The 101,711-nt window shown below is 40.4% G+C and overlaps 3 protein-coding genes across 3 annotated transcripts; 1 reads left to right on the plus strand and 2 right to left on the minus strand.

The window, feature by feature from the left end:
* Window positions 1-10,419: 10,419 nt before the first annotated feature.
* Window positions 10,420-12,009, minus strand: LOC147867632 (uncharacterized). Its single transcript, XM_087315416.1, has one exon. The coding sequence runs from the start codon at window positions 11,953-11,955 to the stop codon at window positions 10,747-10,749; it is 1,209 nt and encodes a 402-aa protein (XP_087171542.1). The 5' UTR covers window positions 11,956-12,009; the 3' UTR covers window positions 10,420-10,746.
* Window positions 12,010-30,439: 18,430 nt separating this feature from the next.
* Window positions 30,440-78,498, plus strand: LOC147867633 (uncharacterized). Its single transcript, XM_087315415.1, has 2 exons — window positions 30,440-30,456; window positions 76,597-78,498. Exon 2 carries the CDS (start codon window positions 76,646-76,648, stop codon window positions 78,278-78,280), a length of 1,635 nt encoding a protein of 544 aa, XP_087171541.1. The 5' UTR covers window positions 30,440-30,456; window positions 76,597-76,645; the 3' UTR covers window positions 78,281-78,498.
* LOC147867634 (uncharacterized) lies at window positions 33,045-43,276 on the minus strand. Its single transcript, XM_087315417.1, has 7 exons — window positions 43,026-43,276; window positions 36,890-37,037; window positions 36,004-36,057; window positions 35,817-35,908; window positions 34,741-34,967; window positions 33,979-34,155; window positions 33,045-33,622 (listed from the first exon to the last, which is right to left on the minus strand). Exons 1-7 carry the CDS (start codon window positions 43,250-43,252, stop codon window positions 33,486-33,488), a joined length of 1,062 nt encoding a protein of 353 aa, XP_087171543.1. The 5' UTR covers window positions 43,253-43,276; the 3' UTR covers window positions 33,045-33,485.
* Window positions 78,499-101,711: the final 23,213 nt, after the last annotated feature.

The raw sequence follows: 101,711 nt of genomic DNA on the forward strand, positions 1-101,711 counted from the left end.
TGAGGAAAATTGCAAGCCTTGTACAAAAATGTCTAAAGTGCCATTTTGCATCATATACAACACCCTTGATTTACTTTTTATGCTACTAGATTACAACATTCTTTCCGTAACAGTGACTTGACTCAATGCAATGCTTGATTTCTCTTGACTTGTTAATATATACCCCACCTTGTGCAACAATCGAACTTATTTCTTGAGATATCATAAAACAACATAGGAAAGAGGAACCAAACAATGTTATTGCAAGTAGAACTCAAGAAGTGTCAACCAACAACCCCTAAATACTCAAAGAAGGAATAAATTTGAGACGGCATGTGTGCAGAAGGGAAGACAATAGAACATGGATGCATGAGAGTCGATACATGCATTTGTGTGGAGAAGCAACAAAGGCAACTTGAAGACTCACCATGCAACATTTAAGGATGCTTCCATAGTGGAATGTGTATGCTAATGAGTAGTGTGAGCTCCTCCTTGATATCACATTAGCACAAGTTGACCAAGCTTAAAAGTCCCTAGAAAATAATCTCCAAGCCAAGGTAATTTACATGGAGATCAAATGCATACTAATGTAGCGCTCAATCTTCTTTAGTAAAATTAGGTTTAACGGAATGGAATCTTCATAGTTTGTTGGCAAGATAAAAATTCCAACAATCAAACTAATTTCATGATTGAATGCAATATGAGAGCTCAAAAAGATTAAAGTGTAATGAGATTGTAGATGAAGAAAATTGGCATACAATGAGGAATACAAAGATGCACCTACATACTCTAAGAGGTCAATATGAGGCAATACATGGTGAGCTTGATGTTGTGTTTCACAAACAACAACAATTTTGAGAAATTTGGAAAAAGGTTGAGGTCTTCACCTTTTTGGGGGACAGAGTAAAGTGGAGATATGCTCCACCAAGATGGTTTTTACAACCCTTGTCTTGAAAGGACCATGCATGAGAGTTTCCGCTACTATACATGTTGATTGATGTCGGTAGGAGGGTTATAATCTATTGTTTGGATTCTTTGTAGCCTTTGGGCATCTTCTCGTTAATACCATGGTGAATCTTGACTAAAAAAAAAATACAAAGATGCACCTAAGTAGGATCACCTTTATAAGATTGGCAATACTTTGATGTCTAGTATAGTGGATAAGATTCCAAGTTAGCTCTAGACCAAACACCAACACCATAAACATAGTTGCATAATGCACAATACAAAAAACATTTTTGAGCATGTGGCCTTTGTGTTATTAGCAAAAAGCTCTAATGAACAAAGCTAGCATTCTAGGACTAGTTTTGCTCACTTTTTTCTCTCTCATCAAGAAACCATTGATATCATCTTTATTCACTACATGTGCCAAATGGCACATGAAAACAAAGTCACAATTTAACACAATTGATACACAATAGAAGCAAGTTCATTTCTATATTAAAATGGTATACACCAATAATCCTTTGTCTTTGAGTGCGCATCTCTATTACTTAAAAATTTGTACATTGTAAGCCATTAGCCTATCATTGTCATGAACATGCATGCACCTTGTCATGAAAATCAGAGATAAGGGTGTGAATGATGAAAGTGGATCCATCAAGGAATTGAACTAGGCAAGATAAGTTTGGAGGTGTTGTCAATGATGGTTTGGGGGAGTCCAATGGGTATGTTGGCACACAATAAGTAACAATAAAATTGAGTCTAGTTCATTAAGTGTAAAGTTAACTAGACTAAAATTAAGTTTGAATGTGTATGCAGCACTATGTTAATGTGTATATTTGTGATAGCTTTCAAGTTGTATATTTGAGTATGTGTGTATGAATGCATGTGAAAATGTGTATAATGATATGGTGTCTATTCACATTTAGTGCATAAGTATTGTGTGGATGTGTGGACTCTTATGTGTACATCTCTGTGCGTTTGCATTTGGGTGAATATGTGTGTTAGGATATGTGACTATGTTTGCATTAATGTAGGTATAAGTGTGTCTATGTGTAAATTAAGTGTATACATATGTGCGAGTGTATGTGAGTGTGTATGTGTTTGTTAGAAATTTGAGTATGTGGGTTTGCAATCGTGTGTGTGCTCGCATGCACGCACGCTCGTGCGAGCATGCGAGCGTACATAAGTGTTATGTGTGTTACGTTTGGGTATATGTTTATGTACGTGAGGAAAAAGAGGGCAAAGTTTAAGATACCAAGGGGGGAAGGGGTAATTAATGTTTGTGTTTTACAATATGCCCTTGAGGGTATTTACATATTGGCTCTTGAGGGTATTTTTGGAATGTAAGGTTCCTCTTGGGAGGGTGTGTATAGGGATTTTGGGGAAGTTATAAGGGGAAAGTTAGAAAGACAAGTTTTGAACCTTCAATCATTGTATTTGAATGGCTCAATGTTACTATTTGAGTTATGTTTTATTATTGTTCTAATGTAATAGAATGGACTCCATTACAATGAAATTTATTCTAAAGATTTGTTCGACCAAAATCGTGCTCTATCGTAAAACTCTACTTGTTTGTGCTTTTCTCCCTTCATATAGGTAACATCACAATAACATGAAATATTGAACTAAGAGAGGCATCTAGTAAATACTTTGGCCTTGTTTTTAGCATTCGTGACTCTAGGCTCCCTTTCCGCAACTATTCTCTCATCTCACGACTACCCTAAACTCTTAACAAATTTTTGAGTCTCATCATTCCTAGACTCTCATGACACCGCTAAGATCGAGGAACTCTAGGAACTCTCATGTCACCTCAAGCTCTCTTCTCTGGTCTCTACTAGACTCTAGTTTAATTGTTTTGTCTCTTTATGTGACAAACGCACCAAGGACACTTTAAATTGGCACAAATCCCATCTTGTTACACAAGGTTAGGCCCAAATCCACGAAACCAACTACAGATAGGCCTTTGACCCCATAGCAAAGATGACAACCTTATTGTTATTTAGAGTAGATAATGGATTGTACCTCCATTAGATGGATATGAAGACTATGCAAGGTTATCATTCATCGAGGTTTTGTTTACAAATGTTTTAAGGGTTTTTTAATAACAAGTTCATAAACAAACGTAAATCTAACAAAGCTTGCGTTTACAAGGATAAAAATCCAATAATGGATGGTACCTCCATTGGATGGATATGAAGACTGTGCAAGATTATCATTCATTGAGGTTTTGTTTTACAAATGTTTTGAGGGTTTTTTAATAACAAGTTCATAAACAAACGTAAATCTAACAAAGCTTGCGTTTACAAGGATAAAAATCCAATAATGGATGGTACCTCCATTGGATGGATATGAAGACTGTGCAAGATTACCATTCATCGAGGTTTTGTTTTACAAATGTTTTTAAGGGTTTTTGAATAACAAGTTCATAAACAAACATAAATCTAACTGAGCTTGTGTTTACAAGGATAAAACTCCAAATATATGTGATTAACCATAGAGGAGATGTTAATGAATCTTTATGATTCTTTACCTCCAAATTACAAGGAATAAACAAAGTATGACTAGAAGTGATTATCAACAATAGATCTGACAAGCATTACATTTTGTTCCCAGTTCTAGTATGGTTGTGGTTTGTGATTAGAACACTTTGTGCACAACTAAATCAAGGGCTTGTGAAAGAGAAATAAGAGGAAGAGAAGAATCAAATTGACATTTTTTGTTGAATGATCAAGAAGACCTCGATCATAATCAATATGAGGAAGAAAATTTCACACTTTTTTTATCAATGATCAAGGACACTTAATGTTAAAACTTAATACTTTTTACACAATGATCAAGAAAGCTAAAAATATTTTTCTTTCAAATGATTAAAAAGCAGAATAAGTTTAATGATTTTTTTAATCACAAGCAAGAATCAAATCCATTTTTCGATCCATAATGAAGAAGACTCGTAATGAAGGGGTAGAACCCGTGATGAAGTACTTTTTAAATTCTTGTTAGCAAGTTTTGTAGGTGTTAACCAAGCATTTTTTAGCGAGCCCTCCATAAGTGCGAAAATGAGCAATTTTACCAATTTCTCCAATGTGATCACTTTATATCGTTCGCAAGGAGCACCACCGTTTTTATTATAGTCCCAAATTCCGAGTAATACCTACCACTGACATCTTTGAAGAAACAAAAAAAGGTAAAGAGTACTCGAGGTATGTCATCAGTTCATTACTGACTCTTTAAGAAAGTGTTTTCATGTAGGTGAATTTATTGCCCTTTGAATGAGAAGGGTCAAATTTACGTGAAAGAGAGGGTGCAATGTCAATCAAACTATGGCTTATGAATTATTCATCAGTCATAAGAAAATGCTATCGCTATTCAATTTAATGGGACTCCAAGGGATGCCTTCTAACGTATAAGTGACTCGATAAAGGAATCTGATCTAACAAACTATCGACCCTTGACAACTAAAGGGAGTGGGTCTCGTGTTTATTACTAGTACACAAATTAATAAAGAGCCCTTATTGAGGCCTTGAGAAAGGAGGCATGCCGAAGGTGGAAGGTAAGAGGGTAAGAGGCCTTTAATGACCACGTTATTAACACGAGAATATCAATAACCCTAAGAACCAATAAATCGTGTCCTTGTAGTTGTGATGTCTTTCCAACCCATTGTCAATTATAAAAATATCTAAAATGGGAGTACAAACTTTATAGAGAGTATGTTGTCGTTACACATTTGAATGATGGCATGCATTATGCTCACATAGGAAACGAGTTCATGTACACTGAGAAACGATTTATCTTCAAGAGTCGTATCATTTCACGAGGTCTAAGCACGAATTTTGATTTCCATAAAAAATTTATGTGTCTTGAGTTTGTCTTTTGGTCAAGACACTTTAAGTCCATTGTATTATTGTATCTATGTTGTTTCCTTTTCTTTTCTTTCCACCGACAAAGGGTTGGGTAATGCCCAACGTGACTAAGGTTAGGCCAACGATTTTCGTGCCATCTCAATCTTGAGGTAAGTGGCGAACATTAGAAATGTGAGCTGCTTTTTCTAGACATGTATGACAAATTGTATTTATATACTATCCCCATCATTTTATTAAGTAAAAAAGAGGAGAGATCTTTTTTATATTTGTTTCTGGGGTTTTACTTTTTGTTGTTGTTATTGGAGGCATTGGGGCACCCGACATGTACACTATAAAGGAGTTCTTGTTCGAGTCTCTGCTTTCCATGATTTCACTTCCAAATACATAATATTTATATACTTTTTTCACCGAACTCCATTATGTCTCCCTACATGTGCAAATGTACATTCACAAATAAATATATACCCATAAAGAAAGTATGGATGAAGTAAAAAAAGATGCATATGCCATAATGCGCTTGTCAGAATTCGGCTCACTTGCATAAAGTATGGGTATGCATTACCATAAATATATGTGCACAACATGTGTCGGCATGCGTATGCCAATGTAAATTTGTGTATGCATCTTTATTAGACACCTCAAAAGCTCAGAATGTGATTAAACATATAATTATCTTTACAAGTATAGATATACTTGTTGTCCCACAAGATAATGAGACCCATTGTATAGAACTTTAAAAAGTTGCTCTTCAAGACAATTTTGATCTAAAGGCAAATTGATGTAAGACTTTAACCATTGTTAGTGTGGCTTTATGATTAAGAAATCCACGACTTTCTTAATAAAAAAATGAATGTTAAGTTATTGCCATCAATCTAATGTATTTGATCACTCTCCCCTTCTATCCGATCGGATGACTTGGCATACTTCAAAAGTGCCTTCAATACAGTTCAAAGTATTTCCACAAGTTATCTGGCATTTGTTTTGGATGGCGTCACTTTTTACTTGAGTTCAAGTTTACGTTGGATTCTACGTACACTATATAATTTGACTTAAGTTATTGCCAAATCGTGAAGGCCAACTTGGCCCCATTACATTTGCTATAAGTAAACTTATGCAATTACATCAAGTGTGTCCATATATGATGTACAACAACTAACGTACATGCCATGAATCTTTCGGATTCTGCGTCGTGTTGAAGGTTTGACATGATTGAAAAGTACATTTTGTCTGCTAACTTGTCCCATCACATCTTTTATGAGTGGCACTACGCGAATTATGTTACATATGTCTATAGTGAATAAATATCAATGGTGTTTATGTCATGAATATTTTATTGTCTTATTGTTCAGGCTACACGCGAAAGATCTCACATTGTTTTTTCATTCATGTTAAAATGTATTGCGGAAACCGGGGTATAGTCTTAGTTTAACCACCTAAAAAGACAGAAAACCAATACTCCAAAATATTTGCGCTTATCCAAACCAGTAAAACTTGACATCTCTTTGTCTACATGTTACTATGTTACCATATCTTGCTTAAAGTCAAAATTATCTTCATTGGGTTTAGAGAAGAAAGTCTACACTCTCGGTGCCTTAGTGTTAGTGTTTATCATGCATTTAGAATACTATAAAAATGAAAATCTCAGTCTGGTTAACAATTCCATCGGGACATTAAAATTTCATTTCGATCGGACTTTCAATGTCGAAATTTAATATTGTGAATCCATATGAACTACCAAAAATTACATTTCTTTTGGTTCTCTCACTTCATCAACCCCGAAATGTTTGAGTCTATGAGTCTATAAGTTGACTTGATCACATGAATGGTGTCTCTTCAAAATGGCTATTTCAATTTACAATTAGTGAATATCACTATTTATGTCGTATTCTTTGGTGAAAGGGGTTTATTTTACCTCTCATCGAGGCCAATCATCATCAACCAAATGTGATTTCACGTGGTTACAAAGCACAAAAAATAATATAATCTTTCAAGTGTAGATATTATTAATTTCCTATTTTTTACACTTCATATCCTTTGTATTCAACCATAAAATGTAATGTTTCTCAATTGTATGAAGAATTCTCTTCGTCACCTATTTGAATCTTAATGTGACGATAGTGAACTTGATTTAGTAGGGTGACCACCAATAGAGTATGGTGGCTTTGTTGACTCAAAATCTACAGCAATATGTAGTCCTAATCCAACCATTTCCACACCTCATAGACATGACAAGCTTTACTCAAATATGTAATGGACAACCACGGGGCAAAAAGTAATGTCGTAGAGTTATTTGCAAATATATTGCAAGTGTTATAATGTGTCATTTTGGCATTGGTTCTATAATTAACAAGGTTCAAAGTAATAATTGTGTGTGTGTGTGTGTGTGTGTGTGTGTGTGTGTGTGTGTGTGTGTGTTTGAATCAAATAACTTACTTCCAACTTCATCCAAATGTATGACACGCTTACTCCTAGGTAACTTTTTTCTATGCTCCCTAACCCCCATAATGGGATTGCGTCTCCTAGTTTGAGTGATACAAAGCCACAAATTTCTAGAGCAATTATATCATGTCCTAACTGTCTCATACCCTCTTTCATTGGTTAAAACTTAAACACAATCATCATTTGTGGCACAAACATTATCGCGGAAAGAATGGCATCTATCCTACCCTTCATATGAATTCATCACATCATGAGCATACTGACAATTGGCATTTGTCTTGGCAATAAGCAAGACCTCTATGCGATTTTCCTTTTCAAATATGATACTCACCAATCATACATAAGTGTGATCTTAGCCATGCATACTTTTTTTATAAATAAACATGGTGGTGTATTCGTAGAGCTTGTGCTTCTCAATCAAGGTTGTGGGTTGAGGTGTCAATGAGTGGGTACTAGACAATTGTAGATCCTCTCTCAAAATAGCTTGATAATGTCTCTCTCTTTTCTTTGAATAATGTACATATACATAGTGCAACTTATTGCCAAATATATTTAAATTAAAATGGCCCCATAACCTCTCTCTTTTTCATTTGAAGCACAAATTCATCAATAGCTTCACATAGTACGCAAGCATAATATGGTTGAGCTTCAATATGCACCACTTTGTATCATGGTCATAAAAGTAAATGGTTACTAAAATATCATAATGGAGAGTGGCATCTGATTAGAATTCCACACAATTTTTCAACCTTGTACTATATCTATACAAGGAGCTCACATCCACCCTATATACAAAAATTGTCCGAACTATGCAAGGAAGAGGCGTTACTAGGATAATAGAGAAACCTATTTTCCAATATAGGGACACTCCATGTGCAAGTATCTTTTACATTCATACTTTGCTTTATGTTATAACATAAAGAATGTATATTCATTGTGCCATGTTTGTAGAGCGAGCATCACAATGAATTTCTTTTAGACATTAGGACGATCCTGGCATTCATAAAGTAGACCTTCACATGGTACTCGCAACATAAAGAAGACACACAACTTACTCATTGTGGACTTGTTGTAGAGAGAGGGAGCTTGATGTGAGGGGGAATAAATATAAATGGGTGTGTTGTGCCCATAACTTTTTGACAAAGTTAGCGAGAGTAGAATAATATATGTAGAAAAAACTAGTATTTTGAAAATACGATCATCTTGGAAATAAAGATATGAGTGACACCTTTACATGCGTAATTGCCTAAACAACACATTCATAGCAACTTTGTGCATGCACAAACACACACACACACACACACACACACACACATGGATTCATTATTGCATGCCATCACCAAGAAGAGGACAAGGTGTTCCAAATGTATCATGGTTTTTGCTCACACTTCATTATTGGTGTCTCAAGTTGCAACTACACCTAAAACATGTAGAATTAGGAAAGTCATTATGTTTAAGGTGAATATGTTGTATAATGGTGCGGTGTGTCAGACCTTAGTTACAAGGGTCCACTTCTAACGAATATGGGTACAAATTTACAATTTGCACCCCTCCAAAGAAGGCTTAAAACAATCGCACAGACATTGAGCTGATAGTAGCAACACCTATTCAACACTAAACAAGTATAATGAGGAAAGCCTTCCCCCCTACATGAGTTTGTCATATAAGAGTGGTGTGTGAAACCTAAGCTACGAGATACTAATTATAATATAGATGTAATTTGGGCCACCTCAAAAAAAAGCATAAATCACACATCCACACTTACCAAGCCAATGTAGAAATCGAATGTTCATTTGCCATAGTAATATGCTGATTATGTAAGATGTTGTGTGTGAAATCTAAGCTTCAGGTTCCGATTCTAATATGGTTCAAGTTTGGGCTATCTCAAAAAAAAAACATGACTTCTGCATGAACATCGAATACACATATCAGTCAATACAGTGGCGAATGTTGACTGTTCATTTGTCACGTAGGAACACAATGGTTTTGTTTGTGAAAACATAATAACTAGGGACATCATAGACTACCACAACCAACTAGGGCATCAATATCCCACACAAATGTATGCCAACATGTAAAAATTGTCCCTCTTTATTCAAGTGTACATTATGAAGGACAATGTAGGAAAGTTCATTATAATGGGCAAAGATTTCCTATTCAGTTAATGAGCGAAATCTTCCAACCCTAGTAATTGTAATTGGAAAATTACTCTTTACAATGCTTCCACCCGTGTTAATTGCACTTGGCAAATTACTCTATATAATGTTATGTTACCATGGACATGCCCGGTGACCCTTTGCCCAAGTATCTGATAAATGGCCCCACTCTCCCATCGCTCAAAGAATAGTACAATACAAGGACAACATACATTGCATAAAATTCTTTCTAGTAAACTACCCAGGATATAAAAACCAAGATCTCGAATAGTACAATATAAGGACTACTTACATTGCATAAATTCTTTCTAGCGAACTACCAACGATATAATGACCCAGATCTCAAACCAGTTCCAAACTAACCATTTATTCTATTCAATTGTATCCTTCATTAAGAAGACAAAGGGACCATTTGAAGGAATACATGTTCTCGTTAAGCCTTGCACTAATATAAAACCCAACCTATACCTTTAATTATAGGATTTACTTAATTAACGACCCTAAAGTTGCCATCATATCAGGCAGGCCAAAACAACCTTTCTTTTGGACACGATTCGACGCATCAACGAAGCATATCTAAATTCCATTCGATATATGCCAGTTAAAATCGTGCAGACAAAGTTAATTCGTTGTCGTGATTCGATAATACTGTATGGAGGCGATGATTAAACTTCCATTAGCACAGCAAATGTCTCCACAAAATACCATTTTAGGAGAAAACCTTTCTGCTAGTGTAAAATTCGAGGGAAGGATTACATACACGAGATTAAATCGTATTACTTCAGCTGCACTACCTAAATCCGCTTTCGCAGAGAAGACTGAAACATTACATGTACACAATCAGACCTAACATAGATGTACAAACTGACACCACTATTCAATAATAATCGGACATAGCCCCCGAATAGAGTGAACACAGGAGAACACAGACATGTCTGCAGTGCAACAAGAGAGTTGTAGAATGAACGGATCAGACTGTAGCGAGTCATGGTTGCGTATTGAGGCCACACAGTTAGAAGGCTTATGGTATGAAACGACGAAACAGGAAGGCTACATGATATGGAGATTAACGTAATAAAATTGTGAGGGTAGAAATTTACATTAATGTTCCCATCGATCTCTCAAAACAACAGGGAATCGTCATCACTGTGACTGTCTTCACAGTAAACAGATTTCACTATCAAAACATAAGGGATAGCCATTTCCTTCAGTCCGCCTAATCATATTTATCAGACGGCCTCTTTATGAAGGTTAACATCGAGGCGTAAATAAACAACTTTTTAACCTTCCCCGGATTCTCATCACTTTGGTTAATTGTTCAAAATATTTCGTCCCTGAGCAAAATGATAAATGTTTCGCTTAATCGTTCAGAAAAGAGATGTTTCGTGGGGATTGTATAGAACATCCCGGGAAGATTCATCCTCCTCATAGCCGAAGGAACAGCCTTCTAAGGCGTGGTTATCAGATTCTGAAGAACCAGCGGGGTCAGTACCTTCGTTATCGAATAGCAGTGGCCATTCATCCACTTCTATTCCATGACCAGAAGTACCGTATGTAAAGGCTGCGGTTGCAGAAGGACCAGCTGAAATTAAATCGCTTCCAGTGGCCTCTGCAAGTAGATCCCGCAGGAGTTCGTCACAGGCTTCACTGGATGCCGTATCATGCGCTTCTTCAGAATGACCAAACGCTTCATCAAGCAGGTCGCCTTCGATTTCCCCATGAACGATACTCTCCGAGAAGTGACTGGGGGAACGTCTGTCGATTTCGGAGTTACCTTCAGCGACATCGGAAGTCAAGCAATCATGTTCTTCAGTAGAGAGCCTTGAAAGATGAGGGAGATTTGGTATTTCGCTACCCCTACCTTCCTCAGATGGAAGCGCCGAGAGCTCCAGGCAATCAGGAGACGAGGAACATAATTCCTCCGATGAATTACCTACAAGACTAGGAGTAGGATTACTGCAGGAAGCAAAAGGAAAATCTGCACAAGCCATATCTGCGCCTCTGTATTCAGAGAAAGTGGAGCTTTGAGCAAGTTCGCAACTTTGATTTTCCACTGCTTTCTGGTTCTCCTCGGTATTATTGTCCATACCGAAAACGGTCGACCTAGAGAGTGGCGATGGACTTGGAGATAGAGGAGTGGTTAAGTCTACCGCTGGCTCCGTTTCCGCAGATTTCTGGAGGTTTCCATCTTCAAGAACCTTCTCGAGTGTTTTCATCATCTCAGAGAGAAGCTCCTGCTGAGTGGAAGACATATTGGGATCGGTTTCGTCCAATTCGACGAGACATGAAGCGTCTAATTCAGAGAGGCACTCGTCGAAAAGTTGGAAGGAGGACGCGGATGAGAAGGCACAGGAACTCGAAGAAGAGGGAGAAGGAGAAGGAGAAGTGGAGGTGGAAGAAGAAGAGGAGGAAACGGGAGAAGCGGATGGATATTCTGAAGATGAGGAGGTGTGGCGTTTAGGGGAAGGGGGGAGGAGATCGAAGATATGGAGATGGGGATTAGGTCGTTTCTTGCAGGAGGAAGGCGTGGAGAGAGATTCCAGAGGTTGGACGATCAGATGATCAGTGGAGGCCATGGGAGGAGGTGGAAGGGAGGGGCAAGAGGGAAGTAGGATTGAACGGAAATGTGGATTGATTGATATGTTTGAAATTCAGATTTGGCTATGGCATTATAAAGCTTTCTGATGTGGCGACAGAAGAAACACAGACAGACAGACAGAAAGGAGAGAGAGAGAGAGAGAGAGAGAGAGAGAGAAGAGAGAGAGTCTTGGTTCTTTCTCGTCAAATCGAGGGGAGAGACAAAAAGGCGAGAGAGAGAGAGAATAATAACTATCCTGTTTTTACCAGATTAATAAAGAAAATGAAATGAAGAGAGAGGAAATTCCTTTTCCGCTGATCTATTGAGAAGAGCAAGTCAGCAGTGTATTCGTACAAGATGTAGAGAGAGGAGAGAGAAAGAAGGAGAGAGAGAGAGAGTGGCCACATGACCCCATCCTTTTTTATATTTACTTTTTATTTATTTATTTTTCTGTTTTTTTTTTTACTCTTTCTTTTTAACTGGTTTCCGCCCCCCCCCCATCCCTCCTCGCTCCCTCCACGTCAGCGAGTCCACGTCATCCGTGTCGGTCTCCCTTAGTTATTTACAAAAATGGCCCCCCCTCTTCTCTCTTTGTTTTTTTTTCCCTCAACAATAAATGGCCCTTTCCTTACGAAAGAAAACACTTTGACGAAGCTTCCAAGACCCACCCACCCAACCAACCCCCCCCAAACACCCAATTGAAACCTTTCCTCTTGATCCAAACAAATGTGAGCAATTGTAGAGAGACTCTCTCACGTATTTTTCTTCTTCGTTGTTGGCCCGATATCCTCTTTCTTGTTTGCATTCAGTGTTGATTGATCGGGGTTTTCATCCAATCCCATGCCGTTAAACTGTGAGCAATGTGTGCTCCATCTGCAACCTACCCTACACCCTATTCATTACAATCAGAAGTCTCATCCCAATTCCAATGGGGGTCAGTGGTCCCCTCTCGTTCCCCCACACTAATTAAACATGGCCACCTCCTGCCAGCCATATACTTCATCGTTAAATTGTGGAAAACTTGTGGTGCGTGCAACCTCCCCCCCCAAAAAAACATTTGAGGGCAATATTTATGATTCAAATTCAATTCAATTAAACTAATCTTTAGTGGCCAAGTTGTGATTCATATTCATAGACAATGTAGTGTTTCATAACTTGTTCTCACTATGGGCCCACCTCCCCCTCCCTTGCAAGAGTGGTTGTGAAATATCATTATTGATTAGTCGACTTTTCTTTGCATGCACTGCACGAATATATGTATATGCATTTCGTACAAATTTAAATTATTTATATTCGATTTTGTTCCCTCGGTAGATAATAAATTTCCAATCGGCAATTGATTGAGGGCCTTTTCATGCACACTATCTCGCAACATCAAAGGATATAAAATATCTCCTCCTCTTTCCAAAAGGTTCATCCTACCACCCCTGGGGACAAGAGATGTTCATATAATAATTATTCAACATGTTTGTGGACATTGATTCCCCACCTTGCCCTTATTTCTCATGTCCACTCATATTCCATCACATTATACAAATAGTGGTACATTTGCAAAGTCGAATCGGTGGTTCCTACAACTTAGTTGACAATGTTGTTGAGAAATGTTTCAAGTGTAATATATGGGAGTTGCATCAATAAAGAGGATAATAAAGCTTCTCATTGCCTGACTTTCTGTCTTTGAATCAAAGCTTTCGATGATATGGAATGATGCAATTGGAACAATGCTATCTTGTTGGTAGGACGTTCAATATTTGACTATTCGGCCATTCCTTGACTAGGTTTAAATTGTTTTGGAGGATGTCATCAAAAAATAAACTTGAGTCGTAATGACGTATCATTCATAATAACAATTGCCAACTCATTAAGCATAATAATTGTTATAGTAAATTTTTGATACATGAGACCACATCAATCATTTGAACCTTCGTTTTAGAAGCTCGTGATTTTACTAGCGCCCTACTTTTAAAAGGCTCATTAGTTCATTAAGTGTGACTTTTGGGCATAAAGTGTTGCTCACTTAACTAATCACTTCAATATGTTAACTCAAAGAATCGGGTCTCCATTATCATTGCGAAGATTTTCCTTAGATTGCTTAGTTGAAGACCATCTCATTTCTTAACATTAATCAATATTTGCTTCTTATCAAACTTCATATAGGTTCTTAGCAATTGAAAGATGCTTATTTCCAATATGACGCCTTTCATCTCGTGTTCATTTCCATAATATGTGTGTGCATATGTGTGTACATACTACATACATACATACATATATTGGATATTCCCCCATTAATATTACATTTCATGCTAATTCTCTTTACCATACATGTGGATGTCGTCTACATGTAGGCATTTTTAGAAGCAATGTCATGCTTATAAGAATTTGAAAAGTCCCCCAATTCTAAATTTACTAATAAAATAAAACATGTCAAAGAAGTTAGGATAGGAAAATAAAATCTCATACTAATCCCAATAACAATATTTCATTCCGCAAGATTTGTCAATCCATAAAAAAACACGTGACCCCACTAAGAACGATGTACTTGGAAAGCTAGAATTGTGTAGGAAAGAGGTTGAGGGATTCCAACGTAACCATCCTTGCAAGGAATGAACATAATGTGATATAGTCACCTTGTGGAATTTTCGCGATGAGTGTGTGCGTTCTTTGACATTCGATCCTAATACCTTTCTCATATCCATAATTTGTCCTATAATATGCAACCCATTAACTCTTAAACAACTTAGATCATGATGTAATAATTGGAGTCAAACCAATCGTAAGATAAGTGGGGAATGTTGTGCTTTGTTAAATTTAGAAGTCCAATTGAACCATAATTCCTACGCAATTCAAGGTAAAATGTCCATTTTGAACTTTAAGAAAATACTTCTATTGTGCCTTATTTGGGGCGAATCTTACTACGACTTATGAATAACCATGAAGTATCAAGCAATGACCAATAGCTAAAGGCATGTTAGATTTTTAAGAAAATAGCTATATTAATTGTTTATCATCGTTGTTAGGATTGCAAGTACACTGGATACATATAACACATTCCATATGAGGTAAAAAAGAATTGACACTGTATAAAGCAAACTAAATCCATATGTATTCCACGTTTTGCCATATATGGGTCATATATGAGTAAATTGTCTCTTGAATGATTGAAATGCAAGCAAGCTGTTATATAATGACATTGTTGTAGTTATATGTAAAAACCCTTATCCATATATATAGATGCTCAAAATAAAATCATTGAGTAGAGTCCGTGCATTATAAGCAACAAGAGGGAAGCCATACAACCTCTGAATCAAGGGCTAAAGACAACCTATTATTCATATTGTAATAGGTGACAAGTGAGCTAAGGATACAACAACCATCTATGGTAAAGCATTAGTTGTTGGATTGGAATATGATTGAACCTATTATCGGTTTACGATTTGGTCTCTATGGAACACAAGCTTGTATTTGCCCTTCACAATGTTGTCTAATTACAAAGCTCTTCTTCATAGCTTTGGGTTGTGACTGACAAGACCCATGAGCCCATGATTTGTGTTCTCATGGTTTAGTCAGTACTTGAAATGGAAATTTCCCCAATAAAACATTTGTGTGAACGAAATTATCAATGCTTGGTGGTTGGGTTGCTTGAGAAAAAAGATGGATCCCAATTTATTTTTTATTGGTCACTAACATTATGATATAATTTGATCTAGTTTTACCAATCATCAATGCCCTCAATGTTAATAAAAGGCCACCACGCTTTCCTTTCCACCATGCTCGTGGGTTATCCTTGATTATAATAGATTGGTACATAAATGGTTGGTTTCCTAACAAAATTCTAGGAAAAACTTGGTCCCCATAGGAGGGATGCGAGCCTTTTGGGTGTGTGGTTTTCTTAGAAGCAAGAAAAAGAGTGTCTAGGGACCTACAAATCAATCAGCTATATCATGTGTGCATGTGTATAGATACAGAGAGACACATATAGAGCGTATGTTTTAAGAGAACTTCTATCTTGTACTCATTGTCGCAGATTATAGCTTATTCATGCAATGCGTAGAAAATGAAAAGAAGGGACACAAAGATGTGCGCACGCACAGGAAAGTGTCATTTTACCTATTGGAAAGGTGGCCTACTTTCCTTGGAATGCGTAAGTGAATCTGGTGTTGTGGCTTGTGGCTCACCAATAAAGCACACATCTAAGGAAAGGTGTGAATACAACAAGTTGATAGGCGGAGAAGTGAGATTAGACAACACAACATGGATATGGGATGGAGACCTTTTTGTTGGAAGGTGTGAGAGAGAGCACTAAATCATTCATAGTAAAAGTATAACGTTTTCCACACACAAGTATATATTTGTGTGATGAGAGAGAGCGAGAGAGAGAGAGAGAGAGAGAGAGAGAGACGGTTGTAGTTCAATTGGTAAGATTGTCCATTGAAAAGTAGAAGGTCATGCATTTAACTCTTACATTCCCCAATGGCATCGAGTAAACATTAGGAAAATATATGGTAATATGTGTGAAAGTTGGACACCCAAAAACTTGTTTGGTAGACTACCACTAAGGTAAGTTGATCACAAGAAAAAAAGATCTTGAGTTAAAGTGAAAATTACGAGGAATAAGGAAGAAGGAGAAGTATCTCAACAACTCTAAGAAGGCCAGTGTGGCCTAATGAGAGCAAAAGCATCAACATTGTACAATTTGTTCGCTACTTTATGAGAATTAACAAACAATGAATAGATAGATATAAAGAAAGGTGAATTCGCTCATTGTTGACCCATCCCAAATCCCCAAGATACACCTCATCCTGATTGTACTATATTTTGCTTGATGGGTCGTCACCACTCCAAAGAGGACAAAGAGAGCCGAGCAAAAGTTTAGAAGGAGAGAATATGTAAATAAAGGCAACTTGTTTAAAGAGATGGAGTGGGGTAGGTATACATATTTATTATTAACGTTGATATACGATATATTTTGAATGGGATTGGAACCGATAGGGTATAGCGAGGAACGAACTCGGGCTCTCTCGAACAAACTATGTGTTTACCCTATCGAGGAACGAACTCGGGCTCTCTCGAACAAACTATGTGTTGTGGAGAGAGAGAGAGAGAGAGAGTGTGTGTGTGTGTGTGGATGAGCATGCATAATAATATGGTATTAATTTCCTTGACTGGTTTATTCGTTTGGTGGTCAAAAGAAGGTCCCTTATAGATAGAAGTGGCCATAAATTGGGGAGGGGTAAAAAACCAAAGCCAACCCTAATTAATTAATTAATTAGTAAAAATAAAAAGATTAAGATTGTGTGTATCAGATATGTATGTATATATGGGGGGAGGGCGAAAAAGAAGAAGAAGAAGAGGAAGCAAATCTTGGACACGTCACCATCGGATGTGCTGTCCAAATCAACGGCTGACGGCGGGCGAAGATCCAGGACACGTACCAAAACAACAACCCCAAGGAAATAAATTATTAATATTTCTAAACATTTTCCTTTTTTAAAAAAAGAAAAAAGAAACTGCGCTTCTTCGTTAATAAAATAAAATATCTGATGAGTAAAGAAGAAATGAAAAGTCGAAGGTAGGCGCGCGCCGGCTTGTCGACGTGGCAGCCGGGGACTCAGATTTTTTGGTGCTTTTTATTTTTTATTAAAGAAAAAAGAAAAAAAGCGCCAGGTCCACACACGTGTCACCTGTTTCTTCTGTACCGTCGTAGGTGTCCGTTTTCACACTGGTGGGGCTCTGACTGTCCGGACAAAAAAAAAAGCGAGTGAAGTGGACATCCATCCCCCCCGCCACCTTATCTACCAAACACTCGCCCCACGTATCCTCTTCGTACGAGCTAAACCATTTATTACCCTACCCCCCCCTTATTATTATTAGTATTTAACCAAATTAATTTTTTATTATTTTTTAACCTTTTTTCTTTCTTCAAATTAAGCTTTTTATTAAATGCCTCCTTTTCTTTTGTTTATTGAGTCCTGTGTTTAGGAAATTTACGAAAGTGACCACCCCCAGAACATATTTGTCTTGTATTGTTCTTCCAACTCTTTCAAATGTCCTCTTTGCAAATCAATGTGATTGCTCTCTCTCTCTCTCTAGAGTGACACACACACACACACACATTCCTATCTACAATTTAACCATGGCATTGAATTTACAATGAATGTAGAGAGTCAATGCATCACATTATGTTGTCCAAGACTCCAGATAATGCCTTGTTAATGCCTTGTTTAGATCTTTGTAAATAGGTAGATACTATAGATCCTCGGGCCTTCAATATCAAGAAGAGTACTATGAGATTCGATAAATGGATTCACAGCAAACGGTAATAAGTCGTGGCTAATGCATGCTCACATCGGATCATGGTGTTCCAACATCAGACGACATAGTCTCGTTAAATAATCTGTAAAATCATTTGTCTCACTTACGCATTAGTCTATTGTATACTGTCGGTCTTGACTCTGAAGGTGGGAAAACTATGAAATACTTACAACTCTTCATCTATGCATTACTTGTGTGGAAGAAAATTGTCATCACTTATTGATGCCACGAATGTGTGCATGATGATGGATGGCTACATATTGTGACCTTACTCAATAGTCTGATAGTACCGATAGTGCGTGCTATAACTTGTCAACACTTATTGATGCCATGAATGTGCGCATGATGGCTACACATTGTAACCTCACTCAATAGTTTGATAGCAACTAGACTATACATTGAAACTGTGATCACTTATTGATTCCATGAATGTGTGCACGATGGCTATGCATCATAACCTTGCGTCATAGTCTGACTGTAATGAGACTATGTGTTGCACATTGTTTGTCGCTTATAATGTTGACAATTGAATTGAACCCCATCGATTGCAACAAGTTTGGTATGTGATGATTGATCAAACATCAACATTGTCTAATAATTGATTAAACATAAACTTTGCGCAATGCATAAACATCATAAGCATGTACTACACTCTAAGATCAGTTTATTTCATAAAGTTATCAACAAATCAAGGTAATTGAGTGATTACTAAATTATATTCTGGCTTATCTTCATTGTTTGTAACAATCGGCAACGGTTCGAACTGAATTGAACCACTAAACCGCGGGTTAACGATTCAGTTCGATTTCAACTGTCAAAAACCGCGGTTTAAACGGTTATACGGTTTTTTTAAAAATTAAAAAAAATTAAAACAAATCTTAAAAAATTAAAAAATGTTTTTAAACAATCTTTTCATTTTTAGACCTTATTCTCACATTTTAGGATCATCTTTAAAATTTTAAAATTTTAAAAAAATGAAATATTATAAATTTTAAAAAATTAGAAATTTGACCTATGTTGAAAACTGAAACCGAACCACGAAACCGCGGTTTTTACGGTTTAACGGTTTCGTGGTTCGGTTTAGGTTTTTTTAAATTTTAACGGTTCGGTTTGAACCCTCTCAAACCGAACCGAACCGAACCGTTGCCTATTGTTAATTGTTTGTGAGCAAGTGACATTTAAACTCTCCTTGTCTAGTTACTTCTTTGAACTATAAACTAGCTTAAAATGGAAAGTCTTTGATTGTAGAACCTGTTGTGAATACATATCACGCCCATTTTTACGTACATTTTACACCAATTTTTGACGGAGAAGTGAATCCAAAAGAAATTGTTCCCATATTAATCCATTTTGACTTAAAAAGACTACACGCACATAATCTGCGTAAAGATTTACTACTAACAGGAAAAGTTGAAGTAAATTGGAGCAAAGGATATTCAAGGCCCGCTTATACTCACAAGCTACAACACACTCTATACATTCTAATATGTTTACATGACTACAATGAGGTAAAAACTTTTATGACTCAATGTAATCTTCCTCATGAACTTCATTAGGAAGGGATATTACTTTTTGGGGAATTGTCGACCTTGTCTCATAATGTAGTTGAAACCAACATTATCTCTTCAAACTATAGATTACCATCCCCATAAACAACCCCCCCTCGTCTTCTTCCTAAATCATGTCATTATAATGAATAATTCTCGGCTTGCCAATATATACCTTCAAACAAATGTTAAACAAAAATATTTTATCTAGTCTATTCGACTCCCCTCGTGAAAGCATACTTTGTGGTAAGTTCAATATGATTTGAGCATGCCAAATAGTCTTGTGATTGCTCATCATGCATTAATAGAGCCTATGTTGAAACAAATGGCAAGCTGATTGTCGATTGGTAACAGTCAAGATGTTGTTAGCTTTAGATATTGCAAGTTTTTTTTTGTGGGAACAACAAAACAAAGTCTAGAAAGTTTATAGATTGAAAATTTCTTCCAACCAATTGCATTACCCAAGTAGTTTAACCGTACCATTTTATACTCTACAATCATGATGTAGCCTTCTGTTTATAGTTTTGCCCATTTTTGGTCATTTGTGTTTTCACTAGAGAAAATTCAATGAGTGATCATCAACATCTATAGAATATATGGTCAAAACATATTAGGATATTAATTTTCAATATATAACCAAGATGTTGAGAAATATAAAACTCTATTAGAAACAAAACAACGCATAGAGTTAAGTTCTACAAACTGGTTGAACATGCTCAATCAAGCCTAGGCACTTTGTTCAACTTGCTTGATATGTTTAAACAAGATTCATAGGAATGTTGAATGTTCATGTTTTTTTTTTCCAAAAAAAAAATGCTACAAGAAGGTTCATGTTACACAACACAAAGGGAAGGAAAATTGTATGAAACATCACCGTCAAAAAGCTATTTGAACTCTTTTATGTCATATTCATGTCGTTTTATTATATTTCTGCAATAGTGGAAGTTGATGCTAGGGAAGGATGACATAATACAAGTCATTAATACAAATAATCTTTGAGACAGAAATATGTAATGATTTGGAGGAGCTTGATCACCATAGGTTCCTCAACAAATCACCAATGAGGACAGATTCATTGTCATGTTCTATTGAGAACTCAAACATAATATAATATTTTAAATTACAAAACCTAATGTTTGAACATTAAAAGGGTCCATTTTATGATTATATGGGAGCTATTGCTTATGGGTTTCACGCTTTTTACAACCCAAGAAAAACCCTCCTACACAGTAGACAAAACCCGAATATATTCATGAAAAAGACATGAATTTATCAGCCTTCCCAACAATGGACACGAGGAATTGATAACAATTTCGTCCCGGTTCCCGGTTTGGCCTTGTCCAAACCAAACAGGTTAAGCCATAATTGGTTTAGGAATATTCAAAGTTGAACCGAACCAATCCCTAAACTAGTTAAGGCTCAACTAGTTTGGCTTGAGCTTTGCCAAACCGACCTCAAACCGGTCAAGGAAGCTAAAGATTGAATTGAGCCAAATCGAACTGCCAACCCACTATGTAGGTGAACATTTAATCCTTTAATGAGGACCATAGATATAAAATCATGCCTTTTTGTGTGCGTATAGACTCTCTATGCAAAGTGAGAATCTATGTCACATACAATCATAGATAACATAAAAAAGTGCAAAGATTGAGATAACCACCATATGATCATGTCCTTATTTGATGTAAAAGCAAATCAACTTCGTGTATAATGTGGTATATATAATTGTCTTGAGTTCATAATCAAAAGAATAAAGGCCTCAATAATCTCTACATCTTGTATGAAGAATAGTTACCATTAATAATGTAAATATACTTCTCATGATGGATGTCTTGTTTATCGGGAACAAGAGTGGTTCAAGTCTTCTAGTTCAATATTTTTCTCGTCAATAACATTGTTTTTTTGTTTTCTTTGTCCCCAATAATTCCTTGTGCGTTGAAACTTTAACGTCTTTCTTCTATAAAATGTGCTCAACTTGACTTGCTTATGATTTAACTCAAGTAAAGTTTGAATAATGTATGCATACACTTGTTGAAGGCATACAAACTTTAATTGGGGAGTGTTATGACAATGGGCATAGAGAATCAGAGTTTGATTCTTCCTTTAAAATCAATAAAGTTTTGATTCATAAGAGTAGCTTATGGTTCCTAAGATCTTCAGAACAATACATACTATTTTTAACTTTTAAGTTAGTGTTTCATGTCATTATTTCACTTTAACATATGGTAATGTAATATCCAAGGTTTACATAGGGAACAATATATTCATGAACAAAATAGAGGGTATGGGTCGTATAATGTTTCAACCCATGTGCTCCAAACCTTAAGTATTGCTAGACTCCTAGAGTATACTCCACATGCTCTCTTTTTTTTAAAGATTTTCCTCATTAGTATTACGTGAATGCTACAACTTAAGCTTGTACTCCACATGCTATTAATTAATCTTGATGTCTCCATTTTTCTTGTATATACACACAATTCTTTCTATGGAAATTTCTGTAATACATTTAATCCACTATGAGTTAATCTTTACGTCTCATTCTTCTTCTTTTTTCTAGTATTTAAACACAATGTTTTCTATATGATGTCTATGAAAGACTCTTCAAGAGATGCTCTATAGGTCATAACCTTTTGGTTGGGGGATACAAATGCACATTTCATCATCCATTATAAAACCTAACTTGAACCTACAATATATCTCGTTAAATAACATGTACACAAGGAGGGTTTAGCATGTTTGCTTATTGATGAAGTGTCAGGGATGAACTTTGAATGAATTGAATTCAGTAAGAAAACACAATAATAGTACTAAATTGTTTTATTTGTGCCTGAAAATCTAATAGAATGATCTTATCCAACATGGTGAAATTTGTGAGTGGAAAATGCACATAAAGTAAAGGCAAGATTATTAATGTGACATGGAAAGTCATGATTTTACTTTGAGTGGAATGAAATGACGACTAAAGGAACATTATATAGAGTAAAAACGAGTTTGAACAGAGAGATATTACAAAGGTATATGGATATCTAGTCATTTACAAGTAATTGTGGGCCAATGAGCATGTGTGTCTGACACACAATTGGATATACACATTTCATAAAAGGATTTAGAGTTCTAATATTTGACCATTTAATATTATGGGGTGAATATTGATACCCTCTCAATCCTTTTGCCTTTTTCCATTGCTATTAAATGAAAAGCTTCATTATATTCAGATAAACTATAATGCGCCAATCAATACAACCACCACAATGATGCACACACGTCAAGCTTGAACCTCAAGTTACGCATAGTTGCTTGAAAAATCCCATTCTCATTCGAACCTTCTAGCATATCGCCAATCCCATGCTTATGTTGTATATGTTGGTAAAGTGCATAGCTATGCCTACAAAATAGGGGTTCCATTGACTGTATATTAATGCTCCAAATGCACGGTGTGCCAAAATGTATGCCCAAAGTGCTTGTGTCCTTACGTCACCATAGAAAGTACTACAAACTTTACGCCTCTATATGAGCTCTACGCAATTGTTGATTGCTCTTTTGGTTTTAATGAATCGCCACAAGTTAAGAGAAATAAAAGCTTTGTAATTTATTTATAATTATTAAGAGTGAATGCGTGATATGGAATAAAACATAAAACCATAACCATCATCACAAAAAATCAAAAAACAATACTAAAATGTCATGTCATCGATTCTCAATAAAACAAAACTCGACGCGAGTATCCAAAATAGTGTTGAAATAAGTATTTGTGGGTTCACAATTGCAATAGAGACATGTATTGCATTAGAATGCTATTCCTCTAATCCTCTTACCAAAACTATTCATTGAATTATGTTACTCTTGGACCACCTCTTTTATAGGTTAAGTTGTAATGACTTGTATGGTAGAGAGTTGTCGTGCATGCAACATTGGTAAGGGCCATGACTATGGCATACAAAAGGGCACTTGGGTTATATCAAGTTTATCCTTATACCAAAGGGAAAAGTACCAGGATACCCTTGGAAGTTTGTCTATTTACCAGAATGCCCTTGGAAGTTCCAAAATTACCAAACTACCCGTATGTCCAAAAAATTACACTTTATAAATTAATTATACACTTAAATCTACAAGCCCTATTTACCAAAGATGGAAGAAATGGACCAGAACTGGTCCTATTTACCAAAGATTTGAGTGTATAATTACTTTATAAAGTGTAATTTTTTGGACATAGGGGTAGTTTGGTAAATTTGGAACTTCTAGGGGCATTATGGTAAATAGACGAACTTCCAAGGGTATCCTGGTACTTTTTCCCATACCAAATTCGACAATTTTGAATTTGTTTATGTCAATGCTTCCTTGGATTGACTTAACTTATGGAATTAATTATTCATGCACATCTCCCCAAAATTTGATATATCTACTGGTCAAATATAATTGATTGTGTTGAAAGAATCCACAAGTAATGACATAAGTTTTCACTAACACGACATCATAATTCAAGGCTTTGGAGTAAATTAAAGAGTTTGTATTAGAATATGAGTTATGTCCTAATATTTTGCAATGACGCCAAAAATATACATTTGACATTGATATTGACATGAGGAGTTCCACAAATGACTCCTTTTACGTCAACATGAAAACCAATGAAAATACATATATTGCTACACGATGGTATCATAAGAAGACAATCTTTATCGTGTGATAGTGTCTTATGTTGCAAAAGTGTAAGTTAATATCAATCACATAATTGTATAGTTCAGAAAAGTACACAAATTCTAGCAAAATTGATGAAAACTAAATCTCTCTTCGTAGTAGATATTTTATGACAAGGCAACGTCTTGGAATATAGCATACAAGGCCACTCAATAATTTGTGAGGGAAATGATATGATCGTCTTGGAATGCATTTTCCTTGAAAATATACCATTGAAGAGTTTGCATTGACCATCTCAAAGTGGCTTAGGGAGTTGATGCGTGGAAAAGAGGGCCTAAGATTCAACCCTTTTAAGGCCATGTCTGCCCTTCTCAAAGCATCAAACCTTTAGATACATTATTCGCAAATATCTTATTCGTTTTTAATATTTTAATTTGTGGTAGCCTTATGTTGATGTAGAGGCTGATGACATGAAAGAAGCCCTGAGAAAACCCACATGGCAATAGAAATATGCTAAAAAAAGGTCAATTTGAATAATTCATTATCTAGAGGACAAAAAGTCAAAGAACTTGTTATGAAGATAAGAAATGAGCCACAATAATCCCTTACGACAAGTCTGACATAGTTAAACATGCCATCATCTAATCTAATAAGCATGCGTGAAGCAAGAAAAATCAAAACTTGACAACTACCTTGGCTTTGCCATATGTTGTATGGAAGAACTCCGTATTCATGAGAATTTTGGCTATTTTAAAATATGAAATTATTGATATCCATAATAGAATAACATTTGTCTTATCCACAAGTTAGTGCCATTAAGTCAAAACTATGGAAAACTCTGCAAAACGAAAAAAAACATCATATCAAAAATTTCTCATATCTCATTATGCATTAGACATTGTTTTTGCTAAAAAATCAGCACATGTTATCGTTTGAGATGACACACGCGACCAATTTGATCCTGAAAATTAGCTTATTAAATTCATTAACAAATTTAGTTATAAATGTCCATTAGAAAGAAGTGACATGTGCAAATGTGGATTGTCATTATGAAAAAATTGAGACAAAGGAATTTTACATCTACGGAGAGTCATTATGGAAGTAATGAAGTTTCATACTTGTTTGTATAATGTTATAAAACACTATCCCAATAGGGTTTATATGCCTTCAATGAAGTATTAGGATATGTCATGCAATTATGTGGAACCATAGAAAATTTGGTTAAGCTCTTGTAAGGAACATTATACTGTAATTCCTTTGGGAACAAGTTATCGTAAAGCCCAATTCCAAGAATTGCAAAATCATTCTTCTTCATTGCATGTCTAACATTGTGGTACTCCTTGCGGATCATAAAGCCAAAACCTACTTCTTATACTATTATTTTTTAAATTTCCAAAAAAGGAGCTACTTTCCCATTAGTTAGGAGAGATTTTTACGAAAAAGACTATACAAGTATATAAATCGAGGAATCACCCCCCGGCCGAGTTCAAGATTATGAGACTACGTACATATCCCGCTTACTTTCTACTTAATGTGAGTAGGTATCTAGAGCTATAAACTAGTGGCAATCGTTGCCAGTCAGCACGCGCCTGATCCTCTAGCCTTCAAGGAAGGGAGGGTGGGAGGTGAGTAGGAAACATTGAGTGTGGGGGTTGTTATTTCCATCTCGGGCCGTTTCCTCCTTGCGTCACCATTGGTGTGTTCCTCCACTTTTGCCAAAAGTGTGGCCAAACCAAGAACCCACTTCTAAGTTTGTCAACCACGACATTATACAGTGCTGAGGGTATAGTTTTGGTTCCCTATGTGAAATTCAATGAAAGATGGATGAGAATATAATAGTTAATGATGACCAAAGTTGCAAGATAATGAGTTTTCTTAATGGCATCAGCTTGAAAAATTATGTCTTATTTAAAATATATCTATGTTTCAAAGTTGTTGTCATGTTGCAACTTGCCCAAAGCATTTTCCTAGGAGTTTATTTGTTGGACATCTCACCTCATATAATGCTATGGTATTAGGATATACCAAAGACTCCTTTAGAGAGATAGATAGATAACTGAATAGGTAGATTTTATTATTGACTTGAGAGATAGACAAAGAGAGTCAGATAGATTCTATTATCGTCTTTGGAGGTCAAATATGATCTATGAGACCAAAAATATTACATTTCACGTGATACATGTCTGATGAATGTTGCAATTGAGAGTGCACATTGTGGTTGTGAGAGAAATTCGTGCAAAGGATTGGGCTTGGTCAAAGATGTGTGGAATGCATGGTTGAATATGATAAAAGGCAGAACATTGTATCAAAGTGTGATACTTGGACTCTCAAACTTGTTTAGTGCAAAGGCTACATAGTCGACCACTCTCATCACTTGTGCCATGGCGCCCCGTCTTTCATCGCAATGCATGTGAGCTAAGTCACATGGAAGCAATGGTTCGAATGGAAGCCAATGGAACGTGCTCTACATGTATCAATGTGTATGGTTTCCCTGTTCCCCGAAGAATATGGTTTTGTAGTTAGGTGCAACATGTGTAGTATAATGTGTGAAGCATGAGTCTCCACATTTTCCCCATGTCATGATACATTGGCATTGCAAAAAGGCCTCATTTACAGAGGAATCTAGTGATGCATCATGAAGCCAATGTGTTGCATCCCATCTACAGAACCACTTTTTCATATCTTGCATTAAACTAGAACATACAATTTTATTTTTATGCGTCTTTTGGATCTTTTTGCTTGCTTCCCATACAATTCTAGGAAGTCAATGTGAGGGACTTTTTTGAACCTTAAGCATGTATTCAACAACCCTTTCTATGGCCATGATCTCAACGGGAAATTATCTCGTCTCAAGGAGAAGGAGGAGGATGTATGACGTTTGTTTCTTAACTTGTAGAAACTTTGTAAGAAAATGTTTTTGGACATTTTCAAACTCTTTCCAAGTAGATTTAGGGATGCTCCCACCCCATACTTTCATCCCATAGAGAAGCCATGCTGTCACCAAAGTGTCGAAAAGGTATTTCTTGAGGACCCAACACTTAATATCTCCATGATTGCATGTGTTCCCAAATGCATAATATACTCGCTTTCCCGCCTCTAAGTGGTGTGTAGCACATTCATCCATCTATGATTTGAAGGAACTTCAAGGCCAAGATATTTGAAGCTTTCCACACATTCAAGTGGCTCATTATTGTACATAATAATGGCTCATCTCTTTTTAGGCTCTTCATAAGCATAATCTTTGTTTTAGAGCTATTAACATTTAATTTCATATGCATGCAATTTTTTTTTTCAATGTCTTCATAAATTTTTGTACATCTCCAAAAGTATTTGCAAAAAGCACTATATCATTTGCATATAGCAAAAGCATAATGACAACATTCCCGATTGCAAATTCTTCAACACCTTCTTCCTTTACAAACTTGGCAACTATTTCTTCCAATTCATCAATTCATAGACCAAATAGAATTGGTGAGAGTGGGCATCCTTGCTTAACACCAATAGTGTTACCGAAAACATTTGAAAGTTTATCGCTCATACGCACACAACATATAACCTTCTCATATATTCGGGAGATTCTAAGCATATATTCACTTGACACCTTGAGTTCTTCCATTCGCCTCCAAAGTTGCTCGTGAGGTACCATATCAAAAGCTTTCTAAAAGTCTACGAAGCAACAATATAAACCTTTACCACTAAGGCGACTTTCCTCCATTAATACTTGAAGGGTGACAAGGTGATCAATGGTGCTATGGTGTTTTCGAAAGCCAACTTGTCCATAAGCTCGCTTACCATTATTTTTCAGCCCATGCACTGATTCTATTATACATCCAAATAGTTGTGCCATTAGTGAGCCAATCACGATGGTTTGATAGTTGTTTACATTATTTACATCTCCACCTTTTGTAAAGGTTTGATCCAATTTGTAGTCCAATCATATGGCATAGCATGTTGCAATGCATGATTAAACATATCTCTTATCCACGCATGTGCTTCCTTTCTTGTCCATTTGAGCATTTCAACCTTTATACATTGAAGGTCACTTGGCTTTCGCGAGGCCAATTTCTTAAATCCTATGCATATATCTTTGATTGTAAAGAAGGGAGACATATGTGAAAGAGAACCATAACACATCATGTTTCATGCTATTGGCTATTGTTACACATCCTTTGCTAGCAATATTGTCCAATCTTGTAGTTAGTGGTGATATTGTGGCTTACATCTTCCTTTTGGTGGACAATTAGTTGCACAAGCATTGGCTGATGATTCTTTTATGTTTCTACGAGCCTCAAAAGAAAATCCTGAAAGGAGTATGTAAGTTTGGGGTCAATTTGCCTTGCTATTAGGGTTGCATATAAATTGGTGGAACTCTCACCTTGGTGAAGGCTAATGATTACACAAGGATCAATTTATCGACATTTGTGTTTTGAAAAAAGAAGAAATAAAATAATAAAAATTTATTAGCATTTGGGGTATCCATTGGGTGTTGATGTTACAAATGTTCAACTAATTGACTGGATTGGTAGAAAATTAAAGGACAACTTTACGTATTGGAAGTTTCAATTATGGCCCTTTCATGTATGACTCAAAGAAGTGCAATGTATCTTGATACCCATGCTATTATATTTTCTATCATTACTTCCTTGGACTAAGAAAGCATTGCAAATATTGTTCCGACCTCTTCGGTTCATGTTGTGGTGGAACAGATAAACGATGGGAATAACATGGGTTTCATGGAACCATTTGGCTACTACCAAATAGTTAGGTAGCGCATCAATATTGGATTTGGAAATGCATTTGGTGGCTTGTAGATTTGCATTATTAGGAGATATGTGTTAACAAGATCAACCATGAATATCTATAATGCAATATTTTATTAAGCATGAAGGATTGGTGCATGGGAAAACAAATATTCAAGCATCGTGGTGGCCATTACTCAATGGATGTATTCCGCTAAAGATTCAACATTATGTTTGCGAACAATAGTTCATGAGGTCATGCCAAGATGCATTATCTTTGTAATTCATTACACAATGAATTGCTTGTTTCTTTTGGAGTGTTGTATTGGCATGGAAAAGAGAAGCTTGATCTCAGTTCAATCATTTATTTTGATTGGGGGTTGTACTTTTGGGAGATGTGATTGATAATGAATCTCAAAGGTTGTCAGAATTTGAAGATGCCAAACGACGGTTATGCATTCCCCCAAATTATGGATTTATTTGGGTGAAATTGCAAGATATACCATTGTTGCATGGATCTTTGCCATGGAAAACAAATGTTGCGCCTTGGGTGGATTGACAATTATAGTATGGTATACACTTGTTATAGGTCACTATAAATATATTGTATCATCATGCAACAACGCCATTATCTTGGTTATCTCCAAAAGCAGAAAAGATGTGGAATGTATGTAAGTTTAATGCAAGGTAGTTGCAAATATTACAACATGGTTGGCAATGGGCATTCCCATTTTCCATTTCATGCAAAGGTATTCATATGGAGAGCCATGATTGGTGGGCTCTAGGTTTAGTCTTAAAGAGATAGGGGCTAGGGTCAAGGACATGCTTCTTTTGCACCATTCCATTGGAGGACGATATTGTTAACCATTTGGAAGGAAACACACACTAGCCACGAAGAAGAATGCACCAACAAAGTCCATACAAACCTAGAAGACATACAAAAAGGGGAGTAGAAGCAACCAATAAAGGGAAAGGCAAGCCAATGGGCAACCTAGTGTGAAACGATCACACTTACAATGTAAAGGCTATAAAAGCCACCTTGTGGTGACTTTTGAGCCTCTTCTTCATTCTTAAGAAATCTCATAATGATTAGAACTCTAAGCGTCCTCTCCTTTTTGTAATCATAAGCTAAAGAGAGATTAGAGATAATGTATATTTAAGATATGTTAATATCTCCTCTTGTTGGTGCAACACTTCTTAGTAAGAGGGTGTAATATACATATTCTTCTTCATCTTCTACTTGTTTAGGAGAGCAAGAAAGATAGTGTGTGAGAGATATTAAGTACTAATCACATATATCGTTAAGTGAGTTAGGGGCTCAAGGGTACTTGACAACTACCCTTGCCCGGGTCACCATCAAGAGGGTATATGCCGGTCTGGATACAAGCAAATGAAATCGATGGAAGGGACAACTTCATCGATTCATAGAGGTGTATTCCGTGAGGCACACGAATCCTACACAAGTACACATAGGTTCATTAAATGTCCTATAGTGTGTATCATTTGGAAATACTTATTTGGAAATTTGGTAAGTTTTAACTGGTTGTTATTTGAGGCCTCAACAATGGGTTTTTCCTCGTATGTTCAAAATGGTCCAAATGATGAGATGGAGATATTGTTCCAATTTTTACGGTATTGGGGATTGCAATACAATTGGAATATGCGTAATGCTTTCATGTTTGAGTGTAAATAATTACGTTAAGTAACTATGTTAGGCGGAATGGATTAGATGTGTGTTTATGTGTGTGTGTGAGAGAGAGAGGAGAAGAGACACAAGGTAGATAGATAGAAGATAGAAGACTCAAATGTCTATTAATCAAGGAATAAGAAAATAAACTAGCAATCAGCTAAATACAAAGGAAGGAGGGAGGTGCTTTATATAATGTCACTCCTCTCTACATTCTCTCACTAAAACCCCCACTCTCTCTCTAGAGACTCATTAGTTATGTGTCATAGAATCAAAAGGGTTTATACAGTCTCAAAATGGTGTGTTCACACACTAGACTTAGGTTGAGTTTGATTCTCAACACGCCCCTTCAAGCTCAACTATGTCATGATTGAGTCAACTATTAGGTCGGCTATCACTCCCCCTCAAGCTCGGCAAGTCGTAGGTCGAAAGGCCAAGCTTGGTCAAAAATTGCCGAAGCTTGTAGATCACCAAAGCTTTCGTGAACATGTCGGTTGTTTGAAGATTGATACTGATATGTTGAAGATTGACATCCCCTGCAATGGCATGTTCTCGGATGAGGTGGTAGTGCACCTCGATGTGCTTTGCCCGAGCATGGAATATCGGGTTCCAAGCCAAGTGGATGTTGCTAAGATTGTCGCAGTAGATTAGGATTGGGTCGTTGATGGAGACACCAAGGTCTTTCAAGATTCGCTTAAGCCATACGACTTCACATCCAACCACCACCGCGCCCTTGTATTCGTCCTCTGTGCTCGAAAGTGCAAGGTCGACTGCTTTTAACTGCACCGCGATATTGCTCCACTACCGATGGAAAAAACAAATCCAGAGGTTGATCGTCTATTGGCCTTATAGCCAACCCAATCGACATTTGTGTACCCTTCGAGTCGAATTGGTGTGGCCGATTTGTAGAGGATGTTGTAATCCATCACCCCACTTACATACATGAGTACTCACTTAACACAGTCCAGATGGATGCCTCGAGGTGTCTTCATAAACTGGTTAAGGAGGTTGATAAGATAATTGAGGTTGGGTCAAGTAATGTTGAGGTAGATCAGGCTTCCGACTAGCTTACGATAGTGAGTCGGCTCACACTCTTTTGTGCCGGAGTCGGCATCTAGCTTCAGGTTTCGATTGAGAGGGTTCCACAGATTTGCACTCAATCATGTCGAACTTGTATAACAAGTTGAGAATGTAGTGCCATTGGGAGATCATAATGCCAGTTGGGGTCCAAATTACTTACATACCTAGAAAGTAATGGAGCTCCTTCATATCTTTCATTTCAACGTTTCCGGAGAAGCATCTTGATCTTGTTGATGTCGCCTATGTGTTCTCCACCAATCACCGAGTCATCCACGTATAAGATGATGAAGATTGAGCTTCCTGAATTTCTCCTCACATAGAGAGAGTTGTCAAATTTGGACATTTGAAAGCCAATCTGGTGAAGATATTGTGTTATCTTCGAGTGTCATGCTCTGGGTGCCTGCTTAAGGCCGTAGAGAGGCTTTTTGAGTTGGCATACCATTTTTGGATGTGTGCTCGATTCAAAGCCAAGTAGTTGTACCATGTACACCTCCAGAAAGGTGCCACCTGGCAGAAAGGTATTTTTTACATCCATTTGATGGAGGTGCCACCCTTTCGCTATTGCAAGCGCTATCACGGTCTGCACAATTGTCCTCTTTTCCACTGAGGCAAAGGTCTCTTCATAGTCGACTCCATCTGTCTGTGTGTAACCTTTCGTTACGAGATGAGCTTTGCATCAGTTGATGGAGCCATTCGTACCATGCCACCAATTCATCAAAGACTACATCTTGACTTACGCGAACCTTTCAAGTAAAGGGGTTGAAGCATTAGTGACAGACTTAATCTAGTACAATCCAATACTATGAATTTGAGAATGTGTACCACTTAAGTGCAATCCGACGATGGGAGAGAATAGCAAAAATAGTATTTGATGAACATGTGGTGCAAATTCTGCTATATGGAATTGACGTCTGTGATATAGATGAATCTCACTCTCTTGTTGCTAGCTTGGTGGTTTATACCATGCGACAAAGTCACAAAGTTGAGAAAATGCTATTGTGAATCCTAACAAGACATGCCAACAAGTGCATAACATACAGATTATAAAAACGAACACAATTGGGCAAACAACATTTGTTTATACACAGAATCTCAATTACTCAATCGGAAATCCACCATTTTCATAGAATAATACAACTAGCTTGATGCCAGCTCTTGTTCAAGATCTGACCTACATAAATTGGCATTACATAGTATAAAAAGCATGTGCACACATGTTCACTTCGCTATTGATGGTTCCCCTAACATGACTAAAATACATGTCTACATTCATATCATGTAACTACATCCTAATAATGGGGCATTCTCCAAATTTATCATCTCATGTCTAAATCTAAAGCCTCTTCATTCCACAGAAAAGAAAAATAAAGTGTAAGACAGATGGATAGGATGAAATACATGGCAATTTTCTTCCAAAAACACGGAGGAATCTTTGTACCATGCCTTTTTTATCTGACTTCGTGTTTTTGGCAATCATTTCTTCCATATGCATATATTGAAACACAAAACTTGCCCAGTCATTGTCCATTCATTTCACATTTGACATGCGACCCACTTCAGAGCAAGCATCATCTTGTTTCCCTGTTTGATCAATAAGGGTTCCAATCTGCTCACCAACAAGTGCCCTTGAGATATTGCCATCTTTTTGAAGATTGAATACTACCACTGAAAATGTGTTATCCCATATTCACAACACACAAAATTGCCAGTGTAAGAAACTTTAGAAATATAAAAAATATCACAATATAGGGAACTCAGAAATATATGTAAGCAGGGTATACGAAACTCAAAAATGCATCAAAATTTCAACAATACAATTTTTTTGCAAATTATATACGAAACTCAAAAGAAACAAGTATACAAAAGTTATTGCCATATACAAAGTTCATGATAAGAAATTCAAAAATATAGAAAACTAGCAAAAGTATAAAAAACTCAAAAGACATACAACGTTCGTTGTAAAGAAAGAAAATTTACAAAATACAAAACTTCCGAAATAAATAAAGGATTTAAGCTTTTACCAGGAATGCAATTTTCTTGGCATAAAGTGATGGCAGTTATGTCCATCACAGAGAGACCTCGCGAAGTCACTTCTTTGTAAGAGACATGATCCAATAAAGAGGCATCCGAGTTCTTTTTTGGGTCACTGTCGAAAACACCATCCACATTTGTCGCCTTGAGCACCACTTGTGCATTAACTATTTATGGCATCAAAATAGAAATTAATTTTAAATAGAAGTATTAATCATTGTAAGAGCAAAACTGAGCACTACTTGTGCATTAACTATTAATGGCATCAAAGTAGAAATTAATTTAAAAGAAAAGTATTAACCATTCACATTATAAGTGCAAAACTAATCTTAACTCTTTCTTTCACTATGTTGCCAGTGAGCATCAAAATAAAAATTAACAAAGCATTAATCACTATGAGAGAAAAAGTAATCTTTAACACTTTCATTCTATTGCTAATGAGTCTTTAGATCATGAAGAAACCCATCTTCACACATGTTGTGTATTTTCCTCGATAATGGATGACAGAACAATTCTTTGAATCAAATCGCAAATTTCATGAAAGCGTGGATTTTTTAATGTTGTTAAGTTGGTTTCATTTTCCTTTTTGATAGGGAGAGAGAGGATTGTAGAAATAGTTCTCTTGCACTGCCTCTCTAAGAAGAAATCTATAGTATTCAAAACCATAGTTTGAAAAGCCTTAAATCTAGGGAAACATAAACTCTTATTTAAATCAATCATCTCTCTTATATATTTTTATATACCATACATACTTTCAGCAGCTCGCAGAGCAGCAGCAGTATCTGTTGTGAAAAAGGGGTTCCCCATACCGGCACCAAAGATAACCACTCGGCCCTTCTCTAAATGCCTTATTGCCCTCCTCCTTATGTAAGGCTCTGCAACTTCCGACATCCTAAATGCTGTCTGCACTCTTGTTTGAATACCAATACTTTCCATAGATGCTTGAAGAAATATTGCATTCATCACTGTAGCCATCATCCTTTAGGACAAGAAGCACAATTGTTTGTAAATATAATAAGTACAACCTTGTGGAAACCAACCATGATCAGTAGGCTACATTCTACTATAATAAGGTATCTTAATTTCCTTCAACGAACTTTACATATCAAATTTCATATTGTGCTCAATGGATTGGAGACCATTATAATCTAGCTTCTATGATATAAGTGATGCTATTCAGCATGCTGGTTTAGATATTGGTATGTTTTAATACAGTGGGTCTTAATTAACTTCAATGTACTTTAAATTCCCTTTCGATTCAGTCTAAAATATCCTGGTCGTTTTTTACAGACCAAAAGAAAGAATAAAAAATTGTGGGGAAAACTTCTACAACCATAAAAACTGTTCTTAATTCAGTTCAGCATACATAAAACAATTCTTTTTCCTTCATATATAATATGACAGCATTTTTTACAGAGTAAAAGATGAAACGGAAATTGAAAGGAAACAAATTATTTTCACACAACAGCAAAGATTATTGTTTTCAAACCCCATCTAGCTTATTGAAAGAAAATATGTTGGTTATCTGGTTAGTTATATAAAAGTGAAATTTGTAATGAAATATCCCACTGCAACACCTACAGAAATGCAAACGTTGAACAAGAAATACCCAGCTACTCCTCTGAGAGTATAATAACAAGAGGAATGTACAATGTCATCATGTGAAAACAAAATCTAAACTATATGTTGAGAGGCAAAAAAACAGTAAATCGTACATGTGATTATTTATTGCTTCCTCCATCCATGACTAGTAAAGTAATTACCAAATGTATAGATGGTTATAGAGTTTTGATAATAAGAGTTTCTGGAATAAAATGGGGACATTTACCCAATGTAATCTGCTGATGCGCGATCAAGCCCACTAGCACCAGCCCATGTGGCTCCTCTGAAGAAATTTCCTCCACCAACAACAATAGCCACCTTCAAATAAAAGTGCACACATGAATCACTAACATACATAGAGCTCAGGCTTTAATGATGATATTTGATATTTCCTTCATAGATAACATCATTACCTGGATACCCAGCCTCGTCACAGCTGCTATCTCTCTAGCGATTGACATCGCAATCTACAAATATTTTTGGTATTAATTTAGCACAATCTTTACAGAATATGATGACGCATAATTCCAGAAATTATAAATCACAGATAAAACGTAGTGCACCATTCAGAACATGGTGCATAATCACACATCAAATTATATCACAGTTCAGGATCTGATGCATAAATATTCCACATAAAAAGTACAGCACAATTCAAAACATAACGCCCAATCCATCATAGCAATTATACACACACACACACACACACACACACACACACACACACACACACACATAAGACACATTGTAAACACAATAATATTACACACAATCTCAGGCATCCAGTCACAAAAAATTATGAATTAGGCAAATATTCAAGGACTAAAACGTGTTAGTAAGAAAATGGAAATGCTAACAAAATACTAAACATGATAGATAGTGGGTCAGTGTTGCTTTCCAAGGACTACATCATGCAAAACAAACAAAATACTACACAAAGAATGATGACATAGTGTTATAAAACAAATGCATACCTTTGGATTGATACCAAACAAAATGCTACACAAAAATTATGACAAAGTGTTAAAATAAAAAAATTGTGTAATTTTGGATCTAGTACTAACAAATTATTGCACAAAGACTATGGGAAAAGTATTAAAGTTATTGCATACCTTTTGATCAATTACAAACCAATTACTCAAAGAAAATGGGGAAATCGTACAAAAAATTCCATCCCATTGAGTCAATTACAAAGAAAATACTACACAAAAATAATGGAAAGAAAGTGTTAAAACAACATTTGCTTGCCTTTGGGCAAACAAAATACAACAAAAGATAACTGAAAAAGAGTTTGCATACCTTTGGATCAATATTTTGTTGTCCATCACCAGCAAGAGCCTCACCGCTCACTTTTAATAAAACTCTCTTCCATTTTGGGGGAGAAATGGGATGAAAGTGAGCTTCTGACAATATGTCAAGTGAAGGACTTGGTGCTGAAGAAGGGTATCTGTATGGAATATCTCAAAACTATCATCATAAATCAATAATATACCATTTTCTGTCAAAGCAAAAATGAATTTAGATTAAACATGCGAATTATATGCAGCAACAGGATATGAAAATAGAATCCATCTTTTTATTCTATCAGATAAAGAATAAATTCAAGACTAAAATGTAAATTTGTATTTAAACATGAATAGAAAGATTTGGTTCATTTTGGGTTTATTTATACGTAAAAGAAAATCAGTACTAAAATGCATATTAGATATATGATCAAATGTGATAAAAAGGAAAATTATATATAAAGAGAATTGTAATGAAGATAGACCCATTTCTTCTTTTACAAAAATAAAACTTAAAAACTCATCAAAAAATAAAAACGTCATTTTGCTAGAATCATTTTTTATGGGATTAAAAATTAAATCATTCAGAATAAAATTAATGTCTATAAAAATAACGCGAAGTCAGCCATGGCGGTAGAAATCAGACTAAAATGAAAAATAAATGAACATAAAAAACAGGAATGGAAATATACTTTTAAATGACTTGAATTAATTTTTGTGGTTTATGAAAAGCCACATCTCTCATCTGCATGAAGTATATATAAAGGCCCATGCATGCATCACTATCATGCAAAAGTTAGTGAAGTGAGGGCTATATATATAAAGGCCCATGCAAGCATCATTATCATGCAAAAGTTAGTGAAGTGAGGGCTATATATATAAAGGCAGCCTTAGTCATTTGAAAAAGAATGACCACCAAGAGTTGTAGGCTTGTGAGATTTGAGAGAATTAGAGAGTTGGGAAACACCATTTTAGAGAATTCTTGTGAGAGAACTGTGAGGTTATTCTCTGGGGTGTTGGGTTTAATTAGAGAATAATTTCTCTAATTGTTGTAAACTCTCTGTTACATTTTCTTATAGTGGAATCACTCTCCTTTCCGTGTACGTAGGCTAATTTAGCCGAACCACGTAAATACTCGTGTCATTTATTTCCCCGCTCCTATATTATCATATTATTGTTTTCTATTTAATCTAATGTACTATTTGATCTGAGTGCCATCCTAACAAATTGGTATCAGAGCCCTGGTTGTTAATACATTAGTTTTGGTATTTTCTTGTTAAGTCAAGATGTCGACAACAAAATTTGATGTCGAGAAGTTCGATCGAAAAATCAACTTCTCTCTTTAGCAAGTAAGGATGCGCGCGATCCTTGTGCAGAACGGAGTTCAGAAGGCTTTAGATGTAAGGCCCGACGGTATGACGGACACCAGGTGGGAGGATATAGACGAGAAGGCCCGCTCAGCGATTCAACCGTCTTTGGCAAATGAAGTTTTGCGGGAGGTAATCTCTGAGAAGACAGCGAAGGCACTATGGGAAAGATTGGAATCTCTCTATCTGAAAAAGACTCTGACGAACAAGCTTTATAAGAAACAATGCTTGTATTCACTACGGATGAGTGAAGGTACATCTCTCAGTTTTCATATTGATGAGTTTGAATCTATTATCATGGATTTGCAAAATCTTGATGTTACTATTGATGATGAAGATAAGGCATTGTTGTTGTTGTGTTCATTACCCCATTCATATAGACATTTTAGAGAAACTATGTTGTATCCTATGGGAAAAATACTATTTCTCTAAAAGATGTTAAATTTTCTTTGGAAACTAAAGAAAAGATTGATCATGATATCACTGGACAAACTAGTGATAGTCAGGCACAGGGTTTATATGTAAGGGGTAGATCTAAACAAAAAGGGAACAATAGAGATAGGCCTAAATCTAGATCTAAATCCAGAAGTAGATCTGTTGTGTGTTGGCACTGTAAGGAACCAGGCCACGTTCGCAAGAATTGTGATAAGTTGCAGAGAAAAAAGAATACTCCACAAGATAGAAATGAGGATGCAGGTAAAGCTATTGTTGCTGAAGTGGGAAGCGATGTTGATGTGCTCCTTGTGACGGAAAAGTCAATCAAGCTGAATAATGAGTGGATTATGGATACTGGTTGTTCTTATCATATGTGTCCCAATCAGGACTGGTTTTCATCATACGAGTCTATTGATGGAGGAGTAGTTTTGATGGGGAATAATGCTCCATGCAAAACTATTGGAATAGGAACAGTACGGATCCGGATGGCTGATGGGATTGTCAGAACATTGACTGATGTGAGGCATGTTCCTGATCTGAAGAAGAATCTCATCTCATTGGGCACCCTTGACGCCAATGGGTGCAAGTTCTCAGCTGAAGGTGGAGTATTAAAAGTTAGCAAAGGTGTGTTGGTTGTGATGAAGGCTAGAAAAGTAGGAAGCCTGTACGTATTACATGGCTCGACAGTGACGGCTTCTGTAGCAGTTTCTTCATCGTCTATGTCAGATTCTGATGTTACGAAGTTATGGCACATGAAGCTCGGGCATATGAGCGAAAAAGGTTTAACCTTATTGAGCAAACGAGGACTACTTTGTGGCCAAAGTACGGGAAAGATGGATTTTTGTGAGCACTGTGTATTTGGAAAGCAGAAGAGACTCAGTTTTGGCACTGGAATCCATAAGACTAGAGGTTCTTTGGATTATATTCACTCTGATTTGTGGGGACCAACACCAGTTCCATCAAAAGGAGGAGCTCGATATCTTTTGACTTTTATTGATGATTTTTCAAGAAAAGTCTGGGTCTATTTTCTTAAACACAAAAGTTATGTGTTTGATACTTTTAAGAAGTGGAAAATTCTGATCGAGAAGCAAACGGGAAAGCAGATTAGAAGACTTCGAACTGATAATGGTTTGGAATTCTGCGGAGGAGATTTTAACAGGTTTTGCGAGGCTGAAGGAATTTCCAGACATTGCACAGTAGTTAAAACACCGCAGCAGAATGGCGTAGCTGAGCGCATGAACAGAACTCTTTTGGAAAGGGCTCGTTGTATGCTTTCCAATGCTGGGTTGTCCAAACATTTTTGGGCTGAAGCAGTTTCCACGGCATGTTTCCTAGTGAATTGTTCACCGTCAACGGCAATTGAGTTTAAAACTCCTAAAGAGGTATGGTCCAGTAAACCTACTAATTATTCAAATTTGAGAATATTTGGATGTCCTGCTTATATGCATGTTAGTGAAGGAAATTTGGAGCCTCGAGCTAGAAAATGTATTTTTCTTGGTTATGCTTCTGGGGTGAAAGGACATAGGTTGTGGTGTCTTGATCCTAAGTCACCTAAATTCGTAATTAGTAGAGATGTTACTTTTGATGAATCTGCTCTACTAAATCCTCGAAAGGAGCCTGTGTTTTCTTCTGATACATATAAGACGGGAAGTACATCAAAGCAGGTGGAGCTTGAAGTTCCAAGTCCACCGGTGATGGCTGAAACACCTGCTCCTGAATCTGCAGAAGAGGAGCCTGATGTTGTAGAAGAAGCATCTCCTGAGGAAGAACGAAGTATTGCAAGAGATAGACCAAGAAGAGAAATTAGACCACCACAAAGATATGCTGATATTGTTGCATATGCTTTATCAGTTGGAGAAGAAACAAATTCTATTGGCGAGCCAGCTTCTTACTCTGAAGCCGTTTCTTCTATTGATTCCACCAAGTGGTTGTTTTCTATGCAAGAAGAAATTGAGTCTCTTTATAAAAACAAAACTTGGGTACTTGTGAAGCCGCCGGCTAGAAAAAGGATTGTTGGCTGTAAATGGATCTTCAAAATAAAGGTAGGAATTCCTGGAGTGGAGAAAGCAAGGTACAAGGTACGGTTAGTAGCTAAAGGCTACAGTCAGGTACCAGGTGTTGATTTTAATGATATTTTCTCACCTGTTGTGAAACATAGTTCTATTCATGTCTTGCTTGCATTAGTTGCTATGCATGATTTGGAGTTAGAACAACTTGATGTAAAAACCGCATTTTTGCATGGTGAACTTCAAGAAGACATTTACATGCAACAACCAAAAGGGTTTGTTGTTGAAGGAAAAGAAGATCATGTTTGCCTATTGAAGAAATCGTTATACGGTTTAAAACAGTCTTCGAGACAGTGGTACAAGCAATTTGATTCCTTTATGGTTGGCAGTGGATACTCAAGAAGCAGTTATGACAATTGTGTCTATTTCAGGAAGACTCATGATGGTTCATTTATCTATTTGCTTCTTTATGTTGATGACATGTTGATTGCAGCTAAAAATATGTCGGATATTGAAGAATTAAAGAAGCAGTTGAACAGAGTGTTCGAGATGAAGGATCTTGGTGCAGCAAAAAGGATCCTTGGCATGAAAATCGAAAGAGATCGTATTGGTGGAAAGCTGTATTTAACTCAGAAGAGTTATATTGAGAAAGTGTTGGAGAGGTTTGGTATGAAAAATCCTAAACCAGTATCGACTCCGTTTGCAACGCATTTTAAGTTATCAGCTTCTTTATCACCAAAGTCAGATAATGAAAAGAGATACATGGCAAGAGTTCCCTACTCCAATGCAGTTGGTAGCATGATGTATGCTATGGTTTGTACGCGTCTAGATATTTCACATGCTGTGAGTGTGGTCAGCAGATACATGGCTTGTCCTGGAAAATCACACTGGAATGCAGTGAAATGGATTCTAAGATATTTGCGTGGGACTTCAGACGCTTATCTGGAGTTTGGCAAGAGTAGTAGTTCTCTAGTTGGCTATGTTGACTCTGACTATGCTGGTGATCTTGATAAAAGAAGATCACTGATAGGGTATGTATTCACTCTGGGTGGAAGTGCAGTTAGCTAGAAAGCTTCGTTGCAGCCCGTGGTTGCGTTATCAACGACAGAGGCAGAGTACATTGCAGTGACAAAGGTGATTAAAGAAGGGATCTGGTTAAGAGGCTTACTTGGGGAGCTCAGTTCTTGTTCGGACAAGATCGACATTTTATGTGATAGTCAAAGTGTCATTCATTTGACTAAAGATCAGATGTTCCATGAAAGAACTAAGCACATCGATATCAAGTATCACCTTGTTCGTGATGTTATTTCACGGGGTGATATCTTAGTGAAAAAGATTTCAACTTAATGAAAATCCCGCAGATATGTTGACGAAGCCTCTTCCAAGAATCAAGTTCAAGCATTGCTTGAATTTGATTGGTGTTGCCAATAATTGAGTTATCTAGCAAAGGTGGAGTGAGACTACTATAAAATTCAAGTCAAGGTGGAGACTTGTTAAATGACTTGAATTAATTTTTGTGGTTTATGAAAAGCCACGTCTCTCATCTGCATGAAGTATATATAAAGGCCCATGCATGCATCACTATCATGCAAAAGTTAGTGAAGTGAGGCCTATATATATAAAGGCCCATGCATGCATCATTATCATGCAAAAGTTAGTGAAGTGAGGGCTATATATATAAAGGCAGCCTTAGTCATTTGAAAAAGAATGACCACCAAGAGTTGTAGGCTTGTGAGATTTGAGAGAATTAGAGAGTTGGGAAACACCATTTTAGAGAATTCTTGTGAGAGAATTGTGAGGTTATTCTCTTGGGTGTTGGGTTTAATTAGAGAATAATTTCTCTAGTTGTTGTAAACTCTCTGTTACATTTTCTTATAGTGGAATCACTCTCCTTTCCGTGGACGTAGGCTAATTTAGCCGAACCACGTAAATACTCGTGTCATTTATTTCTCCGCTCCTATATTATCATATTATTGTTTTCTATTTAATCTAATGTACTATTTGATCCGAGTGTCATCCTAACATATACCAATTTTCTTATCAGGTGAAAAATAAAGAAACAGATTATAATAAAAATAAAACAGACCACTTTTCTAGATATCTGTATAAAAGAATAGAATCTGATTGAAAATGCTTGAATTCCTCGGAAAAACTAATGAGAGAATTTGGAGATTAACCCATCTCTTCTTTCTATAAGAAGAAGAATAAATGAAATCACTCTAAAAATGTAGACATGCTAAACCTAAGATAACATAAATGAATAAAATTTTCCACGTGAGAAATTAGAGATAAAATACTAGAAGAAGAGGAAACAGAAGAATAAATATAATAATAAATAATGCACCTGAAGTAATCCAAGTCTTTGAAGGCATCTGTGGACATATCTCTACTTTCGGCTGAGCAAATTCTGTGCTTGAAGCCATTGAGGTGATGATTATGATGATGATGAAGATGAAGACGATGAGGACAGAGGAGAGAAAATGATGCCGATGATGATTGTTGTTGATAAGGTTTGATGCAGAGATCTTTGTGAAAGAGTAGCAATTGAGGAGCAATAGATACACACAGCATTTTATTGCCTTCTCTCGAGAGAGACTTTCTTTCTTCTGGTACCACCCAACAAACATGAGAGGATAATGCAATATGGTAAAGAGAGGAAAAATCATGTGGGTTTTCCATTATTTCACCAGATGCCCCCCTAAAGTTTCTTTCAATTGTTTGCACAGAGAGAGAGAGAGAGAGAGAAAGGAGACTTATAGTCGAGAAACTTTTGGATGAATTGACTAGAAACCCTAAACCCTAAATTTCTCGAGTGAAGGTAATAATAAGAGAGTAAGTAAGCATAGGAGCATTCAATTTGAATGATATATAACTCATGAAAACATCACATGAATCAACATGATGACCCTAAACAATAATCTGCGTAATTGTAATTGCATGAGACGAGGTTGCTAAAGGGCATTCATGAGATTAACAAAAACTTAGGGCCATTGAGCTAGATCTGCCCAAAAAAACTTAAAACAAGTTTTAAATCGTTGTAGCCACAAAATGGTATATGGTTTCCTACGATGAAGCGAAAAGGAATTTCTCGTATAAAAGTTTTTTATTGGAAAACCCCACGTCATGTTTTCCAATATTGTAGTAGGTGTTGAAAACATTGTCTTGTAAATAACCATTTTTATTCAACGTCAATCTTTGGCACATCCTTGTAAATCTTGCCTTTCTTGCTCATAATATAAAATCCTTTTCTTCTCACTCTCTTCGCTAAATCAATCTAGTTTTTTGCCTTCAACCCATGACAATTTGAACTGGAAGCCCTTTTTCTTTTTTTTCTTTGTGTCTTCCGAGGAACATTAGGAAGGTTTTTTTGCATAGCCATGGAATGGAGTCTATAAGCAAGCAAGACTTTTGGGACAACACCGACATGCTTTGCATTGTGACTAGAGAATAAATCACTATTGTTGTATAGATTCAATGGCTTTACTAACAAGTTTCGAGAGTGCTTCAACGATACATAAGAGCGTTAGAACAACAATCAACAAGATATGAAGATTAAGCCAAGGAGATTGTCTAACCTCAACTTACGTTGTGGATTAATTTCCTCTTGCATGTGATGACCTACGGGATGAGGAGATGTTGACAGATTTGTTTCAACATGGCTATCAAAATCGCATCACGGATATGTTGCTTACATTAAGTGAGGTGATTAGTCAAGCTATAAGATGTGATAATCATCTATTTGAGCAACATTTAGAGCATGACCAAATATCTTGTCCAAGATTGGAGCAAACATATACATCGACGGTAGTAGCACCACCTTTTGTACCCACACAATAAATCATCCCCATAGGGGGGGGCCCTCACTCTAGTGGAAATTGAGGCAAATGATCATCAAGGGACACTAATAGAAGCTAAAAAGTAGTAATGGCTTCGTGTCTCTATTGTGGTGGTATGGGACACATACCAATAATTTGTCCACGCCATCTTAGAAGAAAAGTTAATGAAGTGATATGGACGTTTGAGTACACAATCATACCATTTGATCTCATAATTGAACCAACAATTTCTCGACGAACAAGAAAAAAAGGTCGATGGCTTCGTGTCTCTATTGTGGTGGTATGGGACACATACCAATAATTTGTCCACGCCATCTTAGAAGAAAAGTTAATGAAGTGATATGGACGTTTGAGTACACAATCATACCATTTGATCTCATAATTGAACCAACAATTTCTCGACGAACAAGAAAAAAAGGTCGTTGACGTTTTTCCCGATATTTTGTCTTCATTTTTCTTGGGGACACTAGTGCCAAGAGTAAATCATTATTTGTTACGAATCTATAGAGAGAGGGGCCATTATGTAGGTACTCATTCTCACACACACACACACACACACACACACACACACACACACACACACACACTCAAGGGACTAGATTCTGAAATTAGGGGTGTGAATTATATTGGAACCGTTAAACCATGGGCTTCAAAGGTTCGGTTCGGTTCGAGCTGAAACCGAGCCGTAGCTATGTGTGTGTACAGTGTGTGTGGTGTTGGGAGGGGTACTGTAGTAAATATGGAAATGATTCAGGTCAGGGGTATTCTCGTAATTATGAGAATTTGCAGGTCAGGCGTACACGGGAAGGCTTTTTTTCCTTTCTCTCGAGGCCATGGCGTGCTGGAGCAACTCCTCTTCGTCTGCAGACCTAAAGGTTATTCAGAACTCATTCTCTTTTCTCCATGTATTCGTATGATCTCTGGGACCTTCCTTTCTTCTTCAATTCAAGAAACCATTGCGCAGTGTTTGTTTGAACAGGAAGACGAAGAAGAATGATGATGATGAATGGATTTCAGTTTTCAAAAGGGAAGCATCAGTGACAAAAGACGGGATTATTGGGACAAATCTTGTCTTTTTAGTGTAAGATGAAAAGATGATGAATGATGAATGATGAAGAGGATGAAGATGATGAAGAAGATGATGATGAAAACGAAGAAAGATCGAGTTTCTTTTAAAAGAAAAAGTATCAGAGAGAAAGTTCGGAGATAAATGCATCACATGAACATAACCCAAGAAATGAGAGAAACGGAGTAGAAAATTCATGTATTTCTGAGATATATGTTGAAATGTATGCATTTAGAGTAAGGGACCACGGTACAATGTTTTTTTGAAAGGAAATCATAAAAAAGAAGAAGAGAGATCATAGGATGGGAGAAGAAATAAGTGAAAATTTAGGTTTACATCTGTCAAAAGCTGTGTATAAATGCATAGAAAAGAAGAAGAAGAAGATGATGATGATGACAACGATGAATAAGAAACTGACGGATTGAATTTTCTTACATGAAGACAAATGGATTAGGAACTCATGCTACTTCAATCACATTTTTTCAATGCAAGAAACCGTATTGCAATGTTTATTTGAAAAGAAAACACCAGAGAAAGACAGAATAGAAAAGAAAAAACTTGAAAATGCTTTGAATATGCAAAAAGGCATGCCACCTCAAACATCTGTCAAAAGCCTTTCACAGATATTGCACAAATGTATCGAAGAGAAGAAAAAGAATGAATTATTTGATGTATTTAGGTTATATTCATATATGAAGAGGGATGGATTGGCCAATCTTGCATCAGTCAGAAGTCATGTAGGCCTGATGCTGTTATCCATCCCTAATGGCCAGAAAGTATTCAATGAATTTGTTCATAAAAATGAATATGGATCTTGCTTTGATTCTCTTATTGTAGATCTGATCAAAGCTCAGGAACGGCGGCATGCTTTGATCTTATATGAGAGGATAGGGATGCAGTCGTTGCATCTTAATGATTATACATTTGTGTCATTATTGAAGGTCTGCGCTGATTTGCAAGATGAAGAAAAAGGTCACCACATACATGGTGTGGTTAACACTAGTGGTTGTTTGCAAAGAAATATTTTCATTGGCAATGCACTGGTAAATATGTATGCCAAATGTGGTGCAATTCATAAAGTGAGAGATATTTTTTATGAGATTCCGTTCCGAGATGTAGTTTCATGGACTACACTTATAGCAGGATTAATTGATTATAAATATTATTTTGAGGCTCTAGATTGTTTTGAGAAAATGCAATTTGAAGGGATCTTGCCAAATGTTGCCACAATGGCATGTTTGTTAAAAGCTTGTGGCAACATAGGAGCTATTAATAAGGGCCAAAAACTACATGCTAGTCTTTATGCAAAAGAGCTAGCACAAAAAAATGTAATGGTTGGCAATGCATTAGTTGATATGTATGGTAAATGTGGTTTTCTCACAAAAGCCTGTGATTTGTTTGATGAAATGTTGGTCCGAGATGTAGTTTCATGGACCACACTTATTGCAGGATATGTAACATTTGAACATGGAAATGAAGCAGTGAATTGCTTTGACCAAATGCAACTTGAAGGAGTATCTCCAAATGGGGCAACTTTTGCTTGTACCTTGAAGGCATGCAGCATTATTGGAGCAAAAGATAAAGGTATAGAAATACATGAAATGATTATTAAGAAGGAATTTTTGCATAAAGACATTGTTATTGGCAATGCATTGATGGACATGTATGCCAAATGTGGCTTGCTTACGAAATCACGTAGCATGTTCGAAAATTTTCTGGTTAGAGATGTGGTTGCATGGACCATAGTGATTGCAAGCTATGCTGAAAATGATCTTTATGAAGAAGCTCTAGCTAGTTTGGAACAGATGCAGTTTGAGGGTATTTCACCCAATGCTTTCACATATGTGTCCATCTTGAAAGCTTGTGCTGATGTTAGAGCGTTAGACAAGGGTCAGGAAATACATAGTCAGATCTTGGTAAAAGGGCTCTGCACAACACATATTGTTAGTAGCTCTTTGGTTGATTTGTATAGTGAATGTGGTTCTTTTATTGATGCCAAGGATGTTTTTAATAAGCATACAAATAGAAATGTATCTGCATGGAATGCTTTGATTTCAGGTTATGTGAAACATGGACAGGCCATACTTGCATTAGACTGCTTTTACGAAATGCAAAATGAAGGACTTTCTCCAAATGTAATTACATTTATTTCCACCCTTAAAGCTTGCGGTATAATTGGAAATGTAAACAGGGGTCTAGAATTGCATGCTGAGATTGCTTGTAAAGGACTGTTAGAAAAGAGAGACATCTTAATAAGCAATGCATTGTTGAGTATGTATGTAAACTGTGGAGATTTTGCTATGGCACATGAAATCTTTAATAGCCTTCCAGTTCAAGATACCAGTTCATGGAATGTATTAATTTCAGGTTTTGTCAATCATGCATATGCCAATGAAGCTCTGCATTACTTCAAGCATATGCATATAAGTGGTGTCTACCCTAATGCTGTGACTGTTGTATGGAGCCTCAAAGCTTGTGGCCTTCTTAAGGCAATTGATCAGGGCAAAGAAATACATGATGAGATTACTAAGAATGCAGTATTAAAGAGAGATCATTTTGTTGGTAATGCACTCGTAGAAATGTATGCCAAATGTGGCTTTCTAAGAAAGGCACGAGATGTTTTTGACAATCTTCTGTGTCAAGATATGACTTCCTGGAATTCACTTGTTGTGGAATATTCCAGATGGGGCTATAGTGAAGAAGTATTGACTTGTCTTAAACAGATGCAATCCCATGGCATCTCTCCAGATGCTATTACATTATCTTGTTCTTTAAAAGTGTGCGGTGTTATTGGTAATTTGGAGAAAGGTAAAGGATTGCATGCTGATATTATCAAAGCAGGTTCATTTGAACAAGAGTTCGTTGTCGGCAATGCATTAGTTTATATGTATGCACAATGTGGTTCTCTCGCAAAAGCATATGAAATGCTTGAGAAGCTTGCCACACAAGATGTATATTCATGGACTGCACTAATTACAGGATATATCAAACATAGGAATTATGAGGAAGCATTGAGTTGTTACAATCAGATGCGATTGAAAGGAGTCTTTCCTAATGCCATCACTTTGTCTTGCTTGCTTGAAGCTTGTGGATGTATTGGTATGGCAGAGAAGGGGAGAAACATACATGCTGAAATCTCTAGCCGAGGATTTCTGAAAGGAGATATGGTTATTGGAAATGCTCTTGTAGACATGTATGGCAAATGTGGGTTGTTTTCAAAAGCACTAGAAATGTTTAACAATCTCCCAACTCGAGACACAATTACTTGGACAGTTTTGATTGGAGGGTATGTGAAACATGAGCTTGGTAAGGAAGCACTCCATTGCTATGAGCAAATGCTGGTTGAAGGATTCGCTCCTGATGTTGCTACATTAGTTATCACTCTTAAAGCTTGTAGTCTTATTGGAGCTTTGATAAGGGGCCTAGAAATACATGAAGAGCTTTCTAGAAGAGGGTTTTCAGAAGGAAATCTTAGTATTGGTAATGCATTGATCAATCTTTATGCCAAATGTGGGTCTTTGACAAAGGCACAGGAAATGTTTGAAAAACTTATCACTCCTGATATAACATCATGGAATGCGCTTATTGTTGGTTATGTACAAGCTAGAGAAAATGCAATGGTTTTCTTTCTATTTGATAGAATGCGAAAAGTGAATCAAAAGGCGAATGCCATCACATTCATCAATGTACTTCGTGCATGTAGGCAGGCACATCTGATGGAGAAGGGCATTACATATTTTCAGTTGATTAGCAGAGACTATGGAATTATTCCTGTTCTTGAGCATTATACTTGCCTAGTTAGTCTGCTGGGTTGTGCGGGTTACCTAGATAGAGCTCTAACTGTGGTGGAGAAAATGCCTCTCTATCCTGATAATGCTCTATGGCGTGCCTTGATTGATGGTTGTCAAAGGTGGGGTAGTGTTGAGCTAGGAAGGAAAACCTTTGAAAATGCACATGGACAACAGGAAATGTATCCTAGAATTAAGAACTCATTTGCAAATTCCAATGAATTTATTTCATTTGTGCATAGAGAAGCATTTTCTATTAAATGTTCGTTTGGTAATTAAAAATCCATGAGAGATCTAAAATAGAAAATAAGTAAAAGGCATCATTTTGCTGGAATATTTTACATGAACAAGAGTCGAAGTTTGTGTAATCACTCTTAATCAATTAATATTAACTATTAATGAAAAACATGGGAAAGGAAGAAACGAGCACAATTAATAACATTAGGCGAGTTGTCTCTATTAAGTTACTATCAACCCAAAAACTAAATATGGAAGTTTAAGTTTTGGGTCTTGCAAAGAGAAGATTACGGCTAGAATTATAGCTTATTAGAAAAAGACTAGGATTAGGAGGTCTAAGCTCTAGCTCAAGTCTCTAAAATGTTTGGAAGAACAATAAAAGACTTATAGAAGTGCCTTTTATAGCTTTACATTATCCTAATGCACCTTCACATTTGTCATTGATTTCCAAGTCATACTTTCTCTTGTCCTTTTCTTCATTCCTTTGTGCCTTTTCTTCACATTAAAGTGTCCACAATGGTTTGGAGAGTGAAATGTGGGCAGTGTGTCTCGACTCTCACCTAATCTCAATGGAAGCAAAAGAATCACATAATCTTTTTATTTTCAAGTTGTTATCGATAGGCATCCTCCCCTTGTTACATCCCTTTCAATTCTTGTCTTAGTTGAAGCTAGTAGGGATGCATGTTTGTGGAGAGCAACTTCAAAAGATGTCCTCACACCTCCTTTGGCATTTTTGCATCTTGATTGTAAGCTAGCATATGATTGTGCATACACAATCCTAGGTTATACATAGCATAACTCGTCTCTTGTGGCCATCCCACAAAGTTGGCATGTTGTGACTTAGGTAGCACCAATACCCATGTACAAAAAAGTATTGTATCATCTTGTAATTCCAAATTCTAAAGGTTCTAATTGAGCTTTTCACTAATGAGTGGGCTTCCCATTTGCATATTCATATTTCATATTGCTTTTCTTCCTATTCTCCCATTCTCAACATACTAACGTGCAATGGTGTTCTTCCACCTCGTCTATAGCCTCATTACAAAGCTTTGGTCGATCCTCAAGTCAACACAAGCAAATTCATTGGGAAGACGCGATTCATCTTGTCTGCACAAAAACATGTGATGATGTTCTTCCACCCACACTGTTTTGTAGCCTCACTATAAAGCTTCGAGTCAATGCAAGGAAATTGGTTCTTCTTGAATTACGACATCAATCACAACATCAAAGAAGCAAATGGGCTATAAAGATCATGTGATGATGCTCCAATCCCATGTACATCGTAAAGATATTGAACTCAAGAAGCAACGAAATAGTGATATGTAGAATGTGTGTGTATTTGTGTGTGAGAGATAAGAAGAGATAAAGATAAAGATAGAGAATGTATGTTTAAGCAAGTTGGGGTTAAACATAAGTTACTCTTAAACTATACTTAACCCATTACAAGAGAGGACTGGGATGCTTTATAGTTTAGATACTTACTCTTTCACTACCTTCCCAATAGGTGTCAAATTAGAAGGGAATGAAATACATAATATCCTTTTTCCCATTAACTATTTATGGCAAGATTGACAATGCTAGTTTATTCTTGATGATAATGGACTTTAATACACATGGTTGCATGGTGCACCCACCACACATGTTCACATGTTGGGCATAGTTGAGTTTCATTCTCAATAGGAAGCACTATAACATATAAGTGAGTAATAATACATTGCTAACAAGAGAGAAGAATTTGGTCACTTGGTTCGAGCATAAATATTATGTAACACAATATTACATACCCTCAAGATGAAGGTAGTGACCATTCTTAAGTCAAGGTTTGATGGGATCCTAATTGAGACATTGTCAAGGCAAGAGACTCAGGATTTGCTCAAATTTTCTAATACACTTTAATTGCTTTCTTCCTCTAGTTAATCTTTAGATTATGAAGTTCGAACCAAGGTAGACAAAAAACAATTGGATTCTTGGGATTACAAATAATGTAGATAGAAATATTCAACCGCATGAATTAGTTCAAAATCTTCAACCACATCTTGTGATGTAGCCTAACCTCCATCAATGATTCCCACAAACACTAGACTTGCGAGCTTATTCAAGAGGATGTTTTTTATTAACAAGAATTCACAATCCATGAAACAAGAGTTGGCTCCTTAAAGAGAGGAGAGACAAGGACTAGCGACACCTAGATGTAATAAGCTCAACTTGTGTACAGAAACTCTACTAACTTGATTCAATGAAATGAAATTAATCATGGAAACCGATTCTACATATTCTAAATTTTCCAACAAAATGGATCTAATTTTGGTTGGACTTACTCATTCAACTTGACTAATTGATGAACTAGAAATAGGATTATCATGGCACTTGGTTCACTTTATATCGTAATCTATATGTGGATAATTAATTGTTATGCATTAGTTGAGCATTAGTTTGGATGCACCCAAATCACCAGACACACTTCATTGTGATATATGACTTTGGTTCCTAGGGAAGATTGAAGAGAATATGCAGAATAATGCTCAGCCACAACCGAGTCTTCGATCACTTCGTTGAGAATTACAAACACAGAAATGGGAATGTGGAGATAGATGCACGTATACACAAAACACTGAAAGAGAGTACACAATATGTTTACATGGAAAACCCTAAATGGGAAAAACCACGGGAGTCCACAAACTCCAAGCCATCACTATGTAAGGAGAATACAACAAAGGAACACAGAGGCAATGACCTCATCCTCACACTCTTCGCCTGGCGGCAGTTACAACAGAGACACACACACACACACACACTCTCTCTCTCTCTCTCTCTCTCTCTCTCTCTCTCTCTCTCTTTCACTCTGCTACGCTCTGTACAACAGTTACAACAATATGACAACACTATATTCTGCAACAACAAACCCTTGTTTGCCCTAGGTCATATTTATACTAATATGAATTTTGGGCTATTTATAGATATAGCCACAATGGGCTAACAGAAACATATTTACATCTATGTCCCTTCATCCGGTGAGAGGTTTTCATCGGGCCTGCGTCATCCGGTTCTCACCAGGTCTTCCTTGCCGGGTACTCATCATCCGGTTCTCACCGAGCCTTCATCATCCCATCCGGAGGGACCGAAATCCTAACAAACTCCCCCTTCACTCCGACATGGGATGTCTGGTTAGTCCAATTCGCTTCTGGCATGTGTCCAGCTTGTCGGGTGTCAGCACCTTGGTTAGCATATCTGACCTATTCTCCTTTGTGTGGATCTTTGTCAGCATGAACTCTCGATCTTCCACTCGCTTCCGGATCCAGTGGTACTTGCGCTAGATGTGCTTCGTCCTGGAATGATACGCCACGTTCTTCGCAAGGTGGATGGTACTTTGACTATCGCAATAGAGCCGGTATTCCTCTTGCCGGATCCCTAGCTCTTCGATGAAGTCCTTCATCCATAGTATTTCCTTGCCGGCTTCCACGACTGCCATGTACTTTGCCTCTGTGGTTGACAACGCAACTGTCTTCTGCAGCCTCGACTGCCAAGAAACAGCTCCCCCTACATATGTCATAACATATCTCGATGTTGACCAACTGGTATCCGCATCAGCCGACATATCCGAATTGGGGAAACTGTCAAGTTGGGGTTTGTCAGAGACGAATCAGAGACACATACTTGAGGTGCCTTTCAAGTACTGGAGTATCCATTTTACCGCATTCCAGTGCTCCTTGCCGAGATTGCTCATAAACCGGCTCACCACTCCGACTATGTATCCGATATCCGGTCGGGTACACACCATTGCGTACATTAAGCTCCCGACGGCAGAGGCATATGGTATCTTCATCATATCCACCTTTTCTGCCTTCGTCTTCGGGCTTTGCTTATCAGATAACCTGCAGTTTGCCGGAAGTGTCGATCCGACCAATTTCGCGTCTGACATGTTGAACCGCTGAAGCACATGTGTCACGTATTTCTCCTGTGACAGCCACAATTGCTTCTTTGACCGGTCCCGTATGATATGCATCCTCTGTCTTGCCGGACCCAAGTCTTTCATTGAGAAGGTCTAGTTCAGAGCCTTCTTCAACATCCGTATCTTGACTTGATCAACATGTTGTCCACGTACAGGAGGAGTATCAAGAAATCTCCACCTTCGAACTTCTTCACAAATACGCAGTGATCGGCCTACGTCTTGTGGTACCATTGATCGGTCATGAAGGAGTCGAACTTCCGGTACCATTGCCAGGGAGCCTACTTCAACCCATAGAGGCTCTTCTTCAACCGACAAACTAGGTGCTCCTTCCCTTTCTTCACAAATCCCTCCGGTTGCTGCATGTAGATCTCCTCTTCGAGGTCGCCGTGGAGGAACGTCGTCTTCACGTCTAACTGCTCTACCTCGAGGTCCATGCTTACAACTATGCTCATCACCGTCCGAATGGAAGTCATCTTTACTACCAGGGCAAATATCTCGTTGAAGTCCACGCCCTTCTTCTGCTGGAATCCCTTCACCACGATCTTGGCTTTGTATGTTGTTGTTTTACCAACATCTCCCGGTTTCAACTTGTACACCCACTTACTTCGGAGTGTCCGCTTTCCTTTCGGCAACTCCACCAATTCATACATGTGGTTCTCATGCAGAGAATCCATCTCGTCCTGCATGACACTCAACCACCTGTGACTGTGGGTGTCCTCCTTTGCATGTTCGAAGCTTTCTGGTTCCCCCTCATTGGTTAGCAGCACGCGCTCTGCATCCGGAAATCTCTGGGGGGCCCTTCTCTCTCTGAGAGGATATTTCCGTCTTTGGCTTTCGGCAACCGGCTCCTCTATTTGTTCTTTCATCAGAATCCGATTCGGGGTCTTGGCCGGTTCCGGTTTCAGTTTCCTCTTCTTCTTCTGCCAGTTTGGTATCCTCACCGTAACTGGCCGGTTCTTCGAGTGTCAACCGACTCTTAACTGTCATGACGACATACATTTTGGCCTTACAAGGATTCGAGCCCAAGACGTCTTGGTCTATATGTTAGACCTTTAACCATTATACTAACATATATGATGTATAGTTATAATAAATGTATTATTAGTTATTACAAGATATTTAGAGTATTCTAGAACATTCTAGAGTATTCCAGAACAATCTAGAGTATTCTAGAACATTCTAGGATATTCCATGATTATATTAAATATCATAAATATCTAAAATATTCTAGAACAATTCTATAAATATTCTAAAATATTCTAGAAAGTACAACAATATGAAGAATTATCTCAACGGGTGCATCAATTGGAGACTACTCTATTGAAATGACAAGCGGCGGAAGTTCAAAACTCGCCGAAGGAACCCAAGATTAGTCTGCTGACCAAGTTTGATGGTACAAGGTCTCAATTTCGTGGATTTTTAAATCAAGTACGACTTGTGATTAAATTGCATCCTAGCCGTTACCCAACTGATGTTGCTCGTGTGGGTCTAGTTGGTACCTTGTTAACGAGTACCGCATTAGCGTGGTTTGCACCACTCCTAGAGAAGCACTCACCATTATTAGAAGATTTTGAAGGGTTTATTAATGAGTTCCAAGCCAACTTTGGAGAAACTGATAGTATGAGGACTGCAATAAACAAAATTCAGCGATTACGACAAGGAGATCGTCTTGCTTCCGCTTATGCTGCAAATTTTCGCCTTCTAGCATGTGATATTCCATGGGACGAGGCGACATTAATGGACCAATTTCGTCAAGGTCTGCGCAATGATGCGAAGGATTTACTTCTTACCTTCCATGATGATCCAAAATCTCTTACTGAAGCAGTAAGCCGGGCCGTGCGATGTGACAATCGCTTATTTGAGCGGCGTTCTGAGCGCCAACAAATGTTATGCTTTCGACCAACAGAAACATATGCTTCGGTGGTTGCAACTCCACCCCAAGTATCAAAGTCAAGTGTGGTGGAAGGCCCTACTCCAATGGAAATCGAGACAACACGACGTCGAGGACCATTATCAGATGTTGAAAAGCAATGACGGCGAGCGAATCGTCTATGCCTCTATTGTGGTGGTCCAGGGCATATTGTTGTGAATTGTCCACATAAACCACGACGACAAGTTAACCAAGTAAGTGCTCATGACAATCCCATCTCAATTTCTGCCCCGCCTTCTCGTAACCCAAGTAGGCCTAGTAGTCCCTGTCATAAAAATACATTTGATGTCTTGAGCCAATTAGATGTTAAACGAGTAAGTCCGGCCAAAATCAGAGCCATTTGGTTGGACAACCCTAGGCATGTAACGTTCGTCCCTAGTTGTGGTTCCATTTCATCTGGTCAAGTTAGTCGAGTTTTCTCTGCACAAGTTGAGCTTAACACATCTAGGTGCCATCGAGTCCCAGCTTCTTCCCTCTTAGACTCTGGAGCCAACTCTTGTTTCATGGATTGTGAGTTTGCTATAATGCATAATATTCAGTTGCATAAGCTCCCAAGCCTAGTGTCAGTCGGAGTCATTGATGGACGCCCCATAGCATCAGGTGATATAGTTGAAGAGTCTGAACCAATTCATGTAGTCCTAGGCAATTTGGCTAGTGTCATCTCATTCAACATCATTAGTAGTCCAGAGCACTCCCTAGTTCTTGGTCTTCCATGGTTTGAGCTACATAACCCAACTATTGATTGGAGAAAAAGAACCATTGAAGAAGTCACAATACAGTCTAAGCCTCTTAAAACTCCAACAAAGGATATGACATTCCAAAAGATTTCAACAATCTCTATACATCAATTACGTGAGGAAGGATGGAAGGAAGACATGTTGGTGTTCGCAGTTTTAGCAACTCCCACATCGAGCTCACAAGAATCGGGGGTCCAACTACCAAAGAAATATATAGAATTCTCCGATGTTTTTGATAAGATGAAGGCCAATAGACTACCAGAGCATCGACCATATGATTGCCCGATTTATTTGTAGACCGGAAAAGAGCCTCCATGGGGTCCAATTTCTAACCTTTCACCCACGGAGTTAGAGGTTCTTCGGGAATATATCGATGAGAACTTGGCGAATGGGTTTATCCAGCATTCAAGATCTCATGCCGGCGCACCCATACTTTTCGTTAAGAAGAAAGATGGTTCACTTCGTCTGGTCGTGGATTATTGAGGATTGAATAAAGTAACTATTCGAAACCGATATGCTCTACCATTGATTTCGAGCCTTCTGGAACGCCTCAATGGAGCTAAGTATTTCACAAAGTTAGATCTTTGAGGTGCTTACAATCTTGTTCGAATTCATCCTAGGGATGAATGGAAGACTGCTTTTCGTACTCGCTATGGCCATTTTGAGTATACAGTGATGCCATTTGGTCTCACGAATGCACCAACAGTTTTCAAACATATGGCAAATGACATTTTTCGAGTTTTCCTCAATATTTTCCTCATAATTTACCTAGATGATATCTTGATCTACTCAAAAACTCAAGAGGATCATGATATACATGTTCGACAAGCTTTGCAACGGTTGCGTGAATATGGTCTCTATGCAAAATTGGAGAAGTGCAGTTTTGACCAGTGTCAAGTGGAATTTTTGGGGTACATAGTCTCTTCACATGGCATCTCTATGGATCCAACAAAGGTTCAAACAGTTTTGGATTGGCAAACACCACAGTCTGTGCGAGATGTACAATGTTTTTTAGAGTTCGCAAACTTTTATCGCAAGTTCATCAAAGATTATTCAAAGATCGTATTGCCCCTCACTCAACTGACACAAAAGAATCAACCATTTGTGTGGAGTATAAATGCAAACTCTGCATTTGAAGGATTAAAGCAAGCATTTACATCCGCACCAATTTTGATGCATGTTGATCCATTGAAGCGCTTTATACTGGAAGCTGATGCATCTGACTTCGCACTAGGAAGCGTATTATCCCAGATTAGCAATGATGGCCAACTGCACCCTGTGGCTTTTCATTCACGGAAATTCGAAGTTGCAGAAATCAACTATGAGATTCACGACAAAGAGCTTCTTGCCATTGTGGATTCTTTTCAACAATGACATCATTTTTTGGAGGGTTCGTCTCAACAAATCATTGTCTATAATGATCACAAAAATCTAACGTACTTCCAAAGTGCTCGAGTCTTGAGTCGTCGACAAGCTCGCTGGGCGCAATTTTTAACTCGTTTTGATTTTGTAATTCTATATCGCCCTGGGACGCAACAAGGCAAAGCAGATGCTTTATCTCAGCATTCATATATGGAACTTCAACAAGGAGAAGCCGCATTTGAAAGTCAGAAGCAAATCCTCTTGGGTCCTGACTGTCTACGACTAATGGTTTTTCATGCTATAGACACACCCGAGGATTCAAGTCTTCTAGACTCCATTCGGGATCATATTGAGACTGATGAATTCGCCCAAGATATTCTAAACCATATTATCCTAGATCGTGCTTCTTGTTCACAATCTCAAAATCCTCGTGAAGACTACAACCAGTTCAATTGGCATGATGGTTTACTTTTTCGACAAAATCTCTTATATGTGCCTGATGGTCCTTCTCGACTCCAAGTCTTGCAACAATGTCATGATACACCAATGGCTGGACATTTTGGCATCCACAAGACTTTGGCGTTAATTTCTCGAAGGTATTGGTGGCCATGACTTCGCCATTTTGTTACGGATTATGTTTGTAGTTGTGATACATGTTGCCGATCCAAAAAACCTCGACATTATCCATATGGCTTATTACATCCAATGCCTATTCCTGAGGGTCCATGGAAATCTATTTCATTGGACTTCATTATGGATCTACCACCTTCCAAGGGTTTTGATTCTATTCTCACGGTAACAGATCGTTTTACCAAGATGGCACATTTTCTTCCCTGCACAAAGGCCATTACGAGCCAAGAGACAACCGAATTACTCATGTGAGAGGTGTTTCGGCATCATGGTCTTCCTGATGATATTATTAGTGATCGGAGTCCCCAGTTCATCTCAAAATTTTGGCGGCACATGTTCAAACTCTTACATACTTCTTGCAAACTCTCTTCTGGCTACCATCCAGAAACTAACGGACAGAGTGAGCGCACCAACCAAACAATAGAACAATATCTTCGTTGTTTTGTCAACTATCAACAAGATGATTGGGTTGATCTATTACATTTGGCGGAATTTGCTTACAACAACTCAGAACATTCTTCTACTGGATATTCCCCATTTTTTGCAAACATTGGGTACCATCCTCGTTGGACTATGCTTGAACATCCCGAACTCCCGACAAACCCGACTGCTGAAGATCGGCTCACCCGACTCCAAGAAGTTCAAGATATCCTTTTGCACCATTTATGTGATGCTCAAAACACTCAAAAGAAGGTTGTCGACCGTCATCGACGTGATTCATTGACTACGTTTCAAGTGGGGGATCGAGTATGGCTTTTACAAGGTCACATTAAAACAACCCGAACTTGCTGCAAATTGGATTATCAACGTTTTGGCCCATATGTGATATCTGGTAAGATCAATGATGTGGCATTTCGCCTTGATCTTCCCCCTCATATGCATCTTCACCCGGTCTTCCATGTTTCACTTTTGGAGCAGTACACAACCAACTCTATTCCAGGCCGTCTTACATCTCCCCCACCTCCAATCGAAGTTTCGGATGGCTCCGAATATGAAGTTGTTGCCATTCTCGACTCCAAGATCGTTCGCAACAAACTGTATTATTTGGTTGACTGGTTAGGTTATACACCTAATGATCGAACATGGGAACCTCTTGAGAATCTTGCTAATGCCTCCGAAATAGTTGTTGCATTTCACAACAAATATCCTCATAAGCCAAGTCCGAAATCTTGTCTTCTAACTCGTGGAACTCGTCGTCGAAAAGGGGGATAATGTCATGACGACATACATTTTGGCCTTACAAGGATTCGAGCCCAAGACATCTTGGTCTATATGTTAGACCTTTAACCATTATACTAACATATATGATGTATAGTTATAATAAATGTATTATTAGTTATTACAAGACATTTAGAGTATTCTAGAACATTCTAGAGTATTCCAGAACAATCTAGAGTATTCTAGAACATTCTAGAGTATTCCAGAACAATCTAGAGTATTCTAGAACATTCTAGGATATTCCATGATTATATTAAATATCATAAATATCTAAAATATTCTAGAACATTCTAGAACACTCCATAAGGACCTATAAATAGGTGTCTATTCATTCATCACAACTCATTCGGTTCAACACCAGTTTGTAGCCCCTTAGCCTACTCTTTGTAATCCTTGCTCTCTTATAATATAAACTCTCTTTCCATTTCTAGTGTTCTTTCTCTCTCTCTCTCTCTCTCTCTCTCTCTCTCTCTCTCCCTCTACCTTCTACTGTCATCTTATTTTTCTCTCTCCTATTCTCAAGTCACAACATTAGTCGGGTAGGTTTGAATCTCATCAGTCTGATCCTTATCGGTCGACTCAGAGTTCATTATCTTCTTCTCCGACTCCCAGTCAGCAAGGGTCTTGTCCTCCATGAAGATAATATCTCGACTCCGAAAAACCTGCTTGTCGACCGGATCCCACACTCGGTAGCCGAACTCATCATCATCGTATCCGAGGAATATGCAAGGCCGGGACTTTGGATCCAACTTTGCTCTCCGATCCTTCGCCACATGCACGTAAGCGAGACACCCGAACACCTTCAGATGCTGGTAAGACACTTCCTTACCGGTCCACACTCTTTGCGGCGTGTCTCCGACCAAGGGTACTGAGGGTGATTTGTTTATCGCGTACGTCGTTGTCGTCAGCGACTCATCCCAAAACGTCTTGGGTAACTTGGCATGTGCTAGCATACTCCGGACCCTCTCCATTATGGTCTGGTTCATCCTCCCGGCTAACCGGTTTAGTTCTGGCGTCTTCGGCACGGTAAATTCGAGCCGGATTCCCTTCGAGCGGTAGTACTCCTCAAACTGCCCCCGGTATTCACCTCCATTATCTACTCGAACCGCCTTCAGCTTCCGGCCGGTTTTTCTTTCCACTCTTGCGTGGAGCTCCTTGAAGACGGATAACACCTGATCCTTCGTCTTCAACGGTGTGGCCCATAGCTTCCGGATGTGGTCGTCTATGAACGTCACGAAGTACTGTGATCTGGCATGTGACTTCGTGTCCACTTGACACACATCGGTATGCACCAGCTCCAATGGTGCATTTCTTCTCATCGGTGGCCTTGATCGGAAGGAGGTCCGATTTTGCTTACCGGCCAAGCAGTCGGTGCACCTCTCAAGGTGTACATCTTTCACTGGAATGAGGTTGTCATCAGCAAGCCTCTTCATCCCCATCTCGCTCATGTGACATAGTCTCTTGTGCCACAACTCACCAGCAGTGTCAGATGCCACGTTCACTTCTTCCCGGCATAACCGAGCATTCATCAGGTACAGTGTATTGAATTTCCGGGCCCGAGCCATTATTAGGCTCCCTTTGCAGAACTTCATGACACCGTTCCGAATGTTACCTGTGTAGCCTTCATCATCTAGCCGACCGGCTGATATCAGGTTCAGTCAAACCTCTGGAACGTGTCGAACATCCTTCAGCAGCAACTTGCATCTGATTGATGTCGTCAACAACACATCTCCTATGCTGATAATTCGGCATGTCCCTTCATTCCCCATCCGGACACAACCATGCTCACCGGCTGTGTAGGATGAGAAGCATTTCCGGTTCGGGTTCAGGTGGAACGACGCTCCAGAATCAACAACCCACATTGTCTTGTCGCCAACAAGGTTCAACTCACTCTCCTTGGTGATGAGCATCAACTCCTCTTCACTTGCCACGATTGTCGTTGTTCCCTTCCGGTCCGGTCCTTGCCGATCTGAACCGTTTTGGTCCAGTGACTTCTTCGAATCGGTATTGTTGATTCCCTTGTCTTTCCAGAAATGTTGATAGTTCTTCTAAAAGTGCCCCGGCTTGCCGCAATAGAAGCAAGTGGGCCTCCCCCTTGACTTTGACCGTGTTCCCGACTTTTCACGGTTCTGGGGACTACGATTCCTTTGTCTTTCGCATTCTGATTCGGTAAGGAGCGCTTTAGAGTCGGAGATCGTATCCTTGTCTTTCCGTCGCGCCTCCTCATCTAGCAAGCTTGACTTGACTTTTGCTAGGGATAACTATTTTCCTTCCAGTCGGGCGTTGCCCAAAGTGACAACCAACGTCTCCCAGCTATTCGGGAGGGAACCGAGCAGGAGCAGTGCTAGTACCTCATCGGCGAGAGGTACTTCCAACAATGTTGCCTAGTGAATCAGCCCCTGGAAGGCATTCATGTGCTCCGCCATGTTGGAGCCATCTTGGTACTAGAGTCTTACAAGATTCCGGAATACTGAAATCTGATTAACAAAAATTTTGTTCTGAAACATAATGTTGATCTTCTCCCAGAGCTCATAAGCCTTACTCTCCTCATTGAAGTTGTTGTACAGGCTCATGTCGATGAAGCACCATATGTACACGGTCGTCTTCATGTGCATCACCTCCCATGTCGTGGCATCGATCTTGTCCGGTCTCTTGTCCCCGAACTGAACCGGCAACCAAAGATCTTTAACCACGAGCATGTCCCTCATCTTCGACTTCCACACTGAGTAGTTGGAGCCGGTGAGCTTGAACATGCCTCCCAATGAATCTTCCATTTTCTGTGTCGTTTCGCTCTGATACCAGATTGAAGAGAATATGCGGAATAATGCTCAGCCACAACCGAGTCTTCGATCACTTCGTTGAGAATTACAAACACATAAATGGGAATGTGGAGATAGATGCACGTATACACAAAACACTGAAAGAGAGTACACAATATGTTTACGTGGAAAACCCTAAATGGGAAAAACCATGGGAGTCCACAGACTCCAAGCTATCACTATGTAAGGAGAATACAACAAAGGAACATAGAGGCAACGATCTCGTCCTCACACTCTTCGCCTGGCGGCAGTTACAACAGAGACACACTTTGTTTCTCTCTCTCTCTCTCTCTCTCTCTCTCTCTCTCTCTCTCTCTCTCTCTCTCTCTTATGCTTTGCACAACAGTTACAACAATATGACAACACTATATTTTGCAACAACAAACCCTTATTTGCCTTAGGTCATATTTATACTAATATGACTTTTAGGCTATTTACAAATATAGCCACAATGGGCTAACAGAAACATATTTACATCTATGTCCCTTCATCCGGTGAGAGGTTCTCACCGGGCCTGCATCATCTGGTTCTCACCGGGTCTTCCTTGCCGGGTACTCATCATCCAATTCTCACCGGGCCTTCATCATCCCATCCGGAGGGACCGAAATCCTAACAGTTTGTACTTTCGATGCTTCTTATTGCAAAGATGATGGAATTGTTTCTAGTTAGTGGACTTATTAAGATAGTTCTTCATATTGTTGTGCCTTCTCGGCGCTCAAATTTGTCAAGTCTCCTATTAGACTTTGATTCTATTGCTCTATTACCACAAACTTCATTGTACACCAATCAAGATTTAACAAATTTTATATGCAATCTTGCTCGTTGATGTACTCAATAGCTACAAGAGAAGCTTTGTAAAGCTCTTGCGAGGGGAAATGTGCGAATCTGGTTCAAATTGTCAAAGTTCTAAGATAATAATAAAATTGCTAGATTAAGAAAGAGAAATATGGGAAAAGAATTTTACTATAGACAAGAACAAGAGGTACAAAGTTTTACGTTGAAGACTGGCGTTTGCCGTTGAACTAAAATGGTCCTGCAATATGGAAAATGAGATGTGAGTTTGTTTTTAATAATGCTCACATACATCTCAGAACCATGCTTATTGAATTATGGTTGTTATTTGTCCATACCATACGTGGGCAATATGATGATCAGCAAGGTTCAGTTGATGCTCTAAGGCAACGTCAAGTGGACTTTAAGAAATGGTGGCAAGGGCTTCACTTATTTTCAGATACAACTTCTGGTATGAGGTGGAATTATGCCATACCTTCTTTTTTATTGCATAGCTTGTAGCTTGTGCTCCTCTCGTTTCTTATATGATATCATTTGTTTGATCAAATGTTGGTATTAGCTTTTGTATTACAATAGAGGTGAGATGAAATGTATCCTTTTGTTTTCTATATGTACATTTCTCAAGTAATATATTAAGGTATATCTTTCTTGCAAAAAGAAAAAAAACTAAAATGGTTCTGACAACATTCTTATCTTCATTATATTTGGTATTCCTAGTTTGTGCATGCTCGTCGCCTAGTTTTGATACATGCTTTGCCAGTTGGCAATCATGCATAACTATCAAATAATGTGTTATGATAACTATAACATAGAGTATCGCAATTATCTAAACATATACAATAATAAATATGAAATGTAAAACTTATGATATTGTGTATGCTTTTGTTAATAAATATCATTAATCGATAATATAAACAACTCGTCATCAACGGGTAATCAATGTTAAGCAATGTTTGTCCTGAAAAATCTTGTATATTGTGTATTATTTGTCCACAAGTGTGAAGCAACCAAAATGGCAAGTATATGAAGCTACATAAAATAAGAAAAGTAAATATATAGTTTAAACCGCCATAAGATTAAATTAGGATTATGCAAATTGTTGGTCAAGATACCAGCAAAACATGTAATTAAAATTGAATGACAATTACATGTAAAATGTGCATAAAGAGACATTAGGTAAAAGGATCAAGGAGGGTATACTAGGGAGCATTGTTGCTCATGGGATCCTTACCCTCCTCCCAACTAATTTGGGAAGCAAGGAAACCTTGATAGGCCACTAAGCTTTGAGCATATTGACATGTTATGTTTATTAGTGATCGTTTTTAGGACTTGGGGACCAATAAATTCTCCATCAAGGCAAACTAGAGTGCTTAGCCAAAACTCAACATGTTGGCATTGAAAGCTGACAACATGATCGGGCAATTGGTCCAAAAGTCATGACTTATAAATAGAGGCACCTCATTCTCGTAGAACCACTTTGGTTCAATGACAATTGTAATCTTTCTTGTCAAGTCTTCCTCATTCTATAGTGCCCTTTGTGGCATTGGACATATCATATCTTTAATATAATTTCTCGACTTTTTTCGAATATTTCCTGTAATTGTGTTCATAACTTTCTACCATTAAGTTTGTAGGTTCATGTCAAAGTGATGCATTGAAGAGAAATAATGATGCATCATCTATGGCATTCTTTGCTTAATGATGCCTATTGTCCCAAATGTTCATTTCCCCTTCTCTTGTTAACTTCTAGATTTTAGTCTTGACATTTTTAATTAACTTAGATACTATGTTTAATATTAATCCTTCTTTTAATGTTAATGTTTTATCTTAATGTTTCACCTAGTTTGAATTGTCTTTAATCATAACATTGTATACCCATCTCTTGTATTTTTATGTAAATATGAAACCTTGATTCTACACGGAAAATCAAACCAAATTCTATTACACAACAAAATAAAAACATAATTTTGCTAAAAGACAATAAAAAACCTAATGATGAATGATGAAAGAGAGTTAGACACTTTTAGCATCCAGTAAAGGCTAGAAACATGATGTAGGTTGTGTCCATTAGCAACTTGTAAATCCAACCAAGACCAAGATTGTAAGTAAGCACATAATCCTAATGTTGATTATAAAATATTAAGAGCCTTAGATTTGAAAGGAACCTCATTCATGAAGGTCCAAGTAATAAATATTAAATTTGTCAAGGTCGGAGGTGAAGCATGTCACTCTAATGTGTCTCTTTTATGATATACACAACTTTTGGATAAACTCTTTACAAGCAAGAGAGACAAGAGAGAAGGTGAATATAATTGAATCGTTGTTTTGTTGCATATATCTTGTCTTTGCTTCCTCCTCTCCTTAATAAATTTCTACGTGATTGTGCTCTAATTAACTAGTGCTTACATGATACAATGCACAATGCTACATTGTACGTGAACTTTAGTGCCTCTAATCATCTATTCATGATTATCACATACTTCATAGCACTATAGTAGAGCTCAAATGGATCCTCTATTCCCCATCTTTTAAACCATTTCACAATGTCAAACAACCAGCCAAATGATACTTGTATACTATTGCATGGCTAGCACCTCTATGAGCCAAACACTTGTTTCTAATAGCATGACAAGATAGGATGTTGAGAATTTAACTCCTAATGGTCCGCGTAAGAACAATTTTCTAAGTTTTTTTTCCCCCCAACAATGGTTTATATTATGTTTAAAGCGATTTACATGAAATTTCATCATAGATTTTTACCCTTTCTACTGCTCTTGGAATGCTATAGACATAAGTATGTCCCAAATCATTAGTAATAACAGGTATACATGGCCACATGCCTCATGTCGGTGGAGGAAATACCCAAAGCGGTGGATGATACCTCCAATGTATACAACCATCAACCATGCAGAACACCTTCATCATTTCCAATCTCTTCTTAAAAACCTCTTGTTGTCGAAAGACTACATCTGAATCACCTTTGATAGCATCATATTCTCCTTTTAGTGTATGCACCAAGGTCACCCAAATCTCCTTAACTACATCCACATCATTCCATTGAATTTGCTGAAATATCCTTTGACATCTACTAGTCCACAAAACCCATAAGGTTATTGAACTAATCACCTCCCAAACTACTCCATTCTGGACTAAATAATAGGCATACATGGTGACACTTCCTCAACATATCGACCTCTTGTATATAATGCAATGTTAACCTTTTCTTTTTCATAATCTTGTACCTCGCCCTTAATATCAGCCCAATCATTGTCCCCCATTTATATACTCTAGAGCCATACACCCCAGAATTGGCCTAACATCCTCCCCAGAATATGATGTAGGTGGCCACTTCCATTCCCCTGGGTTCCATTCCAATTCACATAATGGTTTTTTCCCCACTACCCATAGATCCCACCATGGATGAACATCATTAGGATCAGGGTCAATGACCCAAACCTTATCTACCTTAGCTAGAATTCTAATAGGTTTTAATATAGCTTCAACCAAACATTCATCTTCCCGAGGAATCATCTCTAATCGTCCATCCTGTAGAACATCATAACTTAAGAAAGTGTCATCATCTCTAAGGCGACGAACTCTAAGTAAAATCTGAAATTTTGAAATAATCCCACCCACTTATGACAATTAGAAAGTATATTATTCTACAAGGGTAACTGCAACTTCCTTAAGTCATCAACTATCACCTTTCCTCCTCTTATTCCTTTATACTCTTGTTGAATAATATGAGTAAGGTTGTGAACAAATTGTTGCCAATTACCAAGCGATGAGGCAAAAGATGAATCCACTTGAGCCCAATTTAATTTGACTTTCCTCCCCAACATAGATCCTTCATCATCTAGAAATAATGGATTCCAAACCAAGGGTTGATGTAACCATTCATCCATTGAAATGGGCCGAACTTGTTACAAAGTATCCTTTATGGACCACCAGGGTCACTTTATCACAGCGAAGAACCTATCATTTTGAAGCATTATCTTATGCAAATGGAAGATAGGAATAAACCACCATTGGAGAGACATTGTCCATTCACCTCCAATTTCGGGGAAGACCTCTTTCATTCTCAATTGAAGAAGCATCTTCCACAGCTCGTTTCTTGGCAATAATCCTCATACTATAAATTTTGCCAATAATGGCTTGATCTACCAAACCTAAACCCCCTTGAGAAGTCGGCGCTATAATAGTTTTCCAAGTTACCATTGGTTTAACATTCTTAAAATCAGTAGATCCTCATAAAAAATTCCTAATCAACTTTTGTAGCTTTGACAACAAAGATCTGGAGAATAACCAAGAGGATAGAATATACCACATCGAGGAGAGTAATACATGATTAGAAATAGACTAGCCTCCCTACAAGTGACAAATTCTTAGAACTCCAAAAAATCAACTTCTTCCTCAAAGGAAGTAGTAATGGTTGGATATGAGCTTCTGGATGAAGACTAATTCCCACGTGACACCCTAAATATCTCACAGGAGAGCCCTTTGGTATCCAACGGAATCCAATGTTTGGACACCAAGTGGGAGTAAGATCTTCCCCAACCCAAAATCCCACTTATTTATGCCAATTAATAATAGCACCTAAAGCATCACAAAAATCATGGATCACATTTTGTACATTACAGAGATTTTTGTCATCTCCTACAACATATAATGTTGTGTCATCTGCAAATTCATGGTCTAACACAACCTCCTCCACACCTAGTCATTGTATACCCTTAATAGATACCCTTATGTTCTAAACAATCCAAAACTGTTTTTCTTTTTTGGAGTTGTTGAACCAAAATTTGTTGGGCTGTTAGTAGATTTTTATAAAAAGATGTTGCAATGTCCCTCATTGCATTAGTGTCCTTTGTAATAGACCCATCTTCCCTTTGAAGTTGTCTCATACAACTACCTAAATGACCAGGAGGCAAATTATTCTAGAACAAGAACACGACAAGATTGTGGCAAAGAAATTTTGGATACAGGAGGGCATTAGTGAAAGGAGACTAGATAAATTCTGGAAAATGATATGGCATGACATATATGATGACCGCAAGATAATGATGCGCGTATGGCTTATTGCACATAGAGCCTTGCCGGTAGGGACATAGGGTAAAGGCCCCAATGTAGACCCTAGATGTATTGCATGTGGACAGATAGAAAGCATTTCCCATTGTCTATGGGAATGTCGCGAGGCAGTGGTTGTATGGGGAAGGGCACTACGTTTGCTTTGCCATGCCTCTAGTTCGTTCACCCTCAACTGGGAACATGCTTGTTGGATTTGTCTTGAGGATGATGTGGCGAAATACGATAGCACATGTGATGCTCAGTAGAGAGGGGAGAATGACATTGTTCGGCTTATCACTGACAACAGGGTACCTACAGCTTGTGCACAAAATCAAAAACTTGGAGATCTTTGGATGTTGCTTGCCCCCATTACTATATGGTGTATATGGACAACAAGTGTACCAGGGTATTTTCAGCACACAAACGCCCTCCAGTTGAATCGATTAAGCTAATGTGGCACACATTAATAACTACACTAAGAGCTCAATATGAGCAGATTGATGGTACTTATGTTGTTGCATAACTAATGAGGCTGAATTTTTGAAAGCAATGGTGTACTACAACAATGCCCGCAGCAAATGGAATGGATATACTATGGAAGTATGAAGTACCCAGATGGTTGTTCCCCCCTCCCATTAGTTGAATGAGGGGCGTGAAAGACATGGCATGTGGGATAGTGAATTTAGGTGAAGTGTATGAAAGGATGGCTAGAGACATATGTGAAAGTGTAAGATAAATAAGCAAGATCTCTTATGTAGGATAGGATAGTCTTGGCACGGCCTACTCGAGAAAGGGATCGAGTTTGTGTATATTTTAACTAATGGAGTATATTCTTTTTTGGAAAAAAAAACTACCTAAATGACCACCTTTATAATATGTAAAAAATTCGAAATTCACATTATCACCTAATCGAGTCCACTTTGCAGCAACAACATGAAACTGTATTTGAGATATCTTATCTTCACAATTTTTTAAGTTTTCTCTATTTCATTCCACACACTAAGTGAGACTGTGTCACTCCACACTTCCACTCTATAAAGCAACACTACATATAATAGCATTGGTATCAACAATGACCCTTAGCCTTCTAAGATAATGATGTAGGTTCAACTCCCACCCACGAATGGTTATCCAAATGGACTTGTTTTTCTTTCTTGTTTCTAAACTCTGTCACGAATAAAAACTCTTGAGTGTTGGCAATGTGGTGCTCTAGCTAGAGATATTGTCATGCATGTATTGACATTTACATCATTGACTTATTCCACTAAGATTGATCCATTCACATGAATATATTCTCAATTTCAGTTAAAACGTATATGTAGTGCATATACAATACAGGGGTAAAGAAAAGTTTGATTACATATATGTATTGTGAACTTTTGTGGCAATGATGAATGAGTTGAGGATATACTCAAAATATGGTGAGAAGTTCAGAAAATGTGCATGGGGGTTTTCATTCAATATGTATCTTTAATTCTACATGCATTAACAATGTCACACCCTATTCATATGCATGTTTCATATGCATCTGCTCACCCTCACAATTACAAGCAATCAATCAACACCACCACTCAAGGATATTAATTATCGGGATAGCAATTGCGGAATATCAACCACTTGATCACCTCGAGATCCCCCAATCTCTCTCCTTTGGTTTTGAAGTCCTCGATATTTTCCCTCACCAAACAAATGCAAAGTTGTGGAAAATCCTTCAAGTTCATTGTGATTGATTCATTTTGGGAAAACTAACTTCACTTGAGTTTTATTTTCTTATTCACTGCGTGTTTATATTTAACAAATATCACCATAGTAATCAAGCTCCCATCAAGAAACTTAACATGTATCAATCAATATGACCTTTGATCAATGTGAAACAAACCATGTTCATTTAACCTTGGAAGAATATCAAAACATAGCCCTTGTTGAGCTTTAAAATCCACAAAAAGTTAACCATAAATAAAATAACCCAGGCAGTTCAACTCCAAGCACCACAAAATCAATTCATTTATTAATGGACTCAAAATGAAGTAAAGGAAAAGGATGTGTGTTATGAGCATGCATCAAGAAAGTCTTGGGATTTATTTTAAATAAAAGAGAATGAGTTACTATATGAAAGGAAAAGAAACGTAAAAGAATAAACTCACGACAATTAGAAGAATGGATAGTTACACCAACGACTAATAATTAAAAAGACTTTGTGCCAACGAAGATTGATGATAAGGATAAGAGGTTTTAGTTAGAACTTAGGGAGAAACTCCAATGTTCTAGAATGAATATAATACACATGCACATGCGTATATTAGATTTTATAAATATAAGATCAATTCAACCTTTTTGTGTAGCAATGGGCATCTAGAAAGAAAGAAATGTTGAAAGACAAAGTAGTGTGGCTATGGAAATCAAGTACAACATCATGTCATGATATAGTTCATTGAAATTCAAGGATATGACAAAGTAGAAAGTGGTAAGTGGTAAGTTAGATTGCTATGGAGTATTCTTGAGACATAAATATATTAGATATTTACATTATGTATTATTTTGGAGATTGGATTCCCAAATAGTAATAACCTTAGATTATTGTCTCCTCCCTCCGACATATATTGTCTGTATGCTAATAACTATATCATAATTCATTGTGATATCAACCCCTCCAAACTATTCTTGAGACACAAAGATGTTAAGAGTAGTAGAACAACTAAATACTTATGTTATGTAGTGTGGTTTGGCGAGCTCGCCCACATAGCAATAACTTCATATTATAATCTCCACTTCATGGCATATTTTTCTAGATATCAAAGACATACTTGCGATATCAATCCATAATCTTTTTGCACTCTATAAGTATATGAAAATTAGAGATAGGTAGCCATCAACTAAATGTTAATCTAGCTCCTTGACCAAGGTACCCCCTTAACCATAAAAGGAATGAATACCAAATTGATGCATCGTTAATTTTGTTTCACAACACTTCGAAAGAGTGTGTTTAAGTGTGGAGAAAGGACAAAAGCATGAATTCGAAGAATGGTTAAACATATAAACCAAGAAGAACAATATAATTTGGAAACAAGGATAGATTTTCAATACTTGCATTCTTGGGTTGTCATTTTATGGTAAAGCTTCCTATTTTAAATTCAAAAGCTCATTGTAGTAAGTGTCCTAGTTGAGTGGAATTTCTTGATGTTTGGGGAATTCTTGAATGTGTTAATTATGCTATATTTAACAACATCGTAGTCAACATAATTAGTTGAGGAAGTTCAAGAAGGAAAAATGTACACAACATGTGATCTTTAAAGTGCTTGCATGTGTGTATGCAATCGCACGTGAGTGAGAAAGATAGATTATATTATTGTTCTCATTTGTCAAATATGACCATCAAATCAAACTTAAAAATATTGCACATTGTGGTTGAGAGATAAAGGCATGTAGGGATAAGTCACAATTGATAATGTGGGAAAGCAAGTTCAAATGTGATTTAAGATTCAACATTGCAATAGAGTGTTTGGGATTAAATATGCATTGCCAATGAATGTCCTTATCAACACTCCACACCTTGCTTCACAAAGAGGAGAGTGTGAGCTAAGTCAGAAGGATGTAGATGGCACACAATGTGCACAAAGATGGGCTTCGAGAGGGAAGGACTACGTTCAATATGCATGTTTGTAGTATAGTGCATTGTGCAACATATCTAATGTAATTATGAAGCGCAAGGGAAAAATCTCTCCCAAATTGTGATATGATTGGCATTGCAACAAAAAAAGCCTCATTAACTAAGGAATTCATTGAGATACTGTGTCACATGTGTATGAAAGAGATCATGTGTTCTCACGAAACGCCTTTATGCTATATTGTGTGAACTCATTGAGACTAGCGAGTCCTTAAGAGTATATTCTCAATCATTTAACACTTTCGCTTGTTACCAATTACTCCATTACTGGGTTAGTGGAATTAGTTATGATGTTCTATGCGTTTATAACATTCAGTCATCGAGTAAAGTTTTTAGTTCACCTTGTCAAAATCATCACTCACTTACAAAACCACTTCCATGAAATATTTTCCCTTGCTTTCCACATGATTAATAATTCGTCTTAGTTTTCTCTTTAGCACACATCATAGGTTACGTGTCTATGCGCTTATTTCATTAGATGCACTCAACCCAAAGTATGAGCATTGATGTGGCACAATACATTGTTAACTATTCCAAAATATTAAGCTTTTGTCAGTTAATCAACATCCTTGATTACAAGGTTAGATTTAATAGAGCCTATACCAATCACATGCCATATTGGATCAGGAAGCGTCAACTGTTCCACGTTCAGTTATTCACTAGCATATATGATCAATTAATTTATGAATTTGAGTATCGTCTTAGATGTTTTAAAAATGCTTCCATCCTCCAGTTTATTCCATCATTGAATGTCCTTGTTTAGATTTCATTGCATTCAACAAGGTGAGGATTTTACTAAACTTCATTAAGCATATACATGAAGATTGAGAGTAAAAGGCATGAGTATCATTGCTTAAATTTTGTTATTTTTCACTAATTGTTAGTATCTCATTACAAAAACAATCAAAATTCGTTATAGTGCATTTTGAGTTAGAAAAGAGAAGATCAAGGTGAATAAGGTGACTCCTTGCTTCTTATCATTAACTTCATATTTGTTAAAAATGATAGCGTCTTCCATGGCATTCTCTATGTGGACATGTTTATTTCTCATATCGAAAAGAGAGCTAAAACTATAAACCTATCCACTCGTGGGGATGAATTGGATCATTGGAGTAGGATAAACAATAAGAGGGAGAAAGGGATTGGTTTCAATCTATCTTTTCACTCACAAAGTTACAAAAATGCTAGAGCTAGATCCATCAATATTTTCCTACTATTATCATAATATTGACAATGTCATACATGAGGTTTTGAGAAATTTAATTTTCATCTATAATGCCATCAATTACAACAAAGTATTAATGGTCCATTTCATACATGCACGATGCACAAAGAAGTGATGATGGATATTTTGGAAGCCCGACATTGAAATCCATATACGAACAAGACATTACGTGGTAAAGTACAATGTGGATGCATTGAATATAAGACTGTTTAGATGTCAACGATAATTCAATCCGACATATTGTTGATATTTTAACGAGAATATAAATTCTCAAAAATAAGCATGTGTTTATTCATCCTTAATGCTATAATCAATCTAAAAGTAATGGCTTCAAATATGCAAATATATGTTTCTCAAAAAACTAATTCGGTATATATTGTTGTATTAATCACAATGGACAACAATGAACTGCCAAAGACAACAAAAATAGCACCTGACATATGGAACCATATTATGTGATGGACAAAACAAGTGGTGAATATAATGTCTTGTTAGAAAACACATTTGAGCATCCTTAGTTGATAACAATCTTGATTCCAACAACGAGAATTGCAAGAGTGACCTATCTTTCAACCTCTGGACATGTCTCTACATCCTAGACTGGGTGCCCAAAGACAAATTCATTTTGCATATGCCAAATATGCCATAACCCCCAATATCTCACAAAGTGTACACTTATTTGAACTTGTGTCAATGGCCACTTTGACCCAACCTAAGGAAACAATCGTTAAAATGGGACCTTTGAAACCCCAAGTACGGAACCCACGCTAATATATATGTGTGTTATGGTCCAAACATATTAAAAAGAAACAGATTCCTCTAGCAATATCCTTTTCCTATCCAAATGGTAATCCCTCGAGCATAACCCTCCAAAGAAACAACTTAGCTCTAAATGGAAGACATGATTGCCCACCCATACCACCAAGTTAAGGGTTTTCAATTTCCCACACCTGGATAACCTTCCATCTCATCCAATATTTTAATAACATAGTATTATAATTAATGTTGTTATGCATAGAGGTAGAAATTACACATGATTAAAATCAATATGATACTTGCCATTGTGACTAACATTGCATCACTAAAAAAAGTACAATTCTAGATTAAAAACTAAATACCTCAATATATATTGGACATGAATTTGAGTACATGTTGTACTTTATATTCAACACATTGAAAACAAGATTATACGTGCACAAAAAACTTGATGCTTGATCAAATTGCATTGCATCACAAGAATTGGAATTGTAGATGACAACATAGTTAACACACAACAAATAGTCTTGGCAAACCCCAAGGTGCTTGTAGCACTATAGCCCTATATATTCTCAAAGTGTTAGTGAAAGGGGGTGTGATCCTTCCTACAAGGTCACTACAAATCACAAGACTTGTGCATGTCATTCGCTCTTGCAGTTTGGGACGTAGGATGACTTGACGATGTTTGACGAGACTAGGCTCAACACTACCAATTGGGGTTGGAAGGTTTGATATCTAGTCACTCCTTAATTTCATTATTGATAGTGTTTAATTAATTGGAACCCTAAAGGGCCTCTTGTGAACAATCAACTTGACACAAATCTTTGAACGCCCTTGCAAATAATTTTGTGGATGTCACTCTCACGTGAACAATTCCTCAACTAAATCTTAAATGACTCTTTTGAATAAATTTGTGGATGAGATTCACTTAAAGAAATGTGGCAACCACTTTAGACACTTTCCATATCACTATTTCTCTCTAGACACCTTGTAAGACAATTTTAAGTCTATATGGATGGAACAACATGAACAAAAGATTTTGTCGAACGTCATTCATTACCTTTACTAGGAAATTCTCAATTATAAGGAAGAAATCCTAACATGTCATGGGAAATCTAGGTTCAGAGGTTTTCAAACTAAAGTGGAATTAGTTGGGAATACATGCCATATTGTTTGATGTTCGTTTTCTCATTTCACATTGCAAGGCTTTTCGGTATAACCCAATAAGTCATGTCCAATAGTATATCCATTTGTATGTTATACATGAACACGAAAGGGAGGTTTGATGTGAATAGACATTATAGATAAGCTTCGGTTTCTAGGTGTTCAATGTTGTAAGACATGAAACTTAACATATTTCCTCCATGTTCTAGACACCATCATCCTGACAACACCTTTAAACAAGTTATGAGGTTCACTCTCCTCAACATATTTGGGGGAATAGGTTTCCTCGTCTCATAGATGAGATCCTCTTGCGCGTGCAGCATCGCCGCACCAAGCTGACGAAGTGTCCAGTGTGATGTCGTATGTAATCACGTGTAGCTAGCTCTGATACTAACTGTTAGAGCTAGCTACTAATGTACGCATATGATATGGATAAAATAGATAAATAGATAAGGAGAGAGAGAAAGAAGGGTGCCGATCCACCTGACCACCCCTGAGTGAAGGGATTGAGACGGACTCGAGCCTCGATCGGCGTCCCATACCACTGTCGTGGCGTTGAGTTGTACTTAGTATTAGCGCACTCGCTACAAGAGTTGATCCACCACAAGGTCAGAGTCTTGACATAGTCAAGAGATGTCAATTGAGGGTAGCTAGGCCTCATATTTATAGCCAGACCTAAGGGCCCTAGGCAAGTTCACACTTGGCCTAATGGGTTGTTTGAATCCCAAGGATTAAAAGTAATCCTTCCCTTCTTTACGTTCTCGTTTAACCCTCACGCTTTTATCCACGTGTATAGAATACCACGGGATATTATATGGTCATGCCCATAACAATATGTCTATAAAATGCAATTTCATAAACGAAGAACAATTGTTTGTTCCTCATAAGGGAGTGCGAGTCGTGTCATTTAGAGTGACACGATGTATCATAACCAGAACACCCCCCCCCCCCCCCCCCCCCCCATGATTCAATGCCCCCAATCCTCGATCGGATCACTCTGGTTCTCAGAAGACGTCTTAAACCGTATGGTGCTATACAGGATCAGATGCAGGTGTTAAGATACGATACATGGAATTGATGTGGCGGGACTATTGCCGCGCGAGGACCCGAGTTCGATTCTCGGGACTCACTCATTCAATTAGTAGTAGTAGTATTAGTAGCAAGTGGTGTATGTACATATGTAGTAATAGTATTTATTCATTGATATCTCTCAAATTCATTCACACACACACACACACAAAGGGAAACAGGGGAGACAATTTCCTTCTTTTCCTTTCTTCCTTCTTCTTCTTCCTTCTTCTTCTTCTTCTTTCTTTCTTACTTTCTTTTTCAGATCTGAGTCTTCTTCACTCTTAACCCTAATTTTCTTTCTCCTTTGCCCCCCCCCCTCTCCCTGCAATCGATTACCCTAACCTTGGAACGCTTTCTCCCTCCCTCCCTCCCTCTCCATCTTTTATTTTTTGTTTGTTTGTTTCCCCCCTTTCCTACAGATAGATCTCTGCGTTTTCCTCTTTATCCCGAGCAGGGAAACAGAGGCAGAGGAGTGGGGTAGACAGAGGAAACAAACCAGATTCGCAGAAGCGGAATCAATAGGAGTGGAGAAACAGAAGGACAAAGACACGGAGACAGCCCCCAAAAAAAAAAGGAATAAAATTTGACAGAGCAAGAGTGATAGAAATAATCACTAAAAGAACATTCATTCTTTATTTCTTCATCAGATAGACATGAGTAATCACGAATTGTCATCATCATACTGGTGCCATCGGTGCTTTGCGAGGATAAGCTTAACGAGAGATGGATCTGAACCTGTGTGCCCTACCTGCAGAGAAGGGTTTCTCGAGCAGATCGAAATGACGGAAACGCAAGGAATTCAAGGAATGGACAGAGTTCAAGGAAGGATAGAAGGAAGATTAGAAAGAGCTATCGAAAGAAGGATAGGTGGAATAGAAGCTCTTCCTGCTGCTCTCCTATTTGCTAGCTACCTGGCAGCCAGCAACAGGAGGTCTCGAGAGAGATCTACAAGCGTTACTGCTAGAGAAGGATTCCGAAGAAGGTTTTTCCGAAGATTTAACTCTAACTCTAACTCTAACTCTAATACTAGTTCCAGCTCCAATGGTAATTCTAATACCAATGTTAGTGCTAATGCTCGTGCTTCTGGTTTTCATCGATTAGACCTTGTCTCAATCCTCAATGGTGCTTCCCAGACAGAAGGTGAGGTAAGACCGTATGATGTGTTAGATTCAAGATTTCGTGCTTTCTTGTCAGGAAGAGCCCTTTCAGATGATACAACTGTTGATAATGCCAATGATGGTGATGACAATGCCCAAAATGTCCATGATGGTCATGTTAATAGTCATGATTCAAATGGGCATGGTCATCATGATGCTTTATCTTCATCAAGAAGAGTTGTGGATGCGAGAGATTTCTTCCTTGGATCTGGTCTGGATGCATTTCTTCAGCATCTTGCTGATAGAAGTGGAGCTAGACATGGCTCAGCCCCAGCCTCAAAATCTTCGATTGATGCCATGCCGATACTTAAGTTCAAGAAAAAGAGTTCAGATGATGACGATGATATAAATTGTGCTGTATGTAAAGAAGCGTTTATTCTGGATGGTGAAGTTAGAGAGATGCCATGTAAGCATATCTACCATTCAGATTGTATTCTTCCATGGTTGGCTCTACACTGTTCTTGTCCAGTTTGTAGACATGAGATGCCAGCCGAGGAGATTCCGTCTTCTTCCTTGATATCAGTGGCTGATCGAGGTGTGAATAGGCCGTGGAGGAACCGAGTTGCCGGTGAGCAAAATGGACCTTTCGGGTTGGCTATTGTTGGTGATTTAGGGTTTGGGATCCATGTTCATTCAGTCACTCTTTGGGGTCTAGATGGGGCTGTTTCTCCTGAAGAGAATGAAAGAGGAAACAATGTAGAGTCGGCGGATGTAGGTGGTTCTGACACGCCCTCTACAAGCTCACTTTCCGCTTTATCTTCAGGAAACAACCACATCCTATCCTCTTTGGGAAACCCTGTTGCTCTTTCCTCTTTTAGAAACCACCCAGTTGTTTCCTCATTGGGATACAGCACATTGCCTTCCTTATCGGGAAATTCAGTGGTTGTTCACCGTAGCATTGAGGGTCATGATGATCCTTCACTAGACACGATTGGAATGACGTCATCGGAGAATGTAAGCGTGTTGGGAGATAGCTCTTCAAGACTGAGGAGAAGTGGTAGCCGGCGATGGCATGGAAATAATAGGCTTTGGGATTGGATCTCTAGGTATACTTGTGGTTCTTTATCCTCCTCCTCCTCCTCCTCCTCCTCTTCTCCTCCAACGTTACCAACAAGAAGACGCTGGTGGTAACAAAAGACTTAGATTTACATCATTCTCTTAGTGGAGTATGGTCATGTCAAATTGTTTTCAAGTTGTTTTGCCAAATCTATATCCGCCCTATATATTAAGAATTGTGCTTTGTATATATTGGTTTCGTGGGTTTTTGGATAATGCTACCAATACTCCTCGATTCACACTATAGAATCAGAATAGCTATTAAATAAGTGGTTTATATTTGGTTTTGGTCCCCCCCCCCCCCCCTTGTGTTTATCGTGTTTGTTTAGTTGTGTTCGTTATTGTTTTTGTTAAAAGTTACTTAAGTTGGTTGTTGAATGGCAATGACGGAGTACACTCGAAAATCGTTTAGTAGTAGATTGTTGAATATTATATGGATCTATGCCTTATTGCTTTATTTCATTTACTCTCATGTTCTAGTAGATTTTAGGAATAAATCACCTAAATTGTGTGCACTTACGGAGAGGTGTCCTCATCTTTTTAAACCAAACTTAGCATTTACCTGCGTAGTGTAAAGTTTTGAAGATTGAGGGGTATTCTGGTAATTACATCAAGGTAAGGGTATTTTTGGTGCTTTCTTTCACGTCAATTCTGTATAATGTCTATTTGGGATTGTGACTTATTGTTTTCTTTCGCTCATGTAGAGTGGTTGTATATGCATGTGAGTGTTTCCAATTATGCGAAACTTATTTCATGTTTATGTGAGGAAAGATTGTTGGATTTCTTATCACATGTTTTCCATTGCTGCTGATCAAAAGTCTGTCACAATCTCTCATTATATACCTCAAAAGTTCAATGGATCTTGAAATTTAAAAGAAATTTTCCTGATCTATCCTCTCATTTTAAAGGTCAAGAATACTTATGTGTGCAAGTATGAGTATTATTTTTATGTGGTTTTGAGATGTTGATGTTTGAAAATGAGATTGGTTTGTTTGATGTCAGAATGCTTCTATGGTTTGTTCTGATTATGTTTGTTGCATTAGTTATGAAAATAGTGTTAAATTTGTGATAATGGGGTGATAAAACATTCTAAAGTAAAATATTAACATTGCCGTTTCTTTTTCTTCCGCAGGTTTTTTGTATGGCAATCATCATACTTTGATCCAAAAAAATGCTCTGCTTTGATGTCAAATTCTTTCATTATTATGATGCAGGACCATACTTGACGGTAAAAGAATTGTGTGGGGGAAAAGCATCGGGAATCTTTTGTTTCTTGTGAGGAAAAGAAAAAAGCATTGGGAATTGTAACTTTTATGTATTCAGTATTTTGTCAAGATTACAAATCAATCGATAGATAGAAAACGTTTGTGGCGATGCAACTTCATTCATATTGTGCATAAAAAAAGGGGGGCAACATAAGCATTGGGGATAGTGCTTCTCATTGGGATAACAACAAAAAATGCGTTGATAGAAACCTTACTCTGAATTGCTACTTCAAATCAGGATAAAAAAAGGGGTTGAAAGTATTGGAAATCGAAGCATCTTATTAAAGCATTAAGAGCATCTATTGAAATGACGAGAGAATTGGAAAAAGTATATAAAAGCATGGGTGAATTATGACTTCATTTCATCCGGCGTACAAAGGACAAATGAGTAAGTAAGCCACTGGGATTATGCGCTCCTCTTCAAACATACGAAAGAGTATCAAGACTTTTGGTTGCTTATGTGTGAAAGAGAGAAATATATTTGATATTCATGGGATATTGACATTGATTCATTGGAGGGGGCCAAACTCAAGGCGAGAATCAAACTTGGACGATTAAAAAAAGATTGATGACAAAGCATTTGGAGATTGTTGTTTTTTGTTCGGGATAAGCAAGCATAACAATTTTAAAAGCATCAAGAATTGCGACTTATATTTATCACAAATAAAAAGTATTCATGGGAAAGCATTCAGGAATTGTGGGCTCTTGTTGAGGATAAAAATAACACCGTTAAAAATCACATATTTGAGGTTTTGATATCGTCTTCTTAGAGATAATAATAAGTTTAACCTTCGAAAGAAACTTAAAGGGGATTTACATGTGATTTGCTTGGCAAGGGACTCCATGCTTTCTATGACACAACATCAAACTTCACATGTCTCCGTCTAAGAATGGTGGTCATTTAACTATTGATTGTTGGAAAGGTCAAAATGAAAAAAGGAACTTTATCTGATGATTGCCTTACAACTTATAATGAATGGTCGAGTATCAAGCATGTGTCGGAAAGTTTAACCTTCGAAAGAGACTTAAGGGGATTTACATGTGATTTGTGTGGCAAGGGACTCAGTGCTTTCTATGACACAATGTCAAACTTCACACGTCTTTGTTTGAGAATGGTGGGCATTTGATTATTGATTGTTGAAAAAGGGAATTGTATTTGATGATGGCCTTACAACTTGTAATGAATGGTTGAGGATCGACCATCATGTATCGGAATGGGTAAAATAATATTAAATAATGTGGTGTGCATGTGTGCCTTTGTGCCACCCTTTTAGCACACCCTTTTTAGGATGCATGTACCTAAGCCGACCCGCCCTTTTAGCATTACTCTTTTTAGCTAAGCCAACCCAAATGGGTACCTTTGTATAAACTATAAGAAGTAAGAAGTTAACCATGTTGATTTTGATTGCTTATGTGCATTTCACATATTGGTGGAGAAGCGGGGTACCAGTACCCCACGTCCAAGTATCCACCTCTTCCCCCTCACCTTAGGTTGCCCACTAACTTATTGTCCCACAGGTTTCTCCGATCCCCTTCCAACACGATAGTCCTCCTGTCCCCCACCTTAGCCAAGTCTAGGTGGCCCTTAGTCCATAGGAGCGATTGATCTCTATCTGCCTATAGCCCTCCTATCCCCCACCTAAGCCAAGTCCAGGTGGCCCTTAGTCCACAAGAGTGATTGATCTCTATTCGCCTATAGCCCTCATGTCCCCCACCTAAGCCAAGTCTAGGTGGCCCTTTGTCCACAGGTTCGATTGATCTCTATCCGCCTATAGCCCTCTTGTCCCCCACCTCTGCCAAGTCCAGGTGGCCCTCAGTCCACAGGAGGGATTCTCTATCCGCCAATTGGTAGCTCGTTTTCCGTCACTAGCCCCGTCTAATTATTATCTGATTAGGGTCGTTAGTTCCACAGGGATGTCCTCAACGTCGTGGCAACTTAACTAGGTGTCCAGCAAGTGTTTACATCCTCATACCATCCTCAGACCAAGGGCCTCACCAAACGCCTCAACAAGACCATCAAGCAGGAGGTTGTCGCACAAATCAGCCCTTTTAGAGAACTCTATAGGCGTGATCCTCACCTCCCACCAGAATCGTCCATTGACGTTCATTCCGAACTTGCCAACATGCCACCCTAGGCCCATCTTCTAACCCCCATCCTTTCCCCATGTTGTAAACCTCCTTGTTTCTCTCAGGGGGGAAATATGGTGTGCATATGTGCCTTTGTGCCACCCTTTTAGCACACCCTTTTTAGGATGCATGTACCTAAGCCGACCCACCCTTTTAGCACACCCTTTTTAGGATGCATGTACCTAAGCCGACCCACCCTTTTAGCATACCCTTTTTAGCTAAGCCAACCCAAATGGGTACCTTTGTATCCATATCTTGTTTTTATATGGATATAAGTGTCATACTCACAATGATGATATAGATAATAGAACTATAGGTTGATTGCAAGTTTTCTATCTAAATATAAGTTTGGGGCAATCACAAAACTACTCAATATATCATCTATACCATTGATATTTTTGAAATATTGAGATTATCCTTGTCAAAGAAGCAAAGTAAGGGAAGGATCTTTGGAGAGTGAATGGTATTCTATGAAAGTGTATAGCTAAAATTACAATGAAAGGGAGTACATTTAAGTGGATTGCAAGAAAATGGGCGACTTGCCAATGATTGGGTGGCACAAGCCCAAATCTAATGTGGCACGTATTAGGCGATGTCTTTGGGATTCAAGCTAATGATCTTTTTCTTAAATGTCTTCTTCAATCTATTGATTAGTAGAAGTGCTAGTTTGTGAATTTTTTCTGGTATTGTAAAATCACTAGTTTATGTAGATTCTTTATTGGTTTCATTTCCTAGTTTTCAAGAGTGGGACTTGTAGAATTTGCCTAAGAAAAAAGATGGACATAGTACTTTCATAGAATATAAGGATATAATTTATAAAAGAAATGTGATGCGAGCTTGATATGCCATCAAGGGAACAATTAGGGGCGTGTTTTGGCAATGACTCATTTTCAATTCATGGGGTCATGAAAATGATATGTAAAGCCATAGGTAAAAGATGTAGTATGGACGTGTTTTAGGTCGGCAGAATCATCGAGTACACAATCACTTGTTAATTCACAATAATTGAATACAACTTGTTTTCTCGACAAGGAATCAAATCAAATCTTCAATGCTACTTCTTTTGCATTGAAGTTTTCAACGAAGCAATGTTGCGTTGTAAATTAAATTATGATTTGATGTATCCTTTAGAGTGACAAATCTCGAAACTAGATTTGTGATCCAACGAGAATGTTAGACTAGGAGAATGTTGGACGGGGAGAATGCTCGAGGTGGAGAATGCTTGAGGAGGAGAAAGATCAAACTTCTCACCAAGTGATCGGAATCACATTCCGAAAGTTCCGACATGAACCTCACAATAAATGGTTCCCATCTACAGTGCAAGTTTTGCAAAGCAGTAACTAAAGGATACAACTTTTCATGAATCTTGCTCCAAATCATCGTAAGTTCACACTTTGAACTTAGAATCACAATTTGAAACTTCCAACACGATCCTTGATGGATTGAGAATAAGATAATACAATAGATTTCTGAAATTAATTTTATATGAATACCAAAAACCTATTATATAGAAGATTAAATAATCGATCTAAACACAAAGAAGATAAATTTTGACTCTATTACATGAGGGGATTGAAAGGTAATAATATGCGATGATAGAGATGTAGGAATTGTGGGTAGATCTTTGAAGGGATATCCTCAAGTTTTTGCTTGGATTGACCAATGAGACATCTTCGTTGCCTCTTGTCGTTGGTGATCTCTAACACCCCCTTGTTTCACCACTCCAAGATTGAAATTTTACCACACTTTTTCCTTCTTACCACATAACTCAATCATACCTTGTCACCTTCTGCTCCTATTCTAAGTTCTTGATGATTGAACTAAGTCTTTTCATTATCTCTAACGTCTTTTCCCATGACCTGACTTTCTTTTCATACTTATAGTTATGCCTTATCCTTCAATATTTTGTATACATATTTAATTTAACTTGTTTCCTCACATGCATTTTCCACATCACGAAAACATTCCTTGTCGTATGTCTCGTTGTGACTACAACCATGAATAGCTCAATCTCTTCTCTTGTGGTCATATTCTTCGTGGCACCTACAACTACAACGATCTTGATCATCTCCCAATATTCTCTTGTCCTCACCATTGCACGTATAATCACAAACTGATCCTCGATTACATAGAGGCTACACTCTTGATGTCGTCATGTTACGGGCATGACCATATCCCGTGGTAAGTTTTACTGTAGTATTCTATACACATGGATAAAGTGTGAGGTCAAAAAGAGAATTCTTTTTGAATGCCATGATAAACCGTGGAATACATCGTACACTCGTTCTCATCTCCACTCAATTCTATTGGCATAAGATGCGTCCTGGCATACATAGTTATGTGACAAAATGTCACCAGTGTCAGGTTAATAAAGTCGAGCGACTTAAAGCCGCTGGACTTTTACATCCCTTGGAAATTCCCAACAATAAGTTGGAAAATATATCCATGGATTTTATTGTTAGCCTTCCTCGCACCCAAAAAGGCCATGATGCCATATGGTTTGTGGTTGATCGACTAACTAAAATGGCCAGATTTATTGCTACTAAAACCACGACAACATCTCTTGAATTGGCTTACCATTCGTTGACGAGTTATTTCGTTTTTATGGGTTACCGATGGGTATCGTGAGTGATCGAGATCCAAAGTTTACTAGCGACTTCTGGACACAAGTCTTTAAGAAGTTAGAAACTACATTGAGCATGAGTTCCATGGATCATCCTCAATCCGATGGACAGATAGAACGAGTAAATCAAATTATTGAGGACATGCTTTGAGCATACGTTGGTGCAAAACCAACAAAATGGGAACGTTATCTCCCAAATTTGGAGTTTGCTTATAACAACTCCAAGCATACATCGACGAGATATAGTCCTTTTATATTGATGTATGGTTTTCAACCATGAGCCCCGATTGATGTTAATATACATTATGATGAGTTGCGAAGTATGCAAAACTTTATTCGGGATATGCAAGATATGTTGCATATTGCACGAGATAATATAAAAACAGCTCAAGATATAAACCGTCCCTAGGCGGAATCCGAGTTTAGCGTGTGTAAACCGGCTCTTACACGCGAGCACACTTTTCGTTGTATAGTAAGTAGGTAGGTACAAGTCGGCAGAGGTGAAATCCTAGGTAGAGCGCATTCAATAGGGAGAGAATCGAGCTGTATCTCTGTCCGAAAAGACAGAGAATTAATGTGATGTAACAGATGATAACGGCCTCCCTCCTTGAGCTATAAAAGAGAGGGAGAGGAATGAAAAGGGGGATCGCGTGTTGGCAAGGAGGAAGTGCTACTGTAGAACCGAGTGCCGAGCTCTCTCTCCCCCAATCGTCATTCTCTGCGGGTGTCAGGAGTTTGCTGCCTCTGCTTCGTGGACAACCCGTGTGCTTCCAGCAGAGTCTCTCTCTCTTTCCCTTTTCCCCCCCTTGTGTTTCTTCGAGTCGTGTGGTTGTCGTCGGTGTGCGTGAGTAGGACCCCGTGTCGGGTCCATTACCGGGTTGCCGGTTGTAATTGTTCGAGTTGTAAGCTATTGACTATAGTAATCGGATCCCTATTTTCTTGCTCTTAATCTCTTTCTGTGTACTTGTAACTCTCTCTCTCTCTCTCACTCTCTCCTTGGTCCAAGACCCCCGTGGTCCCGCCTCTTCCTACATGCGAACGCGAAACTTCGCGACATCTTGGTGAACCTGACGTGAACAGGCGACAAAGGAGTCGGAAGATGAGGGGATCGGAGCTAGCAGAGGCAATGGCGGTAGCCGTCGACCGGCTGGTAAGCGCTCGTGAGGGGACAAGTACCCTCGACAGAGCCATCGAATCGATCGTCGGCACTATAGGCCGATTCGGAGGGAAAGACGCCAGGAGTTATTTGGAGGCTTACTGGGCCGAAATGATCATGAGGGATATCCCGGTGGACAGGCGGCTATCTGGTGTCGTGAAGAAAATCGGCCATAGGCGGATTCGGAGAGAAAGGCGCGTGAACCGGCTCTTACACGGATGGACGCGTAACTTGATATTTTGTACCCGATCCATAAATGGATCGGTGGGTGAAATATGAGGCGACATGCATTTATCAGGGGTTTGTGCGTATCTCTGTCAGACGGAGGGGAGGACAAGGAATAAAAAGGGACTTGACAAGAGAAGAAGGGGTATCGCGCGGGAGGAGGTGGAAGGGGGTTGCTGCAGAACGGAAGGCGAGCTCTCTCTCTTGGAGGAGGAATCGTCGCTCTCTGCGGGTGTCGGGAGGTCGCTGCCTCTGCTTCGTAGACAGCCCGTGTGCTTCCAGCAGAGTCGTTCCCCTTCCCCTTTTGTTTCTTGGAGTCGGTGACCGTCGTTGGTGTGCGTGAGTAGGGTCCCTATGTCGGGCCCGTCGCCGCTTTGTCGGTTGTAACTGTCGGAGTTTGTAATCTCTGTCATTATAATTAAGTGTTACGTTCTGTGTCTCTCTTCCTCGCTTCTACGTGTCGGTAAATCTTTCTCTCTCTCTGTATCTCTCTCTCTCGCTCCTCCGTCGAAGACCCCCGTGGTTCCGCCCTTTTCTACACGTACGCGCGTAATAACGCGACATCTTTGGTGAACCGGACGTGAACAGGGCGGCAAAGGAGTCGAAAGATGAGGGGATCGGAGCTAGCAGAGGCAATGGCGGTGGCCTCGACCGGTTGATGAGCGCTCATGAGGGAACGGGTACCCTCGACAGAGCCATTGAATCGATCGTCGGCTCTATAGGCCGTTGCGGAGGGAAAGACGCCACAAGTTATTTGGAGGCTTACCGGGCCGAAATGATCATGAGGGATATCCCGGTGGACAGGCGGCTGTCCGGATTCCCTCGGGTGGTGACGCCGGGCATCCATGCGGAGGTGCTCGAGGTGCTGGCCGGATGCCAGACTTGGGAGGAGTTCGAGCTACAGCTCCTCGAGAAGTACGGGTTTGACGACTCGCTCCGACTGTCGAGGCGGGACTTCATGGCGTGGGTGGAAAGCCCCGGAAAAGGGAGGAACACGTCGGTGCTCCTCCAGGAGTTCGAGAAACGGTTCCCGCGGCTGTCAACGTTGGACTGGACGGTGCTCGAAACGAGTCGAGTGCTGCTATTTGTCAAGTCGGTGGATGCGCTCGACAGGGAAAAGGTGGGTCCCCTGCTGGAAACGGACGAAGGGCTCACGACGGATTGGGTCGTGGTAAAACGGGTCTACAGCCGTTTCGACAAACGGCGCGATTGGGGCGACGGAAGCACGTCGGGGTCAGGGCCGGTCCCGGGGAGGAGGCTCGAAGAGCCGGTTTTAGTGCTGGCTGGGAGGAAGGAAGAGACCCGAATCTGGTCGGAGTCGGGGTCGGCATCGAATGACGTGGTCAGAGGCCCGTCCGGAGGAGTGGCTCTGGAGGAGCTAACACAGATGGTGCGCGACCTGCAGATCGCACAGGCCCGAAGAGACAGCGGTGAACAACCTTGCGACCGGAGGCCGCCGACTGGGCAACGGTGCATGTGGTGTGACGCGATTGGTCACATTCGGAAGGATTGCGTGGACTTCGCCGACGCGCTCAGGACCAACGTGGTGTATCTCTGGAACGGGCGGGTGCATGCGAGTGAGACCCGGAGAGCCCTTGAACTGAATACGGGGCGTGACGGCATGAAGAGGTTGATGGAAGAGGCCGCGGCACGGCACGTCGAAGCCGTTAACTACTCAGTGTCGGCGAGAATTCGGGTCGGGGGTGATGAGACCCGGAAGGCGAAGGACTCCGAATTCTGGCCACTAGTGCTGGAAAGCCTCTCCGGAGTTCGGCTGAGGAGGGAAGAGGCAGACCGCGCGGAACAACGGGTCCAGGAGGTCACCGGTTGGGACGATCCGGTGGAAGAGAAAACGGGCTTCGTAGAAGCCACTTGCCAAAACTACGAGGTTCTAGTGGAGGAAAAACGGGCAGGAAAGGCTAGAGGGGTCGACCCCCCGAGGTATGAGACCCGGTTCGGATCAAAACCGACCGGTGCCGGCAACCCAGGCGTGCCGGATGGGAAGAAGCAGGCGGGGTTTCGGTTGAGCACCGAAATCGAGTGAGCAACGGACCTACGGAAGGTCCTTGAAGAGCGAATCCTCGACAGTAAAGTGGAGCTGTCGTTGCGGGAGGTGTGGGGATCGCCAAGAGGGAGTTCCACGACTCTATCGTAGACTTGGTGAAGCGTAAGAGGCTCTCGACGGAGCTGGAACCGGAGAAGCCGGTGGAGGTGTGGACCACGCACCTGGAAGACGAAGCCTTGGAAGACGAGCTGGCGAGAAGCCACTACACGAAGTCGCATTGGCCAGGGCGACTACGGAAACCCCCGTACGGATCGGCAACGTTCTGGAACTGGTGGTGGCGTTGGTAGACCATGGATCCGAAATCAACCTGATGTCCATGGAGTTCTACAAGAAGGGTAAATGGCCGATCAACACCAAGCACGACTAGAAGATACGAGGAGCGACGCACGCCACGGAAGAACTACATGGGGCCTGTTCGAACGTACGGGTGAAAATCGGCGATGTCGAGATCGACCAACACTTCTTTGTGCAGGAGACGTCCTCGCATCCGGTTATACTAGGAGAGCCATATATCACGGCGGCACGGATGGAGACCAAGGTGCTGGACAACGGTTCAACCTATGCAAGAGTCAAAAGCCAGGACGAGCGCCACTCGGTTCAGTTCCTAACGGTGAGACCAAACCACGAGTGTAACCGCGAGGCCCTCGGTAGCGAAGCCCGAGGGGATTTTTAGAGAGGGCTATCAAGGCGTGGGGTCGTGATAGTCCGGACTCCCGGGAACAACCCCACAGTACGGAAGAAGACTTGTACCATGGGTAGGAAGTTTTGGTTCTCCGGCAACGGAGGTTGTACTATAACCAGCGTCAGCGGCCGGGAGAGGAAGCGAGCGGAGGAGCAGCTCAAATGGATGCAGAGTCCTCTTCCCCGACGAATGTTAGGAATTGACTCTTTCCAAAACCTTCCCCTCTCGGCCACAACCGAGGAAACACGAATCAATGCAGCAGAAAATCGAAAACACAGAGAGAGACTCGAATGCACAGGATTTAGCGTGGAAAACCCTAGACGGGAAAAACCACGGGTGTCATAACTAGACTCGAACCCATAACCTTTTGTTACACGGGTCGAGACTTTACCATTAGGTTATGAATTGTAATTTGAAGGATATTATTTTCATTTAGGTTTTATTGGGAAATTGATGTATATTCCAGATTTCTCTGGAACATTCTAGAAACTTCAGGAGTATTCCTGAAGACACTATAAAAGGAGGCGCAAGGCATTAGTTCGAACCAAATCGGTTCAACGCCAGTCTTAAGCCTTCTAACTACTGTTGTATATCTTCCGTCATATAATACATATATCTTTCGCATCATCATTCTCTCTCTCTCTCTCTCTCTCTCTCTCTCTCTCACTCACTCATTCCTTCTCTCAAAGTTCGACACCTCTCATAGTACTAATCCTTCTCTGTCTTAGTACTATTCCCCAACAATAGTACTAATCCTTCTTTTAGTACTAATTCCTTCTCTGCCTTAATAGAGTTCCTGACAGTTTGAACCGATTTTGACTACTAGTCTCCCTCTTCCTTCTGTCTCCCTCCTTTCCTACTAGTCTCTTATTTCCCTTTTCCTTCATCCCATGGCCACCGTTAGCGCTGAAGAGTATCAATCCGTTTTCTCGGAATTTCAATGCTTGAAAGAGAAGTTTCATGCTTTGGAACAAGAAAATCAACGCTTGTTGGGGGATCTTCAGCAAATTTCCTTAGAAAAGCGGCAAACGCAACAACAGCATGGGGAACTTGCGTTACGCGTGCAACAACTCGAAGCAACCATCGTAGCAATGCAACAACAAGGGCACGGAGCACAAGGGATTTATAAAGAACCCAAGATTGGCCTTCCCACGAAGTTCGATGGAACGCGATCGCAGTTTAGAGGGTTTCTTAACCAGGTACGGTTAGTTATTCAAATGCATCCGTCCCGATATCCCACCGATGCATCACGAGTGGGTTTAGTAGGCACGTTGTTAAATGGCTCAGCATTAGCATGGTTCGCTCCGCTACTAGAAAAGGAATCTCCAGTACTAAATAATTTTGAAGAATTCATAAGTGAGTTTAAAGCATGTTTTGGAGATACTGACAGCATAAGGACTGCAATCAACAAAATCCGGCGATTACGCCAAGGTGACCGTCCAGCCTCCGCATATGCTGCAGATTTCCGCCTACTCGCCGCCGATATCCCCTGGGATGATCAAGCATTGATGGAGCAGTTCCGCTATGGTCTACGCAACGATGTCAAGGATTTACTCTTGACTTTCCCTGAAGAGCCAAAATCATTAACAGAAGCAATCAGTCGAGCGGTCAGATGTGACAACCGCCTCTTCGAGCGACGTTCGGAACGACAATTTCAGATGCCGAGGGCAAGATCCGAGCCTACCTATGCCTCAGTGGTAGCGAAACCTTTTCAAAGGGAGTCACATAATGCGCCTCCAGTAAGTACTCCAACTCCAATGGAAATTGACACTACACGTCGTCGTGGGCCGCTATCGGAGGAGGAAAAGCAACGACGCCGAACAAACCGATTATGCCTTTATTGCGGTGGACCAGGGCATATCGCGATAAACTGTCCCCATAGACCAAGAAGGCAGGTAAACCAAGTCATTGTTAGTTCTGACTATACTAAACCCGAGTCTATTTCAGTAGGAATCTCTGATAATCCTCATAGTCATAATAGTCCTAATAGTACTAATAGTCCGAATCTCGCAAACAAATTTGATGTCCTTAGCCAATTAGAAGAAGAGTTAAACGACTAAGTCCAGCCAAAATAGGAGCCGTTTGGTTGGACAGCCCTAGATCTGTGCAGCCCATTAGTGGTTCCATTCCCTCTAAGCAAGTTAGTGATGTGTTCGTAGCCCAAGTAGCAGTTAGTACTAAAAGTACCCCTCCAGTACATACCTTAGCCCTTCTAGATTCCGGAGCTAATTCTTGCTTCATGGATAGGAATTTTGCCCGAGCTCATCAGATATCTCTCAGAAAGCTCCCATGTCCAGCCTCAGTAGTAGTCATTGATGGTCGTCCCATTGCTTCTGGTAATATCATAGAAGAGTCGGAACCCGTTAATATTGTCCTAGATAACTTAACATGTGTAGTATCATTTAATATTATTAGTATTCCAGAACATCCCATAGTTTTAGGATTACCATGGTTCGAGTTACATGACCCAGACATAGATTGGAGGACAAGGGAAATCCGGTTGCGACAAACCCAAGGATCTACCCAGAAGGTTGCAACCATTTCGCTACGTCAGTTGCGTGAGGAAGGGCGCAAGGAGGAAATGTTTCTCTTTGCAATATCAGTACAACCCTCCAGCACCACCAAAGAGGAGTCCACCGTTCAACTTCCCGAGAAGTATCGTCAGTATGCTGATGTGTTCGATAAAGTACAAGCCAACACACTTCCTCATCATCGGCCGTACGACTGCGCCATCGACTTACAACCGGGAAAAGAACCGCCATGGGGGCCGATCTACAATTTGTCACCAACCGAGCTAGAAGTCCTTCGAGCCTATATAGAGGAGAATTTGGAGAACGGTTTCATTCGGCATTCGAAATCTCCAGCCGGCGCACCCATTTTCTTCGTCAAGAAAAAAGATGGCTCGCTTCGACTCGTTGTAGATTACCGTGGCTTGAATAAGGTCACAGTAAGAAATAGGTATGCTCTTCCCCTTATCTCAAGTCTTTTAGAACGGATCAACGGTGCCAGGTTCTTCACGAAGATCGACTTACGAGGAGCCTATAACCTCGTACGGATCCGACCAGGAGATGAATGGAAGACCGCGTTTCGCACCAGATATGGGCACTTCGAGTATACGGTCATGCCGTTCGGACTCACTAATGCGCCGACAGTCTTCCAGCACATGGCGAATGATATATTTCGAGATCTCTTGGATGATTTTTTGATCATCTATTTGGATGATCTACTGGTTTATTCAAAGACCCAAGAAGAACATGATTCTCATGTACTATTAGTACTAAAACGACTTCGAGAACATGGTCTGTATGCAAAGTTAGAGAAATGTAGTTTCGGGTGCAACCAAGTGGAGTTTCTCGGCTATGTCATCTCCTCAGAAGGCATATCTATGGACCCAGCCAAGGTCAAAACGGTGATAGAATGGCACACTCCGCGTTCGGTGCGGGATGTGCAATGCTTCCTAGGCTTTGCAAATTTCTACCGGAAGTTCATACAAAATTACTCAAAAATTGTGCTGCCTCTCACACAGCTCACCAGGAAGGGACAATCATTCATTTGGTCTAAAGAGACGGACATGGCTTTCGAGAGTCTTAAGAAGGCGTTTACATCAGCTCCAATTTTAGGTCATGTGGATCCGGAAAAACCATTCATTATCGAAGCTGATGCATCGGATTTCGCATTGGGGAGCATTCTGTCACAACAGGGTAAGGACGAGAAGCTACATCCTGTGGCTTTCCACTCCCGTAAGTTTGACGCCGCCGAAATCAACTACGAAATTCATGATAAAGAGCTATTAGCAATAGTTGATTCTTTTATGCAATGGAGGCATTTCCTGGAGGGATCTCCTCATCAGGTCACTGTATTCAGTGACCACAAGAACCTTGCCTACTTTCAAGATGCTCGTGTACTGAATCGACGTCAAGCTCGGTGGGCCCACTTCCTCACACGCTTCGACTTCAAAATTACATATCGTCCGGGGAAGCACCAAGGGAAGGCAGATGCATTATCACGACGTTCGTATCTAACACCACGTCCCGGTGAGCCAGCTTTCGATAACCAGAAACAAGTAATCTTGGGTCCAGCACGACTGCAAGCAGCACAGGTCTTTGACATGCCCGTGGATTCCGACATTACCAATACTATACGTGAGGACTTGAAGACTGACGCTTTCGCCCAAGCTATACTAGCACAAATTGACCCCTCTCGAGCGTCATGTTCACAATCACAATCACCAGGTACGGATTATCGGCAATTCAAATACTGTGATGGATTACTCTTCTTTAAAGAACTTTTGTATGTTCCTAATGGTTCTTGCCGCCTTCGAGTAGTACAAAACTGCCATGACACATATACAGCAGGACATTTTGGTAGTACTAAAACATTAGATTTAGTACAACGATCATTTTGGTGGCCCCGTATGCGACAATTTGTCGAAGATTTTGTTCGGACTTGCGATACATGCTGCAGAGCGAAAATGCCAAGACATCATCCATATGGTTTATTAGAACCATTACCAATTCCAAGCAAGCCATGGCAATCCATTGCTCTTGACTTCATTACAGATCTTCCAGTCTCTAAGGGATTCAGTGCGATTTTCATAGTGGTGGATCGATATACGAAGATGGCTCATTTCTTACCATGTACTAAAGAAATATCTAGTGAAGACACCGCCGAAATTGTCATGCGGGAAGTATGTCGGCATCATGGACTCCCTGATAATATCATCAGCGATCGTGGACCCCAGTTTGTGTCAAAATTCTGGAAGCACCTTTTTAAAATGCTGAAGGTCACTTGTAACCTCTCCTCCGGCTACCACCCACAAACCGACGGTCAAGCTGAACGAACAAATCAAACACTGGAGCAGTATCTGCGGTGCTTTCTCAACTATCATCAGAATGACTGGGCATATATTCTTCAGTTCGCCGAATTTGCCTATAATAACGCTGTGGAGATATTACGCAAGTGCGTGTGGAATCGAGGCGGGACCGCGGGGGTCTCGAACCAAAGAGCAAGCGAGGGAGGAGAAAGAGAGAGAACCGGCTACGCAGGACCGGGGATACACAGGGACACGGCCCTTCAGCACGGAGAACGCGAACAGACACCGACACAGACAGATGCGAACGACTAAATATGTATATTAACAAAATTGCTAACACGATTACAACCCTCGATGGGGCACAGGTTGGTTACAACCGAACAGGCCGGCGAACAGATGCCGATGCCTGTTCGCTTCGACGCACAAACGGGGTAGCAGGTCGGAGGTGCTGCCGGAAGCACTCGGGCGTTCCTCGAAACAGCGCGAGCCTCCTCGGAACCCTGCACAGAAGCTATGGAGCTCGAGAAGGAAGGAGGCACAGAGAGAGAGAGAGAGAGAGAGAGAGAGAAGCTCCCAGAAACGGTCCGGCAGCACTTCGTCCTCTCCGCGCGTCGAGATCCCTGCAACAGCTCTTTCCCGCTCCTTATATAGGCCGACGAGCAGGCCGTCGTGTCAGCTTTATTCCCTGTCCCTTTTGGACAGGGATCCGCTCCGTTTTTCACGCATCCGCGTAGTTACGCCGCCGACTCGTACAGTTCGCGCGCGCGACCGAAAAGACTGTTCGCGCGGTCTTTGTCTCCACGCGAGTTAGGGCCCGTTCTTGCCGATTATCCTCCTAATTCGCTTCTATGTACAACTTGGAGCGTGCGCGCGTGAAGAACCGGTTCCCACGCCTTGGTGCGCCGATTCCGCCTATGGACGGTTTTCTTCACGACATCCGCCCCCACCTAACCGCGCATCCTCCGGTATGCGCCAAGAGAGTTGGGACGGAGAAAACCGGCCCGTCTTCATTCCTCGCCCGTCGGTTCTTCCTCGTTCTCGGATCGTTCGTCACTGCCGACCAGGAGAGCCGGGTCCGGCTCATCGTCATGTCGCTTCTTGAACGCTTTGATCCGCTTCCCTGCAACCGGTATCGCCACTCTCGTGCCGTCAAGTTCCGCCAGGTGATATGTCCCGTTGTCATTGGCGCTCCGTACCACGTAGGGCCCAAACCACCTTCGTGCGAACTTCCGTGTGGCTCGGTGCTGGTTGTCGAGGCTGCTGTCGTAGACGAGCACCCAGTCACCTTCTTCGATCTTCTTTGGTCGGAGCCGGTGCGTTCGGTCGAACCTGGCTTTGTTCTTTGCTCTCGCCACCCGGAGCCTCTCCGTAGCCAGTTCCACGTCCTCCGGTCTCCGCTCGAGCTGTCGTATGCGCGCGGCCAACAACTCCTCCCGGCTCATCTCGTCCCGCCAGGCGACCGTTGCCCACGAGGAGATCGTCCGTTCCATCGGCATGACCGGCTTCTGGCCGAACATGAGCTCCGTCGGCATGTACCCGGTTACCGAACTGTGCGTGGTCCGGTCTGCCCACAAAGCATAAGGTAGCAGCCGCGGCCAGTTACCGACTTGGCCTCCGCATGCCCGAACCAACGCCTTGACGATCGGCCCGTGTCCGCGCTCCACCTTCCCATTCGCCTCCGGATTGTACGCAGTGGTGAGCGAGAGCTTGACTCCCAGCCGGTCGAACAGCTCCGCGGCTTCTTCGGCGTCCAACTCCCCTCGGTCAGCCACGATCTTCCCGACGCACCCGTACCGGCATATCACGTCCTCGATCAGGAACCGACACACGGCCTCGGTCGTCTTGTTCTGAAGGGCTCGGCCTTCCACCTGGTTCGTCAGGTCTTCCCGCGCTAGGACCAGATACCGCATCTGTCCTACCCCCATCGGCATCGTCACTAGATCTACCATCCATTTGAAGTGGATAGTCGGAGGGTACGTAGGGCGAAGCCCGTCCCGGTGTCGGACCATCGAGTGCATCTGACAACTCTCGCAAGTTGACACGAACCGATGCACGTCCCGGTACAATCCCGGCCACCAGTACTTCCCCTTCAGCTTCTCAAATGTCGCCCACGTTCCACGGTGTCCAGCCCAAGGGCTGTCATGGTAGGCCGCCAGTAGCTCCTCCTGTTCTTCCTTCATCGCCACCACCCGGAGCGGGACGCCGTTCCTCTTCTTCGGGTGCTTCCACAAATGCCCATCTCGGAGAAAGAATCGATATGCTTTCTTCCGGATCCGGTTGGCCTCGTCCTTCGTCCATGACGCATCGGGCGTCATTGTCTTCAAAAACCCGCCGATCTGCAGCCACTCCCCGTCGTACTTGCTCGCGTCGAACTCGTTAAGCGCCGGAGTGCTCATCCCGTCGGTCGTTATGTATGCCGCCTCGAAGAAATCCACGCCGACTTCTTCGTCTTCCGAAACCATGCCGCCCTCGTCGTCGAACCTCGCCCTCGAAAGCATGTCGGCCATGGCGTTGTCTTTCCCGGAAATGTGTCGTATTTCCGGGTCCAGGGACTTGATGTACGCTATCCACCTGAGCATCGCCAGGTCCGGAGTCGCGCATCCGGAAACCATACCGAGAATCGGCAGGCAATCCGTCTCGATGATCACTTCTGTCCCTATCAGGTAGTCTTTGTCGGCCTTAACCGCCGAAACAATACCCCAGAGTTCGCGTTTAACCTGGGCGTATCCTCGCTGTCGTTCGCTGAGGACTTTCGCGCCGAACCGGATCGGAAACCGATTGCCGTCCTCGTCTTCCTGGTTCACGACCCATCCGATCCCGGTCGGACTGGTATCCACCGTTATGAATACCGGGGTACCCTTCCCGTATACCGCCTTCCGGAGTGCCGGTGCCGCTGCAAGGGCCTCTTTCAGCTTCCGGACCGATTCCGCGTGCTCGTCTAGCCATTCGAACCTTCGCCCCTTTTTCAGCAACCCGTACAGTGGCTCCGCGACGTGTGCGTAATGCGGGATCCATATGTGGTAGAACGCGCATGCCCCCAGGAATCTCCGTACTTCCGTGACCGAGCTGCAGTCGGGCTTCATCGCGGAGATGGCTTCTACCTTTGCCGGAGACGGTTTCCGGCCATATGGTCCGCACAGGTGCCCGACCACCATGATTTCTGACTGCCCGAAGGCCGACTTCTCCCCGGAGAAGGTGAGTCTCGCATCCTCTAGCCTTTGCAGCACCTTCTCGCAGTCGTCGATGTGCATTACCACGAATCGCCGGCATCCGTCCGGCCCGACCGTCTCGTCCTTCTCTTCTACCGGGCATCCCTTGATCGGGATGTCGTCTAGAAACGGCATGGTGATGTCCGGGATGCAGTCCCTCAGCACCTTGTTCATTGCATTCACCATGTGGGCCACCGAGTTGGTCCCTCCTTGCGGCAGTGTACACATCCGAACTAGGCCGAGGGGAGTTCGCATCGTCGTAATGTCTCTGCTCTCCACGGCTAGCTGGAACTGGTCGTACCCTGAGTATAGATCCCCGACCAAGTAAATTGACCTCCCGGCGAAGGCCTCCGCGAACTCGTCTATGGTCGGTCCGATCCCTGCGTTCCGAATGGTCACTCGATTGACCGGCTGCAGGTCCTGGATGAAGCGCAACGAACCGTTTTTCTTCGGTACGGTAAACCATCGATTCGAATATGGGGCGCTCGACGGCTCGAGAATTCCCATATCAACTTTCTGCCTCAGCAGCTCCATCAACTTCGGGATGTGAGCTCTCGGAACCGAAATTGCCTTGAGATTCCACGGTACATGCGGTACCGTGAATATCACCATCGGCTCTACGATCGTCGGGTCCACGCACCCGATTTCCTCCGGCGAGAATGCGAAGGCTTTCCCGTGCCTTCCGAGCATTCTCCGGAACCGGTCTTCCTCCGCCGGCAATAGGAACCCGCCCCCACCGATCTTCAGCTCGCGGAGCGTCTCGTTGGTGAAGGTGTGTCCTATGCAGGCCGGATCTCGTAAGCTGGGGTCCGATGCAACCCCTTTGATTCGGGACTCGCTGCCCTCCGGTAAGGGTGCCGCGACTGGCCTCACCTTCCGATCCACGGTCTTGTACTTGGTGCTCACTCGGGCCGTCTGTTCCGACTCGAGCCCTCGACCGAAGTCCGCGATGACCTCGTACATTTCCTCTGAACATACCGGTATCGTCCGGTCTTCGTTAAAGTCTTCTTCGACTACCTCCCCCAGCATTCCCAAGGTGTCGTCGAAGGAGACTGCCTCCACGGCTCCGATGATTCCTTCGTCAGGGCCGAGAACTCCGCACGCCCGAAGTCTCCCCTCCGTCTTTGTTTTCTCTCGGCCGGTGATGCCGACCATCGTACATGCTCCGCTGTCGGAGAAGCAAAATTTCCTACCTATTGTACACGGTTTTATCGTACAGATGTGGGGTTTTCCCGGAGCATCCGGACTGTCGCGGCCCCACGCCTTGGCAGTCCTCTCTAAAAATCCTCTCGGTTTTCGGAACCGAGGGAATCGCGGTTACGTTCGTGGTTCGGCCTTACCGTCAGAAACTGGACCGAATGGCGCCCGTCTTGGCTTTTGACCCTCGCGTAGGCCGAACCATTGTCCAGCACTTTGGTCTCCATTCGCGCCGCCGTGATGTACGGCTCTCCCAGAATGACCGGATGCGAAGACGTCTCCTGCACGAAGAAATGCTGGTCAATCTCGACGTCGCCGATCTTGACTCGCACATTCGGACAGGCCCCGTGCAGTTCCTCGGTGGCGCGCGTTGCCGCCCTTATTTTCCACCCGTGCTTGGTGTTGATCGGCCATTTGCCCTTCTTATAGAAGTCCATGGACATCAAATTGATCTCCGATCCGTGGTCTACCAAAGCTATCACCGGTTCCTGGACATCGCCGATCTTCACCGGGGTTTCCGTGGTCGCTCGGGCCCAGTGCGGTCTCGAATAGTGGCTTTCCGCCCACTCGTCTCCCAGCGCCATGTCGTCTAGGTGCGTCGTCCGCACTTCCACCGGTCTTTCCGGTTCTGTCTCCGTTGACAGCCTCTTCCGTTTCACCAAGTCCACGATGGAGTCGTGGAACTCCTTCTTGGCGATTCCCAGCACCTCCCGTAGCGACAGCTCCACCTTGCTGTCGAGGATCCGTTCCTCCAGGACCTTTCGTAAGTCCGTGGTTCTTTCTATCTCCGTCCCCAGACGGTACCCGCCCTTCTGGGGTTTATCTTGCGTACCGGCCCCGCCTGCTTCGTCCCGTCGTGGCCCGGACCGGGTCTCGTATCGTTGTGAGGGCCCGGTCGTCCCGGGTTTCCCCACCCGCTTCTCTTCTACCAGAGCCTCGTAGTTCCGGCAATCGGCTTCCACGAAGCCCGTCTTTTCCTCGACCGGGTCGCTCCACCCGGTCATCTCCCGTACCCGTTTCTCCGCACGGTCCGATTCCTCCCTCTTCATCCTCGTATCGGCAAGGCCTTCCAGCACCGTCGGCCAGAATCCGGCTTTGCTTCCTCTTCGGGCCTCGTTGCCCCCGACTCGAATACCGGCCGACGCCGAGTAGTGGACGGTTTCCGCATGTCGGGCCGCCGCCTCTTCCATCAACCTCTTCATTCCGCCTCGCCCGTCGTTTCGGCTCAGGGCCCTTCGGGTGTCGCTGGCATGCACCCGTCCTTCCCACAGGTACACCACCCTGTCCCTTAGCGCCTCCGCGAAGTCGCCGCAGTCCTTCCGAATGTGGCCGACTTCATCGCACCACATGCACCTGTTTCCTGCCGCCGGCCGTCGGTCACGAGCCGGTTCGCCACCTTCCCTTCGGGCTTGCGCGATTTGGAGGTCCTTTACCGCCCTCGTCAATTCCTCCAGCGCCGCTCCTCCGGTCGAGCCTCTGACTACGCCGGTCGAAGCCGAACCGGTTTCCAACCACTCTCCGGTCTCTTCCTTTCGCACCCGTGGCGCTGGTTCGAACTTCCTTGCTGCGACCGAGCCCGACCCGGTTACCCCGTTATCCACCCATTCTCGCCGTTTGTCGAAACGGCCACAGACTTTCTTGACAGCTGCCCAGTCGGTAGTGAGCCCGTCTTCGGTTTCCAGCAAGAGGCCCACTTGCTCCCGATCCCGCTCATCGACCGACTTGACAAACAGCAAGACCCGGCTTGTATCCAGGACCATCCTGTCAAGCGCCGAAAGGCGCGCGAAGTTCTCGAACTCCCGGAGGAGTGCCAACGCATTCCTTCCTTTCCCGGGAGACTCCACCCATTCCATGAACCTTCGCTTCGAAAGCCGGAGCGCGTCGTCCAGCCCGTATTTCTCTAGGAGCCGACCTTCGAACTCCTCCCAGGTACGGCTCTCCGCCCGCACCTCGAGCACCTCCGCATGGATGCCCGGCATTGCGACTCGGGGAAATCCGGCAAGACGCCTTTCTTCCGGAATGTCCCGCATCAACATTTCCGCACCGTAGGACGCCAGATACTTCGTGGCATCCCTCCCATCGAACCGGCCGATCGTGCCGACAACCGCCTCAATAGCTCTGTCGAGGGCACCGGTGCCCTCGCGCGCGTTTACAATCCGATCCACGGCCGAAGCCATGGCCTCTGCAAGATCCGACCCCCTCATCTTCTGCTCTTCTGCCGCCTCTTTCACGTCGGGTTCACCAAAGATGTGGAGATATTACGCAAGTGCGTGTGGAATCGAGGCGGGACCGCGGGGGTCTCGAACCAAAGAGCAAGCGAGGGAGGAGAAAGAGAGAGAACCGGCTACGCAGGACCGGGGATACACAGGGACACGGCCCTTCAGCACGGAGAACGCGAACAGACACCGACACAGACAGATGCGAACGACTAAATATGTATATTAACAAAATTGCTAACACGATTACAACCCTCGATGGGGCACAGGTTGGTTACAACCGAACAGGCCGGCGAACAGATGCCGATGCCTGTTCGCTTCGACGCACAAACGGGGTAGCAGGTCGGAGGTGCTGCCGGAAGCACTCGGGCGTTCCTCGAAACAGCGCGAGCCTCCTCGGAACCCTGCACAGAAGCTATGGAGCTCGAGAAGGAAGGAGGCACAGAGAGAGAGAGAGAGAGAGAGAGAGAGAAGCTCCCAGAAACGGTCCGGCAGCACTTCGTCCTCTCCGCGCGTCGAGATCCCTGCAACAGCTCTTTCCCGCTCCTTATATAGGCCGACGAGCAGGCCGTCGTGTCAGCTTTATTCCCTGTCCCTTTTGGACAGGGATCCGCCCCGTTTTTCACGCATCCGCGTAGTTACGCCGCCGACTCGTACAGTTCGCGCGCGCGACCGAAAAGACTGTTCGCGCGGTCTTTGTCTCCACGCGAGTTAGGGCCCGTTCTTGCCGATTATCCTCCTAATTCGCTTCTATGTACAACTTGGAGCGTGCGCGCGTGAAGAACCGGTTCCCACGCCTTGGTGCGCCGATTCCGCCTATGGACGGTTTTCTTCACGACAACGCTATCCACGCATCGACTAAAGTCACGCCATTCTACGCTTATACGGGATATCATCCCCGGTGGTGTGTCCTTGAAACCCCAGAAGTGTCCACAAATCCTTGCGCGGAGGATCGTTTGGAGCGGTTACGCAAGATACAAGCGGATTTATCTACTCAACTCCAGCAAGCTCAACAATCACACAAGGACTACGCAGATCGTCATCGACTTCCATCCAGTTTTAACATTGGAGATCGGGTGTGGCTGCTACGACGACACATCAAGACTACTCGCCCATGTGAGAAGTTGGATTATCGGCGATTAGGTCCTTTCCGTATTATCGGGAAGATTAATGATGTCACTTTTCGTCTCGAGCTACCTCCGCAACTTCGGATACACCCGGTGTTTCATAGTTCTCTCCTCGAACCCTATCACGAGAGCACTATCCCAGGACGTACTATACAACCTCCACCTCCTATCGAGCTCGAAGATGGACCTGAGTATGAGGTCGCTGCCATCCTCGATTCCAAGATTGTTCGCAACAAGCTCTACTATCTAGTCGATTGGCTAGGATATAGTCCCAGCGAGCGTACTTGGGAACCGATCGAGAATGTGACCAATGCTCGTGCTCTTCTAGAAGACTTCCATCGACGATATCCCGAGAAACCGGGTCCTCAATCCAAAACGACTCGTGAAACTCGTCGTTTTAAAGGGGGGATAGTGTCATAACTAGACTCGAACCCATAACCTTTTGTTACACGGGTCGAGACTTTACCATTAGGTTATGAATTGTAATTTGAAGGATAATATTTTCATTTAGGTTTTATTGGGAAATTGATGTATATTCCAGATTTCTCTGGAACATTCTAGAAACTTCAGGAGTATTCCTGAAGACACTATAAAAGGAGGCGCAAGGCATTAGTTCGAACCAAATCGGTTCAACGCCAGTCTTAAGCCTTCTAACTACTGTTGTATATCTTCCGTCATATAATACATATATCTTTCGCATCATCATTCTCTCTCTCTCTCTCTCTCTCTCTCTCTCTCACTCACTCATTCCTTCTCTCAAAGTTCGACACCTCTCATAGTACTAATCCTTCTCTGTCTTAG

This window comes from Azolla caroliniana, unplaced genomic scaffold, assembly GCF_043228905.1.
Source record: "Azolla caroliniana isolate FFs.n. ecotype wild unplaced genomic scaffold, voAzoCaro1.0.p SCAF_2, whole genome shotgun sequence".
Classification (NCBI taxonomy): domain Eukaryota; kingdom Viridiplantae; phylum Streptophyta; class Polypodiopsida; order Salviniales; family Salviniaceae; genus Azolla; species Azolla caroliniana.

Bases quoted from the DNA above. Each gene is read 5' to 3' on its own strand.
- LOC147867633 (XM_087315415.1), top strand. From the start codon at position 76,646: ATGAGTAATCACGAATTGTCATCATCATACTGGTGCCATCGGTGCTTT.
- LOC147867632 (XM_087315416.1), bottom strand. From the start codon at position 11,955: ATGGCCTCCACTGATCATCTGATCGTCCAACCTCTGGAATCTCTCTCC.
- LOC147867634 (XM_087315417.1), bottom strand. From the start codon at position 43,252: ATGCTGTGTGTATCTATTGCTCCTCAATTGCTACTCTTTCACAAAGAT. The intron at 34,156-34,740 runs GTATGTATGGTA...TGCCATAAATAG, and splicing joins TGCTCTGCGAGCTGCTGAAA to TTAATGCACAAGTGGTGCTC. The intron at 33,623-33,978 runs GTAAAAGCTTAA...ACACATTTTCAG, and splicing joins CCAAGAAAATTGCATTCCTG to TGGTAGTATTCAATCTTCAA.